At 40.2% G+C, this 144,179-nt stretch overlaps 7 protein-coding genes across 11 annotated transcripts; 3 read left to right on the forward strand and 4 right to left on the reverse strand.

The window, feature by feature from the left end:
- Window positions 1–9,568: 9,568 nt before the first annotated feature.
- Window positions 9,569–14,582, forward strand: tank (TRAF family member-associated NFKB activator). The gene is made up of 8 exons (XM_085765693.1): window positions 9,569–9,630; window positions 10,619–10,760; window positions 11,043–11,151; window positions 11,341–11,411; window positions 12,240–12,298; window positions 12,400–12,518; window positions 13,074–13,471; window positions 14,142–14,582. Exons 2-8 carry the CDS (start codon window positions 10,662–10,664, stop codon window positions 14,310–14,312), a joined length of 1,026 nt encoding a protein of 341 aa, XP_085621819.1. The 5' UTR covers window positions 9,569–9,630; window positions 10,619–10,661; the 3' UTR covers window positions 14,313–14,582.
- Window positions 14,583–29,197: 14,615 nt separating this feature from the next.
- tbr1b (T-box brain transcription factor 1b) lies at window positions 29,198–33,484 on the forward strand. Its single transcript, XM_085766206.1, has 6 exons — window positions 29,198–30,021; window positions 30,307–30,461; window positions 30,623–30,744; window positions 31,049–31,207; window positions 31,543–31,604; window positions 32,269–33,484. Exons 1-6 carry the CDS (start codon window positions 29,330–29,332, stop codon window positions 33,110–33,112), a joined length of 2,034 nt encoding a protein of 677 aa, XP_085622332.1. The 5' UTR covers window positions 29,198–29,329; the 3' UTR covers window positions 33,113–33,484.
- Window positions 33,485–36,167: 2,683 nt separating this feature from the next.
- slc4a10b (solute carrier family 4 member 10b) lies at window positions 36,168–60,253 on the forward strand. 3 transcript variants are annotated; one of them, XM_085766204.1, is made up of 26 exons: window positions 36,168–36,389; window positions 37,510–37,551; window positions 44,769–44,850; window positions 46,732–46,884; window positions 46,988–47,126; window positions 47,576–47,736; window positions 47,854–48,039; window positions 49,288–49,376; window positions 50,373–50,530; window positions 50,689–50,776; window positions 51,243–51,389; window positions 51,497–51,594; window positions 52,507–52,681; window positions 52,868–53,001; window positions 53,270–53,515; window positions 53,675–53,780; window positions 54,153–54,314; window positions 54,520–54,633; window positions 54,873–55,034; window positions 55,143–55,394; window positions 55,552–55,620; window positions 56,355–56,528; window positions 57,043–57,162; window positions 57,248–57,312; window positions 57,529–57,638; window positions 60,132–60,253. In XM_085766204.1, exons 1-25 carry the CDS (start codon window positions 36,342–36,344, stop codon window positions 57,602–57,604), a joined length of 3,246 nt encoding a protein of 1,081 aa, XP_085622330.1. In that variant the 5' UTR covers window positions 36,168–36,341; the 3' UTR covers window positions 57,605–57,638; window positions 60,132–60,253. The 3 variants fall into 3 exon arrangements, with proteins under 3 accessions (XP_085622330.1, XP_085622328.1, XP_085622331.1); XM_085766202.1 differs by lacking the exon at window positions 60,132–60,253 and adding an exon at window positions 58,245–59,355 and having other exon boundaries at window positions 36,202–36,389; XM_085766205.1 differs by lacking the exons at window positions 36,168–36,389; window positions 37,510–37,551; window positions 60,132–60,253 and adding exons at window positions 37,877–38,106; window positions 58,245–58,473.
- Window positions 60,254–60,704: 451 nt separating this feature from the next.
- gcgb (glucagon b) lies at window positions 60,705–62,634 on the reverse strand. The gene is made up of 4 exons (XM_085764570.1): window positions 62,480–62,634; window positions 62,254–62,359; window positions 61,362–61,517; window positions 60,705–60,971 (listed from the first exon to the last, which is right to left on the reverse strand). The coding sequence occupies exons 2-4, from the start codon at window positions 62,346–62,348 to the stop codon at window positions 60,851–60,853; spliced, it is 372 nt and encodes a 123-aa protein (XP_085620696.1). The 5' UTR covers window positions 62,349–62,359; window positions 62,480–62,634; the 3' UTR covers window positions 60,705–60,850.
- Window positions 62,635–63,108: 474 nt separating this feature from the next.
- On the reverse strand, window positions 63,109–71,799 carry fap (fibroblast activation protein, alpha). Its single transcript, XM_085766207.1, has 26 exons — window positions 71,467–71,799; window positions 71,154–71,235; window positions 70,198–70,287; window positions 69,983–70,077; window positions 69,791–69,865; window positions 69,596–69,648; window positions 69,401–69,473; window positions 69,169–69,289; window positions 68,933–69,087; window positions 68,728–68,825; window positions 68,482–68,611; window positions 68,329–68,367; window positions 68,146–68,244; window positions 67,809–67,879; window positions 67,654–67,707; window positions 67,319–67,443; window positions 67,031–67,081; window positions 66,243–66,341; window positions 65,534–65,603; window positions 65,247–65,441; window positions 65,084–65,138; window positions 64,901–65,000; window positions 64,134–64,192; window positions 63,963–64,035; window positions 63,716–63,789; window positions 63,109–63,513 (listed from the first exon to the last, which is right to left on the reverse strand). Exons 1-26 carry the CDS (start codon window positions 71,467–71,469, stop codon window positions 63,412–63,414), a joined length of 2,241 nt encoding a protein of 746 aa, XP_085622333.1. The 5' UTR covers window positions 71,470–71,799; the 3' UTR covers window positions 63,109–63,411.
- Window positions 71,800–72,221: 422 nt separating this feature from the next.
- On the reverse strand, window positions 72,222–81,959 carry ifih1 (interferon induced with helicase C domain 1). 3 transcript variants are annotated; one of them, XM_085764555.1, is made up of 16 exons: window positions 81,385–81,959; window positions 80,881–81,058; window positions 80,602–80,697; window positions 80,107–80,172; window positions 78,250–78,464; window positions 77,393–77,603; window positions 76,152–76,369; window positions 75,552–75,653; window positions 75,279–75,402; window positions 74,976–75,188; window positions 74,142–74,398; window positions 73,907–74,056; window positions 73,643–73,804; window positions 73,359–73,549; window positions 73,150–73,243; window positions 72,222–72,846 (listed from the first exon to the last, which is right to left on the reverse strand). In XM_085764555.1, the coding sequence occupies exons 1-16, from the start codon at window positions 81,817–81,819 to the stop codon at window positions 72,649–72,651; spliced, it is 2,910 nt and encodes a 969-aa protein (XP_085620681.1). In that variant the 5' UTR covers window positions 81,820–81,959; the 3' UTR covers window positions 72,222–72,648. The 3 variants fall into 3 exon arrangements, with proteins under 3 accessions (XP_085620681.1, XP_085620680.1, XP_085620679.1); XM_085764554.1 differs by having other exon boundaries at window positions 80,101–80,172; XM_085764553.1 differs by having other exon boundaries at window positions 78,250–78,467; window positions 80,101–80,172.
- A 596-nt stretch (window positions 81,960–82,555) lies between these two features.
- On the reverse strand, window positions 82,556–118,786 carry kcnh7b (potassium channel, voltage gated eag related subfamily H, member 7b). Its single transcript, XM_085765534.1, has 15 exons — window positions 118,287–118,786; window positions 117,755–117,985; window positions 108,621–108,776; window positions 101,879–102,319; window positions 100,521–100,732; window positions 98,295–98,720; window positions 95,851–96,250; window positions 95,405–95,604; window positions 93,497–93,749; window positions 90,245–90,450; window positions 89,996–90,083; window positions 89,670–89,837; window positions 88,275–88,431; window positions 85,982–86,162; window positions 82,556–85,440 (listed from the first exon to the last, which is right to left on the reverse strand). The coding sequence occupies exons 1-15, from the start codon at window positions 118,360–118,362 to the stop codon at window positions 85,072–85,074; spliced, it is 3,564 nt and encodes a 1,187-aa protein (XP_085621660.1). The 5' UTR covers window positions 118,363–118,786; the 3' UTR covers window positions 82,556–85,071.
- Window positions 118,787–144,179: the final 25,393 nt, after the last annotated feature.

The following is a 144,179-nucleotide window of genomic DNA, read 5'->3' on the forward strand; positions in this document are numbered from 1 at the left end:
AGCAGTTGAAAACGTCAGATTTAGATTTTTGGCAGTTAGCTGCCTGCTTTGTGTCACATAAGATGAATATGATCCAAATTCAATATTATCTTCATGGTTTTGATTTAGGTTTAGGTTCCTAAACCATTGTTATCTGTGAAAACATCCTTGTAAGCCCACTATAACTTCAGTGGCCTTTGACTGGAGCCAACAGTACAATGTACTGTAGGCTATTGTAGGGCCCAACTGATTACTCGGCCACCCAATTTACTTGGCGGATTATAGCCATCAGAGCATAATCATACATCGGCCAGAAAGTGGCCGATAGACACCGATGTTCGTGCTCAGTTAAATGCATTGCTGGCCTGAAGTAAATGAATAACGTAACAGTTTACATTATTGCTCCATCCTTTACTCCTCTGCAAAAACCGTCACTTTGCCATAGTGATAACTCTATGACTGAGCACGTTAAGGCTGTATTTACATCTTTGTAACAAGTGTTTGAACTATGTTTAAGGATCAAAGCAGCTATTTGTTTTAATTTTATTTTTTTGAAAAAAAAAAAAATATATCGGCCGATATATCGGTTATTGGAATTTTTTATTCCCGAATATTGACATCGGCAACAGCCCCAAAAAAATCCATATTGGTCGGGCCCTAATATATTGATGTGATAGCCTATGTGATATATCAATCTAAATGAAACCAAAGTACTACAGGAGGGCATGTAGAGAAGTTCACCAGGCCAACAGGAGTCAATGGGTCAGCATGAGAGGAAAGGGAGAGAGGTCTGATTCAGCACTCTGTTCAGGGTACTAAAGGGGGGCAGGGAAGCACCAGCACCTTTTATGAAGCAGTGAAAGGAAAGGTTATCTCTTGTGCCTGAGTTTGTGTAGCGCTATGATAACACCTAAGTAAACCTATACATGGATATATATGAATGTTATTATCAGAATCATCTTGAGTGTTTCTTATCCACACTGTAATTACACAGTCTCTGCTGCTTTTGATCCAACAAACCAGAACAAATTAAATGTTATGCCTATATTGTATACAATATATCATTAAATCACCTCAGGCAGGTTGTTTTTCTGTGAAAGGACAGCCTTTGCCAACAGGAACAAATGGTTCCTGAAGGTCTCCTTTCAAACAAAGACAGGTTTAGATTACACACGTGTAATCACTCAAACAAGCACATACATGCATGGATGCAAAGATTACAAGATACTAACCCACAGATACACAAGCTCACTCTCTCACACACACACACACACACACACACACACACACACACACACACACACACTGGGTATTTCCAAGGGAAATAAGAGAGTGGGGTTATTTTAGGACATTGTGCCACTTGTTCTCACTCTAGCCTGATCTAATGAAAACTGTCTACCAGAAAATAATTCTGAGGTATATGAGAAGCATGTTGCTGGGTCCTAACAGATTATAACAGCAATTACAGTCTCACAGCTCAAAAACAGAGAGAGACATTTCTCCTCACTTCCTCTCCTCCAGATTCCTGGGAAGTGGCAACACCATAATCAGTGTTGCAGAGAGTTTTAACAGCTCCAGGAAGCTTTTTTTTCTTTTTTCATACCAACAGTTCTTTGCCTTCCTGCCTGGATGGGAGGGGTTGGGGCATGTGTAACCCCCTTTTTTTTTGGCGGCAACAGATTCATTTCTCCTGACTCCTGACTGTAAATTAGCCACAAAAGAGAGTTGTGAGTGCCTATGCGTGTGTGTCATGCAGGGGGGAAAAAAAGGCCACATTCACAATTTCTGGTCTTTAATTGAAGCGCTGGTGTGGGAGTGGTGTTCATGACAGCCCTGTGCAATTATCCAAGAATGAATGAGTCACTTCACTCTTTCCATATAATAATCAGCAATTAAGCATAACATTTTTTGAAGCCCTTGAAAGAAACACACTAGTCAGATGTTTCAAACAACTCATGGTGGTTGTGGTGGAACCTGTATTTAATTTACAGTAACAGAGAAACTGTTTTCAACATTTTGTTTCAGTGAGTAAATCCTCTATGATACAGCATTAGAACACATAGAATCCATTTAAGACATCTTACTGTAAGTAGGCTATACTATTATGCACTGTGTGTTACAAATGTCAGACATTATTATTTGTTGTTTATTTTCAAGTGCCTTTCACCATGTTAATGTACAAAACATGGCATAGCAGTTTGTGAGCCCATAAGCTGCAAACTGAAAATCTTTGCAACCATCTGATGTGAAATACTCATTACTGCATCTCATAAATAAGTTATTGCCTTATGAAAAGACGCTCTGAAGCTTTGATATAAATGAAAATTCTGTTTCATTGGTCCCCAACATCACTTCTTCTAACAGTGACAAGAGATTATATAAAAATCATGACAACAAAAAGAATGTTTTTGACACAACACAGTGTATATAACTCTTTTCAAATTGTCCTCACATACAGAGGTTTGTATGATAAGCTGCCTTTCGAGCACATTGCTCTGATGTTTTTTTTTTTTTTTACACACGGATTCGAAGAGTCTCTGAAACTCTTTTTCTGATATATTAGAGGAAATACTTGACAGCAGCAGGAAAGGTTTTATTGTGGCGCTTGCCCCTTGTTTTGCTCATGTCAAATGAATGAGAATGAGAGTCATATGTGTACAAAGGCTGTTCTTTCAGGCCTGAACACGGACATAAAGAGCAGCGCCACTGAGCTGTTTCATTGTGTACATTCTGCTGCCAGGCAACTCTCCAAACTTTATTGTAAACATTGTATGGTGCTGTTCAGCCTCAGCATAATACCATTGTTCACATTATCACCGTGGCATTTAATGCTTTTGCCTTGATACTGATTTAAAACTTAACTTTGGTGGGAGCAGACTGCTACCAACTATGTTACTATACTTGTTAAAAATCTGTATTAATAAAATCAGCACATCCTCCAGAAGCAGAATTTAAGTTAAATTAATGACTAATATATAATGTAATTATAAATATTTACTTTTAATGAGACGAACCAAGAAAGCCCATTGTTGAGTAACATTTACAGGGATCATGGTAGGAGAATTGGACACAGTTCATCAGTCATCATTGGCCATCCGGTAAACAGTTGAATGTCAGATGAATCCTAGCACCCCCTGTAATCATAAGAGCTGCAGTGAATGAATGGCCCCATTCTAAAAAGCCCATTCACTGATAGCTGTTCAGGAAGTGTGTTTGAGGATGCACTAATGGACCAGTAAGTATGATTTCCACTAGTCTCACTGTAGGATAACCATAGAGTGATGGCGTGAATTGACAGTCTGTATTTCACATTGCTGGTGGAAATTATCTTCTGGAGCCTTGAGCCTCCTGCTGATAAAATTTTCATGAGCTTGAGTAATGGAGAGCGCTAGAGGGTTCTTAATGCGAGGTTAGCTGGGGACTTTCCTTTTAGCCTGATATACCCTTTCACTTTTGTTCAATCTACACAAGCCTTTTGTGCTGTTTTAATGCTATGAAGCCACATAACCAACCTGTTCTCTGTCCCACAGGAGTCCTATCTTATAGTTGGGTGCTTTGATTTTCTCAGTTCCAAAAATACTTTCTAAAGCAACATGATCTGGTGACCAAATGCACTCTCTATTATATAGCCTATCACAACCACTACAACGTGGATATCTATTTGTTCAGCTTGCAGAGATGATAAATGCTGTGAACATCTCACATTCCTCATCATCTCCACCCAGTCCCTTAAAAATAGCTACACTGTATCCTCCTTTACAAGTATCAGAGATATATTGAAGGAATTTGCTTTGACTTCCAACTTTTCCCACAAAGACATAAATTAAAATAGCCAGTGGGCTCTGCTTTTTTCAGATGTTCCCACCACATTCATATCTGTTGAATGTCACCCTCTGTGGGAAAAACACACTGCGGTGACCCTCCCTCTCTGCAAGCCTATTGACTTTCTGTGGATGTCTGAACATGCCTTATCTTATGCTGACAGATTAGAAATCAATGCATGTGTTTGAGGACAACCAGTAATTCATTGACGGCTCATTTCGGGGGTAGTGAACTGTTGATATCTGAGAATTTGCATAAAGGTTAAAAAAAAAAAAAAGTAAAACAAAATTACATCTGAATGAAAGTGAAGGTTTTGTGTTAACAGCAAAACTCCAAAAATGCACTGACAAACGTAATAGAAGTCATTTTATGTTTCACATTGAATCATGATATGCGGTTCATCAACCCTTTAAAACACAGAGACATTCGTGGATGTTATAATTAGTTTGGTTGATACTCACTACCTTGCAAGCTACATTTTGTTACATGTGAGGTTTGTGGTTTTGCTAACAGGAACAGGGAGAGAACTTCCTTTCACTATCAATCAGGAAATTCTATAAGTATGCAGGAAAGACTTCTTGCAGTATCTCTGCAGAAGATCTTATTCAGGTCGCTGTTCTCGTATACATACATACATACATGCATACATACATATGCACATACATATGTATATAGAGAGAAAGAGATCTGTATCTGCCTGTTTTGACCCTCTTTGTTTTATAGGATATAAAAATACACCAGTCTCCAACAGTCCCATACAAGTACTGATCAAACAATTTCACATAAAGATTTGGAATATAAAGACTGATTGTGTAACCCTCTCAGAACTACACAATCTTCTCACAGTATTTCATCGTACTCATCCCCACCCCATCCTCTTCAAATAGCAGGAAGCCCCTGAGGCCAGAGCCTGAACCAAAACAGTATTGTGTTCAGCTTTAGCTTCTGATGGAAACCGAGGAGGCTCGCTGGTCTACTCTAATGTTATGAATGCATGTATGCATAGTACACGGCCTGTTTTCATGTATTTTTGGCAAATACACAAACTGCACCCTGTCACAATGGGATTCATAGTTTTAGATAGACTAAAGATAAATAAAAGTAAAGCCTTTCATGATGCACATATCTCGATGAAAAAGACAGAGGGGAAAAAAAGAGAGAAATAAACTTTTACGAGTCCTTTCATTTGTAGTTTGTGGGTCTCTAGACACCCAGGTTTCTTTTCATTCTGTTCGACCTCTCTCTCCGGGCTCCTGAAATCTGATCGGTGCGTTTCTCCCTGCATTCCTCCTCCCCCGGCATGCCAGAGTCCTCAGCTCTGCCCTCTGTCTGATCTCGTGTTTCTGCAGACCTACAGCAGATTGTTTATTTTGCTAGACATGGAGGAAACATTGCTGGACCCTTCATTGGCTCAAGATTTACTGCTGAGCTCCAGCCTGGCTCCAGTGTGATGTGTATCAAGAACAGGGCGCCCCTATAACAGCAAGCTTAGTATGCTGAGGAACACACCATTGGATGATCACATCAGTTGATGCTCTGTGGTATTGTGCACACAAGTAGCCTACTCCTCCTGCTAATTGTGGAGATTGGGGGCATAGATCACTCCATGAATCAAACACACCAATGTCCTGTAATGGACAAAGGGCATAAAACCCCACACCTGACCCTTTCAGATGTCTTCTCCAGGGTAATACTGAACAAGGACATCACATCTCTCTAGGGATCATTCCTGTTGAAATTTATGAGGCCTCTGCACAGCTGATGTCCCTTTGTAAGTGGTGAGATCAGGGTATTGGATAAAAATTGCTTTAGGAGACACATTTCTCAACAGAAAAGCATCTTCCGTCCCTCTCTGGTGTACACTGAAGCATATATCTGTTTTAAGTGGCTGCATCTAACAGTGATTGATTATGGCATGGTACCGGGGCTTTATAATGAACGCACAGCACCTGGTATATTCCACTTCTTTTCAACTCTTCAACTTCCTCTACGAGGGTTATTGAGCTGCTTCTATATTGTGGTTTGACAATGCAGGAAATGCATGCACATTGTTGACAGAAACGCTTCATTGTGAGATGTGAGGGAAAACGATGGCGCTCTTCAGGCGATGTGAGTGTCGAAGCTAATAGTAATGCATACCGAAGCTTTGTGGAGGCAGTTATGATTTATGAGTCACACAAGGGAGAGTTAAGTTAAGTACATTCACTACTTACTTTGGAGGAGAGGAAAAGAGAGAACAAGAAGGAGAGAGAGAGAAAAAATGGAGAGAGATCAAACGGAGAAGATCGCCACATGAAAGGGAGCAGGGGTATTCATAAATCTGTCTCATCATGTTTGCACTTTTCTCATACTTTGTGTGATTTACTCTCACCTAGGCATGGCAGGTAAATTTAATGAAGAGTGCATTCCTGATTTTTTGTAATATATATATATATATTATTATTATTATTGAGCACATAGATAGGCTATCCTGAGCAGCTGGGTAATTGAATTTCCTCCTGAAGGAAGGTGGACAAAAAGGGGATGGAGGACTGAAAAGAAAGATAGAAAGGTATTTAAGGTAAATGACCGTGTGGCCACTGAAAGTACTCAACCAATGCCCCATTAATAAATAATCAGGCTGCCTTTAATGCATCAGGAGGTAAATCGGAAGAAAGCTGAGCCACGTTAGGAGAGTGGTATAGGCTAATATTCTGAATATAATACAGAGACATCACACGTGATTTGCTGGCAAGTCTTTTAAACTGTAATCTGAATAAATACATTTGTTTGTTCACATCTTCCCATGTCCACTGATATTTACGGGGTTTAAAGTCACGGACCACTTTTGCTCAAAGCTTCAAGCAAGAAAGTAGAACTATATCAACCGTTACTGAAATAACCTAAAGATGCCTACAATTAATGTCACTCACAAATACACGTTTTTCTACTTAATGCAGCACAGTGCAGATTGTTGATGGGCCTTTGAGTATAGTAATGTCATAATAACATGCAACTCAACCAGCAACTTTAAACTTAGTCGTCATTAAGTCACTGCCTTTGTCAATAAACCCTATTAATACCCACCCAGTGTGCTGTCAAAAGTTTATTTGCCACACCTTTAGTAGCAGCTGGCAGAGTATGCACAGCTATTGACTTGAAAACTGTAGATATTTGATTTTTGCTTTTTCAATGTCAGACTGACCATAGAAATGTCTTGTTTCTCATGGTTGGATAACTTCAGTTGTTGGTACTTACATTGTAACACTCTGTACTGTAACACTCTGAATCTTGAATCTTTAACAACTGTAAGGTTAAAGTCTCTCTCAGCTGCCATCTAGTGGTGGTTGCTTAAGTGCTGCTATAGCATCAGTTGTTGGAGCAGACAGAGCACTGAGGCAAACAGTACAGTGCAGTCAGGGACATGGGTGCATTAACCATGAAGTCACTGGAGCCGGGTATTGCATCACTGCTCACAGACCACACATTCATACTACAAAAGAAGAAGAGGAAGAAGAAGAAGGAGAAAAATAAGTAGAGATAAAAAGGATATATTTAGGGAAAAATATGAATAATTATAATAAGCAAGTTGCAAAACAAGTTGCAGTGTTTTGTTGGATTTATTTGGGTTGCAGAGAGATACTCATCTTTATTTTAGGATGCTGATGAAGAGGTGTGAACGTTTTATGTAGCCCTATTCATTATGACTCAGCATTTCTTCCAAAGATTTCATAAATCTGGAAATGAAAAGATTTTCAGACATGCATAAGGCATAGCCTGCCTTATTGACCCTTTACCACGACATAAGAGTCCCATACAATATAAATTCTGTCATTTATTTTTATTTTATTTTTTTAAACTCACCAGGGGGCACTAAAACATAGCAAAGTGGAGCCCTGGATTAACAGTTTGCGGATTAATTTTCAGGTTAAAATCAGTGGATGTAGATTGGAGTTGTGGGGGATCTATTTTTAGATCTAAATTGTGCAGTGTGAGAGAGATCATAGTGAATAAGTAAAGGAAAACACATAAAAATAGAGAGTATTCACTTCACTACATATTTCCAAAACAGAAATAACTTCAACAACAAAGCAAACCACAGAATAAAAGTTATTGTGTGTGACAGTTTGTGAAAATGAGTTAAACTATTACACAGAGATGGTAAATGCTCAGACATCCCTCATTTAACACTGTGGGAGCGTCTCTCTGGGCAAGGCATATCATATTTCTTGTTGTCAGCCAATTTTCAGTTTTTGTCTCTCACCTAAATGTTTATAAAATAAATGAATGTGTACTTCAACAGTACTTTTTTTTTTTTTTTTTGCTTTCTTGTAGGGCTTGCTTCTATTGGTAGCTTTGAGTTGTTGATATACAGTAGGCCTAACCTACTGTACTTATATGGCAGCAGGACATTAGGATAAAGCCCATATTCATATTAATATTAATCATAAGGAATCAAGGAAGTCCCCCAATGTAATGAAGTGGTGCCTGGTGTGTTTTGTAAAGCTTTTGTACAAAGTCAAATGTCTGCGACTCAGAGGATTAATCAATACACAGCAAATACTTTTATGTAAGATGTTCTTTTTGTTTGCTTTTTTTCCTTTTTTTTTTTTGCAATTGCTATTTGTAGAAAATATAAAACATAGCTTATTTGTTCAAGTGGTCACATAGACACACTGATGCAGGAGTTTAAATGATTTATAACTAGGACCACATTACAACAATGTATCATAAATACTATCCTGTATAATATTGTAGACTATGTCAATAATAGGCTACTGGAGTCATGTTGCTTCCAATTCACCATAGACCTGTGAATATTCTCATTTGTCCAGGTCATAGTTATCTCAAAGAAATTTAAAACAACAAAACAACTGGACTGGAAGAGGCTTCATCAGTTCATGTTATAATAATCAACTCAAATAATGAAGTCCAGTTGTTTTCAATTTAAATTTCTTTGAAAATTCACCATAGTGCACACAGGTGGCAGTGTATTTGATATTTTCACCCAAGACCCAAGTCTTCTGTACCTGCTTGCCCCAGATTATTAGTGTGTTAAATAGTTAGTTGTAATCTAATCGAAACATAACTTTATATGGGAGTAGGCCTATTCACACAATTGAGACTATAATAACGAGTGTGAACATATTGGCATGTAGCCTACAACACACAGCCACAAGATTATTTTATAGGCTAATGCATCATCCATTTAATATAAAATGTGCATATTTGATAAGGAGTAGGGTACAATGTGAACTAAGGCAGACCCTGCACTAGGCTACTTTCTTTCTTCTTTTTTTTTCTGCTGTGTTCCCATGTAGAATAGTAGCCTACTGTGTTCAGGTTCAAAAACTTGTTTGTTTATTTGTTTGTTTGTTTGTTTTTGCGTGTGGGCCCCTTAGCAACTTTTATCCAACCACACTTATATAGCTACTGCAGCCTCACTATGAAGCCGAGCTCAGTTCTTTCGACGGGGCTTGCAGAAAGGTTAGTATTGGCAGAAAACAAATGTCGGTGAGTAAAATGAGCACAGTACACCTCTGGTTTGGAGACAGTTTAAACATGCACAGCGGTCGGTTTGCAGACGCGTAGGCTGGAAGAACCCTCAACCAGCTAACCACCCAGCTCTCCTCCGCCAGCTCCGCGCTGATTGGCCGAGCCCGGGTAAAAGGCGGAAGTCTACAGACTGGGGATTCCCCGAGGGAAGTTCCCAACTCAACTAGGCTATGTAAAACATACATTGCAATATCCTCTCCGGCGCTTCGTAGCCTCGCATTTTGTAGATTGGGGCGACGACGCTGTGGTGGTGTCAAAACAACAAATTCGACTTTGGCTGTCACTCGAATGAAGGTAAGTGGACACGGAGCGAGGCGAGTCGACCTGTGGGAAGTTGCTGCTCGGTCGCTTTTTATCCACCACCACCGGTTGAATGAGCTATGGCTAACTAACCTACCAGGCACATCCAGCGTAAAGAATACGGAACTGTGTGGATGAGGGTTTGAACGACACTTTAAAGTGCTCTTCTGCTGAGTCCCGGTAGGATCCTTGCGTTACTGTTAATGCCAATTTACAACTCAGCCCCCGCGGGCTTTTATTTTGGCTTCATCCAGGGAGCCAGGTTGCTGTGTAACTACTGTATCACTGACAGCTACTTCCAGCGTTGCTAGGACATTTATTGTGAAAATCCAGCAATAATTGATGAGCAGTTCTGGGTGAGACTGGCATCAGGTTCTTGTGTATTTTGCACCACCTCAACGCGTCTGTGTTAAACAGTTATATAGTGCTGCAACTGCAAGAAGAAGAAGGAAAAAAGCTCAAAAAGTTGTGTAAACATCAGCATAGACACTGGGCTAGAAGTGACAAATATGTAAGAACTGTCCAGGTCAGAAGTCACATATTTGTTGTGCAAGATATTTTACTCATCAATATCTCAGCACATCATTTCGGCAGTGCTAGATCTAGGTGCCAGTTGTTAAAAGGTGAAAACTAAAGTTCTGCTTTTGCACATTAGCTGACAATCCACCGGTGCTGCCAATGTTTTAAAGTGATAGGCAAAGATTAGGAAGTGTATTTGTAGCAGTTTTGGCACAGTCTTTGCTGTTGCATCAGTAGCTTACATAAATCAAGCAAATCATTTGGCACCACTTCACAGAGTTTTAATTATTTTAGCAGTGTGTGGTGACAGGTTGACAGTTGTGTTCATAGAAATGATAAAACAAGTAAAAATATTCACTGAGCATCACAGGTGTCTTTGTTTTTCACCAGTTAAAAAAAGGATGCACCTTTTTTTTTCTTTTTTTTTTAGCACAAATAAAAACATGTGCGATTTTACTCGTAGGGCTCATGTCTGCTGTGTCAGTGATGATTGTGGAGCACACGGCATGGAAAGGAACATCGGAGACCAGCTCAACAAAGCTTTTGAAGCTTACCGCCAGGTCTCAATTGAAAAGGACAATGCTAAGAAGGAGCTGCAGAAAATGGTAACAACGGAGAAAAAACGTTTTCAAGCTTTGTGTTAATGGAGCTAAACATTACCAATATAGCACAGATGATGAGCCATACAACAGAGTGTGTTGCCAGTTTCTCAAATAACTTTTTTGTTACTCACTTACTCGGAGTGTGTTTTCTCATTTTTATGTTTTGTCAGTTTGATTGCCACTTATATATGTAGGTAGAAATGGGACACACATGAATGTATGTATAGGTGTGGGCCAGATTCCAGATATCGGTGCTAAAAAAAAAAATCAACTTCATTTTCACAGACTGAATATTATGAGAGATACACACAAACCCTTCAAAAACAGATAGAGGACCAGCAGCTGTTGATTTCAAAACTTCAAGCTAAGTTGTCAGCAACAAGGCAACCATCAGGTTAGTGAGACGTGCCAGATGATCTGTCTGCTTATATATATTCCTCCAGGACAATTAATTCATGCATTGCATTGCATTCTGGGCTTTGAATAATTCATAAGGGGATGTCATCAATTATACCAAATCTGTTTAATCTAGCGTTTCCTCCTGTACAAACTGTTGATTTTCACTGTTTCACCGGATTCTAAGGAGAGATGAAATGCGAGCCTTGCAACCACCTCCTTGATGGGGCCGGTGCCTATAGGATAAAACAGTACCCGGTACGTTGACTGCACCGATGCTGAGCTCATTCTGCCTCTTACACTGTTAGAGAACTTCTTTATGATGTTTCCCAAACAGGTTTTACTTCATTCTTCCCCACGTGATATAACGTACCAGCAAACATACAGCTTCCTCTCACACACACACACAAGCACATGTTGATAGTACTTCTGCTTGATTGTTGCTGCTCTTGTGAGAACTGGGATGTTATAGGTTCATATTATGTTAGTTAACCGTGAGACTATGGTTAGGCTTGTAGATTTGTAATTCTGAGCAGTGTCATTTCTGTGAGATAAGCATCATCTTTTAAGTAACTTTTTTCATTTATCTCAGTACCTCTGGCTGCACTAGATCAGTCAGACTGCAAATAAAACATACAGTATTTTTTGCAGTTTTGCTAACCCTTGTTTACACTACTCTAAAGCATTCATTATAGTGAAATAGCAGAAATCCTGCTCTTGTTCAGGCGTTTGCCCTGATGAGAAGTTAGGTGTTTTTCATAATGTTTCCATGTTTTCATTTATTTTTTCTCCACGCATTTAAACACTGGCAGACACCTTAGATTGAAGTGCTGCTGTAATAGTATCCAACCTCTCTTTTGCTGCACACAAGGTGCGTCCACTTTTACCTCAGCAGATGGTGCTAGAGGATAATATCACTGCACAGTAAGGCAGATTGAGCTTTACTGTTCATTATCTAACAGGCCAGGAGTCAGTTTTCACAAGTAAAAATAAACTTGCGGTGTATTGATAAAACTGCAAATGTATTAATAATACGCCTCTGGATAACTGGTGTTAATGATTGCTATGCATGTGTCTTTTTTTCAGGAGAATATGGACACTGTTGCTGTTGCTCCTAACATGCCAGCCAACAGCAGCGTTGACTAGTATGTGTCTCTTTTTGCACAAAGACTTCTTCTTATTCTTTTTTGTACAGTTAAAGATCTGTGTGTTTTTCTTCTTACTCTTTTATTTATTTGTTTGTCAGCCAGGACATGCTGGATGTATTTGAGGCAATTCAAGGGAAATTCCGGCAGATTCGGTCTCTAACCCAGAGACAAAAAGATCATCTAAAAAGATTCCATGGAGGAAGTGATACATCAAACGGTAATGTTAATATTTATCAAAAGTAGTTTCATTTAGCTGTTTTTTTAAAGGCCAAACTCTTATTTGGTCTGAATTCAATTACTTAAAATAAACTGTGTTGAATTCAAATGGGTTTGTTGTGTCATAACCACATTTGTGTTTTATTAGCTTTTGCTTTGTTCTGTAAGATAATTAGATTGCAACACCTAAACTAGCACGGTACATGAATACCTCATTGTCCTTTCGAACCATGGCTGGCCACCTTTGTGAAAATTGCATTGATAAACACATTTAATAATTTCACTGACGAATACATGAAGCTGGCTCTGGGTATGGCCTCTATGAGTCATAATATTCATATAATAACAATATAAAGTATAATTTTACCATATTTTTTGTTATATACGTACTGAAAAGACCAGTGTGAGAACACTCTTGAAATGTATTTTATGTCTGTGCAACTTCTCGTATCCTTGCCAAGCTCAAATGTCCTTAAAGCCAGCGCTGAAATACATCAACATGTTGACTGAGATGGAAAAACTGTGTAAAATCTCATGTTTTTCTGCCATCTGACAGATCAGCGGTTCTCCATGCCCATCCAGTGCACAGACCGTACAGCAGAGGCAGAGAGACCCTTTTCCTCAGTGCTAAGGTCAGCAGTGGATATCCCACTCCCGCCCACATCTTTGGCGTCCCGCGGCGCCAGTCCCGAGGACAGGGACTTAGTAGACTCTCTCACCAAACTCAGTGTCAAATTCCCGCCCTCTGCGGACAGTGAATATGACTTCCTGAACAGTGCTACGGAGAGACCCATTGGTCTCACCATGCCCATGAAGCCTCCTCTCAGTAGCATCCCCTCCGCAATGACAGAGGAGGAGCCCGTGGAACTGCCCATGCCTTTTGTCTACCCTGCATCCCCCTCCCACTCAACATCATCTTCACTCTCCCAGGAGAATGTGCGGGGACCCCAGCAGGTGAGAATCACAGGAGAAGGTCTGAGAAAACTAGTAGCAAATTATCAGTTTATGATTGGTCTTTGCTAATGGAGGAGTGAAACAGTGTGAAGTCCAAAAAAAAAAAAAAAAAAAATCCCCTTGGCTAAACTTGAAATGTATTACTGTGTAATGTGTGCTGATTCTTTTTTTACTTAAGCATGGATGCTCTGGTTATATTTGGCATCTTTTGCTGGAAAGTGTGAGCCAGATGGAAGCACATTACAGTCTCTGAATCTGATGAAGCAAGTATGATGGTTAAGTGGGATTTATTTGCTGATGTGTATAAATGCCTAATAAAAAAATTGTGAATGGCATGCAGCAATATCTGCAAAAAAAGTTGGTCCAGTTTTTCATAATAATGATTCTTGCCCTGGATTACATCAACACGGGCATTTTTTATAGACTCTTATGATAGCCAGGATTATCACATAAATAGTGAAATAATTAAACACTTGAGAATAAACCTTTAGCCTTCAGTGCTGCTGAGTATTTTGTTGGGTTGACACAAGACACGTTCATTGTGTTGATGAAAGCAACAGATATCTAAACTTGAGGGCCAGCTGGCCTAGCATGCTTTAATAGAGTGAGTGTACCAGTTGTTAAGAGCATAAATAATATATTGTCTTTTGTGGTTCATCCTGCTCTGCAGCCTCTCTGGAGCCCTGAGCTGTGTGATGCAGTTGACGTGGGGACAGAGCTGGTGACGCCTCAGAGCAGCAGCCCTGATAAATGTGCTTTCTGCCATGCTGTGGTTCCTCAGGACCGAATGAACAGCCACCTCTACTCGCATTTCTCTCATAAGAATGAAGCCGACAATTGACAAGTGGAAGCAGAGACTGACGGGCCAAGGCCTCAACTACTCCAAGACTTTACAGTGTTCATGGTCTGCCATGAACCTGCCTGCCGTGAAGTACATGCGCTGTACTGGATTTGAAATGACACTGCAATAAGACTTGAATCCATTTATTTAATATTGAAGATTTGAATGGTACACTTCTCCGCCCATTATATTTTTCTAATATCGCGCTGCGATTTTACTATAGTGACAATGATGCATAATATGATATGAGCAAATAAAGCCGACATTTACTCTTGCAAAATTTTTTATCATTTGAATCGTTTTCAAAATGCAAACAGTGTGGGTATTCTGTGTATCCATACATAAAGACATCACATATGTTATCAGGTTTTCTTTTGACAGATTTATATATTTTCAGTATAACGTTCAAAAAAAATTATGATATAGAATCATTCATTTTTTGACAAATCTCTTTTCAATAATCTCTGCTGAAATGACAGCAATGTTCCCTTATTATGTTGGCACCAGAATGGATGACATGTTGACTGACACTATTTTCACATGAATCCCCACCGCTATAGACCAAGATGATTCGAAGCAGCTGTATGTCATTACTGGTGCCGAGCTGACAATATCTATAACGCTGAAAGAAGTTTAAAAGTTAGTTTCCCATGTGTTTGATAAATTATAAAACAGATGGCATGGCGTAACATCAGGCACAAGATTATTGTTTCAGTTAGGTCCCCAGTTACCTTTCCATTTGTATCATAATGGTTTTACCTAATGCAACATTATAATTTATCAATGTAAATAATCATATTTTTGGAACAGGATGTGAAGATTTTACTTACTAAAGTATGTCATACATTATCTTGAGATAAGACAATCTTTACCTAATTGAACACATTTTTACTAATTACAAAAAATATTTAACAGTTTCACAAAATGCAAGAAGTGCTGAACGGTGAAATATTCACAATTTGGAAATGGAACAGATGATGTGTCAGTCACTGTCTGCTCATCGTGTTAAAGTGCATCTTTTACAGTATGCGCACCTATCACTCGACTAAACCTGAGTCTCTTCTAAACAGCAGCATCGACTGGTGATTCCTGCAGTATTTATTCACACCTTTGCAAACAATTGCAGTGATTTTCACCAAGCGGTGTGATGATGTTTAAAGGAACGGGAGATGCTGTGAGTGTTGGAACACTTAGTTGTGCAGAGAGGACCTTGCAGCCCTTCAGCTATGGGCTGGTAACACTTGTGCTGGGTAGATGAGCTGGTGTGAAGTCTGTAAACAACCTTTTTTTTCTCTTTACAAGTGTTAAGGCATTATAACTCACCTCCAATAATCAAATACTCCTCAATAGACTGATTTGATTGATTTCTCATTTCAGCCTTAACTGATGTTTGCCGTTGAGCATTTCAAAAATAGATCAGAAGCATGTAAAAAAAAAAAAAAAAAGGTATGTTATAATGCTAATAAGTATTCCAAACTAATGAGTCACTCATTAGATTAAAATAGAAGCTGGATATTACATATCTATTTAATGTAATGTAATGCGCCGCACATAATACATGTATATTTTAAAGAGATGTAAACCTCATAATTTTACATTTCACATCACATCATGGACACCGAGGGGAGAATTTATTCTGATTTTTTGGCAAATACATATCCCTAATGATGCTCTCTGGTTAATCTGTGAAGAGTTGAACATTGTGCAGCCTGCAAGCTTTTCTCTCTGGGATCATGAACAGCTGCTTGCTCATAATTATGTTGTCATTCATTGTTATTTGGAAGAGGAAACTCGTACTGACAGCTAGGATTTTTTTTTTTTTTTTTTTAGTGTGTGTATTTCCGTACACTGTGTATTTACTCACTTGTGTGTACAGTAATGTTAACTGTTTGAGACTTAAGCTCTGAGGCTTTGTTATTGCAGTCGTCTCCAGTAAAATATCAGATATATGTGCCATCTTTCTCCTTGGGACATTTGCTACCAGAGGCAGAAGAAATAGATAATTTGAAATAGATTTAAGAGCTATAAAAAAAAAAAGAGTACAAAAAAAAAGGAGAGGGATATGGATTGAGACGGAGAAGTAGAAGGCTGATTACAAGGTGTCAAAATTGCCAGGAGCAAGAAGGTGAAAGCAATCAGGGGTGAGAAGAGTGCAGCATTCGTGAGGGGCAACTAATTATCCATCTCATTTGTGGAGGGAAGCATTTGAGGCAGCTCTAGCCCACTGAATGGTGACAGATTGGTGCGGAGGAGAGGGGAGGTGTTAGAACAATGGAGCCCAGCTCACCATCATTACTGCATGCTAATCAGCAGTGCTTCTGCACCGCCAGTCCGTGCTGCAGAGAGTTCGGGGAGACGGGAAGTCACTGGCTTCAGGGGACCACAGTCATTTCCAAGTAGGGAAGAGAGAGAGAGAGAGAGGGAACTGACGCATAGTATAGCTGTTGGCATGCTACCACTGCTTATTTGAGCTTGTAGGTTATCCTATGTACAGACTGATCCCTGTGGCTCGCACTCATCATCAGCTCGTAGTTGTAAGATTGGTTGATTGTGCTGGAGTGTCTCTAAGTAGACTGAGTGGAACAATAGGTCACTGTATGGTGTAAAGAAGAATATACATGTGTTAATCTGATGAAAAGTTTGAATCCTAAACATAAAATAAAGTGAGTATGTTTTAAGACATTAGACAGTACTATAAATACCTCCCAATACCAAAAATCTTCAGAATACACCTGTTGTCTACAAATGCATATTGAAGTTAGAATAATTAAGCAGTGGACATGTAATAAAGGGAGCTAAAATTGATTTAGTGAACAATTAAAAATGCCAAAATGTAAAAAAAAAAAATTACACTATGTTAAGTTTTTTCTTTCTTTCTTTCTTTTTTTAGACGCTGTACAACAATCATTCCTGGAGATGTAGAATGCAGCTGTTTCTGTTTTTGAGCGAGACCTCCCAAATTTCCACTGAAGTGGTAACATGTTTTCATAATTTAGCCTACAGTTTAAAACAGATGATTAACAAAAAGCGCTATTACATTAAAAGAACAATCGATTATTGAATTGTGTGCAAAAGTGTGGCCCTGAGATCAAAACTCAAAGTGCAACACTGAAACATTATTAAAACCAAACTGGACAACAATTTACACTATTGATGAAGATGCATCTTTAATTTTTCAGACATGTGTGGTTTTTAAAACAAGGGAAAATTTCCCCCAACTGCATAGCAAACACATTTGAACTTAATTCAGTCAAAAATTACAAGAAAATATAATTCACCTATTTAGTAGTATTTACACTTTCCTCCTGTTTCATTCAGCACACATACTGGTGTTTTTTTTAATATATACACAACAGTCTGTTTTTGTATTTCTATCAGCATCACATCTGCGTATGTTTAGTTTCTGGTGTTGACTGATGTGAGCAATTGATGCTTCCAGTATAAATAATATTTTCAATATCTCAACTCCATGACAACACACACACCTTTTTTTTTTCTTTATTAGCCAGTAATTAGATTATAATTGCAGTAGCTAATGGACAGATGAGATGAGCCTACATTCCGCTAAGTAATTATTTTTTAACAATTACTCTCCTAAATATTTTATTTCTAAATATTCTAACAATGTTTTATCAGATCATGCCATTGCCAAGAAGATATAACACAAGTGGGGGGCGGGGGGAAAGAGATGCTTGGGGGTTTAATCAAACTGAAACAAAACAGAGAGATAGCAAGTGGATGAAGGTCACCTGGCTAGAATGCCCTCTTCACATCAATGTCATTTAGATAATTAACAACTTAGGAGAGAAGCATATTCAACTGTCTGTGCACTGGTCACCGTTGGCATGAGAGACTGCCAACTCTCATGGCGTTGTGAGCTGAGAGTATCACCTCACAGTTGTCTTGCCATGCGTTGGGATCCTCGTGCTCTCTGTGCAGGAGTGTAGGAGCCGACTTTGTGTTCGATTAAATGTGTTGAAGCCGTCGCTGCCTGTGCAAAGTCTCTGAACAGCCCCCTTCTCCATTGTGTTTGTTTCAGTGCTGGTCTGAGAGCCCTGATTTCTGGAGCAGAGATTTGGCAGTCACAGCAAGTGATGACAGAGGCAGTGGTGAGATCGCACCCAGAACCCCAAAGGAGGCTCACGTTTCAGGCGGATGAGAGCCTTGTTCAATACACAGAACACAAAGGCGCTGATCAGTGGAGTTTGCTGATGCCATTGTTCTAAAATTCCCATTGTTCATCCACTATAGCAAAGACGACTTGTATATGATTACCAGGGGAGAGTAGGAGCGTTGGACATGCATAAACTTCTGAACTTTTTGAAGACATTTGGCTGCCAATTTGAAATAACTATGACTGAAAGTCTGGCTCCCAAGATGTCATCCTCCTGTTATTTTATTGTCACTGTTAAATTAGAGTAGGTTGCTTTTCTTCTTGACACACGGGGGTGGGATTGAGCATGGGGATGTTTGTGGAAGGGTAACTTGCAATTCAAGGGTTAAGGCAGCATGAAAGAATCCATTCTCGGTTTAATGACCTAGCCTCGCTGGGCGAGGACGACAGGGAACATACTCTTGACTTGTACTGAATTTGCCAATTAACACCTCCAATAACAGGCTGCCTCTGAACATCACCGATCTAGAGAGAGGAGGAGCAACTCTCATGCACTTTGTTTTTCAGCCTCTGATCCTGTAATGATAAGGTCTGTGATTTCTTCATACGCTGAAAATTATTTTGCCTTATACACATTTTGTACATTTGTACATTTTGTCATAGTAAAATTTTGTCTGAATTTTTGCAATAGCTTTGAGATGAATCCTCAGTTCAAAAGCTGTGTAGTGACTGACTACCACGCTGGCAATGATGTTGGAAATATTTCACTCTTCCACGTGCAGCTTGAATCCTTATGTAGTTATTGGACTTTCTATTTTTTGCACACGGCCATATGGCCATGTGCAGCTTCAATTAGACACATGGCTGGTATCTAAGATACACAGTGCTTGATTAGCTTTGTCCCTTTTTATTGTTATACAAGAAAATACAAAACAACAGTGCTGTCTTTGATAGATATATCAGAAAAGATCTCTCCCTTCAAATAAGGCCCCCGTTCTAGTCGCCCCTCTGGTTTCACACGTGCTTATCAGACTCCCAAACAACACCTAGTACAGGTGTGAATATCAAAATCCCCAGTGAAAATCACAGTGGGTACTCTAGTGTCGTCTTTGGAGTCCTCTTACATTCAGCAGTGGTTTTGCATTGGGGCTGCTGGCTAACAGCAACTGCAGAAACACCTTTGGCTAAGTGTAAGGTGGACATCCTTACACCAAATGTGCTTAATGACTGAAAAATCGCCACCAAGATCTAATTGAAAAATGTGCTTAAGAGTACAGTAGCTAGTTATTGCCCAGTACAATCACACCATAACACTGTAGTTTCACAATTCATTAGCAGGCACTTAAACAATATACAATAATTGAAAGATGACTGCATAATTGATAGCAGTTCACACCACAGGGAAAGTGCAGTGATCCATCTAATGATAGTAATAAAGTGTAGTGGGTTAGGGACACTGAAGATAACACTTGAGGCGTGAGCTTGTGTACAATTGTGACGACGAAAGGCCTTGTCTTAACACTTTGTCAACATAACAGATACAAACACCGCAAATATGTTCCGTCATATTCATGTTCGCAGGACTGAAGGGATTCACGGTGTACTTCCCCGAGGTTAGCAGATCGTGGCTCTCTTATTCTCATGCTGACCACCTCTGTGTCATGTGCAGCAGAGACGCTACATTCAAATCAATTCATTTATTCAGTGTTAAGAAACCATCTGGCTTGATTAGAGCTGAAAGTCATCCTGGCGGACCAGTTTCCTGACTGACACCTCATAGAATTAGTGGGAGGACGGCTTCATTTACTGTATTTGCTTAGCTCAGGCTACACGGCTCATCATCTCGCTGTAGCCGATACGAGCTGCAAAGACTTCCACAAGCTCCATTTACCTCAAGTCTTTGTTGCAGCATCAGACGGATTCAGCATATCTGGGTTGTTGTTTATTAGTCTTAGATAGTGAGATATAACACTTTTTGTGTTCTCTTTGTGGAAGCTGTGAAAATGGCACGCCATATGTAATACACTTGCTTGCCGTTGGTCTTGCCAATTCCCCCAAGATCAGTAATTCCTGTGCCAATGCTCACACTCTGTCTTTGTCCTTGTGGTTTGATTGAGCTTGTTGGATTGGATTGGGTTTTTTTTTTGTTTTTTTTTCTGATGCTGTGTCTGGTGTTCAGTTGTTGATTTGATGTCACTCGCAGTCCGGTTAAAATAACCATTTGAACCAGAACATACGTATTCAGATGTACCTCCAAGCTACTGAAAAACTGACAAAAAAACAAAACAACAACAACAGAAAAAAAAAACCTTGAATAACACATAGTAAACAGGCATCTCAAAACAAACGGGAGGCAGATATAGATAAACCAAAACATATTCCTGTTATGTTTTTTCCTCTTCTAATTCAGCACAAAACAAATTGGCTGCACATTTTGTTCACACCTTGTGTAACCTGGGGATAGCAAGCGCGATTCTCCGCCGTCATACCTGTGACAACAACCTGCAAAGTGCTCCCAATGCCCTAATCTGCAGGGTAGAGACCTGCTGCTACCGCATGTAGATGTTGTTTTCTTCTTCCTTAGCTGCTTGTCCCTGTGGTTTTTACATTTACACACCCACCAGAACCACAAGGTAAAAGAGAATATGCGCGTGTCTCGCGAGCTACCAATCTTTTTTTTTTCTTCCCCCTATCAAAAACATGTTCTCGTTCAGCAGAAAGCAATAAAGGCTCACTGATGGTGTTTGATTTAGAAATGGCAGTCAGACCATGAATTTAGCATCAACAGATGGCCAGTAGATTGGTTTAAATGAGTAACACCACTGCCTGCTTTAGAGTTGGCTCAAGTAGTAGAGTAGTGTACTACTGTCTTATCATATCTCCTTGTGTGAATGATGATGTCACTATGATAGATGCTACTCAAGTGGGATCAGACCTACTCAGTGATGCCTGTAGAGACTATCTCTGGGAGATCCCTGTCTGGTTGCATTATTCAACAATGCTCCTTTACCTCTCCCAGGGAAAAGGGACTGTTGAATATTTGAAAGATAGATTTGATTTTTTATTTAAGTGTATAGATGTGGATGGGAGAAAAAGAGGGGTGGGGGGGGTGGGGGAGTAGAGATAGTGCCAGTCGGTGCAGCCTGGATGGTCACCAAGGCAACTTGCCGAGTTTCTCTAACTGATCTACGGGACTTCTTGGCTGTCTCACTGGGGGACGGTTTGGAAAAGTTGGCTTCTTCGAGCACCTTTTGACTGTGACTACGAGTTGAAGGATCGTTGATCATTTTATTCTCGTAAATTATGGCCACCAGTTGGTTTGGAAATGTATCAAACGTCCCTGCGCAGAGCTTTTTAATAGTCACCTAGACATTTCCACGTCTTGTGGCCATTCCAGTTGCTAACTCTCACGACACCTTGTGTTGTATTTCAAAAGCCCAAGATTTGTCGTAGTGCTTTGAAGACTATACTATATTAAAAAAAAAATAGGTAAAAGGTTTGAGGTCTCCTCTGGAATCCAAGGCTGTTTTGTTAAATTCAGTGAATCAATATTTCAGTTACAACATAAGAAAGGAAATCTGCTCATTGATAACGTACCAGACATTGTGCGAGACAGTGATAGCCTATTTTCAAAACGGCAGTGTAAAAAAAAAAAAAACATGGCTGCAGAACCACTGCTCATATCCTGACGAGCCAAGCCGAGTATTGATCCATCTGGCTCTGAAGACACTGTCATGTCACCTTTGCATTTAAGTGTTATCTTGTCAGCTTCAAATGATCTAGCTGTCAGATCTGGGAAAAGCCGGCCTGTGTGATGTTGCTTTGTCTCTAATGTCCAGCTGTTGCTACAACAATGTCTACCAGCAAGACATTTTAATCACGCGTTTAGATTGTGTGCAGTCTGATATGCTGGTATCTCATGATTATACATGTCGCTGTAATTTTGATGTAAGATGCGATTGTGTGTCTGGGGGCTCGTGTATTTGTAAAATACTACTCATCTCCACATTACGCATGTTGACACTTGATTCTTAAAGTCTAATGTTCCAGTCACTTTTCATCGTGCTCCTTCCTTGGTGTCACCCACTCCTTCGGATAATTAAAAAGACAACTTACAATGAATGTTATCAGACGCTCAGTGGCGGCACGAGCCAAGTGCAAATTGCTTCAAAATTGATTCCTTCTTTACAGCAGATGTAACTGATAGTTAAAGGGTGAGAATCCAGCCTCGTGGTGAAAGGTCACAAACTCTTTTCAACCAAGGTGTGGTAACAGGGTGAAAATTTGAAAGCACATTCACTCCCTGCTAATGTAGCCTACATCGCCCCTAATGATAACAAACCTCACCGTATTTCACTCACAGCACTAATTTTCATGTTTTCACTGCAAACGTTTTTAGTTGCTCTATGATTTATCTTTTTCTTCACATACCACCACCTCCCCCCCCCCTTTCCCCCTCATACTTGAATCAATGCAGGGTGTCCAATGTTTAATTTAGTCCCAGTGTAGCGATGTAGTTTCCTGGTCGTTTAAGGAGTGGACCAGTTCCTCAAGGCTCTCTGGGATGGCTGCAGGCCGGGAGGACACCAGGCAGTGTAGTTCACACTTGTTGGAGCATACTGGTGAGGCTGTGAAGATGGATTCTTTCTTGATTATACGGTACTGTCTATCTTTCTCATCTTTCTAACCAGTGTGAAATTATGACACTGTGGAATTTTTTTTTCTTTCTCTCTCTCTCTCTATGCCATTTCTGAAACCTACAGCATCCTCTAGCACCTGTGCAGCTGTATGGATGAAATATTCCAGAAAAAAAAAATTCCCCTGCTTCTATCTCTGAATTTATTTCTTTATCAGCCTTACCATTGGCAAAAGTTTTTTAAGAAAAATAAACTGGTGTTTGTTTGTGACATCCTAGATGTGAGTAGTGGAGACATAAATCATGTCACATTTATTTTTCCTCTCAACTTGGAACATGGTTCTCTTCCCTGTAGAATTCAGAGCTGATCATTAACCTTTCCTTTGGTTCCTTCCCTTGCCTGGTCACATTTCCTCTCTATTTGGTTCCTGGCCCCATATGCCACTTTCCTATTTCCTGCCTGCAGACAGCAGGGAGTAGCTCTATTATCACCTTCCTAGAGCTGTCTTTGAATGTGAGAGGCAATTCCATTTCACTCAGCCATGGGGAGGAGGAGGAGGAGTAGAAAAAAAAAAAAACACCACACCATAGAGCACACAGAAATTGGTTTAGGCTTACGTCTTATATAGTTGAATGTAAGGCTGTTTTGTTTTTCTAGTTGTTTTTGCTGAAATTTAAGCACTATACAGTTAAGCTACAATCTGCTGCGAAGGTGCAGGTTTTAGTCGAAGTCGGAGCAAAAGGTTAAGTGTGGCGTATCATGTCTAGTTGTTTTGTGCACACTTTATTGTCAAATCCATTTAGAAGTCATCCTTTGAAATATTAACAATCCTAAAGCAGTTATATTACACTGCTGTGAAGCTGCGCTAAACATGTCGGTGGATGTCTCTAATGCTTTCGCTCTCGACTGTGCTCTCTCCATTTTGCAACATTTTACTTGAAGCCTGTGTTATTTTTGGGCTTCCCTAAGTCTTATTCCAGCTTTTATCAGCGTCTAGTTCTTTGGACGGGTAGGGCTCTTGACAATATTGCTCCTGGATAAATTAAACATGAGTTACGTAGAGTGATAATCTGTGGGCCTCTCTTTTCACACTGCATTCCCAATGAGCTGTGTGTTGGCCTGGTGTTGTTGCCTGTGATTTTAATGAAGATTATTCTTGTAACACGACAGTCGCCTGTTTGCTCCTATTCTCCCCAAAATATTTTCTTTTCAAACAGAGAATTTTGTTGTCTTTCAAAGGATCTGTGCAGCATATATGCTTTATTTCAAGTATTACTTTGGCAGGTGAATAATCCGTTTATTGTTGTTATAATAACAATTCAAGATATTAGGGTCCAAAATTTTGAATGCTGATTACTCAGGTAACAGGGAGTTGTTGTTTTTGGATTAAATATTCATCATCATGTCAACCTAGCTATCGATTAAACAATGCAGACACAGCTGTGACTGGGTAATTAGTGCTTATTTTCATCCTGTCTAAGCAACGTAGACTCGCATCAAAAAAGGCAAAGCTTGAGCTACTGGACTGGAGCCTTCTGTTTTCTATTGTTCAGGTTTAAGCTGATAGTGCTCAGGAAAAACCTCAGAGGATTCTCAAAGGAGTAAGTGCACACTTCATGGCACGGCCACTCTTAAAATGGAACTGATGTTTTATAAATAATTTCAAAGTTACAAACATCAGCCTCACAATCACAGCGATCCAATGATATTCATTTGGCATAAGTCAGTTTCATTTCTGTGTGCTTTTCATCAGAAATGGCTTAAAAAGTGGAGTTAGTGTGAATTTTTTATGCCATGGGCTTACTGGGGACAGTGGCCATGTTATTCACTTGCAGACGTCTGACAGTGCATGGCAGCAGAAATAACAAAATGGTCACAAACCCCAACTGCACTCGCTGGGTCACACAGGCTCTTTAAAAATTAAAGAGACTACCAACAAACCAAACAGTTGATAACAGTTCAGAAGCAGGTGATAAAAGAAGTTTTCGTTGGGACATTAGCCTCTCCACTAACTTTGCAAGCCCTGACATTATATCCTCACCGTTTGTTAAGACAAATAATACACTCTCAGGGACTGTAGTACCCAAAGGATTACTACATTTTACAGGTGTTAAGTTTGCTGCAGAATTGGTATGAGACAAAATTCGCACATCTATAATTATGCATGAATTTTACATACCACCATCTGTATTCACATTTTTCTAGTGGGAGCGCTCAGTTGAGCCGTGTGGATAGCTCATGGCTCATTCTCCCATAGACTTATAGCATTATTTCCATAGGAGTGTGTTAATTATCGTGCTGTCATTGTCCTGTGATATAGAAACAACTGGCAGCGGCAGAAAGACCGAAGGTAAAAATAACTTACAATATGTGTGTTGCTTAATTTAAAGTGTTAAATAACTGTATTGAATGGGAAATGGCACATTAATGGTGTGTCACGTAGGACCGTGGTTATGACCCTGCAACAAATTGTATTTGAACAATACAAAATCTATGATATGAGACAAAACAATAACTGTGAATAAATGCTCCGTCAGACAAATAGTATCAAAAGAAAAATAAATTCAAATAATGCAATTAACAGAAATTGTTGTTTATTCTATAAGCTAAAGGCTACACTGTATGGTAAAACAGTGTAAATTTGTTCATTAAATGAAATAGTTGTCAAATAGGTGTGATGTATTTAACTAGGTAGGTGCAGTACTATAGGAGGAAGAGGGAGAAAATAAACTAGGTGCTACAACCTGTCTTGAATTGGAGACTTTGAATCAAAATTTTATTTTAATTCTGCTCCAGGTAAAGAAACACACGTATAGATATTTGTTTTGGGCAAACGGTCGCTTCAGTGTGCAGGCTCAGGTTTGATGTAATGTCTGTCTCTGCCAATGTGCTGCTATGCTGTGCCGAAAGCAGATTCTGCCGACTTGTTGTGCAGTTCTTAATAAATTAATCCTGAATCCTCAATCACAGGGTGCCATGTCACCTGTATTTCCACTGAACATCATAATCACCTGTCTTGAGGTTAATTTGCCGTGAGCTTTGTGGTGAGGAAATCGCGGCTGGGTCTGCTAAGGCTGGGCGACCCTTAAAGGCCATCAATAATGAGCAGGTGTAGGAGTGCACTTCTGCGAGGACGCGTGTCTTGGTGTGTCCAGGGAGGACGGCTAATAAGGGTTTAAAAGCCACAACTGTCCACTCCGCCCCTTAGCAGGCCTCCAGCTGTCTTTTCTGTCAGAGAGCACCCTGATTCCCTCTGACAGAGCAGATCACTGATGGCAGGAAACCACAGGGGGCAATAGTTATGTTAGCATAACACAAAGCACCACCACACTTGCCCAGATTAGTTGCACTGGGCAATTAAAGACTTAAGGTAAATACAGGTTTGGTTTTTGTCTTTTTGTTTTTTTCCAAATCAAAGAGAGGCAGAAGATAGGAAGAAATACTTCACTTTGATTTATTGATGGAAATTGCAATGTGACGTCTGGCAAACAACATATAAATAACTTAAAGGCCATCTTAAATGCATTCCCATGAAATTTTTAGTGCCGCTGTAATATAAGCCACTACCTGTCATGAATCCCAAATAACCTTGGCTCTATCCTCTTAGTTCAGCCCAGTGTGCCTCATTCCTTATTACTGGCCTGACAAGGAAATGTTTACCCATCCGACAAGAGACAAGCCATTTCATAGTCGGAAAAAGCAATTTCACCTGACTGGAGTAGCACACTATGTCCCCATATCCTTGCTGGCTATAATTTTGTTGTCATTTTGTGTGCTGTGATCATATCATTGAAGTGACAGTACTGGGCATTAGGTAAAGTCCCTAAGCTGGTGCTCACTTTCAGGCTTTTTCTCTCCTTGTCATTCACATTGATTAGATTAGACCCAGGTGGCGAGCAGATTCCTTTGGCACAACAATAAAAAATGGTGATACAACGTGCTTTCAAAAAAAAAAAAGAAAGGAAAAAAAAAGCACCTTGTTTTATGCTCAACTGAACATTGTTAAGGTCAGAAAAACACACAGTTGTATAATTATACAGTATATTATATGGATTTTTCAAAATTATTGAAGGAAGTGTTTTTTCCAATAGGTTTTTTTTTGTTATTAAAAACTACTATAGCTGCAGTGACAAACTGCAGACATATACAGTATGCATTTACTAAGATGTAAAGAAAAAAAGGAGAAAAAAGGAGGAAAAAAGGAGAAATAACACAGAGAGGCTGTGGATTAAAGTCAGCTGGTCAGTGGAGGTTGTGTGCCAGGCAGGGGGCAGAGATCCTAACCTGTACTACACTATCTCCCCAGGGGACAAGGCTGGCATAACATATCAGCTTTGGTCATGTCCACCAGCTGACTGAGCCAATGAAAAAAAAAAGGAGAGGACAGAGTCTCATAAAGCAGCACCAGAGCACCTGGGGAAACACACCGAGTTGCTGCATGGGTGATTCAACAATTGGTTTGTTCAGGGGAAGTGGGGGTGGGGAGCTCGTTTTTGCTTATTAAAGATTAGTGTTGGAAGTGAACCATAATCCTGTAATGAGGAGAGCAGAGAGTGACCTCTTTTGCTTGGGCACAGACAAGCCTGTGCTTGTATGTTTCACAGGAATAGATTGCTGGACCCTATAGCCCTACTGTAATGACCTCTCTTGTTAGCTGCGGAGATTCGTGGCTGTTCATTAGAGATACAAACTCGTGGATGTTCCCACCAGTGAAACAGGCCTTGATCGGTTTTGTCTTAACCTTGTCTGGTACAGACTGTTCTATACGCACACTTGCTGGTTAATCACCCTCCGGCTCTGGCATAACTAAACCAAAACTTATTCAGTGAAGTGGAAATGATCTGTTCTTGGAGTTGTATGTTGCACTAGCCAGCCTTATATTTAGAAAAAAATGGTGTTTCTGATTCTGATATTTTGCCTGCCCTCATTTACCTAAATGAGTGGGACAGATATTATTTAATAGCCTACACTACAACTGAATACATCTCCACACATCTTAAAAACAGACCCCAGAGTTGATCAACACCTCTCTCGCTCTATTACAAATGTTACATTACATTATTGTTCAGGTGAGCCATCAGCACAATTTCAACAAAAGAGGTCTTACAATCAGAGAACCAACTGTACATCTAACTGTTCCCCCTGAACAGCAGTATGTGTTAACTTGGTAATAACCTTGTTAAGCCGGAAGGTGTTTGTATTGACTGCAGCCACTCTGTCTGCACCGGAGACACTAAACACGCAGCATCTTCTGATACTTTATGTCAAATTTGGAAATCATTATCAACCTGATGAAGTTTCGTGACTTGAGATGAGATCATGGATTCAATGATGGAGAAGTTCTGTGGTTTCACATGCGATTCTCTCCTTTAAACCCAGCTACAAGCAATAAGCTTAACTGTCAGTCATTTGACAGCTGCATCATTTCTTCACAAAATCAGACTTGATGAGTTTCAATAGGTCTCACAACTATTAATCATCACTAAATTAAAATAAAAAATATTTTTAAAATTTTTTTTTTAAAACCCCACATATTTTTAAGGTTGTCCTTTACTCTCTGTGAGCTGTACTGTCCACAGCAGTCCCGTTATCAGTGCACATGGTTCATAACTTTAGTGCATAAAATATTTACCAGCACTGGGACTCATAAACACATCTTCAGTGGGACGCCATGATTTCACGCTATATCACAAACATTTTAAGGCATCAGATGCACTGCCTGTCAAGGACTGTCATTTTTGGTGTGTTAATAATATATCTTGGTTTCTTGGGCAGACATACTTTGGCACTCATAGCGCATAAATAGGTAAATAACGCGGATAAATTGGTAAATAACGCAGCTGACGTTAGGGCTGACAGGAGAAAACAATATTTAGAACCGTTACACTTTTTTTTTTTATTTCCTTATTTATTTTAACTCTTATGTTGCATCTAGCCTATATATCCATATGTTTTAATCAAATATAGGCCCATGTCATGTTACAAACAAATCACTTGACGCCCAGCCATCCTCATATTGTCCTAATTAAGAGCTGTCTAATTAAATTACAGCCTTGAGTTAACCAATGGCAGTACTTGTTTCATTAGCAAAGAAGGGAGAGTGATGGAGAGAAAATCCTTCCTGATTGCAGGATAGTGTCAATTGGCTAATTTGCTGCCTTTGGTTCCTCAAGTCATCGCAAGGCGTTTTCATAGTGTTACATTAGGAAAGGCGTGCGCAAACGCTTGTGATATAGGTTGTGCTAATAGTGGCTTTCTATTGAGCTATGCAGGTCGAGAATTGCATCTCGCCAGCGAGTGATCTCTCCAAGAAATTTATGAATGTGGGCAGTGGCTTTTCGAGCTCCGATGGAACAGAGCTTTCGTTACAGGACCATCCTATTATATCTGCGAGTGACAACCTGGAGAGAAGTTCACCTCTGAAAAAAAACTCTAGGGAGATGACGAATCAGTCAGAGGCAGACAATTTTCCCGACTCCAAGGACGCATCAGGGGACGTCCAGAGGGGCAAACTCTCTCCTGATCTTCACGGAGTCTCTGACATCCGTCATAATTTCGATGGATCTGCAGGAGAAAGGTGCATCTTTTCTCCATCTACCCAGCCGCAGCCAGTCTCAGCAGCTCCCAGTGCCATGTTCCCTTACCCGAGCCAGCATGGACCAGCGCATCCAGCTTTTTCTATTGGAAGTCCCAGCCGCTATATGGCCCATCACCCGGTCATAACCAATGGAGCTTACAACAGCCTTCTGACCAACACTTCTCCTCAAGGCTACCCGGCCGCGGGCTACCCTTACGCGCAACAGTATGGACACACTTACCAAGGAGGGGCTTTTTACCAGTTCTCCTCGGCGCAAGCGGGACTGGTTCCGGGGAAAGCGCAGGTGTATTTGTGCAACAGGGCCCTGTGGCTGAAGTTTCACAGGCACCAAACAGAGATGATCATCACAAAGCAGGGACGGTAAGTGCACGCACGCAGGTTCATCGGTCACACACCTGCAGAATTTGCCCACTTCTGGCCAGACCACTACGAAGCTTTTATGTTGAAGTTTTTAAGTAGAAAATGGATGTTTCTTCACATGAAATCCCGTTTTTCCCCTAAGCTGAAAAAAAATAAAATAATAACGGACTTAAAATAAAAACCAATGCAAGCTAATAAGAAAACGGAGAATCTACTCAGATACTTCTGCCTTTTTTAAAAAGTTATTTAAGTTTTCTAAACCAGTGTTATTTTATTTTTCCACAGACGAATGTTCCCATTTTTAAGCTTCAACATTTCTGGCCTTGATCCAACTGCTCACTACAATATATTTGTGGATGTAATACTTGCGGATCCGAATCACTGGCGATTTCAAGGAGGAAAGTGGGTGCCATGTGGGAAAGCAGACACAAATGTAATAGGTAGGCCTATCATATTCTTTGAATATACGCATTTATTGTACGAAAAATAAAAAATAAAGATATTTGTTCAATGCTCCGTTAGAAAAAAAAAATCTGATTTATAATTTTAATGAAAAATGTAATTATTTCATTTTCCCCCTGTTCTTTGTATATTCTCATAGGAAACAGGGTTTACATGCACCCGGACTCACCAAACACCGGTGCGCACTGGATGCGTCAGGAAATATCATTTGGAAAGCTAAAACTCACGAACAATAAAGGTGCCTCCAACAACACGGGGCAGGTAAGACAACATTACAGCAACTAGTTCCATCACAATTACAATTACTACACTACTAATTATTTTTGCATGATTGATTTAATATCAGTTGAAAACATGCAATGGCAAAAAAAGAAAAAGAAAAATCCGATTCGTAACTTGTGTAATGCAGCCTAGTTCTCTCTTTTATTTGGGCTTTTATTTGCCATTATTGACTCATTTATTATTATGTTAATTATAAGAAAGATTACATGAGATTCGATCTTGTTTGTTTGGATCTTTTATCAAAAGTTTGAGAGTTGAAGTTTCTTTTAAACTGGATCTCCAGATGGTGGTTCTCCAGTCTCTTCACAAGTACCAGCCCAGGCTCCATGTGGTGGAAGTAAACGAGGATGGGACAGAGGACACGAGCCAAGCAGGAAGAGTCCAGACTTTCACCTTCACAGAAACGCAATTCATCGCAGTGACAGCTTACCAGAACACCGATGTACGAGCGCGTAATATCAGACACCACACTGAACATTTACAGCCTGATCTGTCAACAGCAACTATACATTAAAAAAAAACTTACATTAAAAAAAAGGAAATCCAGAAAAATCTCAGGATTCTAACAAGGAGTTGATTGTGAAAGATCTCTCTCTCTCTCTCTCTCTCACACACACACACACACACACACACACACACACACACACACACACACACACACACACACACACACACACACACACACACACACACACACACCTTCTAAATAAAGAAAATAGAAGATTCTGATCTCCATAAACTCTTTGTCTGTCTAATGAATCCATCATCTCTCCACAGATTACGCAACTAAAAATTGACCACAACCCGTTTGCCAAAGGATTTCGGGACAACTATGACACGTAAGATTATCTTCTATCCTCATTTCCTTTTTTTTTCTTCTTTTTTTTGTATTATTATTATTATTCAGTTGCAATTTTGTCACACGATGCTGTCATTTCATTAGATCAAATTATGATTTATAATCAAACTATTTCTGATAAAAAAGATCAAATGCACCTCTATAATTATTACTGAATATTTTATTCCTATTAGTGGTGGCTCATTTCGAGTGATTTTGTAATGAGTGCAACTGAACGAATAGGATTTTATTTTTCACTTTAACAGAGAGACAGATGTTATATATTTAAAAGAAATGTCTGTTAAATATTTTCGAACAAAAAACATCAAAATTAGACTATAGGCTATCATCATAAATATTATTTAAAATCGGTCCGTTATAATCTGTTGATTCATATGAGTTCCACTTATTTGCAATTGATGATTTATAACCTAATGCCAATTTAATCATGTACAAAATATACTTGTACATATTTCACATTAGAAATGTTTTCTCGTTGTAGCCTATAAGACGTTTGAAATGTTTACTTCTTCTGTTAGATGTGATACTCCACAGAAGTGAACTGGTGAAATGGACATCCGCCGTGTGTCCAGCTATAGCGCGCAGTGCAGTGCAGTGAAGCTTAGTTTCTGAATTGTTTCTGTTTTTTCTCTCCATCTTTTCAGTGTCTACACAGGCTGCGACATTGACCGCCTAACTCCATCACCGGGTGACTCTCCGCGTTCACAGATCGTGCCGGGTGCGAGATATGCCATGCCTAGCTCTTTCCTGCAGGACCAATTTGTCAGCACTTATGCCAAATCTCGCTTTCACCCTGGCGTGGGGACTGGTCCTGGCACGGAGCGCAGCGTCCCACTCGGCAACAGCTTGCTATCCCCGCAGCAAACCGAGGAGCCCACTGTTGCCACCCCCCCGCAGCGATGGTTTGTCACCCCTGCCAACAACCGACTGGACTTTGCTGCCTCGGCATACGACGCCGCTGATTTCGCCGGTAACGCGGCCACCTTGCTGTCCTACGCAGCGGCCGGAGTGAAGGCTCTTCCCCTGCCGACTGCAGGCTGCTCCAACCGGCCTCTTGGCTATTACGCAGACCCATCAGGCTGGGGAGGACGCACGCCGCCGCAGTACTGTGGCGTAAATACCAAGTCCAGCTCGGTCTTTTCCTGCTGGCCCGCTAACTCTATCGGTGCCAGAGCGGGCGCCAACTACCTGGCCGAGGAGGGCGACTCCATACCGACCGAGAGGTCACCGATCGGCGGCTCGGAGGAGCCCAAACCCAAAGACATGACATCCGAGTCGAGCTGGATAGAGACGCCGTCTTCGATCAAGTCAATCGATTCGAGCGATTCTGGTATCTTTGAACAGGCCAAAAGGAGGAGAATCTCTCCGTCTGCCACGCCGGTTCCAGAGACAGTGTCCCCGTTAAAATCTGAGCTGCTGGCACCGAGAGAGTGTGAGAAGAACTGCACAAAGGACATTGGTTATTACAGTTTCTATCCTCACAGCTAAAACGAAGAAATCTATCTATCTATCTATCTATCTATCTATCTATCTATCTATCTATCTATCTATCTATCTATCTATCTATCTATCTATCTATCTATCTATCTATCTATCTATCTATCTATCTATCTATCATCTGTTAATCTATGAAAAGAAAAGAAAAGAAAAGGACTGCCACCTCCTCAGTTAATGGCCAAAGTGTACATTCTTCCACTACTGACAGCTCAGTCCTTTTCTGGGTTGAGCGCTTTCTTTTCACTGTTAAGTAAAAAAAAAAAAAAATGAATATAATGTACATATTGGACAGTTGGTGATAGTAATTGGATGTACACAAAATAGATTAATAATTCATTCTGTTAAGTAGCCTGAACTGTTAGTAAAAAAAAAAGGAAAAAAGAGAGATATTGAGGATCTGTACATGAAATGTTCTTGTGTAGCATATACTGACATAATACTCCCTGTCAGTAAAAAAAACAAAAACAAAAAAAAACAATGTATTTTGTACTTTATCAAAGCTGTAGGCTACCAGAAGTTTATGAAGATCACTGCTACATTCATGATACATGTGGTTAAAGAAGTTATAAATGTTGGTAAATGTAGACTTATAGGGTCTTTTTTTATTTATTTATGTATTCATTTCAGATGGTTATTTTTCATAGCTCTGTAAGCTCTGCTGTTGTGAAAATCTCTGTATCTGCTGTAACGTGATTGGAACATAATAAACGATGTTATCGTCAGGAGAAGAAGAAAATGTTTTATTCTATATCATATCAAACCCTAGGACTTTATATTTGGCAAAGTTTCCACGAACGCATCATTTTCCCCCAGAAATAACAGAGCGGTTGTGTCCGGGCCGCGTGAGAGCTGACTGGTGAGAAATTAGGAATATATATATAAAAAAAGAAATGATCCCAGTCACATTATGTTTAACAGAAAGAGTCCTCACTTCTGCATTCACACATCATTTATGTAAATTGGTGCGAGAACAATAGTCTGGTGGTTTTAAGAGACTTCACAAAAAAGAAGTTGACAAACAGGTGACAAAAGAATGCGAGGTGAATAATGTGAAACATTGTGTTATAGAGCAACAGTGTGATATGTCGATGTGTGACATTAATAGCCGTCATAATTCAAAGTGATTCAAAAATCATTATATATATATATATATGTAAATAATGATAATAAATAAGTACCTGACTGATTGGATCTGCCAGTGGACTGACTCAACAATAATGTTGCTGCAGCATGTGGTTGGAAAGATTTAGTATTTCCATAGTCTGCCAAGAAATTTGTGAGGGTGAAAACTCCCCCTTTATTTTATTTTATTTTTTATTTTTTTTGTGGTCAGATCTGAGAAATTGTGAAGTGGACAAGTTTTCTGTGCCACGGCCAGAGGAAGTGACACATGAGAAGAAAATCTCGATTGTGTGAAAATGTGCACAGACCCGCGGCAGCCCGGAGAAAACCTCACGACACGAGATTTCATAAAAAAGAAAAAAAAAAAATCTATGGTGAAAGGAATTCGTCCTTTACAATTGTTTGGTTATTGCCGATTGAATGATCCAAGAAGTCCTGTTTATGCCCTGTCCGTCATTTGAGAAGAACTGATTGAACACTGAGAGCAAATGAATGAAGATAAGAATTATTATAATTAAATCTGAGTCAAGTGCAGTTTAAGTGGAATTTCAGCGCGAAGGAGATGCTGCACAGCTGTCGATGGAGCTGTGCTATTTTGTCACAGAAAGTGTATATGCGTGCATGTGTGCGTGCGTGCGTGTGTGTGTGTGTGTGAAACGCTCACTGACAGGCAGGACGGGCCTTCCCAGGGATAAACAGCAGATGGCGGTAAATGAATGCGGGTCCTGTGATGGGAGCAGCTCTTCAGTTTGTGGCTCTCAGATCTCAGGAGGTCAGCGCGGGTCCAGGGCAGCTCGGAGGGAAAGGCACAGATTTTTTAATTACCATTTATTAATAAACCCACTTCTATTTGTGTCTTAATTAGGCAGAGGCAGAGCCGCCTAGAACTGCGGTTTGCCTCTGGATCCAAAACCACACATGGACTGTGATCTACACCAGATGGCGGCACTTTACTATTATTAAAGGTAGCCTATCCCTGCTGTTAACAGGACTCGGAGTTGCGGTGCCAAGTGTGTTTTCAGCAGCAATCCCCGAGCTCTGATCAACACCACCATCAAACAGCTTTGTAAACACTCCTCCTCTGACAACAATCAAACGGTTTAATATCAACTCTCAAGTCCAGTCACACAAATAACTCTCAAAATCACACACAAAAACATGCATAAACTGGATTATGTCAGTGGAAGCTCAGCTATAACAGACTCTTGATGCGGAGGCTGATTTATCATGCACTTGTCTATTCATTATAATCTATAGATATTTGTCCTTATAGAAAGGAGTCAGGCTGGAAATGTGCTAACGACACAGACAAGACAATGATATTAATATTGGAAACAATATGGAACTTCCCCAATAACGAGAATTATTAATCATTAATTCCTTAGTGTGTTGCCCGTTTCTTTCCATTGACATCCATAGATAGCTGCATGTGTCTGATCATATACTACAGATCTATTGCTTTTGATGTAAAGGTTAGAGGAGGATGCCCGAGACAAGACTCTTTTTCTGCAGAAAAGCAGCTGTTCAGTTTCAAACAAGTCTAAATTTGATCACAAAACCGTATCTCTAAATAAATTGGCCTATATTGTGCAGTTCATATAGCCTACTAATAGTCATTTCCCTCCCTCTGGTCCTGTGGACTTCGACTGTTGTGCTCCATGGGTGAGATAGTGTGTGGGTTATGTGTGGAAAGAGAAAAAACAAAGAGTGGGACTGCAGCGTTTTTTCTGCTAAAATGGTCCTCATGAGTAAGTCTATCCCCACTGAGTCACCATATGAAACGTATAACGAGCAACAACAAATAGTTTGTGGAGAAAACACAGTCCCTGTTGATTTCCACATGCTTTCTGTCAGATGATCTTCATCACCTCCCCTGAACGCTTTAGGAGTGACGCTTCCCTGTCAGAGATTTTTTTTTTTAATGCAGCGTTGTGAGGAGCGCTAATCGTCTCCTCTCTGCTGCTGACCGCCGCTGAGTTAAACATGTGAGCGTCTCTGTGTGCTCGCTCAGTCACTGCCACACCTGACGGAGATTTACACGCAGCCCACAGCTCTGCTCCGTCCCTCTGCTCCGTGACGCGCTGCTCAGACTCCAGTGATGGACACCACGCACCAGGGCGCCCAGGTGGAGCCGCTGCTGCCACCGGTAAACAGCACTCATCTATTGGGACAAATGTTTTTTTTTGCCTTATAGACAGATATCAGGCTCAGCCAGTGTGTTTTCTGCTAGATGTGATGTCTAATAGATACATGTGAGATGCTCCAGCAGGCAGGTGCAGAGTGTTTATGTCCGTTTATGTCTATACAGCTGCTAACTTATAGCTTTATACCTGCAGAGCTTTTACTATACGTTCACTTGACAGAAAATTACTCTGTTTCATGATAGTGTGTCAGCTTTAATCAACCCATCTGTTAACTGAAATCATTAACAATTAAATCAAAGTGAGTTCATCTTTTAAAGCATGTGAAAGTTACTCTCACTTTATCAGGAGGCTTTTTTTTTGGTATAGGCTATTGTTTCAATGATACAGTTTCTGAGTATAACATCTGTAGCAGCTGGAGTGACTGAGTTGGTTCCTATTGTGTGCAACTTAACTTTATACAGACAAAACCCTGTGGTGACAGATGCCCCGGTAATATAGTAAATTCAGACAGAAGTGACCTCGTGTCAGCTTATCATGTAAATAGTAACACATTGTTGGTTAGATTAAAGGTACTGTACTATGTGTATCATGAGAGGACGCTGCTCTGACTGCCTCAACTCAAACTGAAGCGTAACTTCACAAAGTCAAATGCAATTTTAACATTTTCTTTTTGGAGAACTTCAGTGATCCGATCCACATAAAAGAAAAAAGAAAAGTCTCTCAGGGGATGTTAGAGACATAGGCCCATTCCCATGGGTCTTTGCTGACCACTTTGGAGGAGATTTTTTTTTTTTTTGTCATTATCCATTTGCCGTTTACATCAAAACAGATTTTTCCATTTAGCTGATGGTTTTAGTCTGACAGGCTTTTTGTACTACTTTTAGGGGCTTTGGCTTCAAAATGTTGTGTCACAAAGTGACCTCAAAAGTCTTAAGAATTTAAAAATAACATTGCAGAGTTAATCTTTAGCTCATGTTGAACAAAACATGTTTGAATGTGAAGATGTTTATAGGTGCTGGGTTTGGAACCTAGATTATTGATTATAATGAATAACACTGCAACTAATCATGCACACAGTATAGCCTACCTGTAATTTTTTTTTTTTTAATTTTTATCTTTCAGGTCAATCCTTCCTTTGGCTCATCAGTTTGTCGTAGAAGTTTGGTGAGTTGCATTCCCTGGATTTTAAGGCTTTATTACCACAAGTATCAAAGTTACAATTAAAAACGAATGTATTATGTTGCACTGAGTTTATTGATATGTTATGTTAATTGACTTTTCTTGGATAAAACTGTTAAGGATGCAAGTAGAAGACAGACTCAGCGGTGAGGCTGAAGGAACGCTCCCCGTGGCGTGACCAAGTTGATTGAGCGCTACACGACAAGCTTTTGTTTATCCTTACAGTACGGAGAGACACGAGGCTCAATACCAACCAAGCTTTGATTGTGATAAGATGCTGCACTGATGTCACAGCTATAATCTCATGAGTCTGGTTGCTCTGTTGATAGATGCTCAATCACAAATTACAGCTGTTTGACACACCAGAAGGGCATCAGTATTTATCAGGCATGGTACGAAGCAGGGCGACAGGAATTTGCACCGCAGAGCTCAGCTTTTAGACCGCGAGGCACTCTGACTAAACTGATTATGGCCGAGGACATAGAGGGAAAGCTCATGCATCCTGAAAACTCAGAGGCTCCTTGGCTCTTCAAGTATCAGGTAGGACAAGGACTGAACCCGAGGATGGTCAACTCTGATCATTGTGTAGATACTATATTGTTGTGCGGTTAACAGAAGGTAAAAGCTCATCATTGCAGGACATCTTCTTTAGAGATCGTTCTGTCTTTGTGTACAATAGCCTGACAAAACTGTGTTAAGAAGTAAAGAAAAAAGAGCTCTCTCCTGCAGACCACACCAGATCCTCCTTAGACATAAGATGTAGGAGGGGGGTGGAATGAGAGGCAACAGCTATCAAATCTGACAAAATGAGGAATCAAAGCTGTAAAATACCTTAGAAAAAAAGTACTAATGTGTCCTCTTACAGGATGTTGAAGTTTAAAGCAAAAACATTTAAGGATTAGGGTGCATTTTGTGCCAAGCGAAAGCCTGTGCAGTTTAGGACCTTGCAGAGTGGCCACCTCTCTCTAGGGATCAGATCCAAGTATGTCAAATGAGGAATTGGTGTTCATCACTCCAGTTCGGACTTACCCTGACAATTGATTTTCTTTTTAATTTGCTAACTCTCTGTATCTGCAATGCTTTTCTGTGGATTCCACCAAAACATAAAACAGCTTAGCATATGCCTCGTGGCAGCCCCCTCAAGTAGATATCTGTTTTGAGAGGGCTTAAATGATTATGCTGCACTTATACCAGAATATAGGGGGCCTACAACATTTTAACTCTTCCCCAGAGATAGTTTTTGAATGACACACAGTTGTATTTAAATTCAGACTCAAGGTGTTGGGTATTATGCAGTGTATAAAAATGGTACCATAGTCCGTGAGCATAGAGCATAATTTATATAGGCTAATGTGTCTGATGCTTTAGTAACAATTTCAAATACTGGCTGTTTAATCTGAGCAGGGATGTTGATCCACGCCCTGCGTATTTTTAGACAGATTATCAACATCAGCCAAGTGGCCGAGCCAGCCCATGTGGCATTGCAGCTGTGACCAGCAGTGTGCCCTTCACTATCAGAATGCTTTGATGGTCATCTGATGGTCAAGATGGCTCACGGAAAAGATGGTATCAAGCCTTTTACAGGATAAAAATACCTACTGTGTAATAAGTGCTCTAAATCTGTTTGGCTCTGTTGAGGAACAGACAGCTTCTGCCAGTTTACCAGATCTCCCTTCAGCACTTAGTAAAGGCAGTTGTATGTTTCTTTAGCTGTCTGAATCCCAGCTGTTCTGGTTGGATTTACTGTGAATGGCAGAGTTAGATGAGTAGGCCATGCATACTTAAGTCCACACTCGATTGGTGCACCAATCAATAGCCTACTATGTGCAGCTCTGACACTTAATCCTGTCTCAGTGTTTATTGTCACACTTTTAAGATTGTTTAGTTAGCATTAGTTATTTGATAAATATTTGTAGCAGTAATTTCTTTGGAGCTTATGATTTGTAATCAATCATTCATTGTTCATGTCTAGCCTATTAAGCTGCTTATTTCAAGTAGGGCACTTAATAGTAGGATATACATAGCCTACATAAACTTGATTTTATTTTCAAGTGTGCAAATTCATATGGACCAGAGAGAAATACTGGATTGTTGTGACAACTGATAAACTTCACACATAATCTTCTGAAGAGTGTGAGCTGCTCCATTACACCAGTCCTGGTTAATGTAAAATTATTAGAACGCATTTATTTAATGATTCGCTACACCTGCACACTTTGGTGTCAGTGGCAAGGGCACATTCAAGATCACAGTGTGTTTTGCAACAGTTTTGCAACTTGTTCTTATACTGACAGCAATCTCTGACATGAAATAGGCAACACCCATTTTCCATTAACACTTTACACCCAACATAAAATACACAAACCTCTCCATCCTGACCCTTTTTACAGGCTTAGTTAAAACATCTGCTGTTGGATAATATTTGATGCAGTTGGATAATATTTGATACAGATTTTCCCATCACTGAGAGCGGATCGAACAAAATGGTAGGGATGTCCATGGGAAATGTCGATATGTTTGCATCTTTGGCGTGACACAGGATTCCTTGACAAAGCAATAGCACCCTGATTGTCCTCAAAAATTGTCACTGGTACATATTCACAATCATTGTCTATTCCATTTAACAACTGTAGGGGAGAGTGGGGTAAAGTGAGACACTTTTTACATTTGCTCCCCTCTAAGCGAGCTAAAATGATTTATCAGTAAAATTTACACATTTCCCATTAATTCAGGATGTTTCCTAGCAACGGAAATTATCAGAATGTGTTCAGGATGAAGGACAGTGAAAATATGATAGTTTAAAAAAAGTGGTCTCATGTCTCACTTTACCCCAGCTCAGGGGTAAACTGAGACAAACCAGAGAAATCAATGGGGTAAACTGATCCACTTACTTTTTCCACTCTGAAACTACCATAACAATACATGTTGTAACAGCTAGAGTCCTGACAGCTAGCTTGACAACCACACTTCCCAAAACTAATGTCGGACTATAGCAGAATCATGGGGATTGGTCAATTAAGCACTTTTTTTTCTCAACACAAAGTGACTCAAGAACAAAATCAAATACAACACAAAATGTTTTAATTAACATTCAAATGACAGATAGAACCAGTTAGATAGTCTGGGGGTCTGTGACCATTTTGATCAAAAGTCCTCTTGTTTGTGGGGGGAGCCGACAAAGTGGAATGTGACTAAAATTGAATGTAACCAATAAATAAGCAAGCTGACTGAGAACACATCATAACAAAGCAGTGTGGCTACAGATCATGTTTGATCACGCGAGATTTCTGGCTTGGGGGACGAGATTCTCGTGTAAATCTTTGTGTGTGGTGTGCTCACAGTGTCTCACTCATGGATTTATTATAATTAGGGCTGTCAGAGTTAACGTGTTAATCGCGATGAGATTAATTAAAAAAATTAATGCAATTAAATTTTTTAATCGCGGTTAATCGCGGCCCATTTTGTCCTCTGTCTGCTGGACTGGAGGACTGGAGTGTGGGACCTCCAGTCCAGTAGGTGGCGGTAAGGCACCTTCAAGTTGGTTGCTACACAAATATACACAGTCTAACATATATCCACAGCTCCATCCATTGATTTTTTGATGGCTTTGTTGTCAACAAATGCACGTGGCCATGTATTGATTTTTTGACGGCTTCTGTTGTCAACAAATGCACATGGCCAGGCAGAGGCGTAGCAAAGTAAAGGGCAATTTCCACTGGATGCAATTCGTTTCAATTCTGTGTGAGTTTCATGCATCATGTGTTATGATTAGGTAGGCCTGCTAGGTCTGGTCTAAAAGTAGTTTGTCTAGAGATTATAACACTTTGGAGTGTTGAAAGTCCAAAGCGCCATATATAATATTTTTAATAGAGATTAATCGCGAGTTAACTATGGAAAAAATGCGATTAATCGCGATTAGAAAAATTAATCGTTTGACAGCCCTAATTATAATACATCCATGGTCTCACTTTACCCCGCAGCATTTGTCTCACTTTACCCCAACACCCCCATTTTAGAAAAAACGACCTCTCTTAGAAATTCAGGCTAATTTTCAGCCAGCATCATCACATGGTTTTATGTGTTGGTAGTTCATCATCATGTATCATATAAGTTTTTCTACCTGAATCAATTTGCTTTGGCACAACAGTTGATTAAGTTGACAGCAAGAAAATGTACTTTTACATGCAAAAATCATATTTTTGTGAAAAAAAAAACATGCTTTCCACAGCATCATGAGGTCCTCTCCTTCATGGCCATGGGGAAATGGAAGGGGCTTGAAAACATAATGGTCAGATGACCAAAAATGTGTTCCGTTTCCTAGATACAGGGGGTGTCTCACATTACCCGGTGTCTCACATTACCCCACTCTCCCCTACCAGATAGCTATGCTTTCCTGAGCTGTGGCTGCCAGGGCCATGTAGGCCTCTGCTTCACAAGTGGAGTAACTGTAGGCTATATCGGTCTAATCATAGACATGTAGTAGCCTATATCGGTCTAATAACTGCTCCCGTTAACATCGTTAGCACAGCTGGGCACTTGGGCGTGTAGCTCGAAAAGCTAACACGAGGCTGATGCATTTGTTAGCTAATTATCGAGCTAACCTGACGGGACAGGTATGAGGAGCACAGACCGTGACACGTCTGTTTATTAGTGTTTTCATTACAATAACAATACTAGAATTTCACTCACCTCGCAGGGCAGGGGCACGGACTTCTCCCTTAGTTTTACGTTTGTCCGACATTTGCATTAGAAATCCTCTAAGAAACAAACACCGCCGCTGAAAGGTGACCAACACTGGCCCTCGGCTCAGACTCAGCTGTGACAGTAGGACACCGGGTGGAGAGCTAGCGGCTGGACCTGGAGCAGCTGACCAGCTCGGTGACAAGGTGTGGCTCATAACTTTAGAAACTACACTTCAAACTAGTTACAGAAAGAGTTGAGTTGTCATGGGGAAGGGTTACTAGGCTATTGAAACCACGGCTGTTTTTGTATTTTGCTATTAAGTTAATTGTTTTGTATTCTTCTAAGTTGTGAATTTTAACCATGTTTTCATGGCTGCCTGTAGAGCCAGCCAGCATAAATGTTAGCAAACGGCGATAAGGGTGTTTTTTCTTTTAGCATTTCCGCCGGAAGTCAGTTACCCGGCTCGGCTCATCAGCTTTCTTTCTTAGGCCTACTAAGTGAGCCTACCAAATGCTTAATAGGAGTATCATGGCATGTCTTCTGGCTCCGACTCTTTGCACACTGGGGGTAAATCAAGGGGGCAGTTGTCGGTCTGAGAAGTGAAGCTCACTTCCGCGTTCAAAAAACTGCAATCCCCTCGGATTCCTCTGGGGGCTGGTGTCAGAAGGGAGCATTCCCCATAGACCCCCATGTTAAAATCGCCGACTTTACATCCTCAGTAAACATGTTAAAAGCCTGGTGTCAGAACGTTTTTTCGTCTCAATCGATAGTTTCTATCCCCGCACACACTCTGAGGGGGGTGAATTTTTTTTTAACTCTACCGTTTTACTGTTATAAGGTTAAAACTCTGGCCAATTAGGGCGCGGAAACGTTGAGTGACAGGTCCGAGCAGCTCCGTGGACAGCTGCTTCGAGGCCAGTGGGCGGGTTCTCGGCCGGCCAATCCAACATGGCGCTGTTCAGGCCGCCATATTTGAGTCACAAAAACGACTCCCCAAAACCAATGGGTGACGTCACGGACGCTACGTCCATTCTTTTTACAGTCTATGGGGTATACATAATTTTGATATTTGTATGTCATTGCACCCACTAAAGTCCAAAGTCCTAAGTTTGAGGTTAGGATTTAGCTGTGAATGTTGATGGTGAGATGTGGTAGTATGGTAGGTTCTGATCGTAAAGAGACAATTAAATAGTAGGCTATAAAACTGTAGGCTACACAAAAAGTACCTTGCAATTTCTTTTTAAAGAAAAGCACTAGCAGGTTACTACTTTATCTTTGCAGGCACAGTGGAAAATTATGATTTCTGATGGTTTTACTATTCTCTCTTACCACCTCTTCTCTCTGATTACATGAGCAGGCCAACATTCACATCAAGAAGGTTCACTTTGTCCTGCTTCATGCCTCTTGTTCTTTTATTGGGCAGTCAAAAAAATTGCAGTAACTGTTCATTAATTGCTGTGTATCAGCCTAGTGAACCTGCACAGGAAGGTCCACAGGAAATGCTCAAACAGCTTAATGACATTTGCAGTGGTCATTCAATATTCTCCCTATAATCTGACAAAAGCTCCGCACTGAGGATTATGCTCATTACAATTTTTTTTAAAAAGTCTCCATGACTCCATCACTTCCATGTTTGGTTTTCTGGGTGGACCAGTTCTATATTCTTCCAGCTGCGGTGAAAAAGTAAATTGATCTTTATAATGACCTCCAGGTTAACCAATCAGTGTTATTAAATCCCTCCTCCTATTATGAAAAAATGCAATAGGACATATCAATTAAATGTGAGAGAAAGACTGACGGAGATGAAAATATGTTTTTTAATAGCCTGCCCTACATAGATGGAGACAGTATACAACAAAAACTAAGAAACAGTCTCTTTTAGGAATAGGAGTTTCCTTCTTTCTTTTATTAAAATTTTTTTTTTTTTTAACTTTTTCAAAATTAGGTCAGACGATGATTCACGTTTTGAACTGAGGTCCCATCAACAACGTAGCTCCAGTGACTGTAAAGGGTTCAAGGTTCAAGGTTCAAGGTTTTTATTTGTGTCCCATAGGGCAATTATTGTTGCAACAAGTAAAAAGAACACAGATACAGACACACAATTAAAAAAAGGGGGGGGGGGGGGTAAAATACAGTGTGCTGAAACAACAACAGTGGCACGACTAAAAGAGCCCAAGAGCACCAAGAACAACAGGGAAACATTAATTGTAGGTGGGAAATTTATTGTTCCCCTCATGAAAAGCTTTTTGTTTGGACTAAGATGGCACACTCCTATTCAAGATGAGTCGTGCAATTAGTTTCCACGGCAACCATGATATTCAGTGGGATAATGTGTTTGTTCACAATGCCTTCGACTGTGAGGGAACACCAAGTCAACAAACATTTTTATCACATGTTACGTTAAGGATACATCAGTATATTCCAGTTATAGCTGTTTGGTTGATCAGACACTGAACTTAATAATGCTTATAATACCATTGAATATGTCCTATGTGTCTGTTTATCTGTGTGTCCAACAGAGGAATGACGACGAGGCTGTGGTGGACCGAGGAGGAGCACGGTCCCAACAGGGAACCAACTTTGAGCAGGAAGATGTTGAAGGTACCTCGACTGACACTGAACACGTCAGGAACACAAAAAGCTTGAAGCACTAAACGGCTGCTGCAGCTGAGTCCGCCCACTTTGTCCTCACAACTGCTGCAGTCCTCTTGACAGCTTTTTCATAGTTAAAAGATAGGAGTGGAGTGGGAGGCAGAAACTGTGGGTGAGATGAATTCACATCAGTAATTTTAAAGGCGCTGAAAAACATGGATAATCACAACAAATATGAAATCAGTCCAACTGAGTACTTGAGTATTAAGTCCCCATCTGTGTTTGCCATAGGGCTGTCACAATGTCATATTTTCACTGCACGATAATTGTGATGAAAAGAAATCTCGAAAACAATATTATCCTGATATCTATAGCAAAAATAAATATTGAATCGTGTTAATGGGCGTTGTCTCTCTTTTTTAGCAAATGAGACTGAAATTCAATAAAAGTATCAATAAGTGAGGACAGAGAGACAAACCATTGGAAGCACATGTCCTGATATCTGCCATCACAAAATTGTATTATTTATGCATTATTTACCCAGTCTTAGTATTTAAACAACAGCACAGGCACAAACAGTGGTACACAACCATTGAGATGCTGCAGAATACATGGGAATTGTTTTGGGTTGTGCAAGCAGTAAAAAAAAATGTATTGTATAGCATTCACTAACATTGAACTGTATTAAACTGCAGTTGAATTAGAAAATAGCTTTAATGAAATAATGATGATAAAAATGACAGATGTGTTTCAAAACAGTGATTTTCAATTGATAACACATAGGTAGTGGCTGGTTTTGGCTTAAAATTCCAAAAACATAAAATAATAATAAAGGGTAAGTTAATTAATTACTTGTGTTATGTCTATATTTACCATTTTGGCATAGCTATAGCAGTTACACTGAAGAGCACTGTATACTGTATGTGGTTGTCTGAATCCTCTCATACTGCAGCAGGCTGAGTGGGCTGACTTATGAAAACAGATATGCTCTCACTTCTTTCTCTATTCACTTTGTTCGCACGGTCTCACAAACACAAGCATGGACACACATACACAGTTGTTTGGAGGTATTTATGAAAGATAAAAAGAAAGGAAACTTGAATCAACAACCAGGTTTCACAGATTCACACAGCCGTAGGCCATGTACATGCAATAATTTACTGACAATGATACAAACACAAATCTCTAATTAGATAATTGCAGCATTTTGCGCATCATTTATTTGATCTGTAAATTCACACTTTCATTGTCATGATTATACAACATATCCAGCAGTTTACTATAGTGTATACTCCTCTTTAATGCCACTACTGATCAAGGATACTATTAATATACCTTTATTTGCATTAATTCAGCAGAGTTCCTGACATGTTCTTTTTAAATTCTCTTTTTTAATACAAAGCAAGGAACAGGCTTCTTAATAATATACATTTTTTTAAAGGGTGTCTTTTTATTATATATTCATATTAAACGTTTTCATGCTAAACTTTTCAGCAAAAGTAGATGTTTCATTGAAGATCTTAAATAATATTAAAATAAAGTTCAAATTATTTTTTAATAAACAGAACCAAAGATCAACAGTAGAAACGTTTCAGTTAGTTTATCTACATGTCAGCAAGGTAATTCACAGAACGCTTTTATTGTGTAGACATGACAGGTGGTATATAGGTTGTTCAGCAGCAGTAAGCATTACATTATTACATATTATCTCCTCAGCAATGCACTTTATTTAAGTAAAAACACACACGATGATGCAGGAATCCATGGTAAATAATAGAAAAGCTCAATAACGTAATGCAGCGACATAGTGCTTTACCATGATCAGTGAATTCACAATAATTATCTGTAAAGCATCGGCCTTTAACTGTTGTGGGTCTTGTCCTCATGCAGGTCACAGGACTCTCTACATCGGGGTCCATGTCCCCTTGGGCAGTACCAGGCACCGCAGCCACCGTAGGCACCGTCACCATGGAAATAAGCACAAGAGGAAGAGCAGGGACCGGGCCCTCACGTTGGTTGAGGGAAGAGAGTCTCCTCTTTATGGTACCGTCCCCAATCATGAACTTGCATGCAGTATAGGATAGACAAACCTGTATTTGACTGACTGTGTTCCTTACCCCTGAAGTGTAATTCCTTATGCTCCCAGACACTCCCTCCCAAAGAGTACAGTTCCTGCTGGGCACTGAGGATGATGATGAGGAACATATTCCTCATGACCTCTTCACAGAGATGGATGAGATCTGTGTGAGGGACGGAGAGGATTGTGAGTGGAGGGAAAGTGCCAGGTACTGTCAGACTGTCCAGCCGCCGACATAGCATTTACACACTGTCATGACCTACATGCCATTACTGAAAGCTGTGATTGAATGGAGCTGTCATGCCGGTTATCCCACTTATACTGATGAAAGCTGTAGCTGAGTGTCTAATGTTTGTGTTTCCATTACATTAAGTAATTGCAATTCACTGTCATATGGGGGAATTAACTTTATGTTAGTCCTTTTCTTTGATTCTTGCCAGTGTTAATCAGGATGCAGAATTTATTCATCAAATGATTTATGGTTTTCTGTTAAAATGGCAAATCAGACATATTTTATTTACACTGATATCCTGATGAGAGGCAATAAGGAAAGTGGGACCCAGAACGAATGAGTGTTGTTGTTGCAGCTTGAACAGATTGACAGCCAGTCTGCCGTCTGCTGGCCTCTACTTACTGGATCTCACACTGCTGTTTCAGGTGGCTGAAGTTTGAAGAGGATGTGGAGGATGGAGGAGAGCGGTGGAGTAAACCCTATGTAGCCACTCTATCTCTACACAGTCTCTTTGAGCTGCGAAGCTGCATAATCAATGGCACTGTGCTGCTTGACATGAGAGCTGGTTCTATTGAAGAGATTGCAGGTAATAACAGTTAAATGGAAAATGTGTTGAACTGCATTATTGTTGCATTATGGACAAGAGTCTCTCAGTTAGATCTGTGACACATGGATCCAAATCGCCTGTCTGTGTCCTCCTTAGACATGGTGTTGGACCACCAAGAGTTATACTCACCACTGGGGGATGAGCTCAGACAGAAAGTGCGGGAAACACTGCTGAAGCAGCACCACCACCAGAACCAGAAGAAGCTGGCAAACCGCCTACCAATAGTACGCTCCTTTGCTGACATCAGTCGACGGACTTCAGAGCTCCATCTGGAAAAGAACGGTGAGAAATTGAGAGAATTGAAATGTATGATACATCTGGGGGGTCATGAGTTGATTAACAGGTCAGGTAAAGCAGAGTCTTTTAATAATTAAGCAAAACTTTTTGAGATTGGGAAGTCTCAGTGTCTTCAGCTAACCTGCACGCAACCTGTTGGTGTGCCATTAACAAACTGGGTGGAGGGATCCTGAAGACACAACTTTGTTTTAAGGGGTCGCAAGTCAGAACATTTTGGAACAATGCCCTTTTTTTATTTTTAATCTGGGCTGTATTTTTTAGGTGTAGATACTTTATAAATGCACAATATGTTCATGCGTCTTACATACTGTACATATATGTAAGCTTAACCTGCGTATGCTCCATCCGCCTTCCTGTACCAGCCCCATTAAAGTCAACAGGTACTGATTTACTCAGCCTGCACTTGCTCGTTTACCAGCCTAATACATAAAAACATATTCTGGATGACAATATTAACATTGTTTGTGTTAATATCGCCAATTCCTCAAAATAGGCAATTTTCATTATCTTGAATAAAGGTCGATGAAAAACAATATTCATAAGTACTTTCTATAAATATACAAATTTGTTTGCTATTGATCTTCACAGTGCAAAAGCTGTTTGGTTGAATTCTGGGATAAATTTAGATCAGAACTGACTCATAATTGGACGCATTTCTTGCCTACATCATTGCCAACTACATTTTACAAGCTTGAGGTCTGCCAGAATTCCACATGATAAAATTAGGTGTGCAGAACGCACCAAGCTGTTTGTTAAATCATTCTCTTGTATGCAATATAGTTTCATCATGTGTCATTTTAAAGCTAATTTCAAAGTCGTATTCTCTGACAAACACACTTAATGCTTTGTGAGCATACTAAACAGAATAATTAGGGTTAATTTTTTGGCCTGCTTGTTTAATGAATACAGAAATTAGGACAGTCCTGTCAGCCAGCTTGGCACTAATCATGTTACCATGAGCCTGGATTTTTTTGAGACAGCAGCAGTGATGAAAATCTGTGTGGTTTTATCCACACCGGCCTTCATGACCTGCATTTGATCCCCTCTGTTGTTTTCCTTTCTAGAGAGATTTTGTGAATTCAGTCGGCCTTATATATGTGTGTGTGTGTATATATATATAATTATTAAGTATTTATATTTAAGTTAATTAATGAAATTGTGAATAAATACATTTTTGTTTTGTTGAGGCATTTTTGGGGGATGAGTAACACCTCTCCTATATTGACCATGCAGGTCAGACGTCATCCTCCCAGTCTCAGTTAGCGGGTTCAGACGGTAGAGGAGATGGCAACAGAGAGAACAGTTCTGTTGACTTCAGTAAGGTATGGTACACAGCTCACATGACTTGTTCTACGGTTTAATTGTGTGTTTTACATGTTTCAGACAACGAACAGCAGGTCATTGTTGGTATTTCTTAATGGAAAGGTCATCTAGACAGGGATTAGGATTATAACCATGTCAAATATGATAAAAGTCATTCAGCACTGATGATAACCACATGACGACCACACACAGGAAAGACAAACATAAAATCCGTGTTGAAACCCTTTGCCTAATGTATATGAGTTTAACCTTTTGTCCGGGTGAGTATTATTTACTGTTTCATGTACTTTAGGCTGTTCCTGAAACAGTCAAAAAAGAGTGCATTTTTCATACAGACAGACAGACAGGTGACAAATTTGAGAAAAAACCCCCAAAAACACATAAAATGTCTTAGTAAGATGTTGGGCTTCTATGCACCAGAGCGCTGTCACCATCTATGTAAAGTTAAGTGATAGCTAAGTGATAAACCATCAAAGTTTCAAATCAATTATTTTGTATAGTTCTCCCAGAGCTGAACAAACAACATTGAGTCAACTCTTGTTATCTCTGCTGTATTATTTCCTTTTCCATGCAGTTCAATCACATTAGAAATTTAGACATAATACTTCATCAGAAATGAATGATGCCCCATAATTATGTAATATTACACAACACGTTGAACTGATACTGTAGTTATACTTACTTAATCTTTTGTAATATTTGAATGTATCAAATCTGTGATATATATGGATGTTTTGTCCCATGTCTCACAAAGCCTGTGCAGCTGGACTATATTTAGATAGACAAGCCCGTCAAATCATTGCATTCAAGGCTTAATGAGTGGATAAACTGAAAAAATAATGACATTTACAGATTGCACTTTTAGACATGAAAGATTGATTTTTCTTCTCAAAACATGTTCTCAGTCAAAGCCGCTTAGACGATAAGCTAACAGGAAAGGGTGTCAGGGCCTTTTATGTGAGACTCTTATCACTGTACTTTGTGTCCTCTTTCAGATAGACCTTCATTTCATGAAGAAGATCCCGGCGGGCGCTGAAGCGTGTAACGTATTAGTGGGAGAGCTTGAGTGTCTGAACAAACCGGTGGTGGCGTTTGTCCGGCTTTCACCCGCGGTTCTGCTCAATGGGCTGGCTGAGGTCCCCATTGCCACAAGGTTAATGCAGGCTGATACTGTAACACCCGCTCAACCCCCTCTACTAATCTCTTATTGACCCTTCAGAACCATTTATGCCCTTTAGAGTTAATGTGCAGTTATAGTCACAATGACAATGATAATGCAATAGAGGTTCAAAGACCTGTCTGTTCCTTTAGGTTTCTGTTTATTCTCTTGGGGCCCATGGGTCGAGCGCCTCAATATCATGAAATTGGAAGATCCATGGCAACACTTACGACAGATGAGGTAAGAATTTCTTAATGAACTCCTCATTTTCAACTACAGCTCCAGCTTTGGGGAGGGTGAGTTGGTTTGCACTTCTTACGCACTTTGCATAAATTCACAGTCTAGCAGAGCTTAACAAATTGCTGAAGTGATGGAACATTTCTCAGCATGAAACACAGCTCAGAGCTTCTATGACATGCTTTTGGCTAGTAGTCAGTCATCATGTCCTCCTTTTTTTGTCTGGGATTTAGGCTGCTATCCATCACCACGGAGGAAAAGATGGGCTTTATCTTTGGAATGAGAAGATTTGAGGAACGAGATTTGAGGATATTTTAGCAGGCAAAGTGATTAATATTGTTTCACAGCGAATAGGACCCAGATTTTAGTAAACTAGTTTTGCTTTTCTCTGGACAGTTTGTATAATATGTTCTGCACATGTTTATATGGGCTAAGTTGGTAAACTGCTCCTCAACGTTTCTCTTTTCAGGTTTTCCATGATGTTGCCTATAAAGCTAAAGACCGGAATGATCTGATCGCTGGGATTGATGAATTCCTTGATCAGGTGACAGTCCTGCCTCCTGGAGAGTGGGACCCATCTATACGAATAGAGCCACCGAAAAATGTACCATCTCAGGTCAGTAGGACTCATGTTGTGGTCGCTGTCCTGTCTTCTCCCTAAGATCTCTGCAACAATTTGTACATAACAAACAAACTCACTGCTTTGCACTGTTTGTTAAACAGGAGAAGAGGAAGAAAAGTAGCGTTAACGGATTAGGAGATGGTGAGGAGGAGGAGGAGGAGGGTGGCCATGGTGGTCCAGAACTGGAGCGCACTGGAAGGTGGGGGAATAACAAGGGTGATATGTAGTGTTTGTGATGGAGGTGAATTCTAATCAGTACTAAAACAATGTGAAGTCTATGTAGAGTAGAAATATAGAAAAATAATATCCGAAAGATAGATACAGAAATGTTATTGTCAGTACTATTTTAAGTATTATGAGTACCTCATACTAATGCCAGGAGGCCAAGGCAGGGCATCATGCAGCCTACTCACTACACTCACTACTGTGCTGCAGAGGATTTATTTGCAGCAGGACAACACTTGTAATGTGTAATATATGAAGAAGCAATGGTGTTAGATAGGAGATCTTGTACTTTGTGTGCTTCTTCAACTGGATTACTCATAAACATATTGATGTTTTGATTTCACCTTTTTGAGTTGTTATTAAGGTGTTCAAAGAATGATGTACAGGATCTAACATAAAATCCATTCATCTTGGCATTGGCTGTTATACTGTATATTGCCCTGAAATATATAGATAAATACACGTTATTTGTCTACAGTTGCTGCAGGCTTTCTACAGGGCTCATATTAAAAAAGTACATAAAACTGAAAAATACCACTTTTCTACAAACGGTATGCTGTTATACTCGTCGTCTATTTCTGGGTAAACATGGTCTGTAGTTGTAGTCATAGGGTGGTTTCCATAGAAACATCCCTCCTGAAGATCTCTATTTGCAACTAGACTTGTTTATTCCAGGGGCATATCACACGAATAGTTGAACTCTGGGATGGGGGCAGTAGACAGAACAGAAGTTAAGGAAACAGAAATAGGATATCAAAGATATTGCGGAAGCCTTACCAACTTAACTTTTTCTTTTTATTGTTGCTTTAACATTTTAGTAGAGAATAATTTATGCCTTTTGAAATTGAAAATTTTTGACTGACAAATTTCTTTTTTATATTCCCAGGTGGTTCGGTGGTCTCTTTCTAGACATCAAGCGAAAGGCGCCACACTACCTGTCCGACTACTATGACGCTTTTAGTTTGCAGTGTGTGGCCTCCTTCCTGTTCCTCTACTGTGCCTGCATGTCACCTGTCATCACCTTTGGAGGACTACTGGGCGAGGCAACAGAAGGACGCATAGTAAATCACCTGCCCTTTCTTTTAAACGTTCACAGTTTTCTGCCAGGACTGGTTGTACACTGCTGTGCACTGCACTAGCTCTTCAGAACTGTAAACCGGAAAACAGCTGCAGTTCTGTATGATAATGCTTTGACGGTAATGTTGGTTCAGTAATCCTTCTGCTATCTTTCTTTATCCATTTCCCAGAGTGCCATTGAGTCGTTGTTTGGAGCCTCGCTGACTGGAATAGCCTATTCTCTATTTGCCGGACAGCCCCTCACCATTCTGGGAAGCACAGGGCCCGTGCTTGTATTTGAAAAGATATTGTTTAAATTCTGCAAGTATGTGTCTGTAATATAAATCATTCACTAAATGATCAGTGACCTCAGATTGTTACATCATTTTGTGATCACAGTGCTTACCGGCTACTGTAGCAGCAGGATGAGTTCTGTGAACATCGATGTGCCATCTCTCAAACATCTGGCCTCATATAGATCATTTATTACATCACATTTTCATTGTGATAATGATTTCTTCCAATCTACCAAATTACAAATAGTAAATAATCAATGTATGATGTGATTTCCCCCCCATTTTATCCCAACATAGGGAGTATGGCTTATCCTATCTATCACTGAGAGCCTGTATTGGTCTGTGGACAGCTTTCCTCTGCATCATGTTGGTGGCCACAGATGCGAGTTCCCTGGTTTGTTACATCACCCGTTTTACAGAAGAAGCCTTCGCCTCACTCATCTGCATCATCTTCATCTACGAGGCCTTGGAGAAACTCATGCACCTGGGGGAACACTATCCCTTCAACAAGAACAACAAACTGGAAAAACTCAGCTTATACTCGTATGTGCAAAAATATTTTCCAACAGTGTACTGTTTTAAAATGTTTTTTAAAAAAAAGGAAAAAAAAGAATGATTACTGAGTAAATTTCTTGGAGGTACAGCAAATCCCTGACAGATAAGGGATTATTCAGTCACCCAGATGTTCATGTGTTTCCACAGATGTTCATGCGTTGAGCCTTCTGACCCCACCAATGACACCCTGAAGTACTGGGAGATGAACAATGTCACTGCATCAGAAATATACTGGGAAGCGCTGGAGGTCAAGGTACTATACTTGCAGACGGTGCAAAAACAAAAACAGAAGACAATGCCAACTGTCAGTTATGCCTCCATGGCGTTTTTAATGCACATAACAGCAGGGATTATTGAGTAACAAAAAGACATACAGAAAAGAATACATTTAGGCATTTTCACCTTAAAGTGGCATGCTCTCTCAGATAGATCTGAGCCCAGGAGATTAAGGGCATGTGGGCTGGATTATATTGGATTACTCATTGTAAATCACTACAAAAGCACATTTTTTTGGTGCTTTGTTAAGTTTTTTTTTTTAAACCCTGTTTATAGAATCTACTCGTGCTGTTGTCTTGCTAATCATATGATTAGTCTGAATGACTGGCCCCTCTACCTGTTGTTGCAGGACTGTATTGAAAAGCAAGGCGAGTTTGTGGGCAGTGCCTGTGGCCCACATGGACCCTATGTTCCCGATGTCCTCTTCTGGTGTGTCCTTCTCTTTTTCTCCACTGTCTTCATGTCGGCTTTCCTCAAAGAATTCAAGTTCAGCAATTACTTTCCCACAAAGGTACCGTACATTCATCATTTATCTTCACATTATTGCCCAAGCCAGTGGACATGGTTGGTTGTTATGTAGTGTGGTGTGGTGGTACACTCTAGTGGTCAGATTTAGGTACTGTGTGATAGAAAAAAAAAGAAAATGATTCAGGTTTACTGTAATTAAGCTAAACAAGGAATATTAATAAAGAGTATTTTGAATCCTTTTTTATCAGGTGAGGTCCATCATCAGTGACTTTGCTGTTTTCTTCGCCATCCTTACAATGGTCTTAATAGACTATGCCTTAGGGATTCCCTCTCCAAAGCTAAAAGTCCCCAGTGTGTTTAAGGTAAGAATTTCTTGTTGAATCAGTTTTCCACGAATTACTGACTATTTCATCTCATTTTTATTTGCTCCATGCATGGACATTTTTAATTCATACATTACTGACAAAATGATAACAGATTATAATTTACACATTCCATGCAAGGAAAGGAGCAGGATGAAGAAAACTTAAACCGACTATACCATCACTTTCCAACAAGCTGCGACTTAATGTTAAACCAACTTCATTTATTTTCTTCTAAGCCAACCAGAGATGATCGAGGTTGGTTCGTCCACCCCCTGGGGCCGAACCCCTGGTGGACGGTGGTCATAACGGTGGTCCCAGCTCTGCTTTGTACCATACTCATCTTCATGGACCAGCAGATCACAGCTGTCATCATCAACAGGAAGGAGCACAAGCTCAAGGTGTGTACTTGTCCCAGCTCTGAACTCTTGACAGTGTGTGTAGTGTCTTGGAGAAGAAGGTTCACCAGAACCACTAATGTTCGACTTTCAATGTGCTGGTCCTTCCAGAAAGGCTGTGGGTACCACCTGGACCTGTTCATGGTGGGGGTGATGCTTGGTGTGTGCTCTTTGATGGGTTTGCCTTGGTTCGTAGCAGCCACCGTTCTCTCCATCACCCACGTCAACAGCCTGAAGCTCGAATCAGAGTGCTCAGCTCCTGGCGAGGTGCCCAAGTTCCTCGGCATCAGAGAGCAACGCTTCACCGGCCTCATGATCTTCACACTCATGGGCTGTTCTGTCTTCATGACATCTGTCCTGAAGGTCGGTCATATTTCTTCTCATTATTTGTCCAATTTTATGTGCATAGTTGTTTTCCCACTATTATCTGTTCTTTTTCATATTTCTTGGCACATTATAAAGTTTATTATGTTTGCAAACATTTAGCAGTTACTGACTTCATGTTTGTGTTGTTCTTCAGTTCATTCCTATGCCTGTGTTATATGGAGTATTCCTTTACATGGGAGCATCTTCTCTCAGAGGCATTCAGGTAAAATTATTTCAGCTTCATTGTATTTAATGCAGCCTTTTTTGTTTACATTATGGGGTATCAATACATGAAGACACCCAAGGATTCAATGCTCTCCTCGTTTGAAATTGCCATTGGTTTTAATACTACATCTGACCAAGTGAGGTTGACAATAAAAGTTTTATTATTTTAGATGCTCAGCTTTATTGACCACAACTGGCAAGAAATCAACAATCTGCCATCCCACATTTAAAATGTGATTAAGAAACACTTTAGAATCTGCACTGAATTAGGGTTTGTAACATTTTAAAGATGATCGATGTGGCTGAAACTGGACAGAGAGCTGACCAGCGTTGGTACTTTGCAAACCTTTCTACCAGATAATCTGTATGGACTGTTAACTCTCCCCAAGCCACAATAGGGGATCGCCTCCATATTGTCTGGCTGTGCAGAGAAAAAAGTGTTAATTGGCCACTAGTGTGTTCACAGCATTTTCAGAACACCTGACTGCGATTTTAATTGCCCTGTTTAGCCTACTTCCTATTTTCCTCCATTCAGAGTGCTTTCTGTTGTTGTTTTTGAGATTAATGGGGAGGCAGTGAGTGGTAGATTTAAAACAGCTGTCTGCTGTTGATTCAACTGATTTAACTTAGGTTTGCTGCTCTTAAGAACCCATTAACATCACATGTATATAAGTTGTTGTAACCCAAATACAAAGACCACTTCACAGTTGTTTAATAATTTGTCCCCTGCAGTTCTTTGACCGCCTGACACTGTTCGGTATGCCGACCAAGCACCAGCCCGACTTCATCTATCTACGACATGTACCCCTGAGGAAGGTGCACCTGTTCACCATCATCCAGCTCACCTGCTTGATTATGCTGTGGGTCATCAAGACCTCCAAGGCTGCCATTGTCTTCCCTATGATGGTGTGGAAACAATCCAATTATACCATCTGTAGATCGCGTCACACAATCAGCACACCTTTCACTAGACACCTAACTAGTGTAAACAAGGCTCAGTGTGTCAGCACAAGTATGTTAGTAGGGTCAGCTGGGCGCTAACCATATCTATGCAGTGATTAATGCAGGATTTGTCCGAAAAAACTGGTAGGGGTCTTTTCTGTTTCACTGTGTTTCAATGTTGAAGGTTTCTGTTTTTGTACCTGCCAGAAAATAATCTAGCCTCTCACCTTCATGTTACTTTTTCCTCCAAAAACACATGATTTGTGCAGAAAACACCATATAGAATATTTTATGTAGGCAAAAATATATGAAGCTTTGCTGCAGTTCATGTGGGAATTGTTTCAAGACACATACACCTTAAACTTTCTAAATATAACATCAAGGGCCTACAGTAGCTCAAAAGGAGATCATTGTAAAAAAACAACAACACAGATTTCTGGATAATCAGCTGTTTTGATTTATTGTGTTCATCCTGCAGGTGTTGGCTCTGGTGTTTATCAGGAAGCTAATGGACTGCATCTTCAGTAAACGGGAGATGAGCTGGCTGGATGACCTCATGCCAGAGAGCAAGAAGAAGAAGCTGGAGGATTCTGAAGAGGTGCTGTTGTTGTCTAACTATGCTTTCAGTGTAAAATGTATGAATCTAAAATGTGCATTTAAAGTGTGTTTCATTCAAACTTCAGGAGGAGGAGCAGAGTATGATTGCAGAAGACGAGGGAGTAGTGCAAGTGCCATTAGAGGGGTACAAGTAAGTCATATTACGTCAGGTTAAGTTGTAAAAGTAAATGCCAAATCTCCCCCTCTCTGCCTCCTATTTCCTGTCTCTCTCTCAACTGTAGCCTACTGTACATTAAAGGCCAAAAACCCCCAAAAATATACTTTAAAAAAAAAGAAAAGTAAATGCCGTTTCATATTCAGTACGTTTTTACATTTGAAAATTATTTTCTGTCTCTTCAATTCACAGAGGGATACCCATTATTAACATCACAGATGAAATGTCAAAGGGTTCTTTTGGAAACACTTGGAACGCATATGGCTAAGATGCTTGAGAAAGAACCAAGACTTCAGAACGTGGTAAGACATTATACACTGTTTAATATACAGAGACCTCACTCATTATAAGGGGTTAGGGGGTAATAGTTTGTATTTTACAAATCACTCAAGCAACATCCTTCGAACAACCCAAAAAACCTTGGGTACCAGTAAAACATTTCAATAAGGAAATGGTGCTCATATCTATCCACAAAGTTGTTATCACATATAAAAGTATATTAAAGGATAGTTTGAAAAAAAATGGGAAATATGCTTATTTGTTTCTTGAAGAAAATATGCTGACATCACCAATACCACTCTCATCTGTACATCTTTAACACTTCCCCGGAACAGCTCACCCGTCTTACCTCTTTTGTTTAATGGTGAAATGTGTGAAAATAAAGTGGTGGGTTTTAATAAGGGATTATGTACTGGACTCTTTCTTGTCCAGGCACAGAGTCATTTTTCCACTTTCGTCTTTTAATTTGTAGATTTAAAGTTGTTATAGCTATACAATAAGATCCAATCAATCCTATCGACAGTGTTATGCTTTTCATCCTGTTCTGTATGATGAGTTCTATACAAAGCTGACATACTGTGTATCATCCAATTATACACTGATATTTTCTTTCTTGATGTTTACCACAGTTTACCACAACACTCACAGTATTTCCTCTCACAACCAGAGTGCAAGATGAGAAATGTAAGGCCAAGAATATGACAGTGTTGTGAGTCTTTGTCATTGTCCCTTCTCTGTGTTCGTAAAACATATCCTTCAACTTTAGTTTTGTAAATCTCTGTGCGTAGGTGAATAACCGTGTTTTCTGACATGTCACAAGTATCCAGCTTGTTCATGAACCAGTGAAACTAACTTCATCATTTTCTCATGTTCTATATGTCAAGTAGTACTTTGTAAATCTAGATACTGCATTACTACACTGAATGTAAACTGCAAAAATGGAAAAGATTGATCTGTTTTCCAGTTTGTATTTATTTTGTCATATACTTTGTATTTTGAGATAGGCTACCATCATATCAACATATCCTTGGGTTCTGTGTCTGTTTATATACTGATTTCCTACAATTCTCTATTCTTCAAGTATTCTTTAGGCATTAAATATAATGTGAAATTATATATATGAAAGCTTTAGTAAATATTTTATAAGCCTAAGGTCATTCCTGATAATAACTATGTAAAATCCTTGAAAATACGTAAATGTACATAATCCTAGATTAATACAAGATTAATATGTTCCTGATCTGTGTGTTTATGGGACTAGTTTGAATCCCACCTAATGATTGTGACCAGTGACCACCCTGTCTGGGGGATGAATGCTTTAAAGTACTAGTAATAGTATTTTCTAAAAGACAGGATGCGCCTGTTCAGAACCAAATACAGGGGCACTTTTTTGCCAGAATATCAATACACAAATATTTATATGAGAAACTATTTATCTATAATTATTTTGCGAATTAAAATAAACATGTTTGCTTCAGAATAGATAGTAACACAGAGATTTATTGTATTTTGGTTCCTTGTGTCAGTGTATTGTAAATGTATATTTGAATGATCTCATAATGTGTTTTAAACTTGTTAGTTTAAAACTACTTAAAAGTTTAGTTAGCCATAGATTAAGGAGCTTTGTCGATCTGGATCCATATATGAGGATCATGATTAGGTTAAAATATTGGACTTTATCAAGCACAATTTCAGTGCATTTTATTAATGGTATTTTAACTTAATACATTTCTATAAGCACTCGTTTGTATTGTTATTGTAACATACACTCAATCCTAGATTTGTACTGCTACCATTGAAATAAAACTGGAACTAAACACAAATGTAATGTGTAAGTGATGCGTGACTCATGATTTTATACACACACTCATTAGGATATATCATCAATGTGTGTTACTCTGAATTAGGAAATTATCAAATCACTACACCCGCATTTTATCTTCTTTTTTTTTAAATTCATTATTTAATAGCAATTTATTAGCTGACTTTACTTGAGGGGACTGAAATTATTCGGATAACTGCTGAGTATTGGAGAGAAGTAATGATAAAATAATGAAGAACACATCATGCATCCTATTGTGTCATCCATTTTATTTATAGAGCCCCATGTAAACTGCATTGTTTAGGCTCCAATCTGGTCATATCACCTGTCAAATGATTTATAAGTGAGCACAAGTGTGATCACCCGCTGCATTGACATGCTACTGTACCTGTATGGGGACTGGCATGGAGGAGACAACAGTGTCAGTGTTGCTGAGCAGAAATGCCCATTTCAAACCCTCTGAGATTTGGCCCAGACAGAAGTGGGCAGGTCTTCTGTAGTCAACAGATGGTTCGACATGAGTCGGATGACAGCTTAGAGATGTGGCACATCCCTCAGCATGTCAAGTTGCTGGCTTATGTGAATTATTGTTCTGTAGTCAATGCCAAGAACAACTCAAGAATGTCGACCTAGTCAGTGTCCCCAGTGAGTCCAGCTTGATTGACATAATTTCCTTCTCTTTCATTTAACGTAGCCCTCCTTGGCATGCTGTCAGAGCATCACAGGGAAATCCCTCTCCAGTGAACAGCTGACAGGTGACACACATCATCCTGTTAGCAGGTAGTAATCCCAGAGCGCAATTCTTCCTGGAGAGCGATGTGTTTATTGATTTTTGACCCCGTAAATAAGAGGATAAAGAGAAACCGATGGTGCACACCGTTAAATCTTGTTTTTGTTTCTTTTCGGCCAAGCATTAACACTGATATTCATGATAATATTTGATTAACCAAATATGTGTGAAAACATTCTCTTGAAAATTCATTAAAATGACCATGTTTTTTTTATTTTATTCAATTACTGATGGACATTAACAGATGGATCCTGTGCCTAAAACATCATCACTTAACTTGAAATTCAGATCAATAATGTGATCATATCTTATTATTATTCCAAGTTTATGCAAGAAGAAAGACAAAAATGCCAAAAAAAAGAGAAAGAAAATCAAAATGTGAATAAAAAAAAATCACACAGCATGATTGAGACACGTTTCAAACACATATCATAATTTCTTGCATTTTGACAGTGTCACCTTCAACCACTGAAGGCCGACTTGAGCTTCTTGTGTAATTTAATAGCATGACCAAGGAAAAGTCGAGTACAGATCGTGACAGAGAGAATGGCACAGAGTCGGTGGGAAGTGTTGCATTATTTTGGGGGGAGGGGTTTGAGCTGGTACGGTCTCTGCCGTAGAGTCTACTCTCTTCTGCCTCGGCCGGTCTTCAGCCAGGACACAAACTCCTTGGCTGCCTGGTCCTGCAGGTAGGAGCTCACGTCACTGGTGTAGGTGCCGTCTGCATGGCGTCTAAATAGACTCCTGTAGAAACAGATGCAGTCACAGTGACCGTATATGTTACTGTAGAACATAAAGCCAAATTAGACTAAGATTCACATTGCTATATGGCTGCCCACTGCTCCTCATGGATGGGTTAAATGCAGAAAAAGAATTTCACTGTACTAGCTGTATATGTGACAAATAAAGTACCTTTACCTTTACCTTTTTTTATGAAACAGGAAATATGCTTGATATGATTGATTGTTTGAAATCACACCATTGGTACAAGTGCATCTAACAATATACAATAGTAATACAGTTAAAAGCCTGCCTTGTGTTTTTCTCACTATATTACGGTTGACTTACTGTATAATTTAGGTTATTCCGCATATGATGCCAAACTGAGGTTCAGTAAGAAAAGGGAACACTCACCCGTTCCTTTTTGAGTTCTTTAGCCACTGGACAAAGTCTTGCGCTCTCCTTGTCTCCAGGTATTTACTGTAGTCATTGGAAAATGTTCCCTCTGAATGTCTCTTCATGTTTGGGAGCTCAATGGGTTCAGTCAGCATCGTGTTTTCAGTAAATAACCTAAGAAATACATGGAATAGAGACGAATGAGCAGCACACTCACTTAAGGTAAAACATTCCTGTTAGCGTGTTTCTAAAAGTCTACCTGTCCTACATACCTGCCTGGTTAGGGTCAGTGTTCATGCCCTCACCTCCCTGCCCCATTTTCCCTGTCCTTTCACCAATTTCTCCAATGTTTGAAATAACCAATGACTACTCAACTACTACAATTCCATAATCAATAATCATAAGTGTAAACTTGGTTCTTGCTCATGAAGGTGCATTTTCAACCTGTTCACTGATGCTAAGCAATACTTCTGTAGATGTCATCATGCATCAGTGCTACACTTTGAAGCAACAGATTAAACAACATTTTAAAAAGAAACTTCAAAATATGAAAAATTGCTTGAAACAAACAAGGCGTTAAAATGTATCAGACAACAATCGCTCTTATTATGGTTTCAGTAAGAATTTCAACTCATGTAACAAGATATTTTGACATTTTGTATATTTGCAACAAGTGTGAGTCTGCCTGAACTTGCTGACATGTTTTTTGGAAAACTGAAACTAATTTAGAAAGAAAACAGCCCCACCACAAACTCTGAATCATTTTGATGGGAGCTCTAATGCTGCAGCTCTTAGAAGCTTTCTCTGAACCACTGGGAACATAATGAATAATGTTTCCTTCCAAAGATCAAAATCTTCAGTATAAACATTGAGCCAGCGAGAATGAGAACAAACTGAAAGTTGATCTTACACAGAGTTTCGATCTGTATCCTGGTCTGGCACCTGCCAGCTGCTTTGGATGATGATGAGAAGCAGGAGTCCGGCTAAAGAGTGGGCGCTTTTCATTGTTTCAGCTTCTGAAAGACAAGACAGGATAAAAACAGTGTGTGAGACTGTTTCACTCTAAAGCACTTTGGAATAAAAACTTTATATTGACTATAAGATTACAAGATATAACTAAGGTGCAAAATTCTCACCTGTGCTCCTTCCTGTCGAGCGTCTGAGAGAGGGATTGTAAAGCTGACCTTCTTCTCTCCTGGCCTCTGGAGCTGTTTCATGGTCCCCTCTTGATCTGCTCAGTCTTTTATAGTGAAGCTGAGCAGCACTCTCCCAGGTGACTCCCCCGTCACACAAACCTCAGCGTGTTACTCTCAACCCATTAGTCAGCTTCCGTCTCAGTCCACTGAATGTATTTGACTTACAAAGAGAACAAACAAAAAAAAAACATCTGCGTGACAAAGACAAGTATTCCAGGTGTCACAAATCAAATATGACTTGTATACACTGCAATCCTGTATGTGTTTAAATTAAGATTTTTTATTCTATTTTTTCAGTTACAGAAAAACCATTTCAGAAATGGATTTTTTTTTCAATTATTTTATGCAGTGTCCTTTCTCCTTCATTTGCATGTTAAAAATGATTGTTAATTAAAGTATTATTATTATTTTTTGCTTTTCTTTGTGACTTCATTTTTTTTTATAGAAAGACAAAATATCCACCCAACCTCAATCAATTGCAAAATACAGTACACTCTTACAGTAAGAATGTGTGGAGAAATCATTTGGACTTAAAATGGACTGTACGGTGAGAAATCATGAAACACATGTTATATTTCAAAAATGATTTTTATTTGACCTTTGTAACAACACAACTGCAGCATAAATGACACTATTCTACAACAGATCAGTGCAGTGCAATTTAGATACTGTATGGTGCCATATTCACAAAATGACTATAAAACGCATGCAAACATCAAATATTTTGAAGAAAGTTCCACATAAAATACATTTGTACAAGCAATCGAATCTCCATTGCACATAAAAATGTCTACAGAACCTGATGCTTTAGAATATCAATAAAATAAGAAATAAAATACAAAAACACTGTGATGCTGTTACATTCTTCACATCTATTTGGGTTTAAGTAGGCATTTCTGCAGGAAGAGACTCATGTGGTTGTAATTGTGACGGAGGGCTGATCCGCTGAGACCGTGGTCCTTGTCAGTGTACCACTGAAATGAACACAAAATCAGAATCAAATCAGTTCATGCAGTAAAATTTAGAGCTATATATAAAATTAATTTATTATACACAATCTAAATGATATGTATTTCAAACTGTGCAGAATAATCCATGTTTTTTCAATCTGACACCTTCGTTAAGTCAACACCATTATGGCCAATACTAGTCCCACTTCCCTGAGCCAATATTTACCATTGTCTCAAAGTCAACTTGCTCATCCACCAGAGCTTTGGAGATCTGTGCTGCCTGCTGGAAATGGACGTTGTCTACAGGAAAGACAGTGCTGTCACTACGTGACTGAACATCAAAGCTCAAGTTTCCATCAAGGCAAACAGAGTGTGTTAGTTCAAGGCTTTGCTATGTTACCTTGTACACCGATGAGGAGCAGGGCTACCACATGTTAAGGTGAAGAGCATTTGAATGAAATGATTGAACGTACCATCTGCTGTGCCATGAACCAATAGATAGTCTACAGTTTTGAAGTTCTTTGCTCTTCCTGTCACCGTGGAGTTCTATTGAACAAAAGAAGAGTTTTATAGTTCAAAACATGCCTCATGTCATAAATGTGCTGCAGTTTGAAAAGATGTGACAGGGCTTGTATGATATTTACTGTGTAAGCATCTGTGTTCTCTGTGGGCTTCCCCATGTACCGTTCAGTGTACACTGCATCTGCAAAAGAAAACCAATACAACAATAGTACAGTGTGCACTACTGTATGCAAATATTACAGTGATTAAAATCTATCACACTGACTTAACAAATTAAAGACTGTTTACAGTTTTTGTGCAGCAGCAGTAAGGCTTCTAGTCTCAAGCAGATAAGTTGGATTCTCCAAGAAGATTCAATTTCTGAGAAGATTCAACTGAACTGTCAGCAGTTGCATTTCAATCAGGGTAGCGTGTTTACCAAAACTGTCCACCACTAGTGTGACAATACATTTAACCAACATGTACATACAGTATAGTGTCTTCCTTCTTCAAACATTCCTACTTTCTATGTATCTTGTTAGTGGGGCCCAAGCACACCTGGATAAACTCCACATTCATCCAGGGGGGATTGGGGTGTAGTTTCTGTTCCAATTTGTACTTTAGCCTAAAATAACCAGAAACCCATAATCACATAATAGAGGTGGATAAATTAATGGTGATGTTGAGATCAGGGCAGATTTGATACAGCCTATCAGTCATGAGCTGAATTGTAGCTCTTAGATGTGTAGTGGAATGACATACAGTATGTATGATGTGTATGCTAAATCAGTGAAGCACTCTTTTAATGCCACTGCAGACATTTTTATTTGATTTCAAGGATGGTATACAGTGCTCTCGGAGTGGGCTGTAGAAATATATACCATAATACGCAATATGCATGTACACTCACCATAGTATTCCCACTTTGCTACTGGGGCAATTGCTACCCCACACTTAAAAAGCCCAGTTCCAGCACCCAAGGCCATTGAGGTCACGTAGCCACCATATGACTGAAGATTTGAAAGGATGAAATTGAGTGGATGAACATTAAATACAAAGATATGTATGTGAGAGATACAATGAGATAACTTACCCAGCCCCATATTGCTATTCTGTCTTTATCAATGAAACCCATGTCGATGAATTTCCTATAACACAGAAATCATTATTACTGAGGAAAAGCAATAGCTTTACAGTAATTAGGTTTTAATGAGTAGTGCAATGCGTGCTATGTCACACGGCCACTGAATGTTTACCTGACAGCTGTTATCTGATCCTCCACTTCAAATGTCCCAAGGCGCTTGTAGATTGCGTGCATTATTGCATCGCCTTGGTAACCACTTCCCCTTCCATCAAAGCTGGCGAAGATTATCCCATGTGAACTGGAGAGGTACGTGCCCCAATTCAGCTTGAAACGATAGTCCACCCTCTGGCTGCAGGGGCCGGCGTACCTACACAACACAGCAGCAACGTGTATCATCACATGCACAGATGTTGACCGGGTTGAATTAAGATGGAGCGCTGAGAAGGGTCGTTCACTTACACGTCAATGAGAAGAGGGTATTTTTTAGTTTTCTTAAAATTTGGTGGCAGCATCATTTGATACCAAAGATCTGGGATGAGAAAGAAAAGGGAGACAGATTGTTTCAGAATTAGGGCTGCATGGTACTATAGGCAAAAATATTGTGTTGTGATTATATGGGCAGATATTGTGATATGTGATTTTGATTTCAGTTGGAATTGTCCGTTTTGCTTTTTATCACTTAAAAGAAAGATAAAACTGATCCTGAGAATATGATTTTGTTGTCCAGGGCATCTCTGTAGCAACACAACAGTTATAGTGCGAACAATGCAGAACAATGTTGTAACACATTTTACCTTCATCAATAAATAAATAATAATAAAAATACAGCTTTTGCACTTTGTTTAATGCACTTGGCCATATTGTGATTTAGATTACATTGTGACCAACTGTACAGCTCTATTTCAAACATGAGAGCGTGATCAGAAAAATAAATTACATGTAATCATCTAAATTTGTGATGAAGCAACTTTTTTATTCAAGTGGGAAACATGTGTCCAACAGTTAAGGGTGTAGGCCAAAATGTTGAATATTTGTTTTATATAAATGTGCCATAAGGAAATAGTTTCTTATTTTTTGTGTGGAAATAACATTCACAAATATTTATGTACTTATACATTTACAATATTTAAAGAATACATTTTTCTCCATGAAACATGTATCATCTCACCAAATCCTGCAACCTTCAGCGTGCCGTGCTTCATTGTTGGCATTTGGAATTCCGATAGAATATTTTCCAGTTCCTTGTTGTCTTCAAGGACAGAGATCTCTGAAATAAGATCAGACAGTGAAAGCTGTACTTATGGTACAAATTATAGGAGTGCACAGAAACTGAATATAAAAACTGACGGGAAAACATTTCAACTTTTTCACCAAAAACACGCACAAAATACATTTCGTGGAACTACGGCCTTTGACACATCAGAACAAGTCGTTTATCTTCTTCTTTCTCTTTTCTTTTTTACAGTCGACTTTCTTGGCCTTTCACGCTGGAACCATATCCAAACCAATATGTATACTGTGGTTACGAACGTCAACAAATGACAGGGTTGCACATGCAGAGTCTGTAAACAAAATGACAGGCCATCGCCTCCACCACAGATTGCAGAAGTGAATTTTCTAAGATTTATTACACTTTATGAGCATTTTAAGGTGTGAAAATAACAACAAGAAACTCGGGGGAGACAGAACATGTGTGCAATTATTTTCTGATTACTAGAGCTAAAGCCGGTCTGGTGTACAATCAGCTTTGCACTACAAATATGGGGAGTACAGAACTTTGTAATTAAATGAGAGTAATAGTATACATCTATCAATAGCAATAAATCTGTGTATGTGCACATTTGACAGACTGAGAAAACTGGATATAAACTGTCTGTGAATTGATGCATTTGCAGTAAATCATTCAACCCTGGGTCCGGTGGGGTTAGAGCATTAAAACTTTGTGAGTATACATACGTGCACCTGAGCCCCTGTTGTCCACAAGAGTGTAGAGGGGCAATCCAGGTCCTGGAGACAAGAAAAATAAATACTGAAAATCTACAAATAGCTGATGACACATCTAGTCTTCTGTACGACTTTAGCGATGCCTAATTTAGCTCAGATTGTGGTTCGCACATGCTCCACACACCAAACTGATTCCCACACATTGACCATGCATGAGTCATTGCTTCAGAGGAGGCGGGGGGATGGAAAGAATGGGTGAGGTGGGGATGGGGATGGGTTGGTGGAGGGGGGGGGGCCTACCGAAGCAGTCCATCCGGTAGTATGAGGCGTCAACGCTTAGGTAAGCTGAATTGTACTGACACCTGTCCTTATCCACATCACAGGTGAGGCACCGAGGGGCAGAGGGGCGGTTTCCAATCATAACCCTGATCAACAACACAAGCACAGTCACTCACATCACATCCTGTTCATGCTAATATTGTCACACTGTGTCTGTTTATTATTGATCCCTATTAGCTTCAACTTATGAGTTTAACTAGTGCCATAAGAAAACTAATGCAGAAAATGAAATGAAAAAGATGAATGAAATTAACCATCATGCAGATTATAATGAGAAAGTGAGAAGTTTTTCTTACTTGTAAAGATTCCTCTTTCCAGGAATTCCTTGGTACTCATTACTCACATAATATCTGTGAAAAGGAGTTTTACAGATGAATATATTTTCTTTCTAATACAGTATCACTTTAAAGTTTGTATAGTTTTCCCAGAAATGTTAAGTGTCATCACTCACATGGCGTCTTTTGTTAGTTTGGATATGTAGATGACTTCCCACTTCCCAGAGGTAACAGGTTCTGCTTTGCCCTGAATAAAACACTCTTGTTATTGTAATGTAGTGAGGCACATGCCCTAACTGAGTTCCGCAGGCATGAGTTGTAACCTGGAGAACTATTGCAGTTACACCTGTTGTTGATATGCCGATGCATAAGTAAAGTTCCTAGTATTGAGCACAACCAGTGTCTCCCGTGGTTCATTAAGGCTTAACATATATACAACAAACACCATAGTTATGAACAAAAAACTCAAGACACAGACACTGTGTGTGTGCGATTATAATTGAAAATACTTACATCTTTCACATAATGAATATGTTTATAGCCTTGAGTGTCACTCATCACATGGTAGAAACTGAGGTTGTCCACAGCAAAGAAGAGTGGTAAGGGCACATACTGAAAAACAAGGACATATCTGAGGTCATACATCAAATCAAATGCCCAGGATCAACAATGGTGGTATTTTTTCTGGAAACTTACATGGCCGACCCAACCTGTTTTGCTTGTGTGTTCAAATTTCTATAGAGAGTAGATACATGATTAATTATACCACTCCACATAAAATCAATTTATTTGCCATGATCCCTAAAATGATCTCATTGGAGACCGTTCACCCAGTGAAGCGACAGATACCTGTACTTCCTTCCAGCTGCTCCCATCAGAGTCATAGATCTGTACGACCACGTAATTCTGCTTCCTTGTGAGCCACTGCACAGCGACGCGTTCGTCTGTGACCCAGGTCACAGAGCACAAAATGTGATCACTGCGTAAAGGCAAAAGAAAGTGACATGGTTTTCACACAAGGCGGGCTGTGAAGACGCTCTGCTTTACATGGAGTGTAGGATTTAAGTCGTGCTATGAACTGAAGGATCTACGGACCCGGAAGCAACAGATGCAGGAGCAAACACCTGCGTCCTGCGGGATGGATTTGTAGTATCAACCACAAACAGCTTCACCTTGGTAAGTGACGATCCAGCCTTTAGAAAACACAGTGTGGATGAATAATCATATGTGATGGAATTTCAGTGTAAATATAACATCTGGTCTGTTAATAACCACATCCTAAGACACATAAATAACCCACCTTTGGGTATGGAACAGCCATTGTTTGAGGATATTGCTCAGATCCATACCAAGAAAACTCCACTTTGTTAACTTCTGTATCATTCAGCTCCAGATAAGCTATGTATTTTCCAGTTGTCGACCACCAGATTGCCCCGTTAGATGCAAACACTTCTTCTGAAATAATAAGATCAGAAAAAAACACTCATTAACTCTTAAACGTAGTTGCTGGCCTTTAAAATAGAACATTATATTTACCCTCGTACACCCAGTCAGGGACTCCATTAAGGATCTCATTCTTCTTCCCGTTGTGAGTCACTTGCACAGCTTCAGCAGTGACATCAGATTTGAGAAAAATGTTGAAGTCTGACACATAAACCTGCAAAATACAACCATATTGCTCTTGTTGCCTCATCCGTACAGTAAGCACATTTCACAAGCAGTGATGTGGACTTAACTGCAAGTGCATGATTGTTTGGTGCAAACTCACATATTTGTGTCCTGTCGGAGCCCAGGCAAAGTACTGCACAAAAGTTGGAAGATTCACAGGCGTAACAAACGTTCTGCAATGAAATATGACAATCACAGAGATGCCATATTCAATTACACCTGTTTTTCATTTTTTCAATTAATGAACTCCTGTTTTTAACAGTGACACTTTCACAATAAAAACGTGGCCACTTACGAACTCTCCCTGTTGTAGATGGAGTATGAGGCTGAGAACGAATACCTCCATTTCTGTTGGATATTAGAGCACAAATCTTGTTTTCAGCCTTTTAGAATCAGTTTGTTATGTTCAGACTTCATAGTGACATTTACTGTGAGACATAAACTATACAAAAAAACAAACAAACAAAAAAAAACACTAGTGATTTCTCACCTTTGTGTAATTGCTTTCAAAAGCAACGTATTTATAGTCACCAGACAGCATGTAATGTGTGGCATCCACTTGTGCCTTGAGTGAACATGATAAAGGAAACATTAGTATTAAATATCATTCACAGTAAATGTATTTACTGTCACAAAATGGTCATATTTGAAATACTATATAGTATATATATATGTATATTACAAAGGTTGAATTGCTCAAATACAGTGACTTCTCATTTGTTTCAGCATTGTGGAGAAATATATTCCCCTCCGATGTTTTGTGCAGATATTCTTTATCTGCAGACAGGAAGAACAACAAATATTCTTATGAGAGCTTTGGACACAACATGGAGAGTCATATATTACCGTATGTTGCCCACTTGTATTGTATAATAAAGTTCATTTGACCGGCAGTACCTGTTATCCAGTACACATTGTATGATCTCCACCTTATGGTGTTGTTGAAGTAATCGTCGAAGGTGTAAGGTCTTTTGACGACACCAGATTCTAAAATGATGCAGGTGAGATGCTGCATTAATGAAAGGGTTCCTAAACCTTTCCATGCCAAGGCCCCCAAATAGCATTAGCTTCTGGCCAGGGACCCCCTTTGCAAACCCACTGACAATACTATGAAATACGTAAAGAAACATCAACTTTTGTTGTATGTCGTAATGTATTTTCTTACTTTTATTAATGCAACAATTATTACATTTGTTTAGATCTTCTAGTTCTTCTCTTGATAGAAACACACAACACAGTCACAGAGTTGGGTTTCTTGTTTAAACAAGACAAAACTGAACACTTTACAGCCTGACACTTATTCTGCCAACTGCTAATAAGAATATGATTCGCTAATAAACAAGTTAAACACGTTTTATCATGTTTGAACAAGATAAAACTGAACACTACAGCCTGACACCTATTCTGCTAATTGCTAATAGGAATATTATCTGATAAAATGTTTTCCATTTTTGTGGCACTGGCTAGCTACATGCAAGTTTGAGGGGAAGAGCAGCTTGATGTCAAATATATTTTGATTTTATTATGTTATTTGCATTTTTACCTCATCTTCCCTCCTACTGTACTGCTACTGTGCCCCCCTGGCTACACTACTGTGAAACCTGTGGTGAGGAAACCACCACAAGGAGGCGCTATTTGAATTGCAACTTGCAAGCATTACACTGAAAACAAAGTTGATTTAAATCCTGTCAGCACTTTCTATTCTATCCACAAGTACAAAATATAAATACACACATTTATATTTAGAAACATGCAAATATCTGTGTTACACGGGCTGTTTTTGTCTGTTAATGTCACACTGACAGACAGAGGAAAAACAATGGGTATACACTCAGGCCTGAGCTCTGACTTACTGCTGTAATAAACTGCTGGGATCGTTATTAACGTGATGACGACTACAGCCCCCACCACCCCCCACAGCACCTTGTTGCAGCCCTGTGAAAGGTGACACAGACACACACACACACACACACATACACACACAATACTGATACATCTGAATTGAACACAACTCAAGCTGACGTTGCAGGTTCTCATTTTGCATTTACAACCAGGAGTGACTCTGACACCGCCTTAAAGATCCAATCCTTCATTTACACAGGGTTTCTTTCTTTTTATGCAACTTATTGTGTCTCTACTGAAGCGGATAGTAAATGGATTACTGACCATGATGTGGATGGAGTCGCAGCAATGAAGATCTCAGCTTTTTTTTTTTTTTTTTTTTTTTTATGGACGATGGCTTTAAAGCGACTCCTCGGACCAGCCGCAGCAGCAGATCACAGTTAACACACTCTTACTCCAAACGACAATGTCTTTAACCTGAACATATTCTCAACATAGAAAGAAACAGAGCTTGCTCCCTACTTTAGTTGAAGCAGACTTCTCACTCTTTCCCCGCTGCATTCCTGAGAAGCAGTCCGACACCAGGCAGAGATGACTCCCTGAAGTCAGCAGCCTGCAACTTTCCAAGAGCGCACAACTTGCTGGTATTTAGGAAGTGGCTTTTTTCACTGAGGGCGCAAGTCATCCACTCATCCAATGTGAGAAAGCAGGAACAGTAACGCTGGAGTTTCACTACCACTCACGACCTCCCACTTCATTCCACATGTTTATTTCTACTAAATCAAATTCATCACAATCACCCCAAAAGTCCCCCCCGCACACACACACACACACACACACACACACACACACACACACACACACACACACACACACACACACACACACTCTGACTAAAGTAAGTTTATTAAAGAATGAAGCGTTATTATGTATATAATAGACAAGTTATTTCGATTATACATCAAAAGAAAAAAAAAGTTCCTTGGCAATCATTTGTATGCAGAAAACAATTCTTTACAAGGTCTATAAATAGCACAGTAGTAGTGACTCACTACCAGTTGGGTTTCATGAAAAAATCATCAGCATCTGTTCATCTGTTTGTCTGCATGTGCGTTGACAGGTGGGCTCTGAGGGGCTATCACAGGCTCAGTGGCTCCAATCTCATGAGACCTCATGGGGTTTGAGAGGAAATTTGTTTATTCTTTTTTTTTGTTTTCTACAAGAATGGCACATACTCACTTACATGCATCAAACATGTATTTGTGATTGATTCAAGTTTTTTTTTTTGTGCCAGAATTACAAAGAGATGTATGGATTAAAATGTCAGTAAGATGCTAACACTGAAATTAGCAGGAAACACCACCCAACACCATCAGCAAGACCAGTTCTAATGACAAAGTATGGCACTCAAATATAGCATTGCTTTGATGGGCAATTCAGGTCACATTGGAGACTCAATTAAGAATATAAGAAATCAGCCTTTTCTCAATTCTGCATAGTTTGAATTCATGTCGTCTCGTCATCATCTGAGCTCTCTGCCAGCCGTCTTCCATGTTCGATGTAGTCAAATGGAGAAAACTTGACTCCGAGCTCGTTCCACCGATCGCATTTGCCGATTTTCTTGTTTCTGCATGTCACCACAAAGTTTTTCACGTGGAGGCACGGGCACTCGATGCTCCGGTACACCATGATCGAACCCCATCTCTGCAATGGAGGACAGATGTTATGTATGTATGCATATCTACTGAGTGTGACCAATACTTGTTTAAAGACAACACAAGCTAATGCTTACAGTCTGGGAATTTTGTCCCCTCAGCAGAAATATAATTTGGCCTCTGAATAACTACATGTGTCATGATCTTTCTGGGTAGCTGCATCATATGATTCACATGACTCATATTTTCCAAAACATTGAACTATTCCTCTAAGATTCTGAAGACAAAATTTCCCCTTTCCCTCTACAAAAAGAACAACTTCGCTAAACACCTGATGCTGAAATATATTTACCTGCCCACATTTCTTGCACGCTATGTACACACTGGTCTCACAATCTACTAATCGATCCTGAAGAGAAGTGTTTTCAGTCCGAATGAAAAGTTCACTGTAAAAAAACAACAACAAAAAAAAACATAGACTATAAGGAGCAGAATATCAATAGTGGTGTACAGTTTCATGAAACACACAGGATGATGTGAATGTTAACTTGTAACTGTTACCTAAACTCTGAGGTAACATTAACCCTGTGTGCACCTTCGATGACCTGGATGTCCTCGCCGGAGCAGACGTATTGGCTGCAGCTTCGGCAGCTAAACTTCACATCGGATGGTTTCTCGGTCCTCAGGTCTTTCTGCTTCTGCTTCATCCTCAACTTTTCCTCCAATATGGCCTGCATCTGAAACTCTAAGATCTGATGAGAGGGGGGAAAAACACATTAAAAAGAACAATCTTCCAGCAGTGTGTACAGTAATTTCCATTGATTGGACATAACGTCTGAACATACACGTTTGTCATATTCAGCTTGTTTCAAGTTTCTGATTTTTTCAATGGCTTTGTGCATCATGTCCTTGCGGTACTCATTGACGATCTCTTTCTCAGCCACCCCTGAATTCTGCACCTCGACCAAGGTGTAACTGCTGTCATCGGCTCTTCCTCTACCTTCAGCCTGAAAAAGGTAATGACTGAGTCAATATATACAGCATATAACAGCATTAATCACTAATAAGAACAATAGGTCTTTACCCATTAGACAACTGAAATCACATACCTGGATCATAGCGATCTCATTGGTCACAAGGCCGTATCGAATCACGAAATTGCAGGCTGGTATGTCCAGACCTTCCTCTGCCACTGTGGTAGCAATCAGCAGGTTGACTTTACCATCGCGGAATTTTCTCAACACGTCATTTCGCTCCGCCTGAAAAAAAGCGCGTGAAGACGTGTAAATTAGATTTAAAGTACACAGGATACAAGAAGCACCAGCGTAGTAAATGTGCACTCACAGCAGTCATTGGTTTAACAACACTCTGGTCTCCTCCTCCAATGACATGCATGGCTTTCACTCCGATGTCATCAAATTTGTGGTTTTCCTGAACCCACTGGCTCAGAGCAATGGCACTGCGTCGTGTTTTGGTGAAAATGATCCCTCTGGCCACCGCCCGGCTGCTGAACTCTTGCAAAATTTTGCTTTGAAGTTGGGACAGGCTGTGGTTTTCATAATCTGGGATTGCCGCGAGTTTCTGCAGCTCCTCCTTGTTCTCTGCAGGATGTAGAGTTTTTAACAATGCAGTAAAAGCTTTGTGTCATTTTAGATGTTCAATGAATAGCTAAAGATTCTGGGAAATACTCCCATTTGTTTTCTAGCTGAGCGGGACCTCAAATGGCTTTGTGGTAAATAAATAGCTATAGCTGGTTAGTTCAATATAGCAAAAACTATATTGATACTGGAGAGATTAGCCTCCATCTACAGCACTTATTCATTTGTTGTTCCTGAACTAAAAGAGTCTACAGTATATCTATCCATTAAACATGAATGACTTGTGTTTAAATTTTGGTTTATTTTATGTTTCATTTGTGAGCTTTGTGAGCTTTAGAGGTGCTGGTTAGTGTGTTTTATTACCTTCAAACTAAGATAGCTAGCTAGACTAGCTGCTTCCACTCTTCTTAGTCTTTATACTACAATACACTAACCAGCTGCTGGCTTTATATCTCCTTAACACATATGACAGTGGTATCTTCTCATCTGAATACATGGATTTCTCCAAAACCTCAAACTACTGTGTTAAAACGCTACAGGACACATAATCATAATAAAGTCAAGAGCCGCACTTCAATACCGTCAAACAGTTGGAGGAGGAATCTCTCAGTATCTGTGATTTGTATCTTCTCCTCAGCTTCTTGGGTTTTTTTCTTTCTCTCCTCCTCGTGGCTCTGGTTGAGGAAACTGAAGGCATCGCGCATGCGAATGGTGTTGCTGAGATTCAGACCATCGCAGTACCGATGAAGGTGCTCCGCACAGACCCGCACCTTGTGATCCTCATCAGTTGTAGCTTTAAAAGAAATAATAAAATGAAACAGGTTTAAGATCACAACGAGCTGAGTTTGTTATCGGTCATGTGACAGTTAGACATGTTACTCACCTTTTACCTTTATTTGAACAACCCACTGCTCATAATGTTGAGAGCCAAGATCAAATTTGTGGTCCAGGTCAGCATGGGCATGAATGGTATTCATGATTTTCTTAATTACTTGACCAAAGGGATCCTGAAAATATATTTTGGTTGTACAAAGGTACATAACTCTTAGTGCCATTCCTTGGAGAAATTACATGAAATGGCTACCATGATTACATACAGAAACATACCTCTCCTATTAAACAAACATACAGTACCTCTCTTTTTAAACAAACATACCTCTTTTCTGTCCTCAATGGTTAGCGTTGCTTTCCTTGGTTCCTTTTTGAATTCCCCAAGGTTCCCCGTCATGATTTTGGTAGCATCCAAGTTTGCACAAATCTATGAAGTGGACACAGATTTACAGCGTTAGAATGGAACAGAATCATAAATCTCCCATCACAAACTGTCTCTGCTCATGTGCTGCAGGTCTAATATGGAGTTAAAAAAAGTTTTGTCTTTTGAGGCGGTAGGAAACTTTATGTCTGCACTGTGTGTGTGTGTGTGTGGAACATTGGAGGCAGCTTGGCTGGACGAAGAGGAACCTGGATGACTAAGGCAGAGAAAGTGGGGCAGGGTTTAGAAGAGATGGAAAACAGATAATGTTTGTAGTGACATGAGCATACTAGGTGTGAACACAGTCAAAGCTGTATCCAATACAATGAAAATATTCTTTATGATTTTAATATTTCAGTTTTTGTTCATGTATCATAGTGGATTTATTCATCTTTTTATTTGATTTTGCTCCCAAACCTGGATTTTCTATTGCCATAGTTGCTTGCATTAGGTAATAATAAAAATAAAATATGGTGGGAGCAGAGATCTGAGAATGGTATTTACTTGCAGGATGTGATCCACCGCTTTATCAATTTTCCTGGCTCCCCCGACCCCTGGTGACGCGGTCAGGCCCAGGATCTGTGGGAGGGGCACAGGCTCCTTCTGCTCCTTTTTCCGTCTTTGGTTCTTGTGCTTTTGCTTCAGGTAGCGCATCATTATATGGTTGTAGACTCCTCCTTTTTGAGTGTGGTGACACTCATCTATTATGATCAGTGTCAAATCTAATGGACAAGACACAACAAGAGACATAAATCAATGTAGGCTATTATCTTCACTGGATGATATGCTCGTTTTAGAGAGATGTGCGGTATCATGATTGGTGGATTAAAATAGGAAAAATAAATAGAGACCAGGGCAAGATTACTGCCTTCTTTTAAAATAATTACATTTACATTTCTGGGTTTGGTGTCACTGTAACATTATCATCAAGAGACTGAACTGCTTACATCTTAGGACAACAGTTTTCATCTTATTTGTTTAGGTTTCTTTGACACATAGAGGTGATTTTCCCTCACAGATTATGGCCTCTCTGATTGAGGAGGATCCTCCCACACAGACGGGTGCTTTTTCAGGAATTCCTGACGCAGCAGTTTAAGCCACACAATAACATGCCCTGGAAAAGTGTGGACTTCAAAAATAACTTAAGCTACTTTTGATTTTACGAACGTGTAAACCCACATATACAAGTTTACCCAGAGTGATACAAATCTGTCCCTGGAGAGAAAGAGGATGGAGAGTGGCAGCTTGATGTACTGTGGGTGATAGAAGCTCTCATGTGAATTTGATCAGCCACACACTGATGGCTCGAACAGACGTGTGGCCTGGAAACCAGGAGATGGGACAAAAAAAAAAAAAAGTACGCTTTCAGGCGTTTCAACAAACAGCATATGTTCCACTGAGGTGGCTATTCCACCTTGGAGTGGTGAGTGCCAACAGGAGTGAACAGCAGAGCCGGAATACTTTGACAAGATCCTGTCAGGTAGCATCAAGGGAGATGTCGCGGAGATGAGGAGTCTGAGTGGCTTTTTATTCCAAAACATGTCAGTGTCTGTGGTTTAAGCCTGGACAGACTTTAGCCAGAGGTTTAGGGACACTTGTTTTTTTTTAATGTAGTAATATCATGGACTTGTTCAATTTCTAAATGCTAAACTGCATTTTTTGTTATTAAAATGACAGAAACTAAAACTATATTATGCTGGATTCTTTTAACTTTTGTAAAATCACACTGTAAAATAAAATCCTACCACTTAAGTTCACTCCTTCGTCCTCCCCTGTGTTAGACCTCTCCAAGTAGTTTTCCAGAATCTGGGCAGTGCATATGATGACGTCATTTTTCTTCACAATCTCTGTGAAAGAGATTTTCAGCTGGCTATCTCCACTGACTCTCTCCACTTTATATTTCGGCTTCAGATACTTCCCGAACTCAGTGTCGAAGTGCTGCTCCACAAGAGGAACCTGCAAGACAGGCGAGTTTATTTTCAAGACCGCGGTTGAGTAGTGTGACAAACAGAAATAAGCAATGTTGGCATTGGATTTTGGTTTTGCAAACCCCCTGATGATTTGTGTGTTTGTGATCAGAATAATTGCAATGTTGACTTTGTTTACAACAGTTCAGCAATGATCAACTGATTTTTAAAATCCTGACTGGGACATGGTTTCAAATTACTTGTGCAACAAGTTAGACGATTGTATTGTTCATTGTTAAAGAATCAGGGAAGAGACGCAACATGAGCCAAGTTATGACTGGTCTTTCAACTATTAAAGACTGAAGCATTATTATGATGAGGTTCAGTCACATACCACTCACATTTCCTCAAGCTGTTTTAAAACTCAACTAAATAGTTTTATAGCTGGAAAAGCTTTAGTCCAAAGTGAAGTAAGAATGATGTTTTTCCAGTGCAGAACAGACATAAGTGCCAGATAGTAACAAAGTGCTCGGGAATATCTAAACCTTACGGTATGCAATTTGTGGTGAGCTGACCCACATGTGCAAACTGACTGAAAGATAGACTGTTTTCTTTGGATATAAAAAGGACAGAAGTAGGTTACCATAATAGTGCAAAAGCCATAAGTCAGGTATACCAGACTCTGGTTGTTGTACCTTGTTCACTAGGACAATCACTTTCCCTGATTGCCCCTCTGCCCTCCTGTGGTCCAGATGTTTTTTGGTAATATAAACCGAAACTCTGGTTTTACCACTTCCTGTTGGGAGGCATATGATGATGTTTTTCCCCTCCAAGGCAGGTCTTGCGACGTCCATCTGATAATCTCGAAGAACAATATCAGCATTTTCCTGGTGTCTGGCTGCTGCTGCTGCTGCTGGGTCAGACAGACAACACGTATGTCCATGTCAGCAGCCCACAATTACACGCATTACCAGCAGGAAAACGACTGTGCTTTTGGTCTTGTAGTGGAATGTTTTCTTAATGCTACTATTAAAGGGTCAAACACACACAGTACACACCCAAGTCTGTCTCAACACTTTACAAAACCAACTAATGTGCTGTCATCTCATACATTCAAGACATGATCATTGTGTAATATGAATCCTGTCATACAGAGGCACTATCGGACTATTTCTACCCATTCAACTACCTAATATTTCCCAAAAATAATACCCAGCACTATTTTTCCTTGCATAACCTCATAACTGTATTTATTAATCAGATTTTCTCAAACTGCTTGGGGTGTATCATTTCATCCTGTATCCTTTTGCTAATGTCTTTAAGGACAGCAGACTTGTTATGATCCACATGGGTCGGCCTTAAAGTCTCTGGCAAGTTATAACTCACTTGCTCTGTCTAAGCCAGGATTAGAACATGAGTGAGGAGGAACCATGCACAAATGTGCATGCACCCCACCCCCCCAGTTATGAGTTCAAACCCCCAGAACATTACTTTTTTTTTTTTCAGTGCAGACGGCTTTTAATTTTCCCTCTCGGACTTAGTATGCCAAAGGCTAGAGTGCTCTTTCAAGTAACTACACAAAGTAAATACATGTCTGTGGCGATGGAGAGATAGAGGTTTAACGACAATAAGAAGTAAACAGTGGCCTTTGTAGCCCCCTGAACTTCTACCAGCAGTTCCCAGACAGTAACTTATTAGAGATGGAAAGCAGCTAGACGAAGAGAAAACTCTGTGAGCCAGAGTGACCTCAGTTACGTCAGGAGACTCACACATAATTCTGCACTTTTCACAGACAGGAAAAAGAAAAAAAATCACATGTAATCCGCTCTTTTTCATCTACACTACAGTATAAACACTGACCAGCAACAGTCACGGTAAGGTTTTACTCAAATGAATGAGTCACAGTACTCTAACCTCATATTAATGAAAAGAAAAGACACTTCCTGTTTCTTCATTTCATATAATCCTTTCCATAGCCTCATTAAAGCTTCTCTGTTCTGGTTTGGTTATGAAGCAATTATTCACTGTGGTGCACATGGTGTCAAGAAAGCAGTTTATATGCTAACAGTGCAAAATGAGATGATGCTGATGCAGTAGCTATTGAAGTAACCAAAACAACAGAAGAATGATACAAACCTAGATGTGCAGAGGGCAACACTACACTACACAGCCGCTCGAATTAAACTTTTCCTTTACATTTCTCTACAGTCCGCTAACACAGAGTCAGCATGTGGTTTTAATTTGAAGCTCTGGCTATGCTCTGTCCTCTCTGGCCTCTATGTGGTTCATCATGGTACACACATGGAACATATTCTTTGGTGTCAAGCAGGACAGATAAATGTTCCACGTGCAGCACATTCCCACTGCACAGTGCCTTTGTGATACTATAAGACGTCTACAGATCCCACCAACAGTTTCGCTGACTATGACTTGTGTGTTTGGTTTTTCTTGTGTGGCCTAGAGGGGCGGAACAGGCGCAAGCTTTTAGTTATACCAACATTCTTAAACAAAAATTACAACATCAAGGGTGAGTGAAGTTGAATCACTCCCACCTGGCAGTGAGGGCTCCTGGCTGTTTGGCTGTTGTTCGGACTCAGTGCTCTCTGCTTTGTACAAGTCTGAAAAGATATCAGGCGAAGTGTCAGAATCACAGATCACACCGATAGAAGCAGATACAGTAAATCTAAACCCTGTAGCAGCTGTTAAAGGCGTGGTTCTCCCGAATTACCAGGAAAAGAAATCCCAAAATGCTAATGTTAACACAAAAGTCTGGCCATTCTAGATTTATGATAGATTTGAGACCTTTGTCTCTGGAGTTTCTGCTTCCACTCATTTAAATTGATATCTGGGAATTTTTTTAAAGCTATGCCCCAGTTCCTCATAATAAACTTCACAGCTTTATAAAACGTTTTTTTCTTTCCATTGTAATATACAGTGATACTGATAAATATGCTCCTGTAACACCTGATCAAATGTACTTAATGTGTTCACAATCACTCTGGCTGCTGTCAGCTCCGATAATAGATCTCATAGGTGATCTGTAAGACCTGCTGTTTCAGAATCCTCCGTTGTGCTGATCTCCACAACCTCTGTGACGCCTTCACTGCCTTTAGGTTCATCCTTGGGGGAGGGAGGTTTCTTATCTGAAGCCAAGAGAAGAAAACGACTTGAAGTGTATCAGATGTTTTCATTGCCACTTTAAATGTATGAACTCATGAACGAAAGCATTTGGTTGTGGTCATAAAACTGTTTCTATAGCAAGAGATTGCAAATGATTGACAAAATTTCATGGGTAGGGTGTGTTCCTCCATAGTCAAATCAGTCACCTGATTCGTCACAGTCAGGTGATATTCTCCCTCCAGTCAGCTCATACAGATACTGGTGTTCAGTATCTCGCAGAATTTGGAGAAACTGTGAAAACCACCCCGGTCGACCTCTCACGATGCTTTTCAGAAGTTCACGGGCACCACTTCTAAGTCCTTTGTTTGCTATTTCAGCATTAATCTAAAAGAAAGACAAAAAAACATGAGCTATAGACTGGTATACAGACTGGTACAGTGCAATGTGGAGATCTCTACCAAACAAATGTGTGCACTTGGCTGCCATCTTGTGGTCAACAAGCGCAAATACATGTATTTGGATTAAAGTTTCAATGGAAACTGTACAACTAGGAAATAGATTAACATTAACATAACTTGAACATTCAAACATGTTTTGTCATTGTGTTGTAAAGCTGTTCTGGGAGCATCTTGTGACATGATATAATCACAGCTGTTGGGCTCCAAAACCACAGTGTCTTGACAGCTATAGTCCAGAGCAGGTCCACTTACTTTCTCAGAGTCGTCTTGGGTGATCAGGCCATCAGAATAACAGTGCACACACACGTCGTCAGTTTTCATGTCTACCAGACTTGGAGACAGGAGTCGAATGAGCCGGACACAGTAGTCATTCTCTGCTTCCTCCTCAGGCTCTGGGAGTTTATCAGCCAGTTTATCCGCAGCATATTGACAACCTGCGCCTTGCAGCGCGTCAACAAACGCTGTGAACCAGCCGGGGGAGTGGGGCTTCTTCAGGACAGCGGTAACGAGGAGCTCCGTGGCCGCGCTGTCGCCGTCGGTCCTCGCCTTCTGCCTGATCAGCTCCTTCTGATCCTGCTCGATAAAATGCACATGATCCAATACCCGGTCCACCACGATCAGCTCTCGCAGTCTGGGCCTCAAGTCTTCGATGAGTCTCTCCCTCGTTTCATCCGTGTCAGAGGCCATTACGACTGGTACCTTTAACTCTGACAAGAACTTAGGGAGGGTGCGGTGTAGCCTACTAGTAGTTACAAACTACCGATCAGCTCATCTGCTGATTCATGGCTCCAATGGGGAAAACAAAACTCTTTCAGTTTCGTTTCAACTAAAACATGCAGGAATTTAAAACGGCCACTATGTGTCAGTGTAGGAACACAGTGAGGCAAAGCACTCACCCACTGAAGGATTTACAACTGTTGTAGGCTACACACTAAAGCCAAATGTTTCTAAAAACCTATGGATTAGTTGTTAGTGAGAGTATTGCATAATGTAAACTACTTATTAAAAGGCCTGACACACCCATTACACACACTGGTGGCTTCTGCTCACTCACTCCCATGTTGCACCTTTGTTATTGGGGCATTGATTTCAATGACCTCATGTAATTCCCAGGAAAGCCCCACCTAGTCTCAACCCGAGGAAACATCTAATTAGTTGAATCTGCACTGTAGTTGCCATCACAGGTAAGGACAATGCATTAAGACAAATTAAATATGAGGGGGGGAAATGGATTGCTAGTTATAATGTTGCTTACAGGTTCATATATCAATAGGCTGATGAAGGGTGAAATGAGGGGCTTCCTTAAACTGACATTCAAGAATTCCTGGTCACATTAGTTTTTTATTCATTTCAAATTCAATACTTTTATTGTTAATTTGGCCATATGGTCTGAAACAGGGAAAATCACTGACACAACTTCAAGTGTGTTTTTAATTTATTGCTCCCACAGCTTCAAAACAAACATGTACTACTGTTCCGCTAAATAGTTTCTCTTATAATTTACTCAGTTAAAAAAAATACATTTTTTTTTTTTTTACATCTGGCAATAGGATGTATTTATTTTCTAGCAGCTGTCTAATAACATATCATCTTTAATGTACATTGCCGACAAAAAAAAGAGTACAGGGAAATAGTATGATTTGTTGTTTTTGTATGGTTGGTTACAGATGGAGATGCTGACTTAGCATTTGGATTGGTTGTATAGGCACAAGACCCTCTCCGGGGGCCTGTTTATGCGCAAGTACTAACTTTTCCAGTGTTCAAAACCCCACGCCCACCCTCTCCTCCCGACGCGCCCTCTACGTGCATCCTAAAAGAGACAAGTATGCTGACATCATTTAATATTGTCATGTGCTACTTTGGGCTCATAAGCAGTGCAAAACAGTAAATATATAGATATAAAACACATGCACTGCCTTGTAGAAATGCCTACATCATACTTGTTTGTCAGAGGCCCAGCTCTGGGATAACAGCAGAATACTTTTACACCTGCGCGTTATGATATGATATCTGCCCAGACACGCATGTATGGTGTGTTCTGTTGGCTTAATGTAAGAGAATAGGTGCACATCAGTGACCGCAGAAATAATGCACATTGTTTAAAGAAGAAAACTACAGTATACTCGATACTGTACTGTATATTGCAGTGCAATTGTCCATAACCCCTGAGTCACACTTCAGAGAAGACAGGCATACAACTAAGGATAAGAAAACAGTCCTCACACCTTTGTAATAATGCTGTATTACACTAATAGCTGCAGAAAATAGTTTGTATAGAATATTAATTCATATGCTCAGGCCTCTCTAAGAGGTAGAGTCTATCCACGTATCGCACACAGGCTTTAGACTCTAACATGCTCTAACAGGTTCATCAGTGACTCCTGACGGCGTCCATGCTGGCTAGTATCTTCTGTCATGATGGAGAAATATCAACTGCAGTGCCTCGGTGTCAGGAGCTAGGCAAGGTTTTCAGCTGCCAGGGGGTTAAATAGCTGGGGTGGTGTCATCGTTTCCCCTCGTACTACATGTAATCACACCTGAGCGATGACAAATCAATGCGGTGGCATCAGGCTTTGGCTCCCATTCTTGCCACCAAGTCTCATCTTGCACATACAAACTGCTCGGACACCGATTACTCCATCAGCTGCCTGAGCACCTTGGTGACAGCAAGGGTATTTACAACCTCCAGTCGTGGCCTCACTTCCCCTGCTTGGCTGTGGTGCAGTGATCAGTGGCATTGTCCCGTCTCCAGGGCCACTTTGGCAGTGAGTGGTACAGTAGCTGCTCCCTGTTGACACTCAGCAGAGATAACTGTTCCCACATCTGATCACAGGTGTGAAAGGGTAAAGAAAAGGGTGGACATGTTTTTTTTGTTTTTTTTTTGTTTGGCGAATTTCTATGCACAGTCACTGTTAACTATGCAAAAAGCTCTTCACACTTTTCCTGGCTCTCTCAAAGGAAGTGCGATTGTAATTATGTTGAGTTGTTGCAGTGGATGTCAATCAAGTTTGTTTTCTTATTGTGTTCCTGTCAGGTGACATACTTTTGTCTTTCTCTGGGCCTGTGTTCAGCATGCTGCTGCTGCTGCTGTCATCTTCACCTTGGCTGGAACAGAAAAGATGGATTTTTGAGTGTCTATCAGCCACAAGTCGCTGTTTTTTTTCCCCTGTTTCTTCCTGGATCTTTGCCAAAGCATGCTCAGCACCCACAGGTACACTCTCAGGCTCTGCATCTGACAGCAGGAAGGATGGACCAGTGCCTTTCCCCTGGAGCGCCTGGACACTAGAGGGACCAGCCTAGTGTGAGGTAGGTCAGCCAGCTCCCCCGCCTTCACAAGTTACCAAGGTCAAGGGTGTCAAACCTTATTCCTGGCTCCATCAGTAAAGTTGTGAAAGTTTGTTGCTTTTGTCTCACAGTGATCCATCTCCACCGTGACCAGTTCCATGTAGGAAGGAGCACAAACCCATTAGAGCCCGTTAGAATATAAAGCCTGTTTCGTGTGTTCGTAAGTTTGTTATTGTTGTAGTGCTAGTTCTATCGCACCTAGGTGGAGCCCTTAAACCAGCACCTCTGCTCATTTAATTGAATTCAGTTACAAAGTTCATCCTAATTGGTCAGGCATCAACATTTTCAGTGAGAAAAGTGAGTGAGTGATTACAGATCCAATCAAAGCACTCCTGTATAGCTAAATCTACTGTTACAATATGTAACCAATCCTATTACACTGATAACTGCAGAAAACACTTAGTTATTATATTGTTAACTGTAGTGACCAGTGTTTTATCCACATGCATAATGAAAAAAAAACAAATCTTATTTCTATTATCAAGGCAAATTAACAATACAGATGTCTGTGCCAGCATGCTGATAAAAAAAAGTTGCTACTTAGTAATTACAGCATTACAACCCAGATATTAGAACACTGTGCTGCTGAAAGGTTTACGGTCCTGGGAAGTTTGGGTCTGAAACAGGTCTATGGAGTCCAGTGGTGTTGAGGATGGAGTCAGAAGGAGGTTGGGAGGAAGAGGAGGCGGTGGTGGAAGAGGTTTCAGTTGGAAGAAGGATCAGTGCGGACTGCTGATGCCCTGTGATCTTTTGTTGTCGCTGCTGCTGCTGCTGTTGTTGCTGCTGCTGCTGCTGTTGTTGTTGCTGCTGCTGCTGCTGCTGCTGCTGCTGTTGCTGAGGCCCTGTATGTCTTTGTACAAGCAGCGCTGTAAGGCTGTCCTCCATGGGTGCATTCACGTTGGCCAAGCTCGACAAAGAGTCTTTGGATTCCTGAATGGCGCTCTCAAGTTTGTGGTTGGGGCCCTTTCAAGAAGAGTGGCAGAATAAATAAAGTTTAGAAGTTTGCATGATGGTAAATTGACCTGTATTTACTCTAGAGGTGAATCAGGGTTATCGGTATCTGTAGTCATTCAAAATGTTGTTTCAACCAAATTGAGTTTGACTGACTGAAAAAATAACTGTAATTCTGATGGTATTTACATTTTAAATTAAGCTGACAAAAACAGTACAAGTTGACATTCATACTGTAGGAAAATGTGATATAGGCTCAGATTCTATGCTGTTATTATCCACATGTTATTGCAAAAACGGTGGCAGACAAACCGATCCATCAAGACATTCACTGGTAACAGTGTGAAGCAGTTTGCAGGAGCAAAGCTTTATGAAACAGTGGGAGTTTGCAAGATTACAGAGACTGTGATGGATGACTGTGACCGCCAGCTGATGCTTGACTTCAGTGGAGACAAAAAAAAAAAATGTGTGTAATAATCACTTGACTCATTTCGCAGGAATAAAAAAAACAACAAAAAAAAACTACTGAATGAAAAGGGGAGAATATCCTTACTTGAGTTCCTGTATGGCTGAAAAAATGGCTTGCAGTCAGACCAACTGGCTGAACCTTCACTGCAGGTCTGTGGTAGTCTGGACTGGCGGTCACGGTGCTGTAGGCTGGAGGTCCCAGAGTCGGCTGCCTCTGTAGCAGCTGCAGGATGGTCTGAATGTCTGACATGAGCTGAGACTCCAGCCTCAAAAAAAGAACAAACCAGATCAGAGTGAGACCCACAGAGAGAAAATTCACCCCAGAAAACAGGATATGAATCCATATTTATCTGGTACCTGTCAAGTCTGATCATTTAAAACACACGGTCGTACTTCACTGAGCTGCAAGCCGAGGCTGCTGCTGCTCCACAGTGGACAAATGAAGAGATGGTAAAGGTGTGGAAAGACATTTTGCCAGAGTAGTAGTCGAAAGACTCTGCTCCTGCTAGGCGCGATAATGAGCTTTGTGTGGGAGGTGTGAATTCAGCATTTACTGGGGGAAATGACTGTATCACACTCATTTGGGCAATCTAATTATGACTAGATTTAATCCAAGCTCTATATTTAGGGAATCGGGTAAAATTGGATAATGTCGTATAACCCTTTAATTACCCATGGCCAATGTAATATAGACAGACTGATGTGTAAAGTAAAAGCAGTCATATGGTAAATATTCAATGCAGGTGCAGCCAACTGAATCTCTCTTGGTTATTTATAAGGATTTTGTTGGGGAGACTGCAACACCAACATTTTTTCCTGTCATATCCTTTCAGACTAGTCAAAGCCACAAAAACACAAAATGACAGAGAAATGCTGCTCATCCTGCAGCCAGCTAGCATTAGAGCAAAAACAAGGTCAGGTAGAGTGCAGTGGATAAAATGTCTTATTTGTGCTGAATAAAATGAGCCAGCCTGGTGTTTCAGGCACCCTGATGCTGTCTGCCGTCGTCTGTGATAATTCCAGCTAAAAATACCACCCGCTGTTCATTTGAGTGTCTATTTCAGGTGGCCTGCTGGCTGCAGGTATGTCGTTAAAACGACGGCCATCCAGGAAACTACAGGGAAAAATATGAGACTAAAATGTAATGTATCCGCTCTCCGGAGAGGTAAAGTGCTTCCATGTTGTTTATTGTTTAAATCGCTACGAGTTTTGCTGGAGAGTGGCTTTTGTTCAAACACATTTCAGATACACTTTGTTCTCAGTCATCAGTTTTAGATTCTGAGTGCTACACTGTAAAACAGAGAAACCTTTTGTACCAATTTATTTTCAAGTTTTGATATGTTCTGCTTCTACAGTGGTACATCCTGCTTCCAGCACATCCAGCCTCCCACTCTGAGTCCAGCAACGGCTTCTGCCAGCTAGTTGCCTTCCCTACACCTACTCATGCACAGTACATTAGCAATTGAACTACACGATGCCAGTGATGGCAGTGGAAATGTAGCTTACTTTTAGCAGTGTAGGAGGTGACAACTTTAAAAAAAATAAATCGCTCCATAATCATTAAGTCACTATCTGAGAATAATTCACAAGAATAAAAAACACATATCATTTTCAAAGACTATCAAAATGCCCTCCAAGCTTCGAACATGCATTTACGAAAGCTAATTTCCAAATATCATGATTCGTAATACACAATGAATGTGTCCAAAATTGTGTTCTTGTATGCTTGTTTTAGGCTATATTTAGGGCACAAAACTCCAAATTTGTTAAGATTTAAAAAAAGACAACAACAGACGCTCGCCCAGATGAGGAATAACTAGAGCCAAGTTTCTCTTTGAAGGTGGAGTTTAAAAAGATGTAGAACAGACCGTAGTGGATGAAGGCATGTGATGATGTCGATCTTCCACCTGTGGCAAAATGCCATCATGTCAAGCTAACATCAGTGGTGGAAGAAGCATTCAGATCCTTTACCTTTACACTTCTATAAAATACTTCATCATGTTCAAAGTAAAACTGTCCCTGTGTAAGAGATTTAAAGCATGTTACTGAATTGTTATTACTGATCACATTTGTGTGTAAGCAGTGTTCTCTGTCACCATTATTTCTCCTGATAAGTCTGCTTAGGTGGTTCACTGTGTATTAACCAATATACCCATGTATGTACCTCGAATGCTTTCATTTGAACCAGTACAAGTGTCTCATATGAGCTGTATGTGTTATATGATGATGATGTCACAAAGAAACTGCTGAGTCTTAGAACATAAAGGCATAAAAAAAGAAAAAATCATCACTTTACGTCCACGTTCTGGGGGTAATTCATAGTCGTTGACAACTGGATTAGGGTTAACAGTCCATCTGCTGACTCTACAAATATATACCTGTTCAGGTGCTCTTGTAGCTGACCTAAGCGCTGTTCCACCTCTCCATACGTGATTTCACTGGCAGAATTATCGTCTTCTCTCAGGTCCTGGAAGTGTGCTGACTCATTCAGGTAGTCCGTAGGCTTCTTACAGGCCCATTTATCACAGCACAGATCTGGAGAGCCAAACCAACACGCATGCTTTACATCCTCACATGTGGGTCAGAACAACGTCATCACTAAAATAAAGGAAAAAAAATCCCACTAAAATAGAATGTAATTAATCTCCGCAGGAGAGCTGTGTGTAGGTTCTTTATTGTAATTTATCAAGCCCTTGTACTGGGAGGGTTGTTAAAGCCATGTTTTCCAGTAGCAAACCAGCCGTGCTGTTATCTCTGCTGGGCACCTGGTAGTGTTCAGCTTGTTGCCCGGTGATATGGGTTTAGCTCCTCTTGTGATTCTGAAAACATAGATGTCTAGTCCTGTGATTACACTATCTGGTGCAGCAGTCTGTGCACGAGGCTTTGTACTACCATGATGGGCTGTATAGATATGAGCATCAGTGTCGGCTGTTCTGTGCTGCATGTTCACTATGGATGGCACTTACTTTTCCTCTCATGTGGCCTTATTTTCAGCAGCAGTGATTAACAACAGCTCCAGTGTGTCACTCAGCAGTTTTTTTTCTCCACATCTCCAACTGTCTACTAGACGTATTAGCTGAGTATCTGATAGCTAGACAATGTTTTTAGTCATAGTAGTGCATGTGTTAGCTAAGAGAGGCAGGAAAAAATATGACTTTTACTGATTAGACTAAGGCTGCAAGCCAATGTGCAGCATCCTGCTTTATCAAGTCATTCTGTATCCTCTTAGAGTTGAGTCACATCTCTCGTTTATGTTTACCAAGGCCATTGTTGCGTCTCTATTGTAGAAACGCAGGTTAGTGGCTTGGCTGTTGTTGATATGTACACAGGTGTGGACACCAAAACATGAAAAAAAATATGTAGATAATATCAATGGCAATGACCGTGCAATAAAAGCTGCTTTTGTCAAGCTTGTGGTGTTCATCTTTTGTTGTGTGTGTACAATAACTGGTTCCTGATTATATGAAACTATTGTTGGGATTCAGGTCAACCATTGCATTTTCCGTTTATCCTTCCTAATCAGGCAGGCTACTACCCCTGCACCATGGTCCTCGTCCCTCCTAATGAATTAACCATGCTGACTAATCAGCTATATGCAAGCACCCATGCCTGGTTGATCACGTTGTTATGTTAAGTCTACCATTTACCTTGGATTTGTTAATACAGAGGATAAAAAACCCTCCATTCATTTGCTTGAACCTACAAATAGGCCTCCCAGTAGAAATAATTCTAAGAAAACAAGTACAGTTCATTAGTATAACAAGATATATTACCCTCAAAAGATGGATTTCTCTCCAAGCTGTCTCTGACAATAAGATCTGAGTCCGGAGCTGGGGCAGTGGGTGAAGAGGGACCCAGCACTCCTGAACATCTCTTTAGGCACGAGTTGGACTCCCTTTCTCCCCCCAGGTCTCTCTCTTTAGCCACTTCCTTATTTTCCCCTGAAGAGTGGCAATCAACAGAGGTTAGTGGAATAACACAGTGCTCTATTCCTCAGAGAACAGGTGTTCTCAGCCAGCACCGCACTGTGAACAACAATAAATACCGGACAATTTACAACCCTCAATCCTGAGCGAGGTTACACTGGACCTAAACTTACCTTTCGACAGATCGGTGGTGAAGGAAATTCTTCTTTTAATGCTCTTAGGGGCCTCACCGTCTGAATCATCTTCATGGGTACTACCGGCCTGTAAAAATGTGATAGTTTAAACCCATTGGTTAAAACAGGAAATGGTAAATTCTACTAATCCCAAACCGCTAAAATATAAATCTATTATAATTTGAAGTAATGATATACTAAATGCCCGTGGTCATGTCAATGTGAATGCTTGTTAAGTCTTATCTCTACCTTGGGAGACTCATCTCTGAGGTTGAAGGTCAGCTCCAGGTTGTTGAAGAAGCAGTCAGCAAACTCTGGGTACATGTCCAACACCTCCAGCAGATCTTCCCTCAGAATGATGCTCAGGTCACAGTAGCTCAGAGCTCGCACGTCAGCGTTGGATTTTCCAGGCTTGGAACATAGATGGATCATCTCTCCAAAGATGTCATTTTTTCCTGGTAGTGACACACACGCGCACACACACAGAAAATAAGTCTTCTCAAAAGCTTCACTGGGAATACAGAAAAATGTCACTTTTACCTGCAGTGACTTCTACATTTATTCATGCATATTGTAGAGAAGAACTTGTGTTTTCTATGGGGATTTATCTGGATATTCCTCAGGCTCTCGCTAAAGGGCAGCAGACGTGTTTGTTTTTGTGGATAATGAAAATCAAACAGACTCTCCTCTCTGTGTAGATGTTCTCCCAAGGACCCACGCATCAGTTGTCTTTCTATCTTTGATCCATTATTAATGCTGAGGAATAAATGCTAACTCGCACCGACTTTGATGTGTGAGCGAAAGGAGGGTTTGATTTTGACTGACGCGCTTTACATGTTGTGCACTTCAAAGGAAATAACTGGTATCGATAATGGCCATCGCATAATGACTCTTCAGTGAGTCATGAAATCTGTATATTGAAACGGACTCTTCTTTGCGCCAATGAGCTCCCATTGTGCAAAGGACTAGAGGTCCAGTTTAAAGGCCATCATGAAAAATCCCTTTGTTGGTTCACTAAATGCCAACACTGTAAGCAGGGGTTCGGGCGAGAGAGATATTATATGCTGGCGGCTGGTGTGCCTCTCACAGCATGCACCGGACACCTCTCCACCACAGAGGACAGCCTCACACTGAGTGCTGGAGCCCTCCCGCACACACAGCTCTCACCACAAGGTTAGTAGATAGTCATTAGCCTGGATGGCAGCACAAGAGACTAATCCCTCACCTGTGGAACAATGCTATTAGCCCCGTTGGACCCCATATCATTACAAGAGAAAAATGCTGGATGACCACTACAGTACCTTGTTACAGGCTTAGCAATATACACATTTTCACAAACAAATTGGACAAAAATTCTGCTGATGAAGCATTACATTAGTATCAAATACAAATGGGCTGATCCATCTATGAGATCCGTGACTTTTCTGGTGTGTTTGTTAATTTTTTGTGTGATGCAGCAGCTTTTGCTAAGCTTAAACCCCATTCTGTCAGGTGCAGCTTTGGAGAGCATTCATCTCATGAATAATGGCAGGTTTAATCCAGGCTTGGCCTGTAGCACCTGGTTGTGGTTTACCCGTGAAGAAAAGGATAAATACTCATTATTCTAATAAGAGCTGTGACTATTTGCTATTCAGTATCATTATATTGCTAAGGCAAAATATTATATCAATTTCAGAGAAAGCAGTTGTTTTAGTCGGAGCTGTCTTTTACTGCCATGTTTTATAATTCCTCTTTTGCAGCTTTAACTAATTTCTCCCGTGCTGTCAAAAAAAGTGGCAGCTATTTCACTGTGGTCTTTGAAATTGCCAAACAACCTTTCATGGAGCCACTTAATAGAAATGTCACAGTCTCAAACCTGTCACATGAGCGCTATTGCCCAAAGGACATAAGTGGGGGGTGGGTGGGCAGCAGGCACACCTTGCTATTCTTGTCAAAGTGTGTGAACATGATGTGGTTTAGCTGCTGTAATTACTCGAAAATTATTCACGTAACAGTACAACTCTTATTTTAACAGTTCACACTTTGATGTGCACACAAGTCACGCTGAGCCTCTTTGTAAGTGTTATTGTGTTAAAACAGTTTGTGTCCATTGGGAAAGATCCAGTCAGTGTCTGTCTTATCTGGAGCGTATGAAGGCACTGACTCTCCACATATTTGCAAATATCAAGCATCCTGAGCAGAGTGGGTGGTTAACTCCATCAATAATTTAAATACTTCAATCACTCAGAACAAACTACATATTTAATACCCCTCACAAAAGACCAGTGGTGGAATCCCACATCTGCACTAAAGGCTGATTTTATGTTTTATAACAATTTTCTGACATCATGTAAAACATATTGTGTACATTTTCTTGGACATATTAAATCCACCATGTGCCCAACATAACCAGGTGCCTTCACTTCATATATGTGGAATGAGTGTGACCTTTTCCTAAGAGCGTCCTGGTTGATTATATAAAGCAAAAAGCTGAAAGATTTACTAATGAAGACTTGCCAAATCTACATTACAATCATGATACTTTGATGCATTTGAGCCACCCCTTTCTTTTCCAAGATCAGACGTGGAATAAGGGTTTTTACTTGGTCTCACTAGGTTTGAGGCTGACATTCAACACACAATCAGCAGAGAGATCTTCTATCCAACAGGGAGGTGACTTTTACAGTTGTTCACACCTCTAAGTGGATGGTGGAGGTTCGCAGACCAAACTAAAGGTGAAACTAAAAGAATCCATTTTAGTATTCAGACTACTCTCCAGGTAACAATTTAAAGAGGAACTATGCAAGTCCGGTCCTTTTTCTATGTTTTTTTCCTCTATGGAGCTCCTCCTACAGTGCACGTTATAAAAACTCATGATAACCCTCCTTCCTCCCCTCCCCACATTGTGCATTTGTTTTCAATAAATGTGGCAAGAAGGCAATCCGTGGAGCCATGTCTACCGAGGTGGATAACGTTAACAAGAGATTACGGATTACTGAACGTGTTTGTGTCGTAGGCCGTAAAGTAGGGGTTGCATGACTTCAGATTTTTTAAAATCGACTATAAAGTTATGAAAATCGAGTCGACGTCGACTAGTCACAGACCTCCTCTTGTACTGCCAAAATCACGTGATCAGCGACTAGTCGATGCCATGCTCAAAACGTCGTTGTGGAGTAAAGACGACTAATCAACTAGTCGACTAGTCTGTGCAACCCCTACCATAAAGCAGTCCATGTTTCTCGCGAGACGAGATCTGGGATAGAGGGTCCGAGGCGCTGATCTCACCAGGTTGGTTTTCAGCCAAGAGACCCGAGGTGGAAGGCGGAGGGCCTCCATTCTCCCCGTGACCCACACCCTAACCCTAACCCATAATTACTCCGAAGCTGTTTAATTAAGGTGCAAATCTTGCACAGTTCCTCTTTAAGCTCTTATAAAGGATATACATCTTCTTATTTATTACTGGCAATATGCACAGTCAGCTAAGGAATTTGTAAGTGGATGTAACAACATTGCAGTATTTACCCAGGATGGCTACAACAATGTCATCTTTCAGGATCTCAATAGAGCCGCGGGACAGAAAGTAGAGAGCAGTGAGCACATCACCGCTGTGGACCAGGGTGTCTCCAGGAGGGGCGTGAGAGGATTTGAAACGCATGGCCAAGGCCCTCAAGCAGCCTTTGGTGGCTCCCTCGAACGCTTTGCAGCTGTGAAGAAGATTCCTGTTGAGGTGAAGGCAGATGTCTGCCTGCAGGCACTCAGGGAAACCTTTTAACACCTACGATGCAGAGAAAACCTGTGAGTGCAATGCACCAAAATTTTTGGTTTGATATCCTCAGAGAGATGCATTTAGGCAATTGCTCTGCGATCCAGTGGACACTGTGAGCGGCAAAGGTGTTAACATGAATGTACTTTTACATACTTTTACTAAAAGAAGCTGTAATTTAGCTTGACAACAACACAAGGATGAGGATATGGTATGAAAACAAACAACGCGTCACAGAGTCATAGACCCGTTAAACACAGCCAAATACATTTATAGTACATATTAAAGAAAACAATGCAGACAGTGTTAACTTTCTTAATTAAGATACAGTCATATAAATGATCGAGATGGAACAATTGCTGATAGAAATGTACTATGTAAAAATAACTGCCACATGGATTTATGTAACCGCCCCCTGAGCTAAACACACAGCACAATGCCTGCTCAGTTTTGGCTTAACGTGTTTTTTTCTGAACTGGTAGCGCATAATATTCGAGTGAGGAGGAAGTTTATTGTGTGATGCGAGAGAGAATGAAGCCACCTTTTTTAAAACTCTAAATCCAGTCATTTGTCAGAGCCAAGGGATTAAATCCAGACTTTTGATGCATGCATTCACCTTAAAGGAAAGAACTGACAGCCTGCATCATTAATGTTACTATTATTAGCAGCAACAGAAAAGCAGACTTACCCTGTCTGACCAGTAATTTATTAAATCAAACTTTAATGCTTTATCCCTTATATAATATATCATACTATAGATGACAGGGACATCTATACCATAAGGTAAATACATGGCGACTACAGAAATCTATACTGTTATTATAATTAGCAATGTAATTATTGTAGATGTTATTGTTTTTTTGTGCCTTTAATGAGTTATGAGAGACTGGGGTATTGACATGCAGCAAATGGTCACTCTGTACGAGTCAATCCGTTGACCTACCGCACAATATAGATTTACTTATTTTCTACAGAGTGGTATCATCATCCATGCCTGAAAACAGACATATTTTCAATTTTAAAAAATCACAGCAGTTGAAGATGAGGTAATTCATGGAGAGTAATTCCAGTGATTCTATAGGTTATTGTTTCTTGGACTGATGTGTAAGATAAATGAACATTTAAAAAACCTCAGGTAAAACCTGTATTTTTATGAGCATTTAAAAACTATATCCATAATCTAATCTATAATTTCTGCCACATATTTTTTACCTACTAATGCTGAAACAACATTAAGTTTACTATGAATATTTCTGACAAAATTATAGCTAATGAAACTTCAACAGTAGCCTAATATTAGTATAATTTATTTTGCAATACACACATATAGTTATATAGATACTCTGTTATTTCTTTTCTATTCGATTAAATTACATTATGCAAGAACAACAATCACGCATAACTGGTGGATTTCCTAATGTTTCTAGAATGATGAAGGTTTTTATTTTAATGCTCCCATGAAAATGACAAGAAATAAAAATATGTACCTCCTGCTCTTACCAATGATGAGATGTTAATCCAGGTGAAAAGCATACAGGGGAGAAAAAGCTGTTTTTAGAGTGTTTCAAAACAGTGATAAATTATTATTCAATAACTTAAGTTAAATTTGGGTTGGTTAGATTTCTAGGTACACTGGAATAAGGATGAGTTGATTGTTTTTTATTTACCGTGTTCATGTCAATGCCGTTGGTGTAGGTCCATGAGTGCTGGAAATACTCCTCCAGCCTTTGCCTCAGTGGGTTGGGAATCTGGTGAAAGCGAATGAACTCCTTGACCCGCAGCATTTGAGCATGATAACGGGCCGTCCCGGAGTACAGCCTCTGGATGATGGCGGAGACATTTCCAAAAATGCTGGCATACATTAGGGCTGAAACACAGACAGTGGTCACTAAATGAGGAGCGCTACAGTCTACCGGCTGCTTTGCATTTTTATTGCTTTCACTCACACAGACACGTTGTTAAGCAGAATGAATGTGAACAAATGCTGATATAAACACAGACAATCTGGTGTCTAGGATCTCATTAAAGACGTTAAGGCCTTAAACTGTTCCATGTGCTAAGCCAAAAAGCAGAAATTTAAGTTCTGCTAGAAAAAAAAGCATAACATACTCACAGCCAATCAGCATGACACAGATGGAGAAAATCTTCTCGGAGTTGGTGTTTGGGGAAACATTTCCAAAGCCCACACTGGTCAGACTGCTGAAAGTGAAGTAAAGGGCAGTGACGTACTTGTCCTTGATAGACGGACCAGAGCTAGGGTCGCTGTAGTTGTATCTCTTTCCTATGGACACGCCCAGATTGTCCAGCCAGCCAATCTTGTGCTCTAAGTAGGGCTTCTCCACATTGCCAATGGCGTACCATATGCAGGCTAGCCAGTGGGCAATGAGGGCGAAGATGCACATGAGTAACATGAGGACTGCAGCTCCGTACTCAGAGTAGCGGTCCAGCTTCCTGGCTACACGCACCAATCGGAGGAGTCTGGCTGTCTTCAACAGGCCAATCAGAGTGGTCGTCTAAAGAAAACGTACAGCATTTTATTAGAAAAAAAACACTTGTGGTTTTCATGTTAATATGGTGACTTAGTGTACATAATGTAAATGTGTGAAGTATGTAAACATGAATGGAATAAATCAAAATGAAATGAAATGAAATATATCAGCGTTACAACACAACAACCTGTAATCATTCATTCATTCAACACTAATCTGTTTTGCGTTCCTCTCATCAGGAAACAAGCTTATTTGTTGCACTTCTACCGCCGCCTCTGACATGTTAACAACAAATCAAAGCTGTGATAAATCAAAGAGCCACCTGACAAACTAAAGTAATGAGTTTCCTGAACAGTGGGAAAAAAAGGAAAAAAGATATTATCCCCACAGCACTTTATCTAATTGCTAATTAACACAGAAGTGAAGAAAGCAGGAGCCCACAGGTGAATCCTCATTGAACAGGCAGTAACAGAGTGGGTCCCTGGGAGTTTGTAGCTGATTTTGTGTCATCAAGACATCACTAACCACCACTCCCATTAGCATAGTCCCTTTTCTCCCAGACATAAAAGGCCTTCAAAAATAAAGTTAATGTCTCCAGATGAGAGAGTCTCGCCCTATTAATACAGTAAGTCTGTGTTTCTTTTTTATCTTCCACACTGTGTTTATTTACTCATATTTTTTCACATTGGTTAATGTTACAAGCACACTGCAACCTGATTAAAGTTAAATTCAGACTTAAATGTACCTGCACAAGTAATTACACAATGTAACTGCACAGCTCCACAAGCCCCCTCCGCTCTCTCTCTCTCCCTCTCTAATGGGAACATCAGTTAGGGGTTCAAGTGGGGACAAAGCACTCAACTTCTTTTCCACCGTATTCACAATGAAACAGCTTGAAATAAATCTTTTTTTAATACTATAATTATTATTTTTAACAAAACACTGTTTGATGCCAATCTTTTTTTCCTAATAACCCTCAAAGTGTGTTCAATCTCCTAACTAGACAAAGTTGTTTTTGAAAGCAACCAGACATTGATTGAAAATGATTTCAAATATATTCCCCGCTCTAATCAAAAGGTTTACTTAAGCGCTTGTAGGTTAAAGCCATCTTATTAAGCTGCTAAATTAAATGAGCCTTGTGGAAACCATCTGCCGCTGCCTCGGTTGCTTTTATTTTCTGAATGAGGCTGCGGTTGAGCAGGATTTTGCGTGCTCGGTCTGAAATACATAAATGCCAAGCTGCCAGAGAGTTATATTTAGAAGTAATGTATCTTCATATCTTTACACAATGGGTCAATCTATGTACAGAATGGATGGTAATGTTTTCAACTAAAGATCATTTTTCAAGTGAAAATCAAGTTAAATACATATTGTGCTTATTTTTATTTGTAACTCAATGTATAGATTTTTCAGGACTTATTTGTTGTTTGTTACCGATTCTACTGTGAGAGACACAAATGTCCATTTCCTTGTTGATTTGTTGTCACTCACTGAACTGACTCAGCAGTAGTAACAGCAGCAGCGGCAGCAGCAGTGGTGGAAAAGATGATTATGGTTTATAATCAGGAGCTTTTCTGGTGTAATGGAGTGCCTACAAAGCACGATAAAGCACTGAAGTGGATCCAGATCCTGAGGGGGACATATCCTACCAACAAACAAGCCAGGAGGCCTGGCAGCCAGCCTACCAATGGCCATCTCACATCTGCATGTAAGCTGTGCACACAGCCCTGTTGGCCTGCTCCTCACATAAATGCATCATTGATTGCCATTTGGTAAGCCATTAATCCGTGGTAATGTATTCTAGAATGAGGGCCATTCAGAAAAAAAATAAAAAATAAAAAAAACAACAAAAAAAAAACATGCAATTTAAAGTAATCCTTTCAGAGCCGAGACATGACGATTCAGGCTCTAAGTAGTGGCCCCCGGGGCACAAGTCTGGACTTAGTAAATGAATCAGAGCTACAGAACAGGACAGAACAGTGCATATATGGCTGGGTGATGTGCAGTAAAGCTCTATGGGAGAAAAAACAGGTGGAAAAAAAGCTTTACATTAGAGAGAAGAACATACCTCATCGGATCCTGAGCCGAAGATAAGGAGGTCAAAGGGAATTGCTGCCACCATGTCTATAAGGAACCAGCCTTTAAAGTAGTGGATTGCTATCTTAGCTGGATGGCTGACCACCTCCTCGTTCAGGTTCACGTAAGTGGTCCTGAAGTTTATCAGGATGTCAATGATGAACATAATGTCCACCATTAAATCCACTACATTTAGAGGACTGCAGGAGTATCCGCATTCCCGCCTCTTCTGCTCCTCCTGGTCATTGAGAAGAAAAGCAGCGGAGTAAGGGGTGAGGATTGCTGTGTAGATGACCAACAGCAGGATAAGCCAGTCCCACACGGCTTTGAAGGGGCTGTAGTGGAGGATGGTGAACTTGTCGATGCGGGCTGTCTGGAGTTTGTACTCTGGCAGCACATCAGCTCCGAGCGACAGGACCTGGAGGAGCGGGTAAGAGAGGGGTCATAGCAGTGAGGGGAACCACCTGATTACGCCACTGTACTTTGAGCATCTGTTTGTGGATCCTTGACACTTATGTCATAGACAGCTTTACTCCACACCAGGAAATTCACCCGGCTCACGGACACGCAGCAATTGTGGCACCCTCGCATAAGGGCTCTGCAGTCAAACCGTATTAGGTAAAGGCATCCACCCCAGTATGACAAGCAGATTGCCTATGACATGTCGTCATGAATAATGTGACTGCCACTGACTTGTTCTACATTTGCAAGAGGTACACTGTGTACTCTTGGAAAAAAAAAACTGTAAGCACTTTACTGTACAGATGGAGAAAAGCGGTATAGATTTGCACTCAGATATTTTATTCATATATTTTAGTAAGCAAACATTTGTTTTAATTTCAGCATATGAACTGGACTGAATGGTGAATTATTCAGCGTTCCCAGGAAGGCCAAGCTGTCCCCTGTTTTTGAGCTTAATAAGCAGGGGCAGAAAAAGAGAGAGCCTCTACTTATGGCAGAAAATAGTGCAGGAGTGAGGACGAGGGCGACGGGTCTTTCTATTCATTTCAGCACATCCTCCTATCTTCAACACATGAATTATATATTTCCTCATGCTAGCTAGTCAGGAAGTAGATGCAGTGTTCACATCTCAGCGGTGTCTCAAAACTCCAAACTAAAGTCGGTGGGGAGAGAGGGCATTTAATCATGATGATGGTTTGTCTTTATTTATGAATGAGAAAGCTGTGTTGAAAAACGTTTAAATATAAGGTTTCTGGGCCTCTCTTGTTCTTGCTTGTGACTATCAATGCCCTGGGGTTACTGACAGCAATGTTTTTTTTTGTGTAGTGGTGTGACCGACACACACTCTTCACATGTGCTGTGTATATGTGTATATTTTTTCTTATTTGTCAGAAAGACTAAAGATAACCCAAAAACACAAGCATATCCATTTTTTTGTATTTATTCACATATATATATTGTACATATATGTTATTATAGTTTATTGAGACTGTGTTGATGATCTGGAGTCCTATGTGTCCTTGACATATTGGTATCAGCTGTGCTGCTAGTCTAGTCAGAAGGGAGTTGTGCCACTGGATAGCCCTGGTTGCAGCCACACAGCAGGAAGTGTTGGTCCTGCTGCAAAGTCCTTGAGCAAGAAACTGAATCCCTGCAGGCTGCTGTGGTGTTAAAAAAGCCACGCTTTGTTTTGACACATTGTATTTTTACATCCCATATCTGACATTAACGGGCATGACATTGATAAATATTCTTCAACATTATCTCCACTTTCTCTTCAATTAAGAATGCCCAATTACCCCCTTGTCTTGTCTTTAATGTCACCGCTCCGATGTCAACATGGGTAGACAGCAGACAGCCATGCGTTACCTACGTGACACACGAGATCACCAGCTGCTTTTTTAACCTGCCAGCAGGAAAGTTCACTGGCAGGGTGTAACGTGTGCTGTGTTTCAGTGTATCACGCTATCCGCCATTCTTCCTCGGAGGCACCCCGGTCAGTGACTACATTAGGATTCATTAGAGCAGTGACAAGGACATTATCCTTTTGCCAGCTTCCCGCCCACAAACGCCGCCAATAGTGCTCTTTGCAATGCCGACGCAAGGGCTTTCGGTAACTGGAACCCTTGGTATTGTGATGGTGGCTGAAAAACGTGCCTTTGTGTCCACCCATGTAAGCATGTAATTTCAAAATGACCCCCAGCAGATGCCATAGTACACAAGGCAATATCAAACAAAGCAGAACACCCCAACTCACCTGTGTGACTTTTTCAGTGACATTGTGAGTTCTGTCTTTGACCTTTGGTGCTATAATGGCTTTCTCAGATGTTGGCGGAGAATGAGTCTTTTTGTCAGTCCCCTCAGAGAAGTTGAGTGCAATCAGGGGGATCTTGTTGATGGTGCTATACTTGTTGATGTTAGAATCAGAGGTAGAACCAAGCAAGCTGGACTTCACGTGATTAAAAGGGCCTGGTGGTTGAGAACAAACAACAGTCACATTAGTACCTTGGTAAAGACAGTGTATCTTAATTAAATCTAATGTATATAATTTATCAATATACAGTGTTATAATACAGCACAACACAAGTTGTCACTACCTGGTATTTCAGAAAATGACAAGTCAGTTTGTAATGTTGTGGTTAGCAGAGATTAGGCATTAACAAGATGTCAATCAAGTTGCAGTTTTGAAAGCACAAATGTATATATTCCTAGATTTTAAACCCCATTCCCATTGTAGATAGCGAGGTAGCAAAATCATGTTATAACTCAAAGTTTACGTATATGAATGTAGCCAACTGTGAAAGCTGCAGCATATGCCTGTCACATTACCACAGCACCAATGTATTATAGAATCAGCGGATGCATGCACATGTAAAAGGTTAACAGCATGGTGGACTGGTGAGTTCATTTGAGTGGCATAAATTTTTCTGTGACCTAACGTCCAGTTTGTTTTATACAACTGCTGGGGATTTTCCCACAGATCCTGTATGCTTAATCGTTAGCTTAGCTTGGAACATTATCCAGCCAAGAGAGCTACAGCGATATCATATAATACAAGCATGTGTTCATGCAGGTTCAGTTAAAAGCAATGGTTTGGTTAGCATATGATGAGAGCAGATATGAGGTTTATGTGATTACATTATATGATTTTATGGATTGTTGATCAGACAAAATTACTACATTGGTCTGAGCATACAATCATTTCGCATAATTAAGAGCAGTAAGCCCATTCATACTATCCAACAAAAGTGGATATGTGAAGAGCATTTATGCTTGATTGCCTTGCTTGAAAGTCATGCTCCAAAACAGCACAGAGCAATGAAATCATGTGGAAATACATGATTACCTCTGGCATAGCTACCATTGCCTAAAGGCAGCATTGTGTCGACAGAGAGAGTAAAGGATAAGCATTTTTAATCAACCTATACACATATAGGAAATCATTATAAGAACAAAAGTAATAGCAATGCCAACTAAAACATAAATGGCATCTCTTAAACATTAATTTTCAACATTTCCTTATTGACTCCAGTGTCGTATTGCAGTGCAACCTGAGGTATAATGTGACCGGTCTGTCCTATCATGGAGGTTTTACTTGCATACTGTTGTACTCACCTTCACTTGTATGCCGATCCCTGAATATGCTTTTGGAGTTGCAGCTATAGGCCTCCATCTCATGAACTGAAGAGGCTCGCCTCATGCTGCTGATGCTGCCTCTGGGGAAGGTGTTTGAAAGGGAGTTAAAGGACTGGTGTGGCTCCGTCTGGTATAGTTTCTCCCAGGGGAGTTTAGGGGATGAATGGTCGACTGGTTCAGGACCGACGCTTGCTTGGGAAGAATGGTGACTTGAGCCTATGAGGGCATGTGTGTCATTTGCCTCAATGGGACTGCAGATGCTCTTGGTGGGTGAGGGGAAGCTCTGTAGGGCAACTGAGTCTTCATTCTCTTTGGGTGAATCCACCATCACAGCATCTGGGTCCTCTTGTGGAAGAGATTGCTTGTTGGTATTCATAAGGCTCAAAGCGGCCTGGCGAAAGCGAAAGAATCTACTCCTCCCTAAAAAATTAAGCAGAAATGATATGAATCCTTGGTTTTGGCTTTGAAAAATGCACACAGGTATATCTCAATATACACTGTTGTAATAAAGTTGGAATAAAATATAATATAACACAAAATGATTGTGACAATGTGATTTATTCTAGATAGATAAAATGTATATCTTCTCAAAACTGGTAACTGGGACTCAGTATGTAATCATTGCACCTGGTCATTACTGATAGGAAAAAAAGAGGAATGTGTCAGAAAACAAATTTATTCCAATTTTATGGGCAACAGTGTATATACATACAATACAGTACCAATGGCAGCAATGCCAATGACCTCTTATGACAGAGCCAAGGTTTTGGTTCATTAACAATAAAGAAAGAGGGTGAAAGTGAACCCTGCCTCACTCCTGAGGCACCCATCCCTCAGCACCCTCCTTACATAACATCATAGCCATCTGTTTCCATCCCCTGGCCAAATGTGCTGATGTTACAACTATAGCAGCTTACAATAGAGCAATGACACTCAACAAGTTTCCTGGAGAGGGACCTAATGACATCCTGAGCTGGCAAGAGATATGAACAACCATCGCATTTCTTCTCTACAGGGTGTCTGTGGCATCTGAACTGAGGATGTCCTTGAAAAAGTGTAGCTCATATAAACCCAATAAGAAATGTTTGAAATAACCTGATATCCATGCATAACAAATCCAATATTCTTAAACACGCGTCACTTCTATGAGAAGCCACTACTACATCACATACTGCACATATAGCCTACTTTGTATTTCACAAACATGCATATTTTCAGGCAAATACATGCATAATTTACATGCACATGCAGCATTATGAATGCACATAGTGTTTGTGTGCATGAGTATGTTGCTTGAGGAGTTGCTACCACAGGCTAGGCACACCAACCATGAATAAACAATAAAGCAGGAGTAAAGACACAGGTGCAGGTCAAGTGTATTATGTGGTGGTCGGCAGTGAGGCTGAGTATGTCTATTTGCTGTACTCATGCTTGTCGTCACCGCTGTGGTTTGGAGCAGTGTCCTGCACCATCTGACTTGTCGTACGTCACTAGCTGAGGTGGAGTCACACATCAAAAGCATTCAGGGCTTAACCTAAATTATTTAGCCATTTGTACGTCAATTGGGGAAAAGATGAAAGATGCCCAGGATAAAAAAAGAAGATTTTGTATCTACAGTATAGGCTAATTGTTCTACATCTGTCTCCATCATTCAGAAACTAAAACAAATTTTGACAATGACCAATATTATATGAAAAATGGTCTGATCTTACACCTGATAAAGCCTAACATATGTAGAGAATCTTAAACCTACAGTAGCCTATGTTGCAGCATTATGCTGGAGTAGAACTCACAGATAACTTACATTTCAGTCTCTATTTAAATACCGACCATGATAATCTGTAGGCTATACTGTAGCTATAACTGAGTCATCAACATCATGGCTGAGTAAACGTCATCACTAGGCCTACTGAATATGAAACCAACAGAAGCAATTATTGAATTTTCAAGGAAAGGCATCTACTCCTTCTGCAAATGCTGTCCAATCAAAGAGGGGGGAAACATAAAACAGTTTAAATGTCCCTGATCATAAACTGAAGATGTAGCCTAAAATAAATTCAGCCTACATAATATAACTTGTTATTTTAGCCTATATTAGCTCAAATTGCTTCATTTGCTCATCTTACTTATGTCCATCTCCTGTCTTTTTACCTGTTCTCCCAATGTCTTCACTTTTTTCTCACTTTCTCTTCACTCTTTTGATTTTGGCTTCCTCACCTCTCAAATCCAAAGTCCAATCTCCTGTTTCTGCCACCTGTTTCCTCTCCTCCTAACACGTCACGTCACGTTTTTTTTAATTTTTTTATCTTCACTCCTTTTATTTTCCTTTTTCTCACTCCTCTCGTCATCTTTCCCCGTCTGTGTTTCACAACTTCTCCTGCCCTGTCCGCTGTGCTTTCTCACGTAGTTTTCCGGAGCTGGTTCACGCAGCTCGATGGCGCGCGCTCCAAATCACCTGATGACGTAACTTCCGTCAACACCGACTCTTCTGCGTGCTGCCAGGATCAGCGGCGACTTCTCCTGAAGCTAAACCGTCTTTATTGATTCCAATGCGAATCAGGCCTTGTCCACACGAACACGGGTATTTTTGAACATGTGTTCCCGGTTTACGCGATGCCGACCAAGTTACACCTGGAATAAGCTCCGCCCACGGCTAATAGGCTACCCTGCCATCAGGCTAACTGGACAACAGACCAAAAGCATCACCAGCTAGCAAGCGGAACTGCATGCCAAAGGTAAGACATACCCGAAATGTGAATAGAAACTCTCTAGCTGATGTCACAACAACATTGCAACCTGTTGACATTCCTGTGTGGGCCGAGCAAAAGAGAGGTGCGGAGAGAAGCTATTGCTACCTGCTCAGCTGTAGGCTAGTAGCCTAATTAGAAGTCCTGAATAGCATGATGATTAAATGGACACAGGTGGAGGTCTGTTCTCCTTTTATGGCCACTGGTGGCTGGTGTGCCTTGTGATAACTCAAGCACATGTGTAACTGTAAGTGTGATAGTATGGGTACAAGTGCTTGGTACTGTAATAGAGTTTGTATGTGCAAGTGAGGTCTGTGGTTTTTGCCTATGTGGGTTCTCATATAGTTCAAAATGCTTCATGATTTAAAAACCATCCAAAGCTTGTTTGTTGGTTCTTTGACATCACATACGAGTGGGTAACGTTAAGGTCTGGTTTTCTTTGCTGTGGAATGTAGTTTATGACAGAAGGAGGTGGTGATGGTTGCTAGACAAGAGCTTTAGCCGTTGTTGTGTTTTTCAGACAAGAGGTTATAACTGGACAAGAAGTGCTTTCTATGAGAAAAAAAGTTGGAGACAAGAGTTAACATGGTGTTGATTCCCACAACTGGAAATAACTCTGAGAAATTAGGTTTTGTCTATAAACAACTGCTGATGTAGCAATTGCAAAACCTACTAATAGGCTACCAATAACATAAAATGCACAGTCAAAAAAGGATTGCACGGGCATTGTGAGCATTTATATTAGATCCGTGATTGTGAGTTGTAGAGTGGTGCCAAAACTCACTTCCTGTTGCTTAGGAATAGTTGTCCCAGTTGAACAAATTGAGTTTGGCTTCCTCCTCTTTAAACCCATTCCCAAAGGAGTTCATTTACGATTATTGACTGTGATGAGACCTGACCTGCTGAGCTGCCTTCTGATACTGGGCTGGTTCACTACTTGAATATCATTATTACTGTGTGTTTGTGGTCATCAGGGTGGACGGGTGTCTGCCCATGTTGCTAATGTTTATTATAGCTCGTTCTTAGCTTCTTGTATCTACTTCATTCATGTCTAGAGTGACGACGTTATTAAATCTGTTCGACATCTTTTGTTTAGTTGTTTCTCTGCAGTTTTTAACTAGATTGGTGCTTGGTGCTACATTCACAAAAGCTTTCAAGGGGAACTATGCAAGTCTGGTCGCTTTTCCGCTGTTTTTCTAACCCTCCTCTCGGCCATGTGCATTTTGTTTACAACAAAGCCGGTGAAAAATCAAAAAAATCCAGCAGTAGATGATGTTATATAACATATACGACGTATCTGTGTAGTCTTAACTGTCATAAACAAAAGATTACGGGTTATGGAGCACGTTTGGGTCGTGGTGCTCAGAGACGAGAACTGGGACACCGGGGCGGCGGCCAGATGTTGCAAGGTTGATTTTCAGCCATGAAACGCCAGGTGGAAAGAGAGCCTCCATTCTCATAACAAGTCACAAGTCATGCCATTTAATTAACAATTGACACCTTAATTCATCTTAATTCAGTCTGATTCTCACAACTGTCAGAAGATCTTAACAACTCATATCGTTTGTGGCCTTAATAACTGATTGTATCATAACCTTCAGTGATGAAAATAATTCTTCAAGAATAAAACAGAACTTCTAATAACCTATTACTGTTATCACTGACAATGCCTCACTAGGGCTGATTTTTTGTAATAGTGTGGAAGATATGTTGACAGGTCTTCTACAAAATGTGTTTGTTCTTGTTACAAGTTTGCAACTGAGTGTAAAAAGGTTGAGCCCTTTGAAATGTGTGCGTGTGTTGTTGCTTCAAATTCAAGTACTATGTCAGGGCTTTCACAAGTGAGGGTAAGACATGGAGCACGAGATAGACAGGTAGAGGGATGCTGCAGCACTGGCAGTGATATTGATGGTGTACATGACATTTGTGGTGGAAAGCCCTCTCTCTGCCCAAGGGGCAAAGCTCCTGATTAATCTGTGTAGAGCAGTCCAGGGAATAAGATTGTGAAAACAAGCAGACAGCATCAGTTTCCTACACAGGCCACACAGCTACTTCTTTCTGTCAAATTTCTACATGCGTTTATTTTATTCTCAGATATCTAACTATAGCTCTTATAATTATTTACCATTAAACCTTTGAGGTTTGCTCACTGATGGCAAAGACATATTTTTCAGTTAGAATAGCTCAGTGTGAAACCAGATCCAAGCATACTGTTTGGAAACCTCTACACTAGAATTTCTAAATCGAAGTTAATTACATATTGCACATGTGTGATGCATTCAGCCATTGATTGGACTGTAAAAACAAATCTCTAATTAAATCTCTGTGTATTGCACATGCACGCGGGCAAATCTCTTAAGTGCCGTGTGTGTTTCTAATGTGTTGTTTGTAAGTGTTGTCTCTGGTTCGAGCCATAAGGGCATGCTGAAGTTGCTGAATTGTGTGTTCTTGGTGGGAACTCAGGGGAAGAGGGATAACTCTGTTCCAGGCAGCTTCAATATTGCGCTAGTTCACACCTGCTGGCTTATAGCCCCCCAATGTCCAGAAATGCCTTTTCAGAGCCTGCTACACTCAGATGTTGGGCCAGGCTATGTGGAAATGTTCTGCCTGATCATTTGAGATGAAATGCTTAAAAAAGGCTTTCTTTTTTTAAATCAGTGACGTGTCAAAGTCCTTCCTCTGCTTCTTTCTATCTAATTTCTAATTCTACGTTTAAGACCGGATAACCTCAGAAATAATGACATTTGAGTTCCAGACCCATCTTCTTATCTAGTTAGGATCTAAATGCAGACAGAGAGATGTGTGGTCAATATCTGGAGAGAATAGATACTGCATACTGTATATAGTGTGGAAATAGTCAATATGAGTGACAATATCTGCAAATAATATACTGTAATTCGATAGCAAACAGCTTCAATACAAGATTATTCACATTAAAATCCTGCTGATGTCATACCAAGCACAGCACAGAATTACATTTTAATTCCCTGCTGTTATCTAGGCACTGCTCATAGGCAAAGACATTGTAAGGTCGTACTTTAAGCGTGATGCGTTCATGCAGTCAGGGCTTTTACTTATCTTAAGTCACATCATATGATAATCTACCCATCTACACACAGGTGCCCTTGCTGAAGCATGGTCACAAGCAATCAGCTCTGGTTAACAATGTTACCAACAGACGCAGGCAGTCACACACGCAGAAACACACACACATGCGCATGCATGTACATATGCATACATGCACACATTTAAATACACACAGTGCTGCACAGGCTGAATGACAGTGCCTAGGAGTAATTCATGCTGAGTGAAGTGGATAGCAGAGCCCCAGTCAGAGAAGAGATGCTGAGTGCCTCCAATCAAGGAGGAGCAGGAAAGTCTCACTGACATTTACACCTTCCGACACACATCCAAATAAAAAATGAAGAGTGTAGTATATTCTGCTCTCCCAAAAGACATGAAACAGATCTAAAGAATTCAACATTTCAACTATAAGGTTATGTAAGCCCACTCTTTCCTCCCTTCAATGCACACAGTCTTTTATAACAGTGCTGAAAATGTGTTGTGCATAATGCAAACTAAATAATGCTTTTTGAGAGTGATAAGAAAGTTGTGACATGTTTGGAAGTTGCACTGGGAAGACAGGGAACAGAATCAAACACTTTAGTGCTTAATGTTTAACCGATGTTACAGACGTCCCTTTACACAAATGCCTTTTGTTAAAAGACGGAGCTGTTTTAGGAATGCTTCCATCTTGCAAAAAGTAAACAGGTTTAATTTGAAAAAGAAAGAGGAAAATGTGACAATTGATTACAGATACAAGGAATACATTTTTGACACAGCATCACATTATGATTTAGCTCCAGAGGCAAAAGCAGAAAAGAAAGAGCAAGGCAAAATCCCATTTTTATACTCCATAGCTACATTTTTTTCACATATCATAGTAGGGAGAAGACGGACCATCAAATACTCACTTTGATCTGACTTTGTCGGGGACGTGGGGCTTATCTTCTCTGTTGAGCTGTCACTTCCCTCATCCACAACGTAATCAAAATTTAAGATAAACATCATCACCACACCCTCCTCATTCTTCACAGGGATTATATGAGTGTTGCATTGAAAGTCAGTTCCTGAAAGAGAAACAAAGTGTCAGTGCCAAAAAGCTGAATCATACATCATCTTTCTCTGTCATCTGTGTATCTGCCATCTCTGTCCCAAGATATATTTTATCTGTACTGTACTGAGCCTGAAACTATAGGGGGAAGAAAGTTATGCAAAATGGAAATTTATCTTTCACAGGTAATCTTTCGAATGACATATTAATTAATTCGTCTGCAGTAGCTCTGTCTATCTAAACAGAAATCTAAAAATGGCTTTAACTCCTCCATCTGGATTCACATTAATCTTGGGGAAAACCGAGAAGAAGTTGATGTGATTTAAAGGTCAATGCCTGCATGTCAGAACAAATGACATAGCTGAGATAAAATAAGTAAGCCCAGGGGTTAAACACAGTTTAGGTGTGCGCTTCTACGCTATGTGTACAGCATACCATGCACATTTTAATGAGGAACACACAGCATGAAAACGACTGAACTTGCAGAAGTCCGGCGAATATGATGAGAGAGCCACAGTCAAGTGTGGACAGCATGGTTTAGTGGCATAGATCAAACAGGCCAGGACAGATTACAGGCAATTCAGAAGACTGCCATGTGCTTGTAGGAATAATCACCAGAACTGGGTGTCATGTGAGGCAGTGGAGCAGAAGCCAATCCATGATCTAAACTTAGTTTTGACACTGTGATATCACAGTTTCTTAACTGCACTGGCTGTAGCTGTGTTAGCAAAAACTACTGACACCCATGGGCATAACTTAGTGCCACTGCCAAATAATAAAGCTCCCCACCCACTTGTCCCAATACAGAAGCTTTGGTTCAGCTATAAGGTGGCATGCAATTTCATGACATGGTCAAGCAATTTCACGACATGGTCAAGCTTTCTTTACATATTTTTTTCTCTTCTTTAAAATTTCTCGTGTATTTGAAATAATTTCCATTTTCAGCACTTAATCAAAAAGTAGCTGAATCTTTTTCGACGATAATAAAGTTAATGCTAAGCTAAAGCGTTTTGCTGTTTTTGTTTTTTTTTAACCAAAATGTCTAATACAAAACTGTCCCTCTGTCACTCTTATATAGGTCTATCTGTCTATCTGTCTGGCTTGTTGTGCTGCTCCCACTCACAGAGGACACATATTACCAGTGTTCACTGTAATCTCCTCAGGGCTCACAGACACCCTGCCAGCAGCATTCATTAGCAGTAGACTTGCTGTCTGACTAAATATAACAAGCTTGGTCTGCCTCAACATGCCAGAGTTCTGTTGGAAGGATATCTGCATCAAAACCCCCATAAGTATTGCCTCATTGTCGCCACTGACAAATATCATAATATAATTTTACTGTAATGGAAAATATAGTTTTAAAAATGTGTGAGTCACTTCACTATTTGAAAATACAGGTAGAATTTAACAGCATCTTGTGAATTGATGGGAATGAAAGAAGGGAACACTTGGCAATGTGTTGTATGTGGATAACAAGGCCAGTGGGTGTGGAATACACACCCACTTACACACCCACTTCATGTCATTGGTGCTTAGTTATGTTGGAAAGTAGGAGAGCGGTGCTTAGAGAGCAGGGGAACTGCGAGTCCTTCCCCACAAAATCCCCTTTTCATAAAAAGCACTTTCCTGCATTTCCGAGAAATCCTTCACCTAATTCTACATTGTCCCTTCTATAAAAGGGAACATTTTTGTTTTTTGTTTTTGATCTGTTTTGATTAAACAGTATGCTCATTCTTCTGAGCGAAGGCAAAAGTGGGTGAGCGAGAGAGTTATTCAGTATTGCATTTGAATTCTGTGATGAATCCCATATAAATCAAATTGTTTAAAATTTTAGAAGGCTCAAACGTTTTCCTCCAAAATTATACCAATGATTATTGATTATGGAGCATCTGAATAATATAAAAAAAAGGTCTCCAGACCAAACATGCACAAATGAGCATTCTTAGAGTAATTTCATACATTTAATGGCGGTATGTTATGATACTCAGGATAAGATAGAGGTATTTCTCATATACTACTTCTTCAAATTAGCTATTTTCTGGTGTTCCTATCATTTATTACAATGGTAAAGATATGACGCGAATCAAGCCAGAGAGAAATGCAACAATGGTCAAGTAACTGAAACAGGAAATATCAACATTTCTTCTCCTTGTGTGTGGAAAAGCTGCTGATGTCCCTTTGCGCTATTGCTCTGGCGTTTAAGTACATTACATCTACATTTTGCTTGCTGCCCAGGACTTTCTGAATACCTTCTGAATAGAGCAATAACTTGCACATTAAATATGAATTGTTTAAGTTCACTGAAAGCAGAAATGAGCACATAAATTAAGAAATAGTTTTTTTTTTCTCCTTAAGTGCATTAGGGCCTCTCTGCTACAGTTTGCATGCTTTCTGCTCTATTTTCTCAACTGATTTTTTTAGATGACCCAGGCTTCCTGTGTCCTGTAGCCACCTAACAAAACATTATGATGTAGCTGCATTGGCTCATACAGTTATATGCATTGGCTGCATTGCATCTACAAAGAAATACAAGCTGTTAGCAAAAACAAATTGAAAATCTCAAAAAGACCAACCTAATAATTAAAATTCACAGTAATATTATACATATAAATATATTTCTGGGCTGGGGTTTACCTAGCCAGATGGAGAAACAATGGTCATGCTTAAAGGCTAAGCCGTGGGGGTCCCTTCTCATCTGGTCTCCCGCTGAATGTCACCTCTACCGAAATGGATCAAAGGAAAGCTTCCTTATAACTCAATGGTAATTCATCGGAGACTGTACTTTGATGGCTTCAAGTCACCATATTCTTGTAAATTTGTGCAGCTGCCTACGGTGCTCTTCTCTTGCTAAACAAGGAGAACTTTTTTGTTAGTTAAATAGAGGGATCTGTTTTTTTTCTCCTCCACCTAAAGGCAGTGGCGGTCAAACATGTGATCAGCCATGACCTAAAGAAACACTGTCTATTGATCGAAAACAACTGTGTTATTCATTGCATGTAGGAAAATTAAGCCAAGCTCAAAACTTCACTACAGTAGTCTCCACATTTGAAAATCCCTATTCAGCAAAACCTTATTCACTTAATCCCACAGTTAGTTATACTGACTGAAGCGCATAGTATTCAATCCTACCTTTGTAAATTAATGACTTTAGCTTTAGATCCCAGGGTTTATAAAGAGTAGTAGTAGTAGTTCAATAAAAACCAAACTTTATATTTCAAGTCAACCTCCAGCCATAGAATATGTGACTGAAGAATTACAGATCTCAAGTTCTGGATCTGTGATACGACCCCCTGTTGAGTGACAAATTGCTTTGGCAGACGTTCCCCCTCTGCTGAAGTGTCACGATGAGCAAAACTGTCAGACAGTCTTATGAGAAGCTATGGCCTTTTCCAGATTTATTGGGAAATAATATTAGATTTTCAATCTGACCTATTTACAAGCTGTTGTGATACTACTGTGTACTACATTTGGCGCTCAGACTTACAGAATGGGAAAAGCTTTGGAAACATATTATATTACAGTATATCAAAAAATAGTACAAGCTTTATTCAAAAACTACACAAACTCTTTTATCATCACCTTTTGTTTTACTAAGTAGTTAAAAAAAGATTTTTCTTTCATTTTTGTCTGCCAGTGCATCTTGAGCACATTCCTGTCACTTAGCAGTTCATAAAGGAAGTGTTTGTCCTACTCTTCTTGTTGCTTGGAGGTTGTATCTACTCTTCACCTGTGTGTTTTTTTCTTAGCAAGATTCCACAAAAAGTATTTTAACCGACTTGCACCAAACCTGGTGGAGGAATAGGCTGAAGGTCAGGGAAGTGGAAGTATGGGACTCTTATGCTAAAGTAAGAAATGCATCCACAGATTTGATAAAACATACACAGTGACAGTGTATAGATGCATGAAGAAATGCAGACAATGAAGAACCAGGAAATGCAAAATTGTATGGAACAATGCAGAGCTGAATACAAAAGCAGTTTGCGGGTGCCATATCCAACATCAAATTGCACATCTGGGCATATTCATCATCTGCCTCTTGTGCCCTGGGAACTTCTGTTGTGTTTCTTTAACTATTACATCATTTCTGCTTGTGTTTTCTGCATATGCCTCATTTTTTTTCTTTATCCTGCTTCAATGTTTTTTCAAATCAGTGAATGTCCCTTTTAGGAGGCTTATGTTTTATTTTCTCAACTGTGACAGATGCATAGTCAAAATTATTATGACAGTGTTTGCTTTATATTCTTATACTTTGTCCATTTGCCCATTTGTGTTGCTATCTGTGGTCCTTACTTCCTCTTTACCTGTCTGTTGATAAAATGTATTTTATTTGCAATCTTAGTCTTAGTCGATGGTTTTGGTGAGACTCCAGGAAGAGCAGCTTCTGTGAAGGTTCAGCAGCTAATGAGGATCAAATAAATAAACATAAACATAAACATACCACTTTACCACCTAGAAAACACTTTGGATTTGGCACGATTCAAATTTGACCATTGGCAACAGTAACGTACGGGCTGTATAGTGTCGAGTGTGCATGCTACTGAAGACCGTTGAGCATTTGAGTTTTAGGCCGTCCAGCCTTCATTTCTCCTCTAACACTTGCATCAGTAACACCACGTCCATAGCTTCTAGACACGGTTAACATCGTTGACAGTAAAGCAGCCTGGACCAGTGAAAGAGTGGCTGTTCATTCATTCCCTGACCTTTATATAGAGTGTTTCCCTATGAGCCAAGAAATGTTATTTACACCTGCTTAAATGAATGCACGGTGTATTAAGACTAGCTCCCTTTTCATGATGGAAATTTCATTACTGTAGATTCTATTTCCATCATCAATTATTAAAACACTGCTTAATCAAGTGATCCTTTGGGCACTATTACAATGATGACTCACAAGTCAAGCAGAACTGCGGCGAAATGTAAGATGTTGCGCGATATACAGTATAAATATATAGTTATGTGTACATTTTTATACTGCTCTTACACATCTTTTAATCTTAATTCAAAGAGACAAGCTTTTTCTTATTTGAACCTCACTTTTCTGGTCTAGATGTATTGAGGCCTCCTATTAATCTGCATAAGCTGATCTGCTTTAGGGAGAAACATGAGTAATATTGTTGAGCACTGATTTTTGTTTTTATATTTTCCTACTAGTGTACTAGCCACAACTGCAGCTTTTAAACAGTACAGCCCCAGACTACTGCCTGGTAGTAAGTCTTGTATAATGAATTCTGACATGTTTCTTGTTTAGGGCTATTCTGCTTAAGCCAATACGCAGCGTTACTGGGGCATAGCCAATCGGGACTAGGGCATGTAGGCAGAGGCCATGCAAGCTAACCCTTTGTTTAGAGTGCTTGGGCCTTGTGGCAATATCTTGCCTCAGTAAAGACTGCTGTAAGCTCAACAGCCTGGCCTAATTTCATCTTCAATCAGCGTCTCCAGAGCCATCAGGGATAACTAGCAGCTCTGGCGCAAACTACATTTCACTTGTGCTTACATTTATTAATTAATAATCGTCGTGATATTTCGCTCCATGATATTTTATTCCATTTAATTTAGCACAAATGTTGGCACATTAAATGCAGAGGCTAGTTAAAAAATTGAAGTTAGCATACAGTGACTAATTAAGGGCAGATGATATGGAGAGGAATATTGGATTAACACCTCCAGTGAAAGCATCCCATGAGATGAAAATAGCCCATGGATGGAAATTCCTGTCCAGTGCACAGTGAGACCTGTATTGTTGTTGTGGTCAGAGCCCCATCTGCTCCTCCTCACTGCCAATAAACTTATTTATCATCCTATTAAAGGACAGCAATGGTAAGAAAATTATTATTATAGCATATTTATCTAAAAGAAAAATTATACATTTTCCAATGATGAAGCTGAATCTTCTCACTTTGAAAAGCGTGCATAAAGGATGTCGTCTACACTTTCCATAGCATGAAGATGGAAAGCACCACTGTGGTGTCTTTTTAATTTATTAAATTTCCTTGGTCAAGCTGATTTCTCTCTAACAAACGCAACCTGATCAGGAAAGCTCTGTATGTGTTCCACCACATACTGCGAGACACCAAAGAGGGCCGAGTGTGATGAAAAATGGATGTGCTCTATGGGTTGCAAGTCATCCAAGTGTCCTGCTGCAGACCTTCTATCACACACACACACACCAAACCCACAGCAGGGGTAAACGTCCCCTCGGTCCCCTCGGCAGGGAGTCACCTATGAAACCCTGCACCCACGCATACCACATGTCCAAATCATTCAGCACGGTTAGCTAAGCTGCCGCCGTTATGTAGCCATTATCCATTTAACTTCTCTTCGCTGCACGGTGTCAGCTTCCTTTTGTTAAGACTCATTCAGGTACAAAGTATTATTACACCCCATGGAATAGGATAGCTTTACAAAGCCAGCGAGGGAAAGCATTTATCTCATTGATTAGGTATCATCGTCGGAGGAGGAATTCGCGTGCGGTGTCTTTTCACACGGCCCTTCGGAGTCGCGCACGTGGAGGGGAGCACAAAAAAAACAGAAAAGAACATGCCCTTGTGCCTCTGCGGCGCTCTCACGGTCCCCATTGTTCCATTACCTTTAATATCTGAGCATACGCGTAAGCAGCTTAACTTTTTGCCTTTTCAGTGAAAAGAGTAAAAGCTTTGTTGCTCCTGATGTCACACGGCTTCCTCGCATCCTAACCTCACTTTTGAAGAATCCCCTACTGTATCGATGGAAACAGGGAAAAAACTAAATAACACTATGTCATTCCTCTAAACTTTGTCACCTAACGCATTCCATAACTCAACTGATGTTAACATCTTCCTTAGATAAGGCAAGAGAGAAATTGAAGAGGAAAAAAACTAGTAACCCGTTTTGAGCTACCACTGATTTATTTTTATGTTATGCCCAATGATTTGTGACATACGGTAGGTGCATGGAAAATGGAGGGCTTTAACACAAAGGATTAACTGATTTGCATGAGGAGTGATAACTTGAAATACAGTTAGGAGAGAAGACATGGAATACATCCACTTCCCACCCATCAGCTTCAATTTGCCGAGCGACTTGAATCAATAGGGCCATCGCTCTCAAGGAGGCCATGAATCTTTCATTCCTCTATAGCAGTGGGAGCGTGTGGATTGTGTCCTCCATACCAGTTTAATGCATTTACTCTGTAAGCTGCTCATACCCAGTCACCGCACTGTCAGCCCTGACATCTTTATTCATGAGCACACATGCTCACCATAAATTCCTCTGAGGAGTATTAAGAGTTGTGTCTTGAAGCCGTGATGCACACCAGGGAGGATTGTGAAGAGACAGGGAGCAATGATTATGTTGGAAGGCTTTCACTGGTTCTCATCCACCGCGCTTTAAACATCACAGGCACACGACGTTTAGACGGAGTGGGCTACGGCGCATGCACGTTGAGATGGGAGGATGGGAAACTAAATGTAAAGTTGCTTTATAAAATCCAGCTTGTCAAGTAGCAAGCTGTTTGTGCTCTCACAAACAGACCCCAGAGTATTTTCTGTAATTATCTTGCAGGTTTCTGAAACAATCTATTTTTGCAGAGTAGCAGCTGGCTCTTGGTTTCTTCATGATTAGCCAAAACAAAAAAAACAGAAACAACAACAACAACAATCAAAAAAATGGCTCTGCTGATGGCTGCTGATAGTAGATTAAACATGTATCCATGGCCTAGAATCTAATCAAACTCACAATTAAAAATTAAAAACCTGGCTCCTTATGATTAAATTAAATATTACGGCCCCCCCCCCCCCCTCTTTACATCCAGCACCACTGTTTGTAACCTACTATACATGTCTTGGAGGTTCTCACTGACTTCATAATACGAGTTCAGTTCAGAGAAATGCTGGCCTCTCTTGGTGCAAAAATAAGCATGAAAAAGCATGGTCTTGTTATGTTGTTCTCAAAAGGAGTACCTTTTGGACCGACTGTACGACTGTCATGTCATGCTGACCACAAAAAGCTCATGTGAAAGCGCGGCAGGAGGTGGTCAATCTGGGGATTTATGCCACTGAGCGGTAACATCGTATTAATTCTCTCTGACTCAGGACTGCTGCCTCTGCAGTACACCATTCATACCAGGACTAGGATTGGCCCAAAACGCATGACAAACACCAGTCTAGCATTACAGGGAGTGCATTTTTCATGCAAAGCTGGCAAAGCTGTATACCCCCGATCACATGTACAGCAGTTTCACAGATTAGTGGATTGATCCGCTGCCTGCTGAAGTTACTGAAGTCAGAAAGCAGAATAAACTTCACCAGGCAGCAGGTGAGATCTGTCTCAGCCACTGTCTCACGCTGTGTCCATCAAAGCACTAAAAACTGTGGATCACGTTATCGCCCCATCTAGCACCTACTCCTTCATCTGACTTCTGTGCCTCGTTCAGTGTTAAATCCAAAAAGAGCTGTGCACCATGGTTTTGGCAGCTAGTTGTCTTTTTTTTGTTTTGATGCTGTGAGCTGAGGCAGGTGGCAAAAAGATGTGTCCCTTATTTATCCCTTTATGCCTCACAGTGCTCTCATATGGAGCTGTTTACTGTTGTATCTGACACACTGACAGTGAGACCTCCTCTGTAATGAACACATTTCCATAAATGAAACCATTTCACACAGTATCAGCATACCACTAAATATGATACGAATATGTTGTTGTTTAGATCTGGACTGTACATTATATGCACCAATGATGTTCTGTTTTTGTATTAAAATATTTATGTGGCTCAGGCTTGAGGTTTCACACATGATTACTTCCTGCATAAACTTACAGAAAGTGGTTATTTGAAAGCTTCCTGTTTTTCTCTAAACTTACAGAAAGTGGTTATTTGAAAGCTTCCTGTTTTTCTCTGTCAGGGGTACAGTGTGCTTTAAATTTTGAAACTGACTCTGGCTGAGAGGCCACATCATGAAATGAACATACAGTAACGGTGGGGATGTGACAGCCATACTCTTGTGCTCTAGGTCACAGACTTACCATCCTTGCGGTAGTAGGTGATTTCCACCTTGCGCTCCTCAGACCCCAGCACAGCCTGGGACACCTGGCTGATGGCCTCTTTGTCCGTCAGGTCACCGTGGAGGAAGTCGCAGGTGCACGGCTTCTGCATGATATCTGGTCTGGAGAAGCCCGTCATCTCACAGAAGCCGTCGTTGCAGTATATGATTGCACAGTTCTCCACCCTGGCATTGGCTATCACAAATTTCCGGTCTGCATGAGAAGGGAGAAGTATGCTCTGTGTATACTGCCTGCTGTGGTACACCTGCCCTCAGTGAATAAAGCCAATCAGCAATCAAGCTGATTGAGTTCATTGCCACTTTTACAAAAAACAACATTTTGATTCAAAACCCATTAAAAAAAGTCATTAAATAAGTCACTCTAAAGAACTAATTTATTACAGATAAACTTACATTTATTCACACGAGTTTTTATTTGTAAAAAAAAAACAAAAAAAACATTTACTTTGCAGCATCTGCCAGCAGAAGAAGAAGAAGGAGAGGAGGATACTTACTCTGACCCTCGAATTTCCGTATTATTAGTCCAAGGAATGTGTTTTGTGGCGCAACGTGACCTCTTCTTACAGGCATGTTTAACCACAGAAAAACCCACACGAGCTCCGGTAAAAAGCGCCTTTACAAGTAAATCCCCGAAGTTACAGATGACGGCTCTTTGTGATGTCCGCTTTAGCAAAGACCATACTCGACGCGAGCGCTCTTCCCACTTTAAATGACCTTCTTACTTAACCGTGTGGACTTCTTTAGCCCGCTTGTATGCCCGAGCATGTGAATGCCCTCTCGCCGAAACGCACGGAATCGGGGAGGATTGCTGGAGTTAGACTCAGCTCGCAAAGCATTTCGCGTTGAGGATGGATGCGATCCTGACGTCCTCTGTGGTGCTGTGCTGTGCTGTGCTGTGCTGGGCGCATATACAGCGGACAGTGGTTGATATGCCAAGGGGAGTGACGTTGCTCCCAGGGGGCTTAGTTCCCTCCATCTCGGGTAATGATAAGTCAGCCCTGTGCGCCGAGACTGAGCATTATCGGAATATGCGCTTATTTGGAATTTTATGCCCAACAACAAGCAGTCCCGTGTGGAAAAAAAAAACAGGTCGTTTTATCCATTATGCTAGTGACAGAACAGTTTTGATAAAGACTTATAATCATATTTACAGTAGCCTCCTTCCAGTTTTCTTATGTAAATACACCAGTAAAACACTTCTAACAGTACATTTAGAAGTGATTTCACTAGTGCAAACCAGTGTGGGATATTTAAATATGTCACACTGGTTTGAAGTAAACAGTATTTAATATTACCACACTAAATTACTGAAATTATGCTGTAAATTGTATATAAGCTCTTCTTTATTTGCTAAACTCCCCTGTTAAATTAGGCTGATGAATATTTTAAGCCTCTTAAACAAGGAGTTTTGGACTGAGGCTACATTAAAAAGAAATAGTGCCATGTGTGAATGGTTATTTGCCTTCTTTCCTAGATCACTAAATCAACATACTGTATCTACTTATCTAAGTATTAAAGGATAGTAGTTTGTTCCTTACTGGCTAATGGGGATCCAAAAATAATGATAAATATATAGATTAGAAGTTTTTACCAAGGTTATGTCATGAGATTGATTGATCCTCTCATCCCTTTGGCAAGAAAGCAAAAATAAACTAATAATAAAACATGTTAGAAATATTCTTTTAATGAACTGTTGTGGAATCAATGGAAAATTCTGTTTGAAACAATTCTTTTGATGAAAGAGTTACTGAATAATTGATTAACATTTTTTTGCAAAATTGTATTTTATTTTGAAGCCAAGTTTGGGTTAGTTAGCTCATGCATAATGTAACCTACAGAATATCATGTCCAGTATTAGTACATATGTCAAACTTCCACCATCTCTTCTATAAAAGTTCAACTTTTGGACTATAGAAACTTGAAGATGCTTCATCAGCCTTTGAAATTCTGAGTGACTGGTGGGACGTCCCTGCGTGTTATTGGCCAGATATGATGATTCCAAACAACACTGCAGGTGGGTGATAAGTGTCACAGTCAGAGGGATGTAGTGCTTGCTGTTTAGACATTTCAGACACATCGGAGATGATCTTTTAAGTTCATTTTAATTCTTTTAATTTAATCAGAATGTAACTTCAAAAACACTTCCACTGAACGCGTGCTAAAGTGCCCTATAGGAGCCAAAACAAGGCTAAAGTGCCCTCTTCAGTGGCGAGGACGTGCTGTATGTGCCCTTTTTTTCCCTTTTGCCCCTGCCCTTCAAAAAGTCTGTGCACGTCACGGTGTATGACTGAGAACCTTCACAGACTTCTACCATTTCATGAAGTTGATTAAACCATCATGTGCACCAACCATTTATGAATGAATCATACATTCATTCAACATTCACTGCTTTTTAGTAAAACAACGCATGAGGTTCATGAGATTTATATTTGGCATATGGAGGGAACTACGTATCTTTTTAAGAACTAATCATCTTTTCCGAAAACTGTATAGAAAAGAAAACAGGTGTTTAAAATCTAGTGACACTCCTGAGGGATCAGTTTATTATGCATCTGCTCTGCTGTGTGTAGCTATGTTCATTGTTGCTAGCTGACATGAATACTGCTGAGCTGAAAGTTTCTTTCAGGAGGGCATCTTAAAATAACATTGAAACTATAGTTCAGTCTTGGCTTGTCACTGTTGTACTGCTTCTGGTTCAACCTTAGCCCCACCACTAGCCCCACCATTAGATTTATTAACTATTCAGTGCATTTAGTGACATTTTAGCTCTGGTTTAGTCCAGTATTCACTGCTGTTTCAGTACTGGATTAGTCCAACAACACCTGAGAAACATATCCAGCTTTCAGTTGCTTTTTGTTGTCTGATTGGCAGGACCAGCTTGTGTGTTGGAATTAACCACCTAGTTTTATATTACGGCCTACTAGAGTTTCGGCACTCAACCATAAGGTTTAGTGATGTAAAACAATCGGCTGAGAGCTGCACGAGACTACAGATTGGACTGCTGATTCTCTGTGACTCACATAAGACTGTAGGAAGGAACGCTTGAAAAATTCAGGGAGTTATATTTTTTAATGTTATGTTTTATAGAAAAATGTCTTATCAGGGTATGTTGTATAATGCTTTATTTAGGGTACAGAAAATTATTGTGGTGGTTCGTGTTGTTTTCCACCTCATGACCAATATCTGTGGATAAGTCTATTTGTTTTTACCTCATGGAGGTATTTATAGAGTAGGACACAGGACTACCACTCAGTTTTGCTGCCAGTTTGGCTCAGTGTCTACTCCTGGTAAAATCAGAAAAATAAAATAATTCCCTATGGCCCAAAAGCATTTTCCACTTAGACTATTATTATTAAAGATATGCCTATAATTGTTTACAGAACATCCCCCACTGCAAAAGGATAAATTATGACTCCTTCTGTTTTTAACCTTTAATTCACATTAGTTTCATACTCAAAATGTTACCAAAACCCAAAAGAGTAAGTCATCCTCGTTCTCTGGCATATGGAAGATTATCCCTCTGCTCCAAAATTAAACTTTGTAGATGCAAAGTAGATATTTATGGCACAACTACCAAGGTGCATGCACAAAGGAAAATGTTAAGAGTCCAAAAGTCCAGCAACGCAATGCAGTATACACAAGACACAAAGGTGTTATGCTTTTGACCTTCATCTTGGTCATCTTGTGATTTTGAGCAGTCCTTCTAACCGTGTTGATTGTTTTTTTTTGTTTTTTTATGAGTCTGTACCTGACTGTGCACCTTAAATTTCGTTATACACGTGTACAATGACAATAAAGTATAAAGTATTGATCAAAATCAGTTGGGCTTTAAGAGTTGGCAGAACAGCTCTGTTATCAGTGACAAGTCCTAAGGGCAACCAGAACCGCAGCTCAGTCCTTGGTTTTTAACTTGTTAGACCTATCAGCTGCCTGTGATGTGGTAAACCATTTGTACTCAGTGACATCAGCACTTTGGATAAACTGCTCTCTTGGTTTGAATCCTATCTGCACCTTCATTGTGCCATGACAAATACAATCATCATTGTCTCATTCTATTCCCACTGGGGTGCCCCAAGGATCAATACTGGGACGTATTTTCTCTACAACATACACCATTTCCTTGGGTTAATTTACTTGCTTGGTGGTGATGATTCATCTTTCCTTCCCACCAGATGTACTCTTGGTCTCTGCACAAAACTGAACTCTTAGTCCTCCAAGCCAATCAGCATCTAAAAAACAATTTCAATATCTAAATCACCTCCTTATTTCTTTTAAGGTTGCAAGAAACCTGGGTATCTTGTTTCATGACCATTTATCCTTCGCTGACCATATTGCATCCATGACCCTAAGATAGTCAGGCATCCCCCGACTCCTTACACCATCCATGTCTTAATCCAGACCATGGTTGTCTCTTGCTTGGACCAGAGCTACTAATGCTCCTTCGGTGGGCCCTTATTCCTGAAGAGTGAATCCCTTGCAGATGGTTCAAAATGCATGTCTGGTCTTTGTTCAACTCAAAAGGTGCCATGCTACTCTGCTGCTCTCTGATCTCGACTAACTACCCCTACCTGCCAAAATCAAACTTAGGTAACTAATGCTGTCTTTTAGCATGACTTCTGAGTCTTTACACATCTATTTGAAGCCACACATGCCTATGCGCCTTAAGGGATGCTCTGTTCCTCCAAGGAATGTTGTCCAGCATTGCTGCTCCTGCGCTTAAGCTTTAGTATGGTCATTCACTTCAGTCTTCTTGTTGTTCTTGGAAAGATCTGATATGTGTCTGCAGTTATTGTCCTGCTGCAGGAATTCTTCTCCACAAAGATGTAAACCAATGGGTGTAGCACGAAGGATGGAAAGGTATTTCTCTTTGGTTGGACTGTAGTCAATTCGGTGCAGGTTCCTAACTCCATAGTAGATCTCACTTGTATCCTGTATACACGCCTCTCATGAGATATATCTAAAATTTGGGATGAGTTTTCCACTCAAAGTGCTGGCATTTCTTAGCCAGCCTTCAGCATTGGGCCTTGTTTACCCCCCTGAAAAGTGGTTTAGAAACTATAGTCACCCTCTGAGACCAGTACAAGAGAGCTTTCTTTTAACAGTATATTTGCTGATTGAAATCTTGCCTTCTTTATTTAGCAATGTCTGTAACTTTGTTGAAGTTGCTTTTCTATATCTCTGGGGACTGAGCTTGATGTATTGATCTTTGAGGATGTGGTCACTTTTGGTCTGTCTGATCACGCTTTGGATAAAACTGATCCAGTTTCTTCAGAGCGTTTAGAGTTCCATTCACTGTCCCCTGAGAAACATTTATTTTATCCATGGCTTGACACTGAGAAAGCCCCTCTTTGCTCAGGGTAGCAATTTGACTTCTGACGATTTCTAGTTCTGATGCCATTCTCCCCGCTATGGCAGCGCTGCAGTGATCGACTGGAAAATTGAGGGACAACTTTGCTAATCACACTGGCTGAATTACAAATAGAGTAATTTGAGCCTTAAGCCTCTGATGAGTAGGTGAAATCCACCTAAGTGTCATCTGAATGCATTCCAATGGAGGGGATACAGCTTAAGTAAATCTTACCCTTTGTACAGTGAGTCAATGTTAGATTTGCTCAGATTGTATTAAATCTATTGCTGCACAAAACTTTCCAGTGAAGTTGAACACACAGTGGCATGGGCTTAGTTTTGGCTGAGGTGCTGTCCATGGTCCTGCATTTTCAGTTTTCAGTCCCACTTTCTGTAAACACTGGCAGCTGGGGAAAGTTGTTATGCTCCACTGATGTGTAGTTGTGTACACGCACACGCACATGCACAAAACGAAAACACATGCATCATTCAAAACCTCAACTACATTTACAAACATGATCATGTCCGACGAGAGATTGTACATATTTCATGGACATCAAGATGTCTTGTTTCTTTTTGTTTGACTCTGATAAAAAAAAGGCATTGTTGTGTTCAATACCACTGAATCCTGGCTGGTGTTGCTTTATATACTGTATTTCTTGGGAGCTTGTGTGAAACTGCCAGTAGGTACCTTCGGGCTTAAAAATACTGGCCAACATTTAGAGGACTGGGCAAAAAACTTGTGGCAGGATTTCTTCTCTTGCACTGCTCTGGGAAAAGACTTTACTCTAAAAGTCAGCATAGTGTTTCTGTTTGTAATGACTTTGCAAGTAAAATGCAATATGATCTTTTTTCTCTCTCCTCCTTTACTCATAAACACAGACCTCCCCAGGCCTTGGTGCTTTGTCTGTTGTACTTTATTAAATCACTGTTGCATTAAGTCAATCTGCAGCTTGTATCCATTACTCACAACACACACATAGACACACATAGACACACACAGACACACACAGACACACACAGACACACACAGACACACACAGACACACACACACACACACACACACACACACACACACACACACACACACACACACACACACACACACACACACACACACACACACACACACACACACACAGTTGAACCTTTCAGAGGACAGCCATTACTCACTAACAATTAAGTCTGAAGATCATGTTTTTTCCCCTATCATCTTTGGATTTGGTTGATTGATTGTCCATTCTACAACCTAGAGTCCAACCTATTACTTACAGTGTTGTAACCCATGCGAGAAATATCATTGTTATGTGCATCTTACTTCAGGGAATGTGCTTGATTAATGCTGGCATATATGCTGACACGTAAGAGCAAAGGGTAGCAGTGGGTGAGTGAGGGGCGATACTTACTGAGAGCCGCACACAAGGGAACCTATAGCCCATGGAGAGCTGTTTGCCCTTGGGTAAAGACATACTATAGTGTGCATCTGCATTAGCACCCATCTCACACTGCATCTGCACCTTGTTTGTGAATTAAACTTGAAATAAAGATATCTCACTTGACCACAGAGTTATGTTGCTATCTCGTGTAATAGAGACAAAGAGAATAAAGGTTAGAATTAGAATTCTATTAGAGTTAGAATGTTTAGTTATCCCTTTAAGAATATGCACTGAATGCTATTTGTGGTTTGTATATTGTATGGTGCAGTGTTCGGAGGCAGTTTAAATACTATATCTGATATGACTGTTGTTCAATATACAGTAAAGAGGATAGAAGTTGGGATCAGAAATCTGATGAGCAGAGCGCACTCCACTCAGCTATGTGGAATGAAATTAAGTGAGTGAAACCCCAAACCCCTGCCACGCGGGTCTTAGCATGCTGATCGAAAGGCAGCATTTAGTCTAATGGGATGGTGCCTGTTCTTTTATCCTCAAACGGTGCAACTCAAACAAGATGCACAGACACGTTAAATCTTCCGTCAATAACAGGTAGATGCACTTTTGACTGAATAAGAGGGTGAAATTCATCACTTTGAGGCCGCGGGACTTGTAATTGGCCTGTCAGGTTACAATAGTTTCAGCTTTGATTGATTTCAAATGGGAGGACAGTGCTTTAGTGAAGAAGGAGCACCCAGATTCAAACGTCTGTGCCAGCAAACATCCATCTTTTTAGCAACAAAGGTGAATGCCTCTCTGCTTCGTTAGCGATTGCCGTTTCATAGCCGAGTTCAACTACGTGGACGGCGAATAAAAACCCCCCCACAATTTCTCACACTGTCGTATTACATTGCATACAATTTTAATACATCTTGGTACATCTGTTTTTTTTTTCCAGTGCAATGGACAGTTTCAAAGAGCTGCAGCAGTGACACTTTCTGGATACTGTATGGTTGTTTTGCAGCAAATCATGTTGCCATTCATTTACTTGGTTATTCATTCATTCATTCCACATAATCTCTGAGAATTTAGAGCAATCTGAAAAACAGCAGCAGCATTCACTGTCCAGAGCCTAATCCAGGTCTCACGGCAGTATAGCTCTCTCTCTCTCTCTCTCTCTCTCTCTCTCTGTTTCTCACTCACCCCTTCTTCGGTCTCTGCCACTCTGGCCCATCATACACATACACCCATGGAGCAGAATTTGCAGAGCTTACTCATTGTCCATATAAACCATTACCACCCTATCCCTGAGTATAATCCACTAGTGCAAAACACCAGAGTGCTATTGCTGCTTTTGTGGCTGTGCCTTACCCCATATGCCACTGCACACATTCTCCACCATCTGCCCTCAGTGATAGAAAATAGAGCAAAAAAAAAAAAAAAAAGCCACCTTGCACTTTTGGCTTAGTATGTGATCTCACCATATAATTTAATCTGCCAGGGGTTAACTCTTTGCCGCATGGTCTCTACTGAAAATGTTAGTATAGGGTAATAGATGAAAAAGTTACATACTGAAAAATACTAAATCAGCACAATTTTGCATTATGGTTCTCCAATCAATGAATGAATGCATCATAAATTACTTTCTCCTGGTGCTTTAGTCACAAAGATTGTTTTGAACTACCCTGCATCACATGTTTCCATTAATTTGCAGGGTCAGAAATACAATACTACAGCATCTGTCCCCTGTGTCACCACTGTGAGGGAACTACTGCTAAGTCCCGTGTGAATGTAGCTGCGGTCTCCAGGCATGAGCACCATATGCTGCCACCCACAAATGGGCTACAACGTCTTCTTAGAGTGAACAACCACACCTCTGTGGCTCTCTTTGCCATTTTGCCTCAGTCCTGGCTGTGAATGCTGATTTATCACAAATCTAAGCATCTTCTTTATCAGCTGTCCATTGTTGTCGTATCAGACCTGCAATGGAGAGAGAATTAGTTATGATACACAAAGCTTACACAGAGCCAGCTGGAGGCAAATTATATGTATGGATTACATATATTTGCAAACACAACGAAATAAACATGTAGGGAATATAAACCCCAGTTAGGGATCCTTTCTCATAGATTACCTGAAGAAAAGATCAATAACATCATAGCCGACTTTACCACCAGCCATCATCAATCATTACTCACACTGAAATAATTAGGATGTGCATAAAAGTACCTGAGGCGACATTAAAGCCTTTCATATTTTGCTAATGGTAGGAGGTTCCCACTGAGGTCATTAGCAGTATCCCCTTTTTTCATCCTGTGGAAATGGCTCTCCAAGGCTACAGCAAAACATTATTATGGATCATTTATTCAGGGACGGCCTAATGCCGGATGACATGCAAAGGGCACCGTCATTGAACTTTTTCCCACCAAGTAACAGTTTACCTCTATGAATAATTAAAATGTCGCCAATTAAAACCTGAAGCTGGATGTAAAAAACAGCCATTTCAAATCACTTTGTTGACCTTCTGATCCAACTGGAGATAAATCATTTAAGATGAAATAGACAGCAACCGTTGTATATCTTCTGCTACAGCTGCTGCAACAAACAGCACAGAGTCTCTGTGAGTGTGTGGAGAGTCTAAAGACACAACAGTTTCAGAGGAGCTATAACTCATTAGCTGTATTTATACACTCATATAAACAGCATTTGTGATGACAGCAGATTGTGATGAGTCAAATTCACTCATCCACATTAACAATAGCAAGATACAGATTTGTCTGTTCTACTCTGGATCTTCTCACTTACTTTCCTGCTCTCTGAAGATTGGATGATAATGAGGGAGAAAATAGGAATATGCTTGTGATCAGTGCATCCCTGGAAACGATCATATCAAATCATTAGTCCTATATCATGAAGAAGACAGTGACAGCATGGTCTCTTTATTTCTGGGCGATGATAGTTGTCATCAAGATGTGGGGGGAAAAAAGAAAGCAGCTGCAGCTATTGTCGCTCTCTTGACAAGTTTTAGGAGGAGCAGTTTATTACCACTGTTGTCAAACTGCTGGCAGGGCTCAATGAAAGTGATTACCTCATCTCAGTTATCCCCTCTGTGATTTCCATGTTACCATGGAAACTGGTGTGCCCCAGTGGATGTGCCACTGCCCCTCTCCCCCTTCCAATGTGGGCTACTCTTCATGCAATTGCTCTATGGTGGTGTGTTTTCTGCAAAAATAATCGTATAACTTTGCCTTACCTGTGAATTAAGTCAGTTTTATGATATTTAATATGCTATAATTTGACCGGGTAAGTGATACATAAAAGGCGTTGACGTTTATTGTAATCAACAGGTTTAGGTGGCTCATATAAAAGAGATTCATTGTTACCAAATATGAATATATATGTGTTATAAGAGCAGCGTTAGGGTGTACGCTTTTTTTAAAGCCTCATCTCTTTGTGATCTCTTTGGCTTACACAGCTCACATAAGGGACTCTCACTGTAAATAGTCTCTACAGCTCTGTCTGTCTGGAGGGCAGCCAATAAAAAGAAAGTCATTCAGTCATTTTCCACATTCAGGCTACCTAACGCAGGCATTGATCCGACAGCCCTCACTGGATAGACAGACTATGGAGTATCCATAGGAAGTACTTAAATGTCATATATGAATAATAATGTGGTAAATCCAGGATGTAGTATGTATAATCATAAGGACAGACGGTAACATTCACGTATTTTCATTTAGGAAATAAGCAACTGCTGCACTAGCCACTGAGACCCTGTTTCCTTGCCTGTTTGCTTCTTTTCTCAAAGGGTAGAGGTTTATTTTTGTACGGCAATACCAGCCACCTAAGCATTTTTTTTAATTACTTCCCTTTGATCTTGACTATCACCCACTATACCGTCAGTGATGCAGATGCAATTAATTTTGATGAGTAATAAAACATAGGTTTATGAAATGTGAAGAGGTGACCTCAGTATAAATGAGATGTAATCAAACATGGTGCAAATCTCTCCCAGTCTTCACCAATTACATTCATAGCTTTGATGTAGTACTATCTAATGCAGTAGCTTTGGAATTTATACTATGATTTGATGTGTTGTCTGCAGATTTTATTATCTTTGTTGTTCAACCTGATTTAACTTGTATAAGATCTAAGCTTCATAAAGGTGAACCTTTTTGAGATACCCCAAACAAACGGCTGTAGAAAGTCTAATTGAATCTACTTAGGATCAGCTAAAACACAGAGTAACTGAATTACAGTATAGAGTCATTTGTGGTGGTTTAGACAATTTATCTATCTTCTTCTTCTTTTTTTAAGACAAGAAGCATTTGTTTATAGCAATTGCTATAATATATTGCTATATCATATTTGGTAATATATTCTCAGTTACTACTTCACAACTGCTTCAGTTACATGTCGATCTGTTTTAGAGTGATCACCCTTTGTAGAGCATAGCCTAATGTTTTGATGCTTTCACGAAACTCATTGTGGAGCTTGAATAGTGGACATAAGATGATCAGGTTTAGAAATGATGGCTATGCAAAAAATAAATAGCTCTGTGCTGACATCATGTGGTTACCGTGGCAAGTTGCATGTAAGATTTAAGATGCAGCATCTCCCACCCTGAGCTGTATCCTGACGCCCTTGCATGCACAATAAATGACACAAGCAGGACGACGACTTCCATATAAAAGCTGGGAAAATACACCTTATATCCTTTTTTAATAGTTCTGGGTTAATGATTCAAGAAAACATGCAGCCTTAAATAATGTCATGCCAGGATCCCTCAGGAGCACTGCATCTTGTGCTGTTTAAAACATTTCTTTTAATATACAGTTTGTTTTCATTGTCTGTTTCTCACCATGCTGTGAGGAACTGATTTGGACCTTTAAAGTTGCAGTCTATTCAGAGACCAAAGACTGATTTCAAAATATTGTTACAGTTAATATGCGAGAAGATCATTTGGAACCATTTTATCCAAGACTCTGCGTATATGGATGATCACTAGTGACAGTCAAGGTGTGATTAGTTATTCGTAATCTGCCAGGTTCTGTTCTTGGACATAAACAACAGCACAAAGCAAAGAGTGAGCAATTGAAGATAATAAATAAAAGTTAAAGGGACAACGAGGAGTTTTGGAAAGCGAAGTGTTTTCATACTACATTTACCATGAGCCTCCACGAGCACGGTGAAATTCTTGGACCGGTGCAAGACGGAGGTCTTGCCAAGAATGTTTTCATTCATCAAGAATTAAAGTCAGATGTTCGAAGACGATCAGATACCGTCGTAGTTCCGACCGGGCAGCGTCCGCGAAACCGAAAGTAAGGAAACGCTGGTCGGCTCGCCCAGCATTTCCACCATTAATTAAAATAACAAAATAACGATAGAGACAAAACGATATATTTATCGAAAATGGAGCCATTAACAAGTGTGGGTAGCGTAGATTCATCCACATTAAAGCAGAAGTAAGCGATCTGGTCGTTTTGGCTAACTTCTTGTCAGCTGATGGAGTTAGCAGTCCCCGCCCTCGTCCCCACGTCACCACATTTACGCGCATCCCTTGGCTGCACACACAGAGAGGACCGCCCCTTCATGCCGTTCTCTCTCCTCATTGGATAAAGGTTGTAGGATACAAGGAAAGTTTTCTCCTCGGCTTACAGCAGAGCAGAGTTACTGACAGACCCGTGTTTCGGACCAAACACTCTATATAAGTGATTGCTGTTGGAAGATATAACTATTTAAGACTTATATTAACACAAACATTCTGCTTACTTATGCTTTAATGTGAGACTTTTTTAATAACCAAATACAAACTCCTCGTTGTCCCTTTAATAAAACGCACGACAGCAGATATTTTCAGGATAGTGGTAAGAAACACTGCTCACTGCTAGCAGGAGCAATAAAGATATTAAAAATATATGGCAATCCTCAAAATATCTGAATATAACTGTTTCAGTTGAACATTAATGTGGGTAAATTTATGTGGGCCTATCTTACTTTTCTGAGTTCTCCTTTCTTACAGTGTGCTGGTTGCTTTTAGTTCACACCAACGAGAGTAACTCTGTCAGGGCAAAACCCAATTTTCTCATTTGTATGAAACACCTCATTGGGGGTCCAGACATCACTTCCTGGACGTGCTGACATCAGTATGTCCTTTGGTGCTATCCACCTGCAAACTCAACACCCCCTGCAAGCTTGACATGCCCCTACACAGGGCACAGCACATTTCTACTCGAAACTAAGAGTTTTCTTTAGTTTTGTAGCCGTGTCGAACAGACTCTGTGCCACGGCTCCCTCCACTGCCCCAAACATACTATGAACTAGACACTAGAAAATTATGTGCACTAAGACACTTTATTTTCACAATGTTCTATAGTTCACACAGCCTGTCAGTCTGCATTTTTATTATGGATCTGTAAGGGGTTACAATACAAAATATCATAAATATCAGATAATATTTAATTCAAATTAATGAAATGAAGTCTTATTAACACATGCATGGTTTTTAGACATTTATTTTTCAGTTTGTCTTGCAGGGTTGTAGCATAATTGGTTGACAGTGTGCTTCAGGAAAATAAAAAGTGCACAAATAGATACTTTAAATGCAAAGGCTGTAACTCACAGTAATATAAAAATGTGGCTCAAAAGCTGTGCATTTGTATCTCTGCATATGTGTGTGTAATTACTGTCATGTGCATAGAGAGTGCTGGAAAGGATATGCCAGCGTTTTCCTCACAAGGCTTGTGAGTGGGAGTCTAGACTGTGTTGAATAAATTTGGTTTAGCATTTAAGCTCCCTCCTGTGTGGGGTCTCTGCTGTGCCATTACTGTAAGTGATGTTGTCTTCAAACTTTTATTGTTGCAGTCAACTCCAGTAAATGGGCTGGCACATGTCATTAAAAAAAAAAGTCAGTGGGGGGCGATGTTTTGGTTTTTTAAAACTTGCCTGGCAGCATACGGACATTGCAAACCTGTCTTAAACAGAAGAGGGCAGTGTTGACCAAGACATAACTGAGACGTCAGAGGTAATAACTGGTCAAACGGCTTCACTATAATTTCATGTCTTTAAAGCTTGGTTGTATTTTCTTTCTCCATGAATTGTTTTACAGAAATTAATTGCAAAAGTACCAGAAATAAAATAAATACTGAAATTAGTGAAATTACATTGTTAATGTAACCTACAAACTCTACCAAGAACATTTCTAATATACACACCGGTTCAGTGTTTGTTCATGAAAGAAACCGTGGATTATGACAAACATTCTGCTGTAACTTGACACTCATTTCAAGCTTGAGGTTGTTGTGCTGGATTGCTTCAGACTGATGCTCTCAGAGTGACCCGACTAGAAGGACCAAACCCATGGCACAGTGTGTCTGGGATTACCGCACTAGGAATGAACGCAATAAGGTTATAAGCCTGTCTAGGCTTGCCAGAGGCAGGGTGAGAAGTACAGAGACAGCCAGAGACGTAACTTGACAGAAAACCTTCGGATAGATAGATAGATAGATAGATAGATAGATAGATAGATAGATAGATAGATAGATAGATAGATAGATAGATAGATAGATAGATAGATAGATAGATAGATAGATAGATAGATAGATAGATAGATAGATACATATAAGATACATAGATACAAAGATAGATAGATATATGGACAGGGAGGTGGATAGATTCTATTTTAGATATATGAGGAAGTTCTTGGCTAGAAATCTCTGTTAGAGAGCAGACTGAGAATACTTTGAAGCCGTGTCTCCAATGAAGAGAGGTGGATGGTGTTAAAAGTCATTCTTAAGTATGGCACTGATGATAGAAAGTTGTGCTTGCGAGGGGGGAAATGGTGGCATACCTATGTAACATTCATATCATTTGAATTATGAATCAGAGTAAGGAGAACTCTATGTTCTAAGCTGATGAATATTTAACGGACTGAGTATACAGATCATCATATTGACAAAGGGAGAATACTAATGTCCTCTTCTCTGAGTTTGATTAGAGGTTAAGCAGAATGCAAACTGCATAATTTATTTTCATTCTTGCATTTTTCTACCTTTTGATTTGGCTCTTTCTTTTTTTTTTAGGTTTTGATAACTTCTTTGTGCAGACGTCCACCCCTTTCCAAACTTAAATATTGTAAGGTACGGCATGCAAATGAGGGATAATTGCATGTCAAATGAAGTTAAAGATGTTTTTCAACTTTCACTGTGCAGGCTGTTTTATGTGCAGCAAAACCTCCTCCATAACGATAAGTACAATATGAGTCTTCCATTTTCAAGGCCCACGCTCCAGTAGCTGACATACACAGAGTGCCCACTGTCCCCACTGACACAGACACTGTGCACAATCTTTTAAATTGAATGTTGTATTTAACTGGTTTGCAGCCAGGGCAAAGTTACATGCTTTTGTATCATTCTAACTCGTCTCTCTGGTGGAATGTGCTTATTTGAGGGAGAGAGAGGCAGAGAGAGAAAGTGGGAGCGAGAGCCCATGCAGGTGAGAGTGTCTAACAGTGAGGAAATCAATATGATGTAAATTATTAAGAGCTCAGGAATGTGTCTGACCCCTACTGTCTTGCAGCAGGCTGGGCTCTGAAGGCTGGCAGGTGGACGCGAGCTTGGACTCTCCCTCTAACACTCATTAGTGGCTGGGATCCGGGGCTCCTTGCGAGTGGGAAGGCAGGGATCACAGCGGGGAAGTGATGGCCCAGGCCTCTCACATCCCGGCTCAGCCTTCGCTCTGGCTCTGCCAGCCTCTCCCTGGAAGCTCATTAGTAAGTGCACTGATGCATAAGAGCTAGTCATTAGCTGGGCTTTTTTTCCGTCTTCATCTCTCTTTCCCCCGACACTGTGTCTGATCCTGAAGACCGGTGGCAGTGCTGGTTTAAAAGACGAGAGAAGTCCACATTACCGCAGGTACTCTAGACATATGGATATGAGACAGTGGTAGATATCAGATTTTTTCTTTCTTTCTTTCTTTTTTTTTATTAGGGGTGTAGGGTGGGGGGTGGGAGTGGGGTGTCAATTTGGAGTTCTTCAAATGGAGTCCATCCACAGCCCTTCAAACCAAAGAGTAAACATTAGTGCTTGACCAGGACTTTGGCTGAGCGCCCCTTTCTTCCTCCATGGTTGGTTTTGATCTGGGGTATTTGCTTTTGCTGCTGGCCAGATCCCTTCAGCACCTGATGGTTGCCCAGGCTCTGAGTAAATAAGATCTGGGGCCCAGGCCTCTCTGGGGCTGCTGGGTAAATAAGGTCTCTGGTGTGTGTAGTGTGCCTAGCAGCAGGGTGAGCACTGGTGTGGAGGCCTCCGGAGACACGCCATCCCCCTTTTCTATATCTAGCTGTTTAATTCTGTTATCCTCTCTCTCTTTAACTTACTCCATTCACCCTCCCTACACACACACACACACACACACACACACACACACACACACACACACACACACACACACACAGAGACCTCCTTCTCAGCAGGCGTGCTGATTAATGTTAGCTTGTTGTGCCCAAGAACATTAATGCCTCTGAAGGATCCATGTGTGTCCAATATGATGGAATTAACTTGATCACTTGTTTAGGCAGATTGGCCAAATAAAAGCTAAACAAAAAACCATGTCAGATTTGCAGCACAGGAGCTCTTTGGTCATGACAATACCCAAGACTATAAAAATGTTTTGTCATAAGCTTCTGTTTTGCTTAAATTTTGCAGATGGACACTGCTAGAATTTCAAGATCCTGTAATTAAAAAGTGTTTGCACATCACGTAGGATCAAGCTCTCGTCTCTGAGGGACAGTTTGGCATTCATTAAGTCTTAAAATGTCAGAAAGATAAATGATGATGATAGTACCTGTAATAATGTAATTACTTTCTCAATGGTAATCTCCCAAGCCCACAAACAAATGGATTTCATATACTACTGAAAGATTAAACAATTTAACACCTGATGTTTCCATGACTTATTAAAAAAAAGTGGCCATCAGGGACCGACAGAAATACTATTGTCGTTATATTGCTCAACCTACATGTTGTGTAGCTTGTTGCTTTTAGTTTAGAAGCTTACAGCCCTTTGTTTGAGACACAGCCGTTTGTTCCTGGTCCCCAGTGAATGTACATTGTTCAGCGGTTGATATAACATGAGAATGTCTTTTCAGTGGAGGAGTTACAGATAAGTAGTTGGGTTTCCATGCTATAGTGTCATTCAGTCACTGTAACGAGGGATTTGCCTTTGTGAAAGTTTACTGAGTCAAATCTCATCAGCTTAATGTGATCTGGCGCTTGCCATGTTGGATCCCCTTATGCCAATTAATCCAGGTTGTAACTCACAGACTCCTGCTGACCAATTCACATCCATTGTTGATAGTTTTTGGCTGCAGGAGCCTCAAACCTCCTTGTTAGAGCCAAAAACCACAAGAAACCCACCACCTCTCTCAGCCCCATCAAATTGTCTGTTGATTGCCAGCAATTAGTAAAGCCAGACAGGCTGAGAAATGACAAGATGGGGCATGGCTATTGCAATGCATGGGCGGTGTTGGCTCACACGCCAGCTGAAAGCCTCGACAATGTTTGTTAACCCTAGGGGTCACCACTGATTCACTAGCGCAGACAGAAAACAAGATTTATGTAGCACAAATCAATACACAGTCAGACTTTTACCATTGTGGTGCGCCAATCCAAGCACTTCTCTCTATCAGTCTAACATGACACTAATGTGTTTTTATTCCTGTTTAACCCAGCCTGTGATGAATCTGTTGGCAGGCCACGACGGAAACAATGAGAAGCAGGATGCCCTTGATTAGTTGGGGAACACATGGCAACATGCAGAGGCTGATGCAGTGGCATGTCATGGAGGCAATGGCCTATCAGTCTTCAAGTTTCCTGCTGGGGGTTGTTTATCCAGTGTTTATCCATCGCGAGAGAAATCAGCCATTTACATCCCAAAGGCCGACAGTGTATCAAACGAACTAATGACAGTGTACTTGGGTGCTGATCCCTCTCGCTGCTGTCTGAGGTAAATTAGAATAAATGCAGTTTCTCCAGTTCTCCTCACTGGGAGTGTTCACTAACCAACCTTACTGGCCCTCTTTATTCTCGCTGCCATCAGCTCTGATTTCATTAACATTGCTTGTCAACTGAACACAAAAGGACACACACCTGGCAGAACACTCGCCGCAGACAACTCCAGAGTAAATTATTGTACAGTAGAAATCCTCTTCTCTTACAAGCTGGCAGGCCCAATAATATAAAATTTGTTTAATGTCCTCTCCGCTCACCCTGTTAAGGGGGGGAAATTGGAAAGTGACATGAGTGACGGGTGGTATTCTCTGAGCATTGACCAGCAGGCACAATAGAGGAGTTGAGTCCGGTGCCAAGTTCTATTTCAGGGGCTGCATTCCAATTGATTAGGAGGCTTGTGAAACAAACGTCGGTGACAGAAACGAGAGTAAGGCCCTGGCAACTGTTTGGCACGGTGCCAGGTGTACGGTCTTTCCTTGCAGCATCTCTCTCTCTCTCTCTCTCTCACTCTCTCTCTTATACACACATTAGCGACACATTAACGACACGCACAATGTGACCACTGGGATAACTTAGCAGCTTTAGCTCTCTGCATGTGATTATGTATTGCAGCAGCTTTGCTTGAATTCCACTGATAGAAAGCATGTGAGCCAGTGCTCTTCAAATGTATAACCTCTATTTTAAAGGGAAAAAAAAAGTTATTTTACAGGATTAATGCAACAGAAAAATATTCCTAGATTTGCATTAAACTTGGTCCTTGACAATGAGTTCTGAATTGTGCCTCAGTCAAGTATAGTTTTCAAGTACTTTTTATAGTTTGGAGTATTTCTGGGCTGGGATTCAAACTATATCAGGCCATGTATGACTGTGTGTTGCATTGTGACAAAGTTTGTATATGTGGATGTGTGTGTGTGTGCAAGGCCAAGTGGGTTCATGTGTCAGTGCATATGCCTGGCCTTAGCAGCAGCAGCACTGTAAACCCCAGCTCGCCTTTATAGTGTTGATGTTTGAGTTAAGTTGATGATTGGATAAACAGTCAGGATTATTGTACTGGAAAATGAAAGCATATGCACAATTTGCATTTTAATAAGCAAGTGAGCATTATAAAACAAATTGTCCTGGCAACCGCTACACTTACAATAAAGCCATGGCTTAATATAGCAATGAAATATTTTTAATAACACATTTATCAGATCAGTTATCATTATGATTCTATTTTAAATAGTCTGGGCTCATTGATTGTTTACTCAAAATTAATTTGTACGCATGAAATGATTTCCTTTTTTTGTTTCGATCTTGCCTTGGTTTACTGTATATTCAATATACACCAAGTCACGTGTTGCATCTGGCTCCTCGCAAATCTGCTTTGATTGAGACACGTATTAGGAAGCCACGCATAAAATTTATGCATGGCTGATGAAAAGTTCAGTAGTCCTGTGCCAAACAAAACACTGTTCAATTAAAAGGAAAGTAATGGCTTCCTATATAATAAAGGATATCTGTGCATACATAAACTGACAGAAAAGCATGATGGCTCATTCACGTCATGCTATGTAATTTAGTTAATGCATTTCCCCTTGCTCTTTAAAACACTTGCACATTCAAATTTGCCATCGTAATCTCTATGACAGAGGACATTAATTATGTTCGTTGGCTGATCGCTGTTTCTTCACAACATCTCTGATTAAAATTTCACACATTGTAATGATGTGCTTCAGAGCTAGAAGCTGTGAAATTTACTAAGCAGTCAGTGGGCTTGAATTCTTATTCTTGGGAGGTTCATCCTGCACACACAAAAAAAAAAACATTAAAAAAAACCTTGCATATAATCCAAATCAAAGCTGTTAAGTGCTTGAAGAAAAGCTTTATTTACATGCAAATGGCAACATATCTTAGCAACTTGTTCATTAAAATATTGTGCAAATGAGGAAACAACAAAGCAGTAACTTCCCTCCAGATATGTGGGTTCAAATTTCATATTTGGGAAGTTTAATTAAGCAATAGATTATATTTTGAAAGGAGTGTTCACTTTAATGAATCCCCGGAGACGGCAGATAAACACTGCAATAGTATCAAAGCATTCATCTTTTTAATGGATGTGAAAATTAGGGATGTAAATGGCTTTGAGCCTTTATTTTCATTGCTCGTGGGAATATTTACCGGATAAAGACGACACTTACGTAACCTACATTATACATATACTTTCATTTTTGGAAACTGCATGAATTGCGCTCAGCCATTTTCAAGGACAAACACTAAACACTTATTTAAAGCATGCTTTTAACAGCTACATGTTTAGAAAAAAATTGAAACATGAAGGCTGCTCTTCTTTTTTTTTCTTAACCTAATTCCATATAGATGTATCTTTAACATTGTTGTACAATACTAGCACCACCGCTGTATCTGCTTCTCACTCTTCCGTTTGGCTGAGCTCTTGTTCGACTGGAGTGCACATCTTGCGAGAGAACCACTGGTCATTTGAACTTTTTCAATAAGATGTTTGCCTGAGTGTGGCTCTATATTCTGCAATCCTGAAACAGTGCAGAGTCAGTGAACCCTGGTACATTGTGTGTGAGTGGGAGTGCTACGTGCCCAACATTCACCTCTTGCGAAGCCGGCTGTTGTTTATCCCTGTAATGTCCATTTTATTGGGAATCTCAGCGAGTCTTCACACTACCTGCTGTGCTCAGCAGTGTGGAGAAGCCAGGGCCAGTAGAGTGGTGGTCAGTGCCTGTCAATCACAATCACAAGGATCAGTTAGCAGCCATCAGTCTGAGAAGCCATACCCAGATGTTGCCTGTCTTCCTTCTCCTCATGCTCCAGCTCAAAAGGCTGCTTTTTTTCCACTGTTACTTGTTGTTCTTGTGATTTCAGAAACTATAAACTAATGTTGTTGAATACAGTACTCCTGATTATTTCATCCCCTGCTTGTTTAGAAGAAAGAAATATATTCATTGAGGTATAAAAGAAATGGTGAAGGAAATATGTTATTTTCAATCTCAAGGGAGGCTGTTTGTTTCTGTGTTTGTGTTGGAGCCTATAAAGGGGAGGCTGATGTTAGAGAAGAGAGCAGTCAGAGGTGATGAGAAGGGAACACCACAATATACTCTAGCTGCTGGAAAACAAACACAAAACATTGATTATATCATCTTTACAGACACCCAAAGCTCACCGTGGTTGATGTTTACCTGACACGGAGTAAACAACAAGGTGGACCGTAGACTTCTACTCTGCATTTCATTTGCCGCCATGCCCCCAGTATACGTACGCCTATGACCTGTTCCCGCCCCTAATTTTCCCCATCACATTCAGAGCAGACCTGCCAACGGTCAGCTTCATTACAGCCAATATCTTAAATCACCTCTCATGTGTTTCCCACCAGTTTGGAGCTTGGTCTCCTCTGAATCGCAGTCATTTAAATGTTCCTGTGCTGATTGCGGGTGCAGGTGGTAATACATTAAGGGACTGAGACAGCCAGTGGCACAGTGCTGAAAGACCTTTATCCATTTGCACTAAGTTTCCTCTCACATTCAGAAGCATGTCGGTCTAATTAGGCCATTGGTTTTGACTGAGGCCATATTCATATGGGACAGCTCACTTTAAGTTGTACAACAAGGTGGTTCTACAGCATATATACTCCACCAGGCCAATAGATTATGCCATGGTCTAGGGAATTTCGTGAAGAAATTGTACATTAATGAAAGCAGAGAATGGCTGCGGAGAAGAATTGCGACAGGGTTATTGCTCTTTTCCTCTCTATCTTTTAAGTAAAGGAGCCTCAGACCTCATGAGAGGCTGAGATGTCTGGGGTGTAAAATACTACTGATGATGCCTCTTTGTTTCCGTGGCAGTACAAATGAAGAAGAGTTCAAGCAGAAAATTAATTTGACACATTTGTGTATAAAATTCCACGTGAGCGTCTTAATGTACAGAAAGGTGTTTTAGCTACGGTGACACACATCGAAATCAAAGGCGTTTGTTCAATTATATAAAAACAGCTTGTGTCTGTGTTTGAACCACACTGAGCTCCCTGTACATCTCTGTCTCACAATGATGAGCTCTTCTAGCAGGTAAAAGCTTCAGAAAGCCCTCGGTCAATTTCCATTCTAGCTTCCAGCAGTGTGAGTGGTGTGACAGCCTCTTGGGGCAAAGGGATTATTGAGATCAGGCCTCCCCCAGCTCTATGCCTCTGGCCCAGCCAGCCAAGCCAGCCCAGTCAGTTCCTCAAGCCCCCTGGTGCCTTACAGAGCAGCCCACCAGACGCACAGAGAGCAAAGAGGCACCAGGGACCCCTCTAATTGTCCATGCTTTGGGCGGCTCTCTGGCAAGCCAGCATGAAGAAGGCCCCCAGTCCCAAGGCTGTCCCACTGCTCCCCACTCAGCCCTTGCTCAGAGATTCTGAGGACGATATATCTACTGTGAGGGTTGAGGTTTCTGCAGCCATCCTATAGTGCAGCGGGATATTGTGAATTTCTCTGAAAGCTTTCAGCGTAGTCAGTGCTAGTCTAGGGTCATATTCTAAGCTGCTCAAATGATCCTTATGATTCGTGACATAAAAGTCATGTGCATTTCACACAGTATTTCTCTTGCAAGTGTAAGTGTTTTGGCTTTGGCTGATAATCTCTGAGTTAAAAAAAAATCAGTACTACCCTTATGTTTTATCATGGTTAATTATAAGGTTGGGTTAATTTGTAAATATACACTTTATAAATCATAAATACACAGTTTTAAAGAACTTATAACATAGTGTTCATACATTGATACTGGCTTATTTATATTTAAGTAATCACTAATGAATTAGTAACTACCGTTTATTACTAGCTAAAGAGAGCAGCTCACTTTACAATAAGTCTTCCTTTCACCACTTATAAATGTAGAAACTAATAATAAATAATACATTATTATGTGTTTAACTTTAAGGCTGCCTTTCACTAGATATAAATGTTAATAACTCACTAATAAATGTATTGCTAGTAGCTTAACAAATATACAGTATGATAAAGCAGAAAGGTACTAATGGTGCAACTAATGAGAAGCTGAACAGGACAGATAATGTGGGCTCACTATTTGGCAATCAACAGGTCACTGTTACCATTTTTATCTTCTGTGTTCTAATTGTAATAAATGATTTGTTAACTGAAGTATTAACAAGCTATTTATTTAAATTAGTTATGAACCATTCATAAATGCTTTATAAGAGCAGCCTGTTCCATTTTCTTTTTTAATTTTCACATAGACTTTTAAAGCCTGAGTGCCAAAAATATTATTTTTTACAGTCAAGCACAAAATTTGCACGTTTACAGTTGGATAAAACATTACAGTACTGGGGGAATCTAAATATCCGTAGACAGTTGTTTTTCCTGTCAATGTGGAAACTGTCTTGTGATCTGGTTAATGTTTTTGCAAAAAATAAATAAATAAATAAAAAAATTCTCAAAATGTACGTTGCTGCAGGTTGGAAGCAATTTAACTGTGGCTTCTTGACTAGATTGTATATTACTATAATTCAAGCAGCCATTAACAGCAGCATTAGTTTATCTCTTTATCTTTTGTCTTGGAGACATACACGTTTTCAAGAGGAGCAGTGAATGCTGCTGGAATTGGGGAGGCTGTGGCTACAGGGAAATGGATGAGGACTGACAAGGCCACCCATACAAAGGAAGGGTTAGCCTCTAGTGATACAGCTGGGGGAGGGGAAGCAAATGAATGTGTACAGCCACAATAATAATCACACAATTACTTTGATACTTGCTGCTTGTTGTTTTCAGTCTGTATTAAGTACTATAGTCTTTTATTAGTCTTAACACCCATGAACCTCTTTATTTCCTAATGTAGCAGCAGCTATACAGTAAAAAAAAAAGATGCTTCTGTTAAATGATGCTTCTTATTATGATGTGCTGCTCACAACATTTGTCAGCCGGAGAAAAGGATTTGGATTTCTAAAATTATAACCGTGGAGTAGAAGAGGATCATGGAGCAGCGCCCTGACAAGGCGGCAGTCAGAAGATGTTAATCATTTACAGCTCGTGTGTGGCTTTGGAGCTGCATGATCAGCCAAACTGAACTAAAAGCAATTAAGAGCCACAATAATATTTAGGTAAGCATGCCATTTCAAAGATTGACAAAACATCACAATTACTATGTATGTATTAGCAACTCATTAGCAGTATACATATTGCACAATGTGCTCAGCCATTTAATTAAAGTGATTTCATCATTCACCACCACCACCCCACTACCCCTCCTTCCTCCTAACTTCCCACCCACACACCCTTTTTAATTTATAGGCAGAAAAACACCTGGTAGCTGACAAATAGCACATCAACAATCTGTATGTGGACCAGTTACTGAACAGTCGCCCTTTAATACTAATATTAATAATAATGACAATAATGATGATTTAGAAATAACATGTTAAAAACTGTTTGTAGTTCACCGTTAACTAAACTTTACATTGTGTATTGTCCATAAATATCTCTCATTTGTTTCTGATTTGCTTTTCTCTCTCAGAGCGAGACCAAATGTGTTCACATTGTACATTTTGTGCAACTACACTGGAAAAGTTACGAGCTCAGTAAATAGGTAGTTAGGCATGCTGGTCATGCCAGTAACAGCTATGCAAAGGATAGCCAGACAATAGCCCCTAACTGGACTGTGACAGGGTAATTACTGTGCGCACATAATAAAATTCTCTTTACATAGGTCACTCGGAAAGTGTAATTAAAAAAGCGTTATAGATTATTTTTATTGAAGCAATTAAACCAAAAAGCAAAAAGTAATTAAGTGTGGAGGTAATAATAGTGTTGGTCAACAGCATTTGTTTTGAGAGAGAGATTTGTCAGCCTCACCTCTCTAATGCAGCACAGACATCCTTTAATTTACACTCCACAATTTTATTATGTTAAACTGTTTTTTTTTTTTTTTTTACTGTGTAACAATTATGTTTATAATGCCAAAAAATCGAGCAGGATTTAATGAAATCATTATCATGAGTGATAATTGTGAGTAAATGCTAGATATGAATTATCGTCATCCTCTATGTACCGAATTAATGAATCGTTACTATTCATACTACTGGTTTATAATTATGTTAAATTGGCCGTCTTATCAGTAGTCAAAGACTTGGGATTATCAGCGTCTTGACTGTGTGGACTGTGCCAAATTCCTTGTGGATATACGCCTGTCCTCTGCACAAAGAAAAAAGGAGAGATAATATTGGGAGGTTAAACTCCACAATTTTCTCTTAAAAGATGTAAGAAGAGCTATTGCTCAAATGCGTCGCTACTTTATGAAGGAAATCAGACTGACGGGTCTGTGGGGCATTAACATCCACTTGACTTTGAGTGCAGCCGATTTTACAAGCCAACACATACATGTAGCTGACACATCAACTGTGTTGATCTCTGCAATTGTGTCAGGTAACTGAATTCAGATGATATGTTAATGTGAAGGGGAAATATGTTGCCCTAGTTAGCATATGGGCCACTTGCATTTCAGAAACTTATTATGATTCAGCCTGCACATTTCTGAAAATCACAGTAATAATCTAATTGTCAGGCAGGAAAAAAAGGCATCATTTCATTCAGTAAGGTCAAAGATAATGTGGTGGGGGGGAAAAAAAGAGGGAAGATGCCTTTGTGAATCAAATACTGGTTTTAAAGGTTTTTCTTTAGTATGCATGTCAGCAATTAACATGATTAAGATGGAAAGAAAGTGTGAATAATAAAAAAAAAAAAGAATAAACATAAAGAGAATAAAAGATGGAATAAAACCAAAAAGATGTGCAACGTCCTTTTGCTTGAGTGTCTGAAAACCCTTATCATCCACTGTAAACATGTGTCTCCGTCAGATAGGAGGTAAGGACTCACTGACGATGAATTACATGGAAAACTCCACAAAGTTTTATCCACAGGTAATCAGCGACAAATACCACCAGCTCCAACTCCACGCCTCCTGCCCACCACCATTATCACTTACATCTACGTTCCTGATGTCACTTAAGTGTAAGAAAAAGCTGTGATAATAACCCCTCACACGTGTCCTCTGATTGCTCTATAAATACCTATGTAATCATGACACACAGCGAGAGAGGTTTAATATAGAGCTGTAGGCCTATTGTGGGGGGAGAGGAAAAAAAAACAGAGCAAATAGCGGCGAGGAGGACTGTGGGCACGTTAGATGTGATTTGAGGTTTTCTCTCTTTTGTTCCGTCTCCTGTCATTGGGAATGCGAACAGCAGAGGGCAGCTTGAATACATAAATAGCAACTAGAAGGGTGCATCTTTCAGTCATCAAAGGCATGCACTCATTTACATCCCTGGTTTCCCAACACACTGCTCAGCCCCTGTCTGACAGCTGGCCTGGACCGCAGAGATCTGGGGACTGTGATCAGCATCAACCCTATCACAAGTACCACACAGGGGGACACGGCGGAGGAAGTGGGGGAATAAAAAAGAATGGTGGAGTGACAGGTAATTGACCAACACCAGCCAGGTAGCAGGTAATGTTTTGAAAGCCCTGTGTCAATTTGTAAGTCACATAAAATCTCGAGCTTTTGCAGTCCTTTAAAAAAAAAAATATATATATATATATGTATAAATATATATTTATTCTTTCTCTCCCCCTTCTCTGTCTCACTCTTTGCTTATCAGCGGTGTCA

Source organism: Trachurus japonicus, chromosome 21 (assembly GCF_045865225.1).
Source record: "Trachurus japonicus isolate A0001 chromosome 21, Traja_1.0".
Taxonomy (NCBI): domain Eukaryota; kingdom Metazoa; phylum Chordata; class Actinopteri; order Carangiformes; family Carangidae; genus Trachurus; species Trachurus japonicus.

Coding starts and splice junctions, on each gene's coding strand:
- gcgb (XM_085764570.1), bottom strand. CDS start 62,348: ATGAAAAGCGCCCACTCTTTAGCCGGACTCCTGCTTCTCATCATCATC. Junction 61,518..62,253: donor GATACAGATCGAAACTCTGT/GTAAGATCAACT, acceptor TGTATTTCTTAG/GTTATTTACTGAAAACACGA. Junction 60,972..61,361: donor AAGAACTCAAAAAGGAACGG/GTGAGTGTTCCC, acceptor CTGTTTCTACAG/GAGTCTATTTAGACGCCATG.
- fap (XM_085766207.1), bottom strand. Junction 68,612..68,727: donor CCTGCATCTGTTGCTTCCGG/GTCCGTAGATCC, acceptor GCCTTTACGCAG/TGATCACATTTTGTGCTCTG. Junction 68,368..68,481: donor GCAGCTGGAAGGAAGTACAG/GTATCTGTCGCT, acceptor TACTCTCTATAG/AAATTTGAACACACAAGCAA.
- slc4a10b (XM_085766204.1), top strand. CDS start 36,342: ATGGACACCACGCACCAGGGCGCCCAGGTGGAGCCGCTGCTGCCACCG. Junction 36,390..37,509: donor TGGAGCCGCTGCTGCCACCG/GTAAACAGCACT, acceptor TTTATCTTTCAG/GTCAATCCTTCCTTTGGCTC. Junction 53,002..53,269: donor ATATTGTTTAAATTCTGCAA/GTATGTGTCTGT, acceptor ATCCCAACATAG/GGAGTATGGCTTATCCTATC.
- kcnh7b (XM_085765534.1), bottom strand. CDS start 118,362: ATGCCTGTAAGAAGAGGTCACGTTGCGCCACAAAACACATTCCTTGGA. Junction 96,251..98,294: donor TCGGCTCAGGATCCGATGAG/GTATGTTCTTCT, acceptor CGTTTTCTTTAG/ACGACCACTCTGATTGGCCT. Junction 89,838..89,995: donor CACCACCGATCTGTCGAAAG/GTAAGTTTAGGT, acceptor GCCACTCTTCAG/GGGAAAATAAGGAAGTGGCT.
- ifih1 (XM_085764553.1), bottom strand. CDS start 81,819: ATGGCCTCTGACACGGATGAAACGAGGGAGAGACTCATCGAAGACTTG. Junction 75,654..76,151: donor CGGTGGATCACATCCTGCAA/GTAAATACCATT, acceptor TCCACTTCATAG/ATTTGTGCAAACTTGGATGC. Junction 72,847..73,149: donor CGTGCAAGAAATGTGGGCAG/GTAAATATATTT, acceptor CCTCCATTGCAG/AGATGGGGTTCGATCATGGT.
- tbr1b (XM_085766206.1), top strand. CDS start 29,330: ATGCAGGTCGAGAATTGCATCTCGCCAGCGAGTGATCTCTCCAAGAAA. Junction 30,022..30,306: donor ATCATCACAAAGCAGGGACG/GTAAGTGCACGC, acceptor ATTTTTCCACAG/ACGAATGTTCCCATTTTTAA. Junction 31,208..31,542: donor CAGCTTACCAGAACACCGAT/GTACGAGCGCGT, acceptor ATCTCTCCACAG/ATTACGCAACTAAAAATTGA.
- tank (XM_085765693.1), top strand. CDS start 10,662: ATGGAAAGGAACATCGGAGACCAGCTCAACAAAGCTTTTGAAGCTTAC. Junction 11,412..12,239: donor ATAGGATAAAACAGTACCCG/GTACGTTGACTG, acceptor TCTTTTTTTCAG/GAGAATATGGACACTGTTGC. Junction 12,519..13,073: donor AGGAAGTGATACATCAAACG/GTAATGTTAATA, acceptor GCCATCTGACAG/ATCAGCGGTTCTCCATGCCC.